General features: G+C 39.7%; 2 protein-coding genes across 5 annotated transcripts; one reads left to right on the top strand and one right to left on the bottom strand.

Moving 5' to 3' along the window:
• Positions 1-1,092: 1,092 nt before the first annotated feature.
• MCM9 (minichromosome maintenance 9 homologous recombination repair factor) lies at positions 1,093-98,458 on the top strand. Of its 4 annotated transcripts, none has more exons than XM_049899880.1 (13): positions 1,093-1,185; positions 5,220-5,538; positions 15,531-15,847; positions 17,073-17,154; positions 23,122-23,322; positions 26,343-26,468; positions 28,107-28,226; positions 59,592-59,766; positions 88,241-88,443; positions 89,067-89,270; positions 90,691-90,773; positions 91,870-92,015; positions 95,800-98,458. In XM_049899880.1, exons 2-13 carry the CDS (start codon positions 5,235-5,237, stop codon positions 97,262-97,264), a joined length of 3,426 nt encoding a protein of 1,141 aa, XP_049755837.1. In that variant the 5' UTR covers positions 1,093-1,185; positions 5,220-5,234; the 3' UTR covers positions 97,265-98,458. The 4 variants fall into 4 exon arrangements, with proteins under 4 accessions (XP_049755837.1, XP_049755829.1, XP_049755846.1 ...); XM_049899872.1 differs by lacking the exon at positions 1,093-1,185 and adding an exon at positions 1,385-1,469; XM_049899889.1 differs by lacking the exons at positions 1,093-1,185; positions 91,870-92,015; positions 95,800-98,458 and adding an exon at positions 1,385-1,469 and having other exon boundaries at positions 89,134-89,270.
• On the bottom strand, positions 31,604-46,435 carry ASF1A (anti-silencing function 1A histone chaperone). The gene is made up of 4 exons (XM_049899906.1): positions 45,995-46,435; positions 39,153-39,268; positions 34,883-35,059; positions 31,604-32,597 (listed from the first exon to the last, which is right to left on the bottom strand). The coding sequence occupies exons 1-4, from the start codon at positions 46,101-46,103 to the stop codon at positions 32,385-32,387; spliced, it is 615 nt and encodes a 204-aa protein (XP_049755863.1). The 5' UTR covers positions 46,104-46,435; the 3' UTR covers positions 31,604-32,384.
• Positions 98,459-117,363: the final 18,905 nt, after the last annotated feature.

Below are 117,363 nucleotides of genomic sequence, written 5' to 3'. Positions count from 1 at the left end.
AGGCTCCATGAAATTAAACAAGACCTAAATAAATAGAGGAGACCTGTGGAGCAGTGGTTAAGAGCTATGGCTGCTAACTAAAAGGTCAGCAGTTCGAATCCACGAGCCACTCCTTGAAAACCCTACGGAGCAGTTCTACTCTGTCCTATAGGGTTGCTAGGAGTAGGAATGGACTCTAGCAATGGGTTTGGTTTTAATTAAACTGAAGTTGTTCAAAGGTTCGATAACTCAATATTGTTAAGATGTAGATTCTTCCCATACTGGTCTATAGATTCGACGGCAACCTCAACCACAGAAAATGACAAAGCTGATTCTAAAATTCATATGGAAATACAAGAGATCCAGCAGAGCTAAAACAGTTTTGAAAAAGAACAAAATTGGAAGGCAAAAACTATCATTTCAAGAGTTATTATAAAGCTTTAGAAATCAAGACAGTGTGGTTATTTCTGTAAAGACAGACAAATAGATTAATAGAACGGAAAATAGTCTGAGACCCACACATATAAGGACAACTGGTTTTTGACACAGGTGCAAAGGCAATTCAGTGAAGAATGGATATTTCTTTCAACAAATGGTGCTGATGTCCATATGCAAAAAAGTGGCCTATAATCCACATTTGAAACCATACACAAAAACTAACTCAAAATGGATCACAGACCTAAATACAAAATGTAAAATTATAAAACTTCTAAAAGAAAACATAAGAAAAAAATCCTTACGACCTTATATTAGGCAAAGATTTCCTGGCTACACCAAAAGCACAACCCGTAAAGGCCGGCCGCATACCGCCCTCACCAGATTCCGCCCCAAGGCTCTCCCCGCCCCCAGACCGCGCCGCGCCCGCCCGCCCCGCCTCGGACCGCCTCGCAGCGCCTCCCGCGGCGCCTCGCCGAGCTCTCGCCCGCCCGCCCGCTTCTCCACCCGGACTCCGCCCGGCAGAGCCGCTGGCCGGGAAAGCCTGCTGGTGCCCTGCGGGGCATCCGTCGGGACCGCCGGCCGGCCCGGACCGCCCACGAGGCGGGGGCGTCGCCCGGCGCGCCGCAACCCGCGGAGCCTGCGCGCACGCGCCCCGGCCCGCCTCCCGCCCTTCGGGCCCGGCCGACCTCGCCGCGCGGCCGGAGCCCTGGACGTTGCTCAGCCACCGGAGCAGCGCGCCCGGCGACTTCTGACACCCGGCGCCAGCCAGTAAGTGACAGCTGCTGCCTCGTTTCATGGCTGCTTTTCTTCCGCGGTTCGTCCCAAGTCTCTTCCACGAATGGTTAATTTAAAAAACTGTTCAACTCCCGGACCGATCAGGCAAGAGAGCTGCCCGGGAACAGAGCAAGGGACGTGTCAGAGACTTGCCGAGGTGTTTCCAGGCAGCAGGGGTGCGTCCATAGACCTTTTGGATTAAAAAAGTTTGGGAAGCATTCTTCAAGAACAGCTCGGCTCCACACTTGTTGACCGCCTGTTGGGAAGCTGATCGAGCGGTGAGGCGGCGCTGCGATAACTTGGCCCAGCGGGGCGGGGCCAGAGGCGGGGCTTAGCGCGCGGGCTCCAGCGGCCCTGGAGAGGGGCGTGGTTCTCGTCGGCGGGGCGGGGCTCCCGTAGGCGGGGCGTGGTTCCCGCAGGCGGGGCTGAAAACCGGTTGCTCTGGAGTGGGTTCAGACCCAGTGACCCCACAGAGCAGGGGAGAGCTGCTCCCTGGGATTTCCTGTAGGATTTGGAATCGACTCCACGGCAACGAGTTTGGTTTTGGTTAATTTTAAGGAAGCAGACTGCCACATCCTTCTCCCGGGGAGCCCATAGTTTACTTTCCCTCATACTCCTGAATATGCGTGTACTCATTTCTTAATCTCAGAAATCCCGGGGCGCCACTGGTGGGTTCGAACCACCGACCTTTCGCTTAGCAGTTCAGCGCTTAACCATTGCCACCAGGTTTCCTTGGATCCTGTTAGAAAATGCTAGTTATCCACCCTCCTGTCTTTTCTTGGCCTGTTTTTGGTTGCCCTCCAGTGGATTTTGACTCATGCGGATAAAGTAACACAATCGCTGATGATCGTGTGTTGGCCCCAGATATTCACTAAGAAAAAGTAAAGGGAGCTTGAAAGTTGTAAAAGGACCTTTTTCAAAACAATGTGCCCTAGTCTGTATTTGGGTAGGCATGTTTGTAGGGTTAGCAAGCTGTACCTAGAAAACAGTAGATTAGTCAGTCTTGGACAGATGTTGAAAGCGAATGCTATTTTTTAAAAGATGGTCATTACCATATACATTGTTGGTTTAACTAGGAGAAATTTAATATGACCTTTATTTGAACCTTGAATTCTGCTGCTGCCCTCTTCCTGCCTTAGGTGAAGCTGTCTTTCAGACTGCTTAATTTGTGGCTCTAAATGCATTTATAGGATTCTTTTTTTTTTTTTGTAGCCACTCTTGGGGAATTAAGATTTCGTTAGCAAAGGGCCACATCGTGGAAATACTGTATGGTTAGTCCCTTCAGAAGCACTTCTGCTTTACATTTGGCTGAATTTATATTACCTAACCAAAACCAAATTACTTGTCAATGGGGTGGCCCATAGTTTACTTTCTCTCATACTCTTGATTATGCATGTACTCATTTCTTAATCTCAGAGTGGTATCCTGTAAATTGCCATGATACTTGGCTTGACTCTGCTGTACTCCCCGTACTCCTTTCACATCTTCTGGAATAATACTAGGTTCTCAGAGAAGGCAACTTATTCCTAATTCCACATTGTTGCTGTAACATGTTTAGAATTCTAAACTGTGAACTCCAGAACAGCTTTCTTACATCGTTTTTGTATTAGTAGAGCCTAGTATAATAAATGTTGGTTAAATGAAATTAGGCAAAGTACACCTCTCCTCCAGGGCTCACTCTTTCCAAACTAAAGAAGTCTCTTGTATGATCAGTTTGCTTAGTTATTTTTAACTGTCCATTGCCACCTCTAGCATTGTCACCCCATTAAAATCTCATCTCTCACTCCTGTGTGCTCCTACTCGTGTTGCGTTTTTACCGCTGGTAGAGCACTGTTTCATTTGATCCATCCTTTGGTTCCCTGGGGCCATAGAGCACATTGTACTGTGCTGTGCTTTTCCCAGCATAGCACCTTGCACATGGGAGGTGTTAGGAACTGAACACTGACCTGGGCTTATACATATGTAATTTGTGATCTGTGTGTATACAGAGAATAGGAGTAGGCCCTTTTAATCTTTAGGTACAAAATTCTTAAAAAGATTGACAGGGGAATGAAATAGAGTAATGGTATACATTGTATTTTCAATCCTAGTTGCTTACCATTTAAAGACCAATTTTTCCTTTCCTTACATTCTTTTCCTCAGTTTTATTATCTAGTTTTTTTACATTCTTGGCAGCTGTTGTTGCTGAAGCCCATCATTTTCCTAGGTTAGGAAAAGAGGAAACAAATTCATCTCCAAATGTGAATTTTCAAAGCCAGTCTTTTGTCTATTCAAGTCAGAACTGACTGTCAATCTGAATAACAGAGTGTGTTCCATTTACATAGCAGAACACACAACACACGTGAATATGTGTATGTGTAGTAACTAAAGAAAGAGTGAGAAAGATATGTTCTTTATATGAATAAAACCCAGAACCAGAACACATACAAAGGACTTTACTAGAAGTAACCAGCCAAAACACTAGCTTTTTTTTTTTTTTTTTTTGACTTTAACAAATGGAAATTTATTTCCTCACAGTTTAAGAGGCTAGAAGTCCAAAATTCAGGGCACTGGCTCTGAGGGAAGGCTGTCTTTGTAGGCTCTGGGGAAGAGCCTCACTTCTTTTCACTTTCTATTCCTTGGTTCCTTAGCAATCTTCATATGGTGTGATGTCTCTCTTCCCCCATCTGTGCTTGCTTGCTTCTGCATCTAATCTGCTCTTTTTTTTTTTTAAATAATTTTCATTGTGCTTTAAGTGAAAGTTTACAAATCAGGTCAGTCTGTCACATATAAACTTATATACACCTTACTACATACTCCCATTTACTCTCCTCTAATGAATCAGCCTGCTCCTTCCTTACAGTCTCTCCTTTCATGACCGTTTTGCCAGTTTCTAACCCTCTCTACCCTCCCATCTCCCCTCCAGACAGGAGATGTCAACACAGTCTCAAGTGTCCACCTGATACAAGTAGCCCACTCCTCATCAGCATCTCTCTCCAACCCATTGTCCGGTCCCTTCCATGTCTGATGAGTTGTCTTCAGGAATGGCTCTTCTCCTGGGCCAACAGAAGGTTTGGGGACCATGACCGCTGGGATTCTTCTAGTCTCAGTCAGACCATTGAGTCTGGTCTTTTTATGAGAATTTGGGGTCTGCATCCCACTGTTCTCCTGCTCCCTCAGGGGTTCTCTGTTGTGCTCTCTGTCAGGGCAGTCATCGGTTGTGGCCGGGCACCATCTGGGTCTTCTGGTCTCAGGATGATGTAAGTCTCTAGCTCATGTGGCCCTTTGTGTCTCTTGGGCTCATAATTATCTTGTGACCTTGGTGTTCTTCATTCTCCTTTGATCCAGGTGGGTTGAGACCAATTGATGCATCTTAGATGGCCACTTGTTAGCATTTAAGACCCCAGATGCCACACTTCAAAGTGGAATGCAGAATGTTTTCTTAATAGATTTTGTCAATTGACTTGGGTGCCCCCTGAAGTCATAGTCCCCAAACCCCCGTCCTTGCTCCGCTGACCTTCGAAGCATTCAGTTTATCCAGGAAACTTCTTTGCTTTTGGTCCAGTCCAGTTGAGCTGACCTTCCCGTGTATTGAGTATTGTCCTTCCCTTCAGCTAAAGTAGTTCTTATCTACTATCTAATTAAAAACACCAGCTTTTAAGATTTTATTCCTGAGAGCAAATGTGTGTACGAGATGTAGCCAAAGAAAAACTAAGGGCCTCTTACATAATACATTATAGGGTTAATGAAGAGGAAGTTTTGGGGACAATATGGAAAATGAATTCGACCATTTTCGGTTGCTATAATGGGTACCAACATAATTCTTTGACTAGATTTAACACATTCATTTTAAAAGTACATGTACCAGGATTAGAACAAGTAATTCAGATCTAATGAAGATTTTGTATTCAGGTATTATTTTGTGATTATTATAGTGCGACCCAAAGTCAGATGCTTTATAACCAAATAATCTTTTGTATGTTTTCTGATATCATTGCAGGCAAATCATGAATATCAAAGATGTAATTCAGTCCTTTCTTTTTCTTTAGTTATCTAGATTCAAGATGAATAGTGATCAAGTTACCCTGGTGGGTCAAGTATTTGAGTCTTACGTTTCGGAATACCATAAGAATGATATTCTTCTAATCTTGAAGGAAATGGATGAAGATGCTCATTACCCAGTTGTGGTTAATGCCATGACCCTTTTTGAAACCAACATGGAAATTGGGGAATATTTCAACGTGTTCCCCAATGAAGTACTAACTATATTTGATAGCGCATTGAGAAGGTCGGCCTTGACAATTCTGCAGTCCCTTTCTCAGCCTGAGGATGTCTCCATGAAGCAGAATCTTCATGCCAGGATATCAGGTGGGTCACTTAAGGATTTTACTGCCATGTTATTCTCTAGGAAGGTTTAGAGAAAATTTAACACATACTGAATTCAAAGCGCTAAGAAATAACAGGTACTTATACTTGCGAATATATCCATTGTGTAGTTAATGGTCCCTTCTTGTAGAGCACAATAATGATTTTGTACTGTCTTCTCAGGACATTTGGAAGGCCGGAGTACTAGCCATGCCATCTGAGAGGAGGGAGAATGCGTGCAGACAACAGTATACTTGCTTGCTTATTTATTTCCCATATCCGTCTGTGTGTCTATAAAATTGTAATCCAAAGCAGTTTTATGAGCTTTCATGGCTACTAACAGTAAAAGAATTGATAATACAAAGAATTAGAAAAATGATAGATGCTGCCCGTAGATCTTCGAAACTGTTTTAGAAAATCAACTCTTATATTTCAGTATTAGCATCGTGCAGACCACATATTAGACACTGAAATTTTTGTTGAACACATGAGAGGTTCATTGCACTCAGAAAATGCAATGAAGAGCTTAGCAACTTGTGGCGACAGAGCAGTGCCTGAAAGTTCCTGCTTCTCCAAATCTTTGCTTCTTGCCCCTCCCTCTCTGTTCTAAAATCGATTTTTAACAGGGTGGACAGAATTAAACTGGTAACTGATAGAAATTTTTGAAAATGTTACATTCCAGTGCAACAGTTTTCCATTCCTTTGTTACATGGAAACCATTTCATAGAAGGCATAATATGGGATGGTGAAAATAAGAGTTGAATTTAGAGGATACTTGGTTGGCACTACATCACTAGGCTGGGAGACTTGGCAGATCACTTAATCTTGCTGAGCCTTAATTTCTTCTCATGCAAACTACCTCTACAGTCCCTTTCAACCCCCTACTTTTTGAATTTAAAATATGTCACTGTTGTATAAACTAATGAAGGCTACTTCAGCTTCATTCTGTTTATGAGAAGGGAGGATTTGATGAAATTAAAAGCAGACTCCAGAATATTTAAAGGGTGATTTGTGATTAAATTTGGAGAAGACACCCTTTTGTTTAAAAATAAATATTTACCTTTTAGCATGTTTCAGAAGGGTGGAGATTTATAATAAACAAGATTGCTATGATTCTAAAAAGGTTAGGAGTCACTAGACTAGAATTCCTTGGAGACAAAGTAATACTCTAAAAAAGACCAGACACTTGATTTAAGTGTGAAAAATAGTATCTGCAGTTAAACTTGCTAGAATAAAACTATGAGAGTTATTAATCTTTTATGCATCAGGGCACTAGATAATTTCCTGCTGGGATCAAGAAAGAACTTTCCCTTCTAATAATGTTGCAAAAAGTAGATACGTTAATGTAGTTAATGTTGAAATGGTTTTAGGTTGCCCTTTTGTTTGGATGGAGCCCTGTTGACACAGTGGTTAAGAGCTACTACTACTAACCAAAAAGTCAGCAGTTGGAATCCACCTTGGAAACCCTATGGGGCAGTTCTGCTCTGTTCTGTGAGTTGAAATCAACTTGATGGCAGTGGGTTTGGTTTGTTTGGATACCTTTCCATGCTCAGCTTAAATAATAAAATTGTGTTCGCCTAAGTGACCTCACTGGTCTCAGAAGGACCTAACCTATTTTTTTACTTCTTCTCTGACAAAATAAATTGCGAATCATGTTACTACCATACCCAACCCAGTGCTGTCGAGTCGATTCCGACTAATAGTGACCCTATAGGACAGAGTGGAACTGCCCCATAGAGTTCCCAAGGAGCTCCTGGCGGATTCAAACTGCAGACCCTTTGGTTAGCAGCTGTAGCACTTAACCACTACGCTACCAGGTTTCCGTTACTACCATAGTAGCATTTATTCTACAAACTTAATTTGTGCTAGGCATTTGTTAGGCTCGTGGGAAACCAAAAAGAATATGGTGCAGTCTCTCATCTCAAGGAGCTCAAGGCTAGAGGGGAAACAGCTGTCTAGTCAGATATTTACCAAATGGTGTATGCGTGCCTATAGGTATGTGCATATGTGCGTCTATTAAACATAACTGTAAAGAAGCTTTATGGCAGCTTTATGTTATGTGATCCATGTCTCACTCAAGTTATATGCAAGGTATATTAGCTCACAGAACAGGGAGCAGATTCTTCTATGTGGCGCAGGGGAAGCTTCAAGAAGAGAGGATAAGGTCAGGGAGGGATAGAGGTGCCCCAAGCAGAATGAATGACATGTATGAAGGCTCAAAAAAAAAAGGCTCAGAGGATAGAAATGGTCTGGTTTTAGGTAAATTTCACCTCCATCTTGGACTCTAGGCAAGTCATTTGGTTATTAGAACTCAGGATGTCTCTGTGGGTCAATCTCCTTAGAAGCATAAGACACTTTATGATGTGTTTTCCAGAATATGCATTAAATTTCACTTTTACATCTCCATTTCTTCTGGGATTTTTATTAGCTTAAGGTTTACTTGGCATTTCCAGTGGTTTTGATAAAAGGTGTTGAAATGCACCTTTACTTTTACATTTACCAAAGTAAATGGGAAAGACAAAAAATTGCATTCACGTGTTAATTAAAGCGGTGGCTCTCCAACGTTGGTGGGCATCAGAGCCACCTGGAGGACTTGTTAAAACACTGCCTGCTAGGCCCCACCCCCAGTTTTTGATTGAGTGGGTCTGGGGTGAGACCTAAGAATCTGCATTTCTAACAGCTCCCGGGTGATGCTGAAGCTGTTGCAGCAGGAGCCCCACTTTGAGAACCATTGCATTCCCTGGGTTACTGAGGCCAGGCATTAAGCCACCGTTAGTGCTGAAGCCCAAAATCCATATCTTTCTCTCCCATTCAGTGATAAAAGAACAAAACAATTTTTGAATAGATATTTCAAGAATGTTAAGAACAAAACAATTTTTGAATAGATATTTCAAGAATATTGTCACTGTGCTAGCTTGTATCAGTTACTTTAGGTCAAAGACTCTCAAAGTGTGGATCCTGCACTAGCAGGATCAGTATCACCTGGGAGCTGTTAGAAACACAGATTGTCGTGGCACAGCGGTTAAGCCCAACTGCTAACCAAAAGGTTGGCGATTCGACCCCCATGGGTTGTTGTTAACTCTATGGCATCTAATAACAACAACGTACATAGTAATACATGTAGTAAGACAGAATGATTAAAATAAATTTTCATTTCTATCAAAACGCTGCCTCTTAGCCTTTTTTAGTACTTAGTTTTTGGACTGTACATGATAGTTTTACTTAATGTCACCTTTGTTTTTGTTTTCGTATTACAAATTTATTTAAAGATCATAAGAATGCTAAATGAAAAGAATAAATCTATCCAGAAATGTACTTACCTCAACTACCGTTATAATAATACAGCTATAAAGAAAATAAACCACTTAGTCTGATATGCTTTAGGTTAATTTGCTTAATTCTAAAAAAATAAAATTATCCTAATAGGTACCATTTACATGATGCAGTAAGGTGTAAACTGTTCCTTTGTTTCTAATTTAAGAACATTAAGGATGACATATTGCCCTGTATTATAAAAGCATAGAAGATAATTAAAAACTGATTTCCTGGGAAAAATTGGTTGTGGTTGTTATCATAGTTCTTCTTTAGAGATACTGTAATTGGGTTTCACACAGGATCCTTGCTGGGGTGAGTAGCAGGGGGCTCACTCTTCCTGGCCACACTTTAGGGGGAACAGAGAGTTGGTGAGCATATGAGGGACCCTTAGACCTGAGCCTTGCCTCCCCCACCTCCCACCTGCCTTCTCCCCAAATGGATGATATCTCTTCAGCACAGCCCCCTTACACTGGAATAAAGTCAGTGTTGTGTAGATCTGTCAGAGCCCAGTGTGCATAGGCCTGGGATACCATTTGCAAGGAAAGGAAGGTGTCCCAAGAACCAAGGAATATTTTCCTTTTACGCTTCCTGGGTGGATGTTCCTCCAGACATAAAAGGCATCATGTATACCATTGTAAAGGAGCCCTGGTGGCACAACAGTTGAGCACTCACTCTTAACCACTAGGTTGATGGTTCAAACTCATCCGGTGACTTTGTGGGAAAAAGATCTGGAAATCTGCTTTCATGAAGATTATAGCCTAGGAAACCTTATGGGGCAATTCTACCCTGTCACATGGGGTCTCCATGAGTCAAAATTGACTCGACGGCACACAACAACGTGCCATTGTGCATCCGTTTGACCATTTTGTTTAGCTGTTCCATATATGTGTGTGTGAGTGTGCTAGCCTGGACTTAGGGAACTTTTCTTGCAGGAGGGGAACTTGAGGGCAGTCTTCTGGTTAAGTGAAGTTAGGAGAGCTCCAGACAATGTAGAGTGCCTCAGGAAAGGTTCAGAAGTGAGAAGCCCCAGGATATGCACAGAAAAATTCACCTATTTTGTTGCTGGACTGGAAGATTTGAGGCCAGATGTGGTAAAGGGGAGGCTAAAGAGGGAGGGACAGTCAGTTTTTCTTCCTTTGTATTCACTGTTTTTCTCCTTAGCTAAAAGTGCTTGCTAAAGCACTGGGCTGGGCATAGAGGGGCATGAAAAGAACTCAAGAAGTAGCCCTACCCTCCAGATATGAAGTAGTTTGTAAACAGTGGAAAGCAATACGTGATTAAGGCCCAGGATGGGTAGCACAGGCAGTAAGTGATTAGGAAGGCCACTATCGTGTTAGAGCCGTTTGGAGAGGTCTTGAAGGGTGTACTCTGAGACCAGAGGTATGGGTAGTGGTGAGAGAAGTTAGGGTATTACTGTTAAATGAAGAAGGGGCGAGGTGGGGAGAGATTCGGCAACTGGTCCCAAAATGTAAGTCCTTATATTTTGATTTTTAGAGATAATGATGTGGTAGCCCATAGAACTATGGGACTGAGGATTTAAATAAGCGGTACTTCTGGGTTCTATGCAGAGGAAGTTATGGACCCTTCTTTTCTAAAGCCTAGCCAAGGCCTCTAGTCAAGAATCTTGATTTAGATGAGACATTCACCTGAACCCTGAGGTCAGTGAGTATGGAGTAAGTAACCAAGGTAAGGAGATGGGTAAGGCAGGTGCTGTGAAGTTAGTTACCCAGTCTGGACAAAACCATGGGAGAGCATGGGGGTTCTGGGGATGTGGTAGCTGGTGGCCGGGATGATCGTGAATCCTTCCCAGCACTTACATCTGAATTTTCTTTCAAGTCTCATTTTATAAAAGAAAAAATACTCTTTTCAATTTTGGGTCCACCTTTACACTCCATCTGCTCTTCTTTTCATAACCAAACTTTTGAGAGAATACAATTCTTCTTTGGTATAAGCTTCTCTCATTCACCTCCACCACACTGAAACTACCCTCACCAGTGTCACCAGTGACTGACTAATGGCCAAACTGGGGGACACTTTTCAGTATATTTCTTCCTTTATTTCTCTGCAGGGTTTGCTACTATTGACTCCTCTGCCTTATGAAACTGCAGCCTTGGCCCCATCAACAACACTCTCTGGCCTATTCCTCTCTCTGGCTGTGGCTTCTCTGCCTCCTCTATAGCTGTCCCTTAAGTGTTGGGTCCTCAGGGCTCAGATGTGGCCCTCTTCTCCCGGATCCTGCATTCTCTTCTGTTGGGGTGGCTCCATCCTGAACTTACATGTCAACTGCCACCATACAGCAACAACTGCCACCTTTATTTATTTTTAGCCAGAACTTGTCTCTTAAGCTCGGTATGTAAATATCCTGTTGTCTACCAGATATCTCAGACTAGATATGTTCTTGTAAACCCAGCATATTAAAAATTGTAGTCATAATTTCCCTTCACTCACTGTGTGCCCCCTTCACCTGAAAATGGCATTTCCACATTTATTCCTTCAATAGGTATTTATTGGTTGCCTACCATCTGCCTTGCTGAATTCCCTGACTCAGTTAATGGAATCTCTTCCATTCAGTTACCTAAACCAGAGAACTGGTGGGTCACTTCAAATTCCACCCTTTTCTTCACATCTTACGTCTAACTGGTCTCTAAGCTAACTTAAAAAAAAAAATAACCCACTGCTGTCAAGTCGATTCCAACTCACAGCGACCCTATAGGACAGAATAGAGCGGCCCCATAGGGTTTCCAAGGCTGTAATCATTACAGAAGCAGACTGCTACATCTTCCTCCCTTGGAGCAGCTGGGGGGTTTGAACTGCTGACCTTTTGGGTTGCATCTGAGCACTTTAACTACTGTACCACCAGGCTAAACTTAGTATCTTTAATATCACTCATATCTATTCTCCCCTGTCTGCTTTTCATTTTCTTGCCTTTCTATTTATAAAGCAGTGAGTAAAATCTACCTCAACCCTGCCTTCATAGAAATTATATTCTATCGTGGAAACATAAGAAGAAATTAATTAGTTAATTCTTTTATTTCAGTTGTGGTAAGTGATATGAAAAAGAAGAACAGTATGGTATGGCACACAAAAGAGAGAATTTAGCCTAAGTGAGTTAAAGATTAAGAAAATTATGTTTAAGCTGAGCTTTAAAAAAAATTAAAGGATGAAAAATGATAAATTTAAGAACTTCTATTAAGTAGCACTTGCTGTATGCCAGATGGAAACCCTGGTGGCGTAGTGGTTAAGTGCTATGGCTGCTGACCAAAAGGTCACCAGTTCGAATCCACCAGGCACTCCTTGGAAACTCTATGGGGAGTTCTCCTCTGTCCTGTAGGGTCGCTATGAGTCCAAATTGACACGACGGCAACAGGCTTCGGCATATGCCAGATACTGTAGCACGTAGCCACTACGCCAAAAGGGAGTCCAAGAACTTTACATATATGCATTATTTTAATCTTCTAATGACCCTGTGAGATAGGTCCTGTTGTTACTGCCATTTTACAGGAGGGGAGTCTGAGGTACAGAGAGGGTAAATAATTTGCTCAAGGTCACATAGCCAGTAAGTGATAGAGCTCTGACTCAAAGCCAGACATTGTGGCTCCAGAGTCTGTATTCTCAATCACCACATTGCTCTTAAGTGTGGCATTTTTGAGGGGTGGAGTGGGGAGGTCAGTGTTGAGGCAAAGGGGATACTACAGGTGAAGTGAGCGCTCAGAGGGCTTCATATGAAAGGAAGCCAGTCACATAAGACCCTGCAGTCCAGATTTGTTTGGTTCCTTATTCTTAGATCTGTGGGTAGCCATAAAAGGGTTAATATACAGAGGAGATTTCAGTTCAGGCCTTCATTATTTCTTGCCTGCCTTATTGTGAAAGCAAGGGGAGATAGGGTGTGTTCGCATTCATTCTAAGATGCTATTTATGGTAAAACACACAATCAAAAACAGCTTTCTAGGGAAAAAAACCACAGTAAAATTACACATAGCTTTGTTTTTAACCAAAATTTGTGTATAAGCCCAAAATAGCAAGCATCTCTCTATACGATTATGTAAGACTTTATCAATTATATATAAGATTTTATCTCATTGAAAACCCAGTCCATTAAATTGTATTGGCCAGTCTCGGTCTTTAAAGGACAGTCTGCAGTTATGCACAACATCAGAGTCACAACACTTTCCATGTCCTAGTTCTTGTGCTCTTAGTTGTGTTTTATTTTTTAATTTTTAAATACATTGATAATTTAAACTGGATAATCAGTTGGTATCTGAAGCAGAACAGGAATGAGGGGAGTAGAAATGGGATCAAAAATGATATTTCTTTAGGGGCCAAGGAAGAAAGAATGGATGTTTCAAAAATCTAAAGAAATTGTTATCAAAATAAGTTTTCTTAGCCCATTCATTTTTGTCTGATCTCCTTCTATTTGGCTTATTCATCATTCTCTGAAGTAATTGCTGGAGATTCTGTGTATATTTCAAGAAGCAAATTGGGTTAATAATCATGTTTCCCTCTTGAGTATCCTATATAGTTACAGTAGAAAACACTTTACAATAGATAGCACTTAGTGACTCTTTACAAACATACAAATTATTTTTTAAATGTATTCAACCATGTAATCCAGCAATTTCACTCCAAAATATATATCCAAGATAATTGAAAACAGGTGTTCAAACAAAAACTTGTACATGAATGTTCACAGCAACATTATTCATAAAAGTCGAAAGTGGAAATGACCCAAATGCCTGTCAACAATTGAATAAGTAAACAAATGTGATATATCCATACAATGGAATATTATTCAGCCATAAAAAGGAAGTACTGATGTATGCTCCAACATGGATGAACCTTGGTAATATGTTAAATGAAAGAAACCAGACACAAAAGGCCACATATTCTATAATTTCACTTATATGAAATAATAGACATGAGAATAAGATCTGTTTTTAATGAAAAGTTTTTCGCTTTTGCTTGGTTGTAACTAGAAATATTGCTGTGTTCTTGGTAGCTCAGCAGATAGCTAATTAGCAGATGCCTGAAAACAATGAGAAATGAATAGAGTAGGTATCTTTGGATAAACACCTGCTTTAATCCTGTCCCACCTTCTCGGTCTGTTCCCGTACATGTGATGCAATACCTGTTAGCCCTAGGTGTTTTTCATGTAGCACTCCCCAGGAGCTTGGAAATAAGGAAAATAAGTGTGTTTTCTGAGAGTTAACCTGTCAAGTCAACACAGAATAGAGCATATATATACAAAATTATCCTAAGCAAAAGTGTGGATCCTTTATTGCAAAATGTGATACAACCTGCATTAATATAAATAAAGAATATGTCCATTTAGTAAGTGGGCGAGTCAGCATTGGAAGCATAAGAAAGGAAGTTATAGAGGCAAATGTTGGCGGTGTCCACCATGCTTATCTCTGTGGTATACAGTGTATGGAGGGAGAGCCCTGACCGACCAACAGAGAAAATTCAAGTCTCTGCCTATGGTAGGATACACCAGGTTAACGTAGCCTGGTACCTTATATATCAGTTCATCTGATTCGTTGGCGGGTGTGTGGGGGGGGGGCGTTGAGGGGACTATTGATGTTTTGTAAGTTCTATGCCACCCAAAAAACCTTTTGATTATTATCATTTGGCTTCCTGAGTAGACGCATCGACAGGGAGAAAATGTGCTGCCATCGGAACTTAAAGTATAATCATACCTGTGATGGTTATTTTTCAGGAGCTTTGTAAATCTGATAGATCCATCTTCAGTGTGCATACTTACCAGGTTTTTGAACCACCAAATTCTGAAGACAAGATAATGGGTCATGGTACATCAACCAACTTACTTACCAAGTGCCACTCTATAAACTTGTTCAGAGATAGGCTTTTGACCATCACAGCCAGCATCTTTGTACTCCAGCATAGCACCATAGTCAAACATGAGAAACAGATTTTCTGCATATAAATTTCCTTTATGTTTTGCACCTTTTCAGTACTGTTTTTTAATGGTGAAAAACACAGAGTTATTAAATGATAAAATGATGCCAGTGGATAAAACTCTAGGTAGCTCAAGTCTTGAAAATACTGTCAGATTTACACATTAATAAATCCGAAGGAAACCCTGGTGGCATAGTGATTAAGTGCTGTGGCTGCTAACCAAGAGGTAGGCTGTTCAAATTCACCAGGTGCTCCTTGGAAACTCTATAGGGCAGTTGTACTCTGTCAGAAACCTAACTAAAAAAGCAATAGTAAGAGCCTCCTAGCACTGTGGGAATCTTTGGTCATCATGCTACCATCTCTTTGTAACTCCTCTTTGTGGTTTAGGCAGAGTCAGCGATTGCTTTTAGGTGGGGCAAGTGGCGATATGTTCTTTGTTGAATATGGGCCGTCTGGGTATTTAAATCATACTGAGGTAGCCCTCTTACCAAATCAGTCCTTTATTTAGTCCTGATTATTACAGCATCTAGATACATGCTTTTGAAAAGAGTTCACTGACAATTGTTAATTGAAGTAATTATTTTCTGTTTTCTTCATAGAGTTGATGATCTGATTTTTTCTTAAGGAAAACATGAAGTTGTTGCCCCCCACCAGAAACTGTACTTCCCCCCATCACCAAGGGAATATGAGAAAGATATATTCCATAGAGTCAAATCCCAAGGTTTAAGTTGATGATGTGATTTTTTTTTTTTTTCCCCCTCCATCAGGTTTGCCTGTCTGTCCAGAGCTGGTGAGGGAGCATATCCCTAAAACCAAGGATGTGGGACACTTTTTATCTGTCACTGGGACAGTGATTCGAACAAGTCTTGTGAAGGTCCTGGAGTTTGAGCGGGACTACATGTGTAACAAGTGCAAGCACGTATTTGTGGTCAAGGCTGACTTTGAACAGTATTATACCTTCTGCAGGCCATCCTCATGTCCCAGCTTGGAGAGCTGTAATTCCTCAAAATTCACTTGCCTCTCAGGCTTGTCTTCATCTCCAACCAAGTGTAGAGATTATCAGGAAATCAAAATTCAGGAACAGGTAAATGATGAAATAAATTAGAAAAGTAACATGAAGTTGAAAAAGCAAAGTGGTCTTCAGCTATGGGTAAATTGCTACAATTGGGGAACAAATAATGGATTACAAATGGAACTTGTGTCATTACTTTGTGGAAGATCAAACTTTAAACCATCGCACATATATCAGAATAAGAAACCATGAAATAATATTATTATTTTGGTGAAATTATACACAGCCATAAACCATTTAAATAATTTTTTTAGATAAAGCATTGACAAGAAGGTTATGGAGTGACTTAATAATCATGTTAAAATTAAAGGCATGATATTTAAGAAGTTCACATTAGCTGTTCATAACTAAGAGACAGGAGAAATTGAAATGGGGCTAAACATTGGAGTGGGCAGAATTTGGGGTTTGGCTCAATTTTAGTTGCTGTGCCAACTCTTTAGCAATAACTTTAACAAATGAGGGTAGGCCTGATTTTCCTTTACTTAAAGCTGAAACAGAAAGGTTTATTCTCTCATTTAAAATAAGGAGACGGGCTAGAATGTAGGCCCCTCAGTGTTTAAGACTGAGGCTCCTTCTGTCTTTCTACTTTACCATTCTTAACACATGGCTTCTTTTCTTATGGTTGTCTATAGTGCAGGATGGTAGCTAGAACTCCACCTCATTGATATTTTAGTCAGAGCAAGAAGAAGAGGGGACGGATAAAAGATCATGCTACCCAACCAAGTTTCCATTTCTCCCAGAAGTCCCCTAAAACATTTCTGCATATTTCTCACTGGCCAGAACTTACTCATATGACCACTGGTACATAGCTGCATGGAAGCCTGGGAAATGTGCATATTTCCACATGGAATAAAACCAGGGTTCAGTTACTCAGGAATAATCAAAAGGGACTCAGTGTTTTGTCCCAGCTCTTATGACTAGAGATCTGGAAAGAGAAATACCTCTCCTTTCGAGGTAGGTAGTTTTATTATTAGTAGTTGTTGTATTTTGACAGTCCACAAAATAGGTTTTATTTAGAGGTATTTTCCATATTGGTGCTTTTATTTTACTCTAGTTTTAGTGAATTCATAAACTGATAGTAGGCACAGTTTTCAAGAAAATTCCATAAATCCCCATCGTAATTAAATTCGATGGTGATAATACCGGAGAAACTGTAATTTCAAGAACTGCTCGGCTTCTGAATATTTAGTCAATGTGTATTTGATAACCTCAATATCTGCTTTCTTTTTCTTGCTAGGTCCAAAGACTATCTGTTGGAAGTATTCCACGATCTATGAAGGTTATCCTGGAAGATGACTTAGTAGACAGTTGCAAATCTGGTAAGAATGAACTTTTTTATCAGCTTCTATAGAAGGTTCAAAAATATTGGTTAGGAAGAGCCACTTTTTATTTTCCCAAGATCACTGGCAAGGGTGTGTGGGGCTAATTGTAGATCTTGGGAACAGAAACTGTCATGGAGGTGAGAGATGATAGAAGTAAAGAGAGCTGGGCTGGAGCTTAGAGATCTAGTCCAGTTGCTTGTTTTACAGATGAAGAACCTGACTTACCTAACATCATTTAGTGAATCAAGTCGCAGAACTAGAACATGAACACAGAGCCACTGACTTCAAATCTACAGCTCTCTTCAATACACCATAGCTTAACAGTGTGACTTTTAAATTTTAGTGGATTTAGCTGGCAGTCACATAAAATGAACCAGAGGACGTGACTCTGTCAACCGCTCTTGCAATCTTAGTGCTGTCTGAAAAAATAGGAAGTGATCTTTCTTCTCTGCTCTGTTCTGTGTCACATTGATTTGGTCTGCTGTCCTCTGACGGTCCTCAGTATTTTTACTGGCCAGTCACCTGAACTGAGAGAAAACTTGAGACCATACTGAATGTAGACCTGCGGGTGGGTGGCAGGAAAAACCTCAGGAAGGACATGAACCAACCTTAAACCGTTGAAAGACTGTCATATAGAAATAGAATTATAATCACAGAAGATATTATCGGGCTTCAGCAGGTGGAAGCTACAGGGAGGTAGATTTTGACTCAGTATCTAACAGTCAGAGGTGTCCAGACTCAGACCTTAGATGACGGTGAGGTCCTTTTCTTGGAGACAGTCAAGCAGAGGATGTAGAGCAGCTCGGTAGGGATTCAGGCCTTGTGATAGCAGTTGATCTGGATGATTTACAACGTTCACGCACATGCGAGGCTCTCTGAGCCTCAGAACTGTTCCGGAAATCTGAGGGTTCCAGAAGCCTCGTTGTTGTAATGTTATTCTGGGATGTATGCTTTGATCTCTAGGCCAACCAGACTAGTCCTACGTTTTCCTTTGTTCCCTCTTGCTCATCTAGCCCCCTTTTCCTCTCATTGGAGAGCCTGGGAAGAAATAAAACTTAAAAGTATTTGTAGGAGGATGAGGATTAGTATCAGCCCACGTCTACAGAATGGAGGTATTGTGAGCCAATTAAATTATTAATCATTTAAAAAAAATAGCTGGCAAAGGTTATATTGGCAAAATTAAGATACTGGGCTTTGTAAATCAGCAGTGTTGACCAAGAGAGTAAATACTATTTTCTTTTACAGTAACTACATTTGAATATAATAAGAGATATTTTTAATAAAATCTGGTATGTTTCTGAAATGGATATGTTGGCGATATTCTGCATCTGTAATGCAAAAAGAGAATGAGAGAATCAAGAGTGCTTTCTTCACCTGTTGGTGGGGGGTAGCGCTGTAAAATTTAAGGAGCACTGGTCACTGGGTAGGGGTCAGCTGAAGGTGAAGCCCTCAGCTAGAAGCAGAAGCAGTATGTGCTTCAAAGTGATAATCTGTAAGTTTAATGAAAGACGGTTTTCTAATGAAAGCACTTAGTATATCATATGTTTCAACACAGGTATCCTCACCTACCCTTTTCTCTCATTGTCTTCTTATAGAATTGAAAGGCACTGAAGATTCTAGTATAGAACTTAAAAGTCTTTTGGATTTATAAAGTTGCAGTCCCAAAAAGGGTTGTCCTTAGAGCTGCAAAGCTTTCAGAAGTGTCCCTGGGACCACTTCCAGCCTAAGAAAAGGAGAAGGGAAACTTGGTCCACTAGGCCCAGCGTCTTCTGCTTCCCTCGCATACACTCCCAGGCCTTGACTAGACCTTTGCCTGTGGGGAGAATGAGAGCTCACCCTTTCTCTTTTCTCCTTTAACAACTAACTTAAAGGCTGTTGAGGGTCAGGAAATGGAAATGATTGTTAAGCCTTAGCTGAATTTGTTCACCCATTGCCTTTCAAGTCAGCTTTACATTCCTTGCTTTACATATTTCTTATTCTCACTCAAACACTCTTAATCTTTATAAAAAACAAATAGCACAGGTTGTGTCCCTGGGCTATAACAGGATGTATGATTTCTTATTCTACAACCTAGTTCTCTCTCTCCTATTGGACAGAGCTAAAGTGCTTCATTTCTCCAAACTGTATCATAATTTCCCTTTTCTTAATGCAGGGCTTCTCCAAGTGTCTCATTTATAAAATTTACTAAGCTGACTTTTTATTAAAATGATGAGGCAAGCACTCCACGGAGACAAAGAGTTCAGTATCTAGAGCCAAGAATAATTCTCTATCAAAAGATGCCCCCCCAATAATCACTAACCCATAATTTGAAAATTATGCCAAATATCTTAGCAGTTTATAGTTGTCTAAATAGTATTCTAAGGAGATAACAGCTTTGATCATGGATTACCTGCTAAATAGATAAGGATATATGTTCAAATATCAGCCCATATAGGACTCTGAATTTTAACCAAACTCTGTAATACCTGAATCAGAACAGCAATGTTTTTATGACAACCTTAGCATGAAAATGCCCTTTTTAAAATGTCACTAATAGTAAGGAATGGATGGAAGCAGTTGTCAACAGCTATTTTTTAAATTTATCCTTGGTCACAAACCTCTGTGGGAATCAAAAGACATAAGTGGCATAATCCTTGCCCTTTAAGAATGTACAGTCTAGTTAGGAACCCCTATCTGATACAGAGCAATAAAGTTGAAGGTTGTGTGCTGATAAGGGTCCGTGCACCAGAAGATCAGATGGATGGGCCTGATGAAGGATAGCTGCAGAAGATATAGGGGCACAAAAAGATTGGATTGCATAAAAGGAAGAATTGTAGCTTTCTGAAAATGACATTATTTATAATAACATTTAATATAAACAATGACATTTAGGTATTTACTATAGAAAAATATAAAAGTTTTAAACAAATGTATCTTGCCTCTTGGGTTATCATATATCCCTCAGTTCTGATCATATGAGTCTGCCATTCAATAACTATTTCAGTAAATTAAAACATGTATATATGGAAGGATTTTCAAAAGTATTACCCCCCAAAAAACCAAACTCATTATCGTCGAGTCCATTCTAACTCATAGCGACCCTACAGGACAGAGAATTGCCTCATAGGGCTTCCAAGGAGTTGCTGGTGTATTCGAACTACCGACCTTTTGGTTAGCAGCAGAATATTTAACCACTGCACCAACAGGGCTTCTTGAAAGGCATTAGTTGCTCTACAAATGTTAGGTAGTGGTGTTAGGTGCCATCGAGTTGGTTCTAGCTCACAGCAACCCTATGTACAACAGAACAAAACCCTGCCCGATCCTGCACCATCCTTATAATCATTGCTATGTTTGAACGCCTTGTTGCAGCCAGTGTGTCAAACCACCTTGTTGAGGGTCTTGTTCTTTTTCACTGACCCTCTACAAAGCATGATGTCCTTCTCCAGGGACTGGTCCCTCCTGATAACATGTCCAAACTATGTGAGACAAAGTCTTACCATCCTCACTTGTAAGGAGCATTCTGACTATACTTCCTCCAATACAGATTTGTTCATTCTTCTGGCAGTCCATGGTATATTCAGTATTCTTGCTGAACACCACAATTCAAAGGTATCAATTCTTCTTTGGTCTTTCTTATTCATTGTCCAGCTTTCGCATGCATATGAGATGATTGAAAATACCATGGCTTGGGTCAGGTGCACCTTAGTCCTCAAAGTGACATCTTTAGTAAGGCTGTTAGGTGCCATCAAGTTGGTTCCCACTCATAGCAAACCTGCGCGCAAGAGAACGAAACACTGCCTGGTCTTGCACCATTCTCATAATTGTTGCTATGCTTAAGCCTGTTGTTGCACCCATTGTGTCAATCCATCTTGTTGAGAGTCTTCCTCTTTTTCGATTACCCTCTCCTTTACCATTACTAAGCCAGGTTTACCTGGTATTTACTGAACACTTACTATGTTCTAGATACCGTACTAATTTACATATATTATCTGACCTAATAGGACTATTGCTACAGTCTTATGATGTATATAGATTATTCTCATTTTGTAAATCAAAAAACAGGATTAGAAACATTAATTTGCCCAAGGTAACACTGCTAATGAGCAGTGGGATTTGAACCCAAATCCGATGAGTCAGTGCTCTCGACCACTCTTCAGTACTCTACATTTTCTACATTGTCACTGCTTATCACAGTCAGATTATTACTATTGGGTGGTATATCTAAGTTAAAATTCCTCATTTGACTAATTTAGAAACAACCTAAATATGACCTGTTAAAACGACCCTACCCATTGCCGTCGAATTGATTCCAACTCAGCGACCCTATAGGACAGAATAGAACCGCCCCACAGGGTTTCCAAGGCTATAATCTTTATGGAAGCAGACTGCCACATCTTTCTCCTGCAGAGCCGCTGGTGGGTTCAAACCACGGACCTTTCAGTTTGCAGCTGAGCACTTAACCACTGCAGCACCAGGGCTCCTTAAAATGACCCTAGTAGAGGACTATTCCAAGCGCTCATATAAAGTTGCCGCAGTCATTTTCACCTGAAAAAAAATTGGGGGCAGACAGTATAGGAAGTGATCATTATCCCTAATGGGTTTGAAAACCATCCAAAGCAGTAGCTTAGGAAGAATTTTGAAACATGTATAGAATTCCTGTTTATGCCCTCTGTTTCTGTGACCAGTTCCATGCATTTACAAGTCTTTTCTTTGGTAAATCAAAAGCTCTTGTGATTACACGTTACACACGTTGAAATTTGGAAAGAGAAAGGCATTTTGCATCAGCGGTAGCACATAATTGACACAAACCCACCAAACCCATTGCCATCGAGTCGATTCCAGCTCACAGCGACCCTACACCACAGAGTAGAACCACCCCAGTTTCCAGGGCTGTAATCTTTACTGGAGCAGACTGCCATATCTTTCTCTCACAGAGCAGCTGGTGGGTTCAAACCACTGACATTTTGGTTGGCAGCTAAGCACTTTAACCACTGTGCCACCAGGGCTCCTTTAATTGACACAAAAGCTTGAAAATAAAGAATTGCCTCCTGGTTCAGAAACAACATCTGTTGTGCCTAATGTAAGTACCAGGTTTGGGGTTGGGGTATGTCCAAAACCCTATTGAACTAGGTTGAAATCTTTGAAGGCTAGGATTATGTCTTTTTTTCTCCCTCTTTTCTCCAGTACCAAAATACAGAATGCCAAGAATCCATATATATTTGTTAGCTTGTTGGCATTGTATGTAATAATAAGCACAGATGTCAATGTATGGAGAATGTGTTCCTATAAGCTACCCAAGGCCTCTTAGAAAAATCTGTAAAACTGTAATATTCTGCCCACGAAGAAGGGGATGGTTTCCTCAGGTGGGAAGGAACCAACCAAGGAGGAACTGGCAGGGTTGTTAGTATCTTGTGCTTTCAATTGTGTATGGAAAAGAACTTTAACGTACAACAGGTATTCATTCCTCAGTTCACTCTTTTGTTCATTCAGAAAAGGCAGCGAGTAAAATGTTAACAAATGTGGTAAAAATAAGCATGTAAAAAAATAAAACTAGGTGCCAGTTATTTTAAGATTGTCTCCTTTCCTGACAGCAAACTGATTATAGTTTAACCCTCTGGTTGCCAATTCCCACATCTCTAAATGAGAACTAAATGGTTAGAGGTTCTGAGAGGACGAGAGCATTTCACCCAGTGTAATGACAATGAATAAATCATCCAGTAAACTATTTTCCCAGTGAAGGGTGATTATTAGGAAAAATAAAAACACTGACTTTAGTTTTTAGCTGTACACATACAGGTATCTGTAAAAAGAAAACTTGGGAGTCTGTGGTGCTCTTTTGTCCTCAAATTGTTTTCTGGATGAGCGTACACTAAACTCTGGTGGGGCAGTGGTTTATCTCTAGTATTTGGTCCTTTGTCATATAAACCTGTACACAGCATGCATGCTACTGCTGGAGTACTGGACTCACTTGGTGCGTTTCCACAGGTGATGACCTCACCATTTATGGGGTCGTAATGCAACGATGGAAGCCCTTTCAGCAAGATGTGCGTTGTGAAGTGGAAATAGTCCTGAAGGCCAATTATGTCCAAGTGAATAATGAGCAGTCCACGGGGATCATCATGGATGAGGAGGTCCGAAAGGAATTTGAAGATTTTTGGGAAAACTATAGGAGTGATCCCTTTGCAGGTTTGTCATTAGGGTATACAGCTGGTCATTATTAGTGGCATTTCACTCAGTAGTTAAACATGTATGTGTGATATGTGGGCAGCCTTACATGCTGCATAACTCAATGGCTGAGTTCCCAGGGCAGCATTAGTCAATACCTCTAGTTGTAGTCTCCTTTTAAAACTTTTCGGGTATAGTCTTTTCTATTTAGAGATCTTCCTGGAAATTCAAGGCTGAATTCCAAGAGATTTTCCATTTCTATTATTTTAAACATGTCTTGTTCTGCTAAAACAGTTTGAGTCTTCTACCTCCTCTGTCAATTAAATATAAAGCTCCTCCTTTAAAAAGCCAAAAACTCATCCTATTAGGAAATTTAATCCTAGTAAAGCCTTATTTCTTTTCTGATAGATCTCAGATAATAAAGACAGCTTCATACTATTTTAGCTGAAGATTTTAAAATTAGGAATGAGTAGGAAAGAAGTGACGAGAAATTGAAAAATGCAAAGGATAAATTTTATCATCATGGCCAAAATTTTGACTGTGACACTAGGATGTTATTATATAGATTAACACATCACAGCCTTTAGGTTTGTGGAGCAAGTTTTTTATTTAAAAATCCCAAATGTATAAAACACCATTTAAATTTTCAAATGCTTATTTTCATTCTTTCTTGGAGGCATCGTCTTAGGGGAAAAAAAAAAAAAAACGAAGCCAGTAATATATTAATTCTAATAAACTTCACTTTAAATCTTATATTGATTATTCTTAAATCACAGGCTGAAATGGACAGATATCATTTCACAAAATAATAAGGCTTCCATTTGCCTAAATCTATGCAGTTTGCTTTTGTTTTGTGGGCTTTTTGTGCTGATGCATATAACACATATGTAGGAGTTCCTGATCACTCATTTATCTGATCCATATAGAAAGCAGTGAAAGTTCTCTACAATGTGGCTGTCTTAAGCAAGCCCTTTAAGGATTTTTTTTTTTTTTATTGAAAGTTGATTCTCAGGATCAGGTCTTTACAAAAATCTGAAACCCTTTCTTGCACATTCTCTTTTAAGCGCCATGGTCATTCCTTGTTAATTACAGTGGCACAGCCTAGTGACTGTGAAGGACCGGCATCACAGTGTTCTAACTAGACCTTCACAAGTGCTTTGTGCTGGTGATTAGAGTCTAGCCTATTTGAATCAGAAGGTTATACTGTATAGCTCATTTGCTGGATAAAAAGGAAGAGGTAAACATTAAAATCTTGGGAGAAATATAGACAGGAAGACAGACTATGAGCCAACGTTCCTTCTGGCATGAACAGTTTCTCTTCCTTCTTAGTTTACTGTGTACCCAGTACCATTTCAAAGTGTATGAGTATGTGTTGGGGGGAGGAATGGACTGGGGAGCTACATCCAAAGGAAGTTTTCATTTTGCCATTCTTAAGTGGGGGAATTACTTCACTGATCAGCTCTTGGGAGACCTGATACTGTGCGTATTGACTAGGATAAGCCTAGGGGCTTTACTCTGATCTGCAGTGACTTCAGGAAGCCCCTGACCCTGGTGCTTAGATGCTAGCTAGAAATCCATACATAGGGGTGAGGGTCTGCTGAGCCCACTCTGGGATAATTCAGTTATCTCAGATCTGAATTCTCTTCATTGGAGTAACTGAGGGCCATGCCACAAGAGTGGGTTATTAGGCCATAGCCATACTATTAAACATGATCTAGAACCAGAAATTTGGGAGAGAGGTGAGGATGGGGGAAGTAAAAGTAGTATTCACCTCTAATGCATTCTCTTACATGATAGATCCATGGGAGCTTCTATTGCCACAATCCAAGGGATAGAGGTTTTCAATTTAAGACAACAAATTTAGGATAATGGCTCTTCCCCTTTGCTTTTCTCTTAACTCAGTCCTACCTTCTTAGTGTATCTTTTGTATTGACCACAGTGAGGAAATCTTGAGATCAGAAATAAGCAAATAGTACAGGTTATGGAGCCCTGGTAGCACAATGGTTAAGCGTATAGCTGCTAACCAAAAGGTCAGTGGTTGAAAGTCACCCAGTGGCTCTGCGGGAGAAAGACCTGGCCATCTGCTCCTTTTGTCAAGGATTTCATTTTACTTAGCTCCACAATCAACACCCATGGAAGCAGCAGTCAAGAAATCAAACGATGTATTGCATTGGGCAAATCTGCTGCAAAAGATCTCTTTAAGGTGTTCAAAAGCAAAGATGTCACTTTAAGGACTAATGTGTCCCTGACCCAAGCCATGGTGTTTTCAGTTACCTTACATGCATGCAAAAGCTGGACACTGAAAGAAGAACTGATGCCTTTGAATTATGGTGTTGGTGAAGAATACTGAATATACCACAGACTGCCAAAAGAATGAACAAATCTGTCTCAGAAGACGTACAGCCAGAATATTCCTTAGAAGCGAGGATGGCAAGACATCGTCCCACGTACTTTGGACATGTTATCAGGAAGGACCAGTCCATCATGCTTGGTAAAGAAGAGGGTCAGTGAAAAAGAGAAAGACCCTCAAGGAGATGGATTGACACAGTGGCTGCAACGGTGGGCTAAAACAATTTTGAGGATGGTGCAGAACCAGGCAGCGTTTTGTTCTGTTGTACATAGGGTTGCTGTGAGTTGGAACTGACCCCATGGCACCTAACAACGATAGTAATTTTACTGAAACCCACAAAAGGTGCAGTCAGTGTTATTTTTAAGGGATAAAACTGACCTGATAGGTAATCAATAAGGGAGATTCCTATCTTTCTATTCTAACGTATAAAAAATTTATAAAAACATAAGAAAGCAGCACCCAGGGGGAAAAAAAAGCAGACTTTTCATCTTATGGCATTAATAAGAAAAGGACTTACAGGGCCAAAACAAGGCCATTTACTCCTTTTAGTCATTTAGAAATAGTCCCCTTGATCATTTTAGATGGTAGAAAGAGTGTTTATGGGAGGACGGTCACATAGAATAGGAAGAGAAACTTCAGTTAGATTTCCGTAGAAATTGCTGGTAACTTCTTATCTTTCTGCTTCTCCTAGGAAGGAATGAAATACTGGCCAGCTTGTGCCCTCAAGTCTTTGGGCTGTATTTAGTAAAGCTTGCTGTGGCCATGGTGCTAGCTGGTGGGATTCAAAGGACCGATGCCACCGGAACACGTGTCAGAGGTCAGTACCTGTTTAACAGATTGGAGGCTACAAGTTTTCTCTGCTGAGTCAAATTGTTTGTTGAGCTTTTAGTTTCCAAATGTTATCTTTTAAAGCTGGCAACCGTCTGAATATCTAATACTAGCCCAGCATCTATACATCAGAACCTGCTTGTGCAAATTCCAGAAAGACTGAAAGAAATCGTAAATTTTTCAGCGAGTATGTATTTGTGTTCCAGCCTATAATGGTGCCACAAAATAAAATCTTTACATTTTTATTACTGTGTATTTTTTCATTGGATCCCAAGTCACTCTTCAAGAGGGAAAAATTAGAAATAGTGCTTTTTAATGTCTCTAAGTCAGCGACTCTCCATCTGTGACTGTCACTGTGCTTCTCAAACTGCTGCTCACAGTCATCTGCCTGCTGATTCTCCTTCTGCTGGGAGATAGCAAATGTGCCATCTGCCATAAAGTGCTGCTGTAGGTCACACATTCAAGCAAAGATTACTCTAAGTGTGTAATGATGTCCTTATAACAGAAAGCTTTCTTGTGGCTAAACACACTTAACTGACCTGAATCTGGCATAAAGCAGGTTTATTACGGCCCTCATGTGGCCTTCATGTGGGCCATAATAACCAAAGACTAAGTAGAAAGACTAAAAGGCCATTGTTGTAAATCAGGCTGTTAGTAGGGACTTTAAAACTGTCATTTAGTATAGCATATTATAATAAGTATAGTAAGGCTTATGTGTATTACATTACATGTTTTGATCACCTGCTCTTTGCAAGGCACTCTGCTAAATGCTGAGCTTTAATAGGAATTCCTATTAATATATTTGGGAGCCCCGGTGGAACACCGGTTAAGAGCTCAGCTACTAACCAAAAGGTTGGCAGTTGGAATCCACCAGCCACTCCTCAGAAACTTTATGGGGCAGTTCTACTCTGTCCTATAGGTTTGCTATGAGTCAGAATCAACTCGATGGCAGTGGGTTTGGTTTGGTTTTGGTCATTAATATATTTAGAAAATAGTCTGTAACCTTACTAAAAAATTTGGTTATGCAATACACACCAAAAGATATACATATAGTCATTTATTACATTTGAAAAATAGTCCTTGACTACTTTGATAGATATTTCATTAAACCATTAAAACTTTCATAAAATGAAAAGGTTTTGTCTAAAATGTTGGAATCATAAGTAATTTGTTATTTATAAAGTGCTTATAAAGTCCCTAAGACTTATAAGTGCTTAAATTAAAAAATAAATAAATGAAATTAAAATACTTCTATGGCTTGTATGGGAAGATTTAATTACAGTTCTTTGGTATTGGAAAATAGATTAAATAAGCCAAATTTTTTAAAAAATAATAAACAGGCCTAAACATCTCAAAAATAGCACATTATCTATTTACTAGAATTTAAATTTTAAATGTCACATTCAGTTATCAATTAAAAATTATTATATTTATGATGACAGTTAATTTTTCCAGTTAAATTTCTTCCTGGAATGATTTTAATTAACTGTGTAATAGCAAAAGTACCATATAAAATGTAAATTGTGTCAAGTATTCCAAGTGGACCGTTTTCTTTTTTATTGTAATTATACTTACTCGTGGGTCTTTTCATAGAAATTTAAAACTTTACGTATTTTCGTTTTTCTAGGAGAATCACATCTTTTATTGGTTGGGGATCCTGGCACAGGGAAATCTCAATTTCTCAAGTATGCAGCTAAGATTACACCAAGATCTGTGCTCACCACAGGAATTGGATCTACAAGTGCAGGTATTTTATGTGACAATTTCAAGTAATTTAATATCACCACAGAATCTAACACCATGGTTTTTTTCCTTAGGAAAAAGTACCTGTAATAATAATAGGGTAAATTTCAAGCTAGTTTTTGAGAGTTACTGCCAAAAATTGAAGGAAACACATTATTTTTGTAGCTCTAAGAAAATATTTTAAAAGCTCCACCCTCACTTAAAGTTATCTGTCAAAACTTTCTCCATGTTCTCTCTTGGGATCTTCATTTTGAACGATCCTATTCATTGTTTTCATTCTCTAGTGATTACATTCATGCAGGTGTCTATGCTGAAAAGGTATGCATCATCTGGCATTCTGTGAAGACCCAACATACGTAACATTAAAGTCAATTAAATAGGGGAAAAAATGCACTTTACGGAAGTAGATTAATGAACTTAAGGCATTTTCACGCTCAGAGATCTCAAGGGCAACAGTAGCTCTTAAGATTTTTCAGGTGAAATACTTGTCTATTTAGTATGTGGGAAGTGTAGTTTAATCATTGCAATGTGGAACTTCACTCATACCTTGTAATGATTCTCCACCTAGTAAATTTAAAAACCTTCACAGATAAAATGCCAAGATTTGATTACTGTCTTAGGAAATTTTTAGCACCATAGTTTTTGGGAAAAACCACTTTTAAAGTACAAGTTTTGATGCCATTTTGCATTTTTATACAGTTTTGATTGGGGAAATAGTTCTCCTAAAAATAGGTGCTCGGTTTCACACATTTTACAGTTATCATTTGCTACTTGCTAGGGTCGCTCTGAGTTGGAATCAACTCGAAGGCAACGGGTTATTTTTTTTTTAAGGGAGCTTAACTTTCATGCCTGTGTTCAAATTTCTCATGAGAAACTTTTACTTTAAAATTCATTACAAAGCCCAAAAATGTGCTCCATAACTGGGGCACTATTCTAAGTGGCTCTAAGCTTTTGAAATATAAATGTAACTGAACAGTACTGATGAGAAGGGATCTGTGAATTGAGAGCAGTGGACAAGCTTTCAGGATACTAGACAAGAATAAATACTTCATGCCATTTTACAAACCTTATGACCCAGCAATCTACAGTTCTGTATAAAATGTTCATTAAGTAATTATGTGGAATGGCAAGAAATGAGCCCATGCTATCTTGTGGGCTACTAGTAATTTCAGAGTATTTGAGCAGTTTTAAAGTGAATGGCTGTTGACTCACTGCATTAGCGCTTTTCCCTCTTTTTTTTAATAAATTTTATTTCAATATTATAATCCAATGAGAGAAAAGAAGGTATATTTTCAGAATTACAGTAAAGTTATTGTTACTTCTCTTGTCCACCCCAAGGGCCTGACCAGTCTTTTTTCAAACTGTGTATACAACCCATTAGGTCATAAAAGTCATTTCAGTGGGTCAAAACCAGCACTTTCAAAATGAAATACAGTAGAAAATACAGTAGTTCCCCCCTTATTCGCAGGGGATACATTCCAAGATTCCCCGTGGATGCCTGAAACTGCAGAGAGTACCAAACCCTATATACACTGTTTTGTCCTATATATACATACCTATGATGAAGTTGAATTTATAAATTAGGCACAGTAAGAGATTAACAATAGTAATAATAAAATAGAATAATTATAAGAATATATTGTAATAAAAGTTATGTGAATGCGGTTCCCAGGTGGGATGGTACGAGATTTCATCATGCTATTAATTTCACATTTTCAGACCACAGTTGACTATGGGGAACTGAAACTGCGGATAAGGGGACACTACTGTACTGGAAATATTCTGCACCTACTAACAGTGCACTGTCTTGAAAACTTTTATATAAATATGTACTTATGTTAAAGAGTCATGTTATATGTATATACATATTTTTTTTTTTTACTGTGGATTATGGCAAAAAGTTTTAAAAGTTGCTGCCATAGACTTTATTAGACAAACATGATTTAGGGAGTGCTCTGATGTCCTAAATTCTGGTATAAAAGAAAACCTAGAAACCCCAAATCCTAAAACCAGGGGGTAAGACCGCATGGAACCCTAAGGCTATAAAAGATTATACATGGGCAAATGTACGCACACTTCCTCAGATTTCTGGGATGTTTTCTCAGCTCAAAATTTGAGGTCATTTCATCTGACCTACTCACCTATCTGTTCAATAGCGTAAGTAATTTGTTCATGTGTATCTTCTCAGGACACATTTATTTACTGTGATCTACAAGGGGAACAAAAGCTGTGAATCTTCTAGCTATAATGCATGTAGTATCTGTAAATGAGGCCAAATAGGGCTATGTGCTATCCAGTTTCTTAGTTCTTAATGTTTGAATTCTAAATCTTTCTTATTTTTAGTCATTAATTAATTTATATCTAAAAATTATAGAGTCAAAACATTTAAAATAATAAGAGGTAAGAGTTTTTAAAGTGAATGTATAAGTCCCAAACTTCTATGAAAATTGGCTGCCCATTTACAAATTGATATAAGAACTTAACCCTTTAATGTTAATACAAACTAATCATTATAATTAATCAAATAAAAACTCAGCAGTAAATTGCTTTACTTGGTAATTTGGCTTATGTGCTATATTTTAACAAGCACGTACCTTGTTCCTGTTATATCAATTACTGGACTCTTGGGGAGTATTACTTTTATTTTCATTTTAAGTAATATTTTAATATTTTCTTTTAATTACAATTAGACCAAAGATTTATATGGTTTTAAGATTTGGATATATTTTACTTTTCAAATCTATGAACTAGTTAATGGATAACAGTTTAATAATCTGGTATATTAAAGTTTAACATTTAGCAAAATTTTGCCTCACAAACTCACTTTTTTAATTATGATAGGGAATATGTACAAATGTTTAGCCAAATGTCTTTTCCTGTTCCTTAAAATAAAAGCTTTCAACAATGCAGCATAAGTTTTAGATATGAAGGCACTGCGTAACTTTGCTTCATATGGCTAATGCCTTGCTCAGCAGCAAGAGTAATGAAAATAGTCTACACTTAATAGAGCAGAAGAAACTTTTTGAGAAAGGACCTAGCTCTCAACAAAGAAAAAGAACCTTCTGACCCATTTAGTTAACAGACTCCTTTCCAAGATTGCTTTTAAAAAAATTTATCTGAAAGAACTGTCTAGAGTATGTCCACCAAAAATATGCCTAGTATTATTCTACATGAGTGTCAGGGAATATGGTAAACAGTACTACAGGTGGGAAAATATGTATTTCCAAAACAGTAACTTGCTTATTATGACAAAGCTAAATATGTCTTTCTAAATCCAGATTTTATATAAATGATGCCAGCAAGGGATGATGTATCAAAACAATTTTAAAGAAGCTAAATTCATAGTATTTTTATAAATCTAATGAACAGACTTGAGCCATTAAAATCTGTTTTTAAACTTAGGGAGTTTGTATTTGCTTTTGACATGTTGAATTCATTGGGTAATAATGGTAATATGATTCAGGGAGTGCTTTGATGTCCTACACTGGTATAAAAATAAAAACCATAACCAGAAGACCTTATATACAATTAACCACATTTGTATTATATTAGAAACCAAACCAAATGCTGTGCAACATCACGTGAACTGCAGTAGTAGCCATAAGAGGTTTCAGAGTGACCTGGGAAAGCAGGTCTTAAAGTTCTTGGTAGCACAAAGTTGATTTCACATTTCCTTTTTAAGGACATGCCAAAGAAGAATGGAAACTTGCCCCTTAAATTAAACCATACTATAGGTTTTTGGTTTTTATATGTTTTCACAGGGAAAATATTTTAGTTTAAGTGAACTTTGTTCTTTTGAAGGCCAGTAAAATAGTGACCCACAAGATTATTGTCCAAAACGCTAAGACATCTTTACAACCTGGTCTAGAGTTCATATTTTTCTTTATAAGTCCTTTAATTATATTATAGAGAAGAAAATAATATATATACTTTAATCAGATTAGTTTCAAAACAAAATAACACATTAGAGAAAAAAATTACTTAAAAATAGTTGTATTTATATTCCACAATTTGCTCAAATACTGGTTTTCTTATAAACTTTTCTACAGGATGATTTTTAAACAAATTCTTCACATTGTATCTTGACTATGTACTTACGGAATTTCAGGGAAATAGTTCTGTGTTTTTATAGCTTAATTTGTACTAAAGGGATGGCAGGTGGTCACATGCAGTCCATGTGGGATTCTAACATGACATTTAGTGAGTTTTCTGACGTGGACCATCCCTTTGATGCTGAAGGCAAGGCATCTGTTGAAAGAAGTGACTGTAGATTTGGATTACTGCTCTCTGCATCTTCCAGTTTTTCTGTGTTATCTTCCCAATTAATGTGGAATCTTGTGACCCTGGGATTAGACGCCAAAATGTTCCTTTGAAGCTAGAGGAGAAGGAAAATACATAAATGAGAAACACTAAGAAAGTTAGATCACCATATGCAAATAAGAGCTTAATAAATGGTTCTTTATGATGGTACCCCTAATGGCTAAATTCATATGCAAAGGTATAATAAGTATAGCACCTTAAAAATAACTAATAAACAAGGAGTAGGCCAAGAGAAATTACTTTAACCTAATGAAAATAAGATATGAAGAATCTGAGGGAATTCACCCAGATTTTTTTTTACTATCCAGCAAAGTATCTAACTCATCTATACTTCAGTTTCCTAAGAGAAGGGAGAATCTTTTTTGTTCTTACATTTAATTTTTATTTTAGATTTAGTTTATATAGACATATACATAATTTTATTTATTTTGCTGTTATCGTTGAGAATACACACAGCAAAACATACAGCAATTCAACAGTTTCTACGTGTACCACTTAGTGACATTCTTCAAGTCGTGTAACCATTCTCACTCTCCTTCTCTGAGTTGTTCCTCCCCCACTGACATAAATTCACTGCTCCCTAAGGGTCCTATCTTTCAAGTTGTTGTTATCAATTTGATTTAAATAGCTCTTAAAAGAGCAAAATGCTCAAAGAAGACTTTTTTTTTTTTTTTGCTAGTTAAGCTAAAGTATGGCTTGGTTTTAAGACGACGTCGGGATATTTTTAGATTGAGGTTTAAAGATTATCTCAGGGTAATAGTTTCAGGGGTTCATCCAATCTTCACGGCTCCAGGAAGTCTGGAGTCCATGAGAAATAACATTTCTTTTTTGAAGATGAATGCTTCAAAGGATGCTTTATTTAACATTCTCTTTCGATGGATACAGTGCCTCTTCCATAACACTTTTAAGGAAAATGAAAAATTTCCCTAAGTATAAACCAGTTGCCAAAGAGTCAACTCTGACTCACAGCAAATCCAAATGTGTCAGAGTAGAACTGTGCTCCACAGGGTTTCCAATGACTGCTTTCTTTAGAAGCAGACTGCCAGGCCTTTCTTCACACACACCTCCTTTTGCACCACTCAGGGACTTCTCCCCAAGTATGCTGTTGTTGTTAGTTGCCATCGAATTGATTCAGAGTATAACTTGTCATTACGGGTGGTTTCTTACACCTTTTTAGTATTATGGTTCATTTTTAGAAATAGCATTCTAGCTTTTTTTTTTTTTTTGCTATACAAGATGCCATACAGATAACTAATAAATTGCATCAGTGGAAGGTCCCACACCAGGACTAAAAATGTTCCAGTCTTATTATGAGAACAACACTCTACTACTGTCTGGTTTTTCTTGCATGGCCTGCCAAATGGAGTGTCATGTTCAACGTCAGTTACAACATCACCAGTTGCTAAACTGTTAGAGTTCCCAATGGAAAAGCACAAGGGAGTAAGGATCTTTGAGGATGCTGAATCACTTACTTTAGCTTCTATCACCAGAAATATTTCAGACCTTTACCTTAATGTCTAAGAATAAAGGTCCCTAGGTGGCACAAAATAGTTTGTGCTCAACTACTAACCTAAGGTGGTTTGAACTCACCCAGTAGCACTGTGGAAGAAAGGCCTGGCAATCTGCTTCTATAAAAATTACAGCCAAGAAACTCCTATGGAGCAGTTGAAATCAACTCAGTGGCAATTTTTTTTTTAATAGTTTAATCCCTAAGAATAACAGATAAAACAAACCACTCAGATGCATAACAAAGCATATGAAAACCAAAAATCAAATCCGTTGCTATCGAGTCAATTCTGATTCACTGTACAAAGCGTATAGGAGCTTTAATTATTATTTAATAATAATATTTTATATCATAATACTTATATAAAGAGCAAACACAAAACTTCCCCATACAATTTTAGGAAGGGTTATAAACAAAAATATAATTTTTGAATAATATGATAAACATGAATTCAAATGCTCTCTAGGTATATAGCATTTTGTATGTCCTAAAGGTTGACATGAACGGAATTATGATGTATGAGAAATGCTGTGCAGAAAGCCCTAAACAAAAACTTATTTCTTAAAGGAGGCACTTTGATTTTTTTAAACCAGTAGAGACTCTCAAGGTACCCGACCAACACTAGTTACTAATGACATATCTGGAGGTAGAGTTTGATGTCATCAGTGGCAACGGAACAACGATTAGTTTGCCCTGTTGGCACAAAGACCTCAAATTTATTTAGTCTCTTAAGGCATTTTTATAGTATACTATTATGAAATGACAATTGCCAAAAAAAAAAAAAAAAAAATTGTATAGTAAAAATAATTGAAAAGGGACAGTTAGAACATTACCTTAGAAAAGTCTGGTTTTACTGGTGGATTTTCCCTTAATTCTGTCTCAGTATATTCATTATTTACATAATAGCCAACTCTAATAAATTCTTGACCTCGATAGGTGCAGGTAATTAGCACAACTGTTACACCTACTGCGTCTGCATCTGGAATGAGTCCTGGGTTAGGTGCATCAGCCTAGAATAATTTAAAAAGAAAGAAAACACAAAAGGCTTTTAACTCCAGGCAAGACTGGGATAGTTACCTTGAGCACAATCAGTTGAGAGGGCAGCAACATTAAACCCTGGAAGCCATACCGGGAAGGCAAACGCTCACTTGTGAGACTAACTTATCACCAGAAAATACAGCTCGTGTGTTTCTCCACAATGTAGTACTTCTAAGTACCCTGGGTACCTGAAAGCATCACTGCTTCTAGAGGAAAATAATTCTGGCTACAGTGTGTGGTGGTTTATGAGGAATTATGCAATATTCAACCAAGTTATTGACTTTAACATTTTCTAGTCATAATTTTCACACCTAATTTAGTAAATGTTCAATTATCTCCACACAGTGTGTTAGCAGCAGCTGTTTATCACATACCAGTTTCCTTCTTCCATCTGGAAAACTTATATCCTTATACCCATCCATCTACCCTCAGATATTTTAATAGTAAATTAATGATAAAGCTAAAAATGCGATGAAAACGGCTACGTAAGAAATCTTCAAAAAAATATATTAATAATCCTCTATTATAATCACTTTGCCAGGCACTAAAATATTTAAGCCACATAAACTATGGAAATTCAATGAAGGTAAATATTGTTTTAGGTGGACATGGTCAAAGATCTTGTTTTGAACCAAGCTGTTGTAAGCTGAGCCTTAAAAGAGTGCAGAAGGTAAAGTGGGCTAGAGGAGGCTAAAAGCGTGAGCAAAGGCTGGCTGAGGCCCTGACCAAGGTAGTGTGCGGGACAGTAAGGAGACTGACTGGAAGGAGTTAAGAGAAGTGGTAGACTGCAGGGATGGGCAGTGATGTCTGAGGCATTTGAGCTCAACCTGAAGCAGCCATGCTGGGAGGTAAGCGTAGGAAGTCCCAGAAAATTCGCTTACTGTTGCCAGACACCAATGAACTTCCCTGGGCCTGGGTAAACACCTCAGCCAGTGCCTTTATTTAAGCTGGCATCTCTAATATCAGGCCATTATCATCAAAAACTAACATTTATCATATGCCTAGCATGTGTAGATGACACAAAAAGGCATAAAGTATCTACCCTAGTCACTTAGGCCAAAAACTTCAGTCACCCTCAGTGTCCCTATCTCCCTCATCTAGTCAGTCTCAACATTTCTCAGTCTCTGAAGACTAAATTCATGTCTTCATCTCTTATCTGGAATATTGCTAAAACTTTCTAACTGGTCTCTCAGTCTCCAGCCTATCATTAATACCTCGGATGATTACCTCCATTTCTAAAGGATAAAATCTCATTTCTTTAAATTGGTTTATAAGGCCTTTCACAGTCTGTCTACAGCCAACATCTTCATTCATACCTCCTTTAACTTCGCACCTCTCACGCTTGCTCTAGACATACGAATTACACAAGTTCTTTAAAATGTGATATTTTTGTGCATCTTTGTGCCTCACACATACGGCTCCCTTGGCCTGAAAGGTCATTCTCTAACATCTTGAAAAATTCCTCTTTTGAAGCTTCCATCAAATGCATCCTTCTCAGTGAAGCTCTTTCTAACTCAGAAGGTAAAATAATAGCTTCTTTTTTTGTGTGTTCATATTACTTGACACAAATCCTCATACTACTGCACACCCAACATCCTAAGTATGTTTACCCTTCGATCTTCCCATTAGACTTAAAGCTCCGTCCAGGGATCCCATCTTTGTAATCTCATGTCTACTGCAGCTCTGGGCGCACAGTATATATAGACTTTATTTTAAAGTTCATATAACTCAATTCCTGCCCTTAACGGGTTCATGATCTCTTTGGAGAGATACTAGGATGGGGACAAAGAGCCTGTCCTGAAAAATACGCTGTTTGTCTTAGAGGTCTTGTACACCTCTTCCCAGAGGGATTAGGTTGCTTCCAGGGTACCCAAAGAGATTCTAAAGTACCCGGAAGGGAGTGGAGTTGGGAAATAGAGATAGCTCAGAACTGCTAAGGGAACTCTCTCCCCGTTGCTTCCCATCCCTTTAGCAAATTGGTCCTTGACATGTTTGTGGTTTAAAATTTGTTCACCAATGGATTCAGAATTAGCAAATTTGAGTAGAGAAACCTGCAAGCCTCTCAGACCACTCAGGATGAAGAAGTGATAGGCAGAAATCTTTTGACTGCAGCCAGCAATATTAGGCAGATATCTGGACATTTTCCTGCTAGCCTTTGACACACTCATGAGAAAGGCACATTAACTATTCTGAGAGCCAAAATAATGGCAGACTAGTAGGATACTAGGGCAACTTGTATGAAACACAAAACAAAAACTGTACTTCAGTCACTTCTGTTGATAATGGTGAAATCTGTAAAATGCATGGCTGAACACATGATCTTAATCACATTGTGCTTCGTCTGTTCTTTTTGCCAACATGTGCACTGATACCAAGGTAAAATTATTTGAAAATCACCAGGAGAAAATGTTTTTGAATACATTTTTTCCTACACTACTCTAAGCCAAAAGCTTAAGAGTATTCTTAACAACCTAAATACACAGAAAAGACTTCTAAGGGTTTATTTCAAAACTAAGGCATTTATTTGGGGAAAAATTTTACCTGTAAATAGTAGCATAAAAAGGTATATCACTATATGTCATCCCAAATTTCTTATATCATGAATTATTATCAGTAAAGTATGGGTTCTCCAGACTTGTAGGTCCAAACAAATGCTGCTTTTGTATATAACAGTTTTAAGAAGCTGAAGAGAATAAAATTTAGTCCAAATTATAGAAACAAGGCACTTACTAATTGTCAGCGAGTATGCTAACTGCTTTCTTCCTCATTTAATCTTCAACAGTCTTTTGAGGTAGGATTATTATCCACATTTTATAGATAACTGGAGTGACTAAAGTCATATAATGGCTAATAAACAGTGGAGCCAGAATTTGAACCAGGTTTCTAACTGTGGTGCTTCCTCCAACACAGGGCGTTCTCCGTTACCCATGTCTTTCACTGAGCCTATGCACTCACAGATCAGGTTGCCGGCACCATTACCTTTTAATTAATATATTTGAGCTTTTCTTAACCATTTGTTTAGATACGCTACGTTATTTCTTGCTTTAAAGAGCACTAAAGCTGGGAGACCAAGATTCTCAATTGACACTTAGGAAACGAGGGGGAGAAAGGTAAAAGCTCTAGAGATGCCGTACGTTTAAGTGATTCTTTGCCCATTCTAATGGGATTATTGGATTATCATTTAAATTGGTCCCATCTGTGGAGGGATAAACAGGGAGGTAAGGATAGAGGAGTTAGATTTACTTTCTGGATTAAGTCTCTTTAGTGAGTTCCGCTTAACTGATGTGACTTTCTTGGGTAGAAATAACTTGTAACAAAAATTAGTAATAATTTCCCAAAATAAAACTTTTGAATACAGATCACAATGTCTAAAGCTTTAACACAAACCCAACTACTGTCAATGGTATCTAGCTGAGCACAGAATTTTAGTAGAATTCCCCCTTACAATGCCAAGCTGGGTAGTGGATTCACAACAGTAGCTTATTATAAAATGTGTAGATTAGATGCTTTAGTAACCACTGGACTTCAATTTCAATGACCCAAGGTCAAGGAGACGATCCCTGTCTATCTAATAACATTCCTATTAACCTAGCTCAATTACTGATTATGGTCAAATAAGGTTGTTGTTTTTGTTATATCATTACTTCTAGTGGCCGATACCAAAAATCTGAAGATGCGTATTACTCTCAGTAATAATATTAAATCCATGTTTTCAGACCACTGGACAGCCACTCTAAAGTCTAATACCAAGGGGCTATTCACAGGAAGAACCCAAAATGAACTGCTGTGTGTCCTGATACAGTATTTAAGGTCTACTGCACACTGCACATCTCCTTGAGGTAAACATCACATGAACTTCTCTCAGCATACAGACCAAGAGTTGAAGTTCCTTTATGACACATATATGTCTGAATACAACAGGAAACTGGCTTTTTAAAGTATGATGGAAGTAGGTTAAAAAGTGAAGGCAGAAGAAGCAGAGTGATTTAACCCAGAAAGAAAGGAATAGGACCATAAAATAATATATTCTGTTTATTAGACATACATATACACCAATAGTCTTACCTGAAATACAAACATATGCCTTCCTGCAGGAACAGGTCCCACTAAAACAGAGTCTAAAACTTGATCGTACTCTTCACTTTCTGCAGAGCCCACATAGATAATTTTCCATTCCAGGTCTAGGGTTAAAAACCAACACATATTTCATATTCAGTGATTATATTACCAGATGACATCAAAGACCCATTTAACCCATTTAACCATTTGTTAAAATTGGCTTCTCATAGTAGAAAATCCAGAAAGGCACTGAACTGTTCCTTACAAAATTTTTACACTTCAGTGTTTCTCAAATGCTTTTTTATCGAATACTGGTCCTCGGCATTGCTCCTCACAAACAAGACAGTGTGGCCAAAAAGTTGGGAAATGCTACAACCTAGTCTTTAGGATCCCTAAAGCACACCGGCATAGTAAGTGTTCTGAGACATCCTTCAGTACAGAACATCAGTAAAGTTAATTCAGCATTTCCCAAATTTATGTGGATAATTTTTTGTGGGTATGATATCCCCTACCCCTTTCTATGCATGTTATCTTTTAACAGCCCACTTTACAGACTTGGAAATCCTATAGGGTTGCTATGAGTCAAAATCAACTCAATGGCAATGAGTAACGATGCTTTGTAAGCGCTGCTGTATATATACTGTTACATGGGTCCAAATCATCAAAGAGCTGGAAATTGTAAAAGTCATTATTAGTAAACTTCCTTTGTGACTCAAAAGTAAGAGACTTTAGTTCATCAATTGTTAAAGAACTACAGTTGGGTTTTTCCCTCATGGCACCCACTCATGTCATTCTTTACACAGAGAAGAGGAACCAAGGATCCTTAAAAAAAAAAACAGCAACAACATAGTTGCTGTTAAGTTGATTCCAACTCATGGTGACCCCGTGTGTCAGGGTAGAGCTGTGCTCTATAGGAATTTCACTGGCTGTGAGCTTTCAAAAGGAGATCTCCAAGCCTTTTTTCCAAGGTGTCCCTGGGTGGATTCTAACCACCAACCTTTTGGTTAGTAGCTGTGCACTTAACTGTTTGCACCACCCAGGGACCCCAAGTGTCCCTAAAATGATTCAATGGAATATATACAGTGGGAATGGATATGAAGAATAAGCCACAGTAAAGTACAACCCAAGACATAATATGTAATTCCGTCTAGCAGATTTCATTGAGAATCTTTTATAACATGCTCTATGAGAACCCAGGGATGAGTAAAACTGCTCTTTGAAGGCGCCTCCTCTTTGTACGGGGAGGAAGATAACTCTACAAACACAGATTATCTGAGAGGCCTCTGCATCCTCTCAAGCTGTTCAGCACCGCGTGGCTTGCCTCTTGGACTTACTGCACCGAGACTACCCAAGCACTCCCAAAGGGGTGAGTTTCTGGGTCACTTGTTGAGAATCTAGTTAGTGCCACCATGTGCTGCCATTTCTATATAATTATACAGACATTTTTGTTTCCTATATAGATAATAGAAATAGTGTACATACTATTTCTCATTCATACTATACTATAAACAGTAATTTACTGAACTGAAAGTTCCTTTAGACTTTATTAAGTCAGCAGTTATTTTCTGAGGACCTTTTATGTCATGCCTCTGTTCTAGACCTAGAACACTAGTATCCTCAGCTTCTAGCACACTTCCAGATGCAGAGTCCTGCAGCTGGTGTGAGATCATATACTTGTTGATGAAGGCAAGTACATAAGGAAGCTAGCCATATGAATATCCAGTCAGAGGGAATAGCAAAAACAAAGGCCTACAGATAGCATGCTTGGCATGTTCAAGAGAAAGCAACAAGGCCAAGTAGTTGGAGAATGGGCAAGGGGGAAGTAGCAACTATGACATGGGGGGGGGGGGGAGGCATGGCTAGATCATGTAAAGCTTTGAGGATCATAAGGACTTTGGCCTTTATACTGAGTGGCATGGGAAAACCATTGCAGGGTTTTGAGTGGAGGCGTCATATGATCTGACTTTCATTTTAAAAGGATTACTTTGGCTGCTGTGTTCGGCGCAACGTAAGAGGGCAAGGGAAGAAAAAGGAGGATATCTCAACAATTGAGACAAATTATGGTGGCTTAAGCCGTGTATGTAGTCTTAGAGGTGAGAAGTGGTCACATTCTGGGTAAACTTTGAAGATAAAGGCAACGGGATTTATTGACAACTTATACAATGTAAGAAAAGGTAGTCACAGAATACCTAAGCATCTGTAAGGATGGAGCTGCCATTGACTGAAATGGAGAAGGCAGTAGGAATCAGTTTTTTTGTGGGGAAGACCAATCTGGAGTTAGCTTTGCACATGTTAAGTTTGAGATGTCTACTAGGTATCTAAGTGGAAATACTGAATTTTTGAATAGGTGTGGTAAAAATTAGGAATTTTCAGTGATACATGAAGCCAGGAAAATAGACGGCATTTCTAGGGAGTGAACCCTGGGGCCCTGCAAATTTAAAGAGATCAGGGAGATAACATAGAATCAATAAGGGAGATTACAATGCTAGTGACCGGTGAGGTAGCATGAGGCATTGGTGGTTTAGTGGTAGAATTCTCACCTTCCACGAGGGAGACCCAGTTTCAGTTGCTCAGCCGGTGTACCTCATGTGTAGCCAGCACCTGTCTGTCACCAGAGGCTAGAGTGTCACTGTACGCTGAACATGTTTCAGTGGAGCTTCCAAGCTACAATGGACTAAAAACAAAGGCCTGGCAATCTACTTCTGAATATTAGCCAGTGAGAACCCTATGGATCAAAACAGTCTGAGCTTTAACTGGCCATGGAGATGGTGATAAACTATGATCTACTGAACTTGGTCAAGTGAAGTTAAGACTGAAAACTGTTACATGGAGGTTTCAGAAAATTTTGTGGCTTTAGTATGTGTTTGTACTATTATATATAATGCTATTGGCCCCCCCTAATTGCTATAAGTTAAACTGGCATTTGTGGCCTGGCATTGGAACGTAGCCATAATTTATAAACCTATTTTTAAAAATACCTAGTATGTACCAGGCATTGGTCTTCTACTTCACAAATACTGTTTAAACCTCAACAGCTTTATCATATGAGTTTAATTTTCCCTATTAACGCAGAGAAGAAAGTTGAGGCTCTGAGAGGTTACGCTGTATACCCAAAGTCACACAGCTAGTAAATCAAAGAATCAGAATCCAAGCTCTGCAGCTCCAAAGCCTGAGCTCTTTTAAAAAAAAATTTCACTGGGAATATAATTCATCCCTTTATAGCTCTCAGATTAATAGTGGCATTGACACAGTGCCATCAAGTTGATTCTGACTCATAGCGACTCTATAGGTCAGAGAAGAACTGCCCCATGGGTTTCCAAGGCTGTAATCTTTACAGAAGCAGACTGCCACACCTTTCTCCTGTGGAGCAGCTGGTGGGTTCGAACCCAAGCACTTAACCTTGTGCCACTAGGGCTTCTTAATAGTAGAATCCCAGACCCAGTGCCATCGAGTCGAATAGTAGAATAAGGGAACTTCATTGCAGGGCAGGGGATGAGTGAGGGTAGAAGTGGTAGAATGACAATCCAGCCTTCACAAATACAGGCTGTATCTCAGAAAACACCTGTACACTAGTTTTTATGCCAATGAGACGCTTGCCAGAGCCAGAGTTTTAAATGCTCGGTATTTATTTATAAATTAGCATCAGTTGTTTTACGAGCAGAGCCTCAAGTAAGTACATTTCTATAGCTGTATTTGGTTGAAGGAGGGAGAGATATAGTCAGATGCTTTTACACAGGGTATCAGTTAAAGGAGTTTATTCATTTATGTAAAAATTAGCTAATTGTTCCAATTAATCATGGTTATCCCTGCCTAAAAGTACCTCCCTTTGTGGTGGGAGTGACAGAAGTTTTTAAACTGACTACACTATTTGGGAAGGCCAGTAGAAACCCTGGTGGTGTAGTGGTTAAGTGCTACAGCTGCTAACCAAAGGGTCGGCAGTTCGAATCTGCCAGGCGCTCCTTGGAAACTCTATGAGGTAGTTCTAATCTGTCCTATAGGGTCGCTATGAGTCGAAATCGACTCGACGGCACTGGGTTTGTTTTGGTTTTGCTCTAGTAGAATGAAGTCTTTAGAATTAGACCAAACCAGAAGTTGAAAGTATGAAGCACCATGCTTAGCTCTGGTACACTATAAATATTCAACTGACAATAGCTATTATTATTGGTATTGATAAACTGAAAAAACAGCTCCATTCAGTATAGAAGCAGAGCATCAGCAATCCACAGAAGACCAAACAAAGATGGTATGAAGGGCAGTTAAAACTTTTACAGGCTTGGTGACCACTGGGCCAAAGACAGCCAGGGTTTCCTGTTTCCTAGACTGACAGGAAAGTCTCTGCCTAAATCATGACCTCCCATTTTTCAAGGCTGTCCTAACCCTGAGATAAGCCTTATGTTAGAAACAACTGAATTATCTTAAAGAGCACAGGAGCAAATACCCAAGACTTTTTTCTGAAGAAAAGCTACAAGGGAGCGTTTAAAGTTGAACTCAGTTTTCTTCATCCACACAGCCTCTAGGTGGAGTACACAGGCATAGCACCTTCTTGAAGGATTCCAACTTCAGTATGACTCAGCTTAAATTCTTTTAAAAAACACTAAATAAATGCCCAATAATCACGCCCTAGGAAATGAGGTGTAAAAGTGGAAGAAAGTGTATTCTTGACATCAGTAGTGTAAAAACCTTAAGTGTGATTCAGCTGGATTCTGAATGGAAAACATAGTAATTTGGCTTCCATGAACGGCGGGTTTCAACCATCCGATATAACAGCTCTGGTACAACATCCTGAACCTTCTATCTCCCTTGTTGAGAGCTGAGTCTTAAAATGGAAGGCATCACCTGAGAAATAACTGTAATTTGAACTTCTAATGCCTAAAACACTGTAGCGAAAGTTGGAAGGGACTGATCTATGGTTTCTCTTACATTCCCTGACTTTTATACGCAGTTGGCAAGGAAAAGGAAAAACTGTTAGGTATGAAAAATGAGCCTGGTATCTGAAATGCTTGTAGTTGTACTATGAGAGAGTTATCAAGCAGTTTCCAAATAATAGGAAAAGCATCTTTAATTTTACAATCAATTTAGCAATTAGATTAATAAATAGATCTTTCAAAATATGCCTTATATTTAATATATATAGTTATGTTAACCTAAGGGTTGGAAGTTCCAATCCACCAGGCGCTCCTTTGGAAACTATATGAGGCAGTTCTACTCTGTTGTATTTATTAAAACTGGATGGAAGGACACATATTAAAGTGTTAATTGTGGTTACCTAAAGGAGATGGGCGAAAACAATGACTAGAGAACTGTTAACTTTATATACTATCTGTACATACAATGTTTAAAACTAAGTATAAAGAGCAAATATTGCTTTATTAAAGTTACCACCCTATGTAAAATACACTTTATAGAAGTTAAAAACTAATTTTTTTAATGAAAATAATGCTTTGCATGCCATGATTAGCACAATTATTTTAAATGTATTTTGTCAAAAATACATGTAGGTTCAAAGAAGCAAGCCCCTACTGTAAAATTAACATTGATGAGCTTAAACTTTTTTCCCCTAAATTCTGAAAATGAAGCACTGTATTGATTTAATAAAATCGAAGTTAAGCAAAGGTAAGACTTTGGCAAGTTTTCACTTTCCAAATATTTATTACTGTAATACTAAAAATAGTTATCTTTTTTAAAATCCTTAAACGTATTTAGAAAAAAATAGTGAAAATTTTTGCATTGCCATCAGGACTTTACCTTTTATTTCTAGCTCACTTTTGTGTTTAAAGTTCAGAATGTATTCTGTATCTGTGTGGATGTGGAGTTATTTTAGTTAGAATTCAACACGTTCTTGAAGCCAAGTCTTCTTTGACTATTTAGAAGCCAGTGATTAAGTCCTGGAAATTTAAGGATTTTACTTATTTGTGCTCTTGGGTTAAATGTAACTTTCTAGCTTAGAAACATTTTTCTTCCTGAGAGAGAGGAAAGGAGATTTTAGTCATTAAGGAAAAGGAATTCACGTTCGTCGGTGCGAGCTTACGCGCCAGCATCCCGGGCTCCGGAGCATCCCCGGGCACCCGGAGCAGCCCGGTGGCTGGCCGGGGAGGGCCCGCGGTCCCCGGGGAGCGTCGGCGCCCAGCCCGCGGCACGGAGGGGCCGAGCCTGCGCCCGCCTCCCCCGCTGGTTGGTCGAGGGAGCCAGAAATCAGCGCGAGAACAGCCTCGCTCTCCTCCCTGAGGCGGCCGGGCATGGCCACCCAGGAGAGTAGGGCAACTCTTCCGTAAGCTGTAAAAACGGACTTCCCATTCACTCGGGGGCAGGAAGGTGGGCAGGCCGGGCGCGGGTTCAGAACCCGCGGTGGGGAAGAGGAGGCGCCGTGACGCCGGCGTCCGTAGCCCAATTCTCCAGTCTTGGTAAGATGGCTCCGTTCCTAACTCGCCGCCACCGCCACATACACACACGCCTCTCCTTCCCGGGCCTCTACCCCGGGGCCGCGGCAGTCGCGGAGGCCGTTCGAGGCGGGGGGCCGGCCCGGCGCGCCCCTCACCCGCCGCCACCGCGGGCGCGAGTGAGGGTCTCGCGAACCTCCCGCCCCCCAGACAAAGCTGACAACATGGCTACCTCCGCTCGAACAAGTTCCTCGCAACTTGAGCTGCCGCGGCAGACGCCTTGGCTGCGGCCGAACACCGCGCGCGCCTCAGGGGCCGTCGTCCATCAACTTCAAGTTTCCCTCCGCAGAGCTGAGACCGCAGCCGCCGGGCGCCGAGCAGCGCCAGCCGCGCAAGGCCGGGCCCGGGAAACTTTCAACGTCTGCAGCCCGCAACTGACAGCCTGGGCGGGCGGCGGGCGCCGCTACTCACCTTCAGACAGGTCCTCGATGCACTCGAAGGTGATCTCGAACTGGAACGGGTTGTAGAAAGGAGAAGGGTTATCCAGCACCACTACATTGTTCACCTGAACCTTTGCCATATTTTGAAAAACAAACAATGGGGACGGGGCTTGTTGCGGCACAATAAAGTCCAGCGTGCGGCCGCTCCGGTGAGCGCAGACCCCCGCCCCGGTGCCGGCCCGACGTCGTGCAGTGGCGACTTGAGAAACTTTTTTTCCTTTTTATTTACACGGCAGCACTCAGTGTTTTTGCAGCTTTCCTATTTCACTAAACTACAGCCCATTCTGCTCGGATAACTAGCAGCGTTGGCCGCGATTGGCTGCACCGGAGCTCTGACCCTCCTCCTCCAGCAAGGGCCTCGGCAGCGAGCAAGATGGGCTCCCGCTCCCGGAATGGACTCGGAAACTTTAACTGCGGCTCCACCTGCTGGTGTGGATTAGGACAAAGGCGGAGAACAAAGTGAGTGGAATACGGGCTGGGAGGCCCGCGCGGAGGACGCCGCCGCAGGCGGGGGGAGGGGCGGCGCAGGCCCCGCCCCCGGCCCGGCGACTCCCGCGCCTCACGTCGGGCGTGGCCGCGGCGGGCACGGGGAGGGAGGCGTGACCACCGCGAGGGAGGTGAGAGGAGAGGCCGCGGCGGCGACGGCCGGGGGCGTGGCCACATGGCCTAGGGCGTGTTCGCAGTGGCGGAGGCGGCGGGAGGGCGCGATCCCGGGCGACGCCCGCCTCGGTTTTGCATCTTGGTTTTTTTTTTTTTAACTGAGCTCTTTTTTTTTTTTTTTTTTAAATCAATCAAGGGCCTTGCCGGCTTTCCGCTGAATTTAGGAGATGAGATTCAGTTCAGTTGTCTATGTATCGGGTAGTATTTGGAGTAGAGGGAAGGACTGGTTGCAGTGGAAGTAAATTGCATTTTATAGCCCTATGCCAGCTCGAAAGGAGTAAAGCCATTTTGGAAATTTTAGTGGTTGGGCAATATCTGCTTTTGGGCATGACAGCACCGTTGGATAAATAGACATAAAAGATGAGGAGATGCTTTTCCACTCACACACTTTGCGTGGAAAATCTGAATAGGCTATCTTTGGGCTGCACCTGGGTCATCTTCGTCTGCATTCGAGATCTGAAAACTCCTAGGGTGAGAAAAACGTTACTAGAGATGTGATCTGTTACCCCCCAAAATTACTGCCATTTGGAGGGCATAGCAGGAACGTAAAAGGTGAAAAAGAAAGCGTGAGGACGCTAAAAGGCAATAAATAGAAAATGAAAAAGAACACAGAGGTATACCAAAACATTTGATCTTTTAAAAAAATTAACGGTTATACCGTTATGAAGTTAAAAATTTGTGGCACCTCAAACAAGATTCTGAAGAGGTTTTGCTTGCCTGTAACCACTTCAGGTCTTAACTGAGGAAATGTGGATTTCTGCTGCTTGACGACTCGGAATCGACTCGACGGCACTGGGTCTGGGTTTGGGGGTTAGGGAGAAGGGTCGCTATGAGTCGGAATCGAATCGATGGCACTGGGTTTTTGGGTAGGGAGAAGGGAGAGCTTTTAACATATTTGGGAGCATGTTGAACTGTTTTTGTTTACTAAATAAGAATGGTATATAAAAGTTTGTTACAATTCTTGCTATTCCTAAACCATATTTTTTTTCCACTCGTATGTGAATGAATCCATCACACCTGGCTAATTAAATTAAGTATCATCTACGTTGGAAGAGTTTTAGTATAGTGCCCAGAACTTTCATTTATCATTCTTTGGACATTGTACTTAAAATAGTTTGCTTTTGATGAGGCTTTCTCGCCCAGTGATGAAACTTAATGTGGGGACAGATTATACCAAGTCTCCCCACATTTAGGAAAACTAGTTAGCATGGAAAAGAGCCTTGGTGGCACAAAGGTTCGGAGGTTGCAACCTACCCTACTCCGTGGAATAAAAGACTTGGTGATCTGCTCCTGTGGAGATTGTTGTTGTTGTTAGGTGTTATTGAGTCTGTTTGACTCATATCCACCATATGTATAACAGAACGAAAACCTGGTAGGTCCTGTGTGTTCCTCGATAGTAGGTATGTTTGAGCGCATTTATGCAGCCACTGCATCATTCCGTATCGTTAAGAGTCTTCCTCTTTTTCACTGACCCTCTACCAAGCATGATGTCCTTCCAGGGACTGGTCCCTCCTGATAACGTCCAAAGTAAGCGAGTCAGAGTCTTGCCATCCTCGAAAACCCTATGGGGCGGTTCTGCTGTGTTACAAGGGTCACTATGAGTTTGAATCAACTCAATGGCACCTAACAAAAAGTTAGAGCGGGGTCCCATTTTATTGTTAATGGATTGAACAGCCAAATTGTTGTCATTAAGCGCTATCAATTCAATTCGTTCTCATAGCGACCCTATGTACAACAGACGAAAATACTGCCTGGTCCTGCACCATCCTCACAACCTTTGTTATGTTTGAGCCTATTGTTGCAGCCATTGTGTCATTCCATCTCATTGAGAGTCATCATCTTTTTCGCTGACCCTCTGCTTTGTCAAGCATGATGTCCCTCTCCATGGACTGATCCCTTCTAATAACAAGTCCAAAGTATGTGAGATGTAGTCTCATCATCTTTGCTTCTAAGGAGCATTCTGATTGTACTTCTTCCAAGACAGATTTGTTCATTCTTCTAGGAGTCCATGGTATATTCAGCATCTTTCGCCAACACAACAATTCAAAGGCATCAATTCTTCGGTCTTTCTTATTATTAGGAAGAAGGACCTGGTGGTCCACTTCTGGAAAGAATTAGTCAGTGAAAGCCTTATGAGTAGCAGCAGTCCTAACACTAGCAAAAATAAAGTGGAAATTGCTGTATGCTCCTGAGAAATACACTGGATATGTGTGTGTGTGTGTGTGTGTGTGTGTGTGTAACTATGACTGTTTGAAGATTAAAATGTGACTTCCTGGAGTCCGTGAGTTGTACAAATGGCTAACATACTTGGATGCTAACCGAAAGGTTGGAGGTTCAAGTCCATATGGAGGCAGCTCAGATGAAAGGCCCGGCAATCTACTGTCCAAAAAAACAGCCATTGGAAATCCTATGGAGCACAGTTCTACTTTGACACACATGGGGTCACCATGAGTTAGAGTCAACTCTGTGGCAACTAGTGGTAGCGGTGGTGGCCTTGAGACTGGGATATGCAGTTGTCTGATTATTCAGGCTCTCAACCCTGGTGGCATAGTGGTTAAGTGCTACGGCTGCTAACCAGAGGGTCGGCAGTTCAAATCCGCCAGGTGCTTCTTGGAAACTCTATGGGGCAGTTCTACTCTGTCCTATAGGGTCGCTGTGAGCCGGAATCGACTCGATGGCACTGGGTTTGGTTTTGGTTTTTTTGAAACGTCCTTAACCTAATTATTGTTCAGTTATTGAGTGCTTTTTGTGGTATGAAATGAGATGGTCACTTAGCTATGGCAGTAGGTTGTGGTATAGTGTGGTGTGATGGTGCTGTAGCATTCTTTAAAGGAAGTACCTGGTGTTCTACCTGTTGGGCGTACAGCTTGGGTTCTGAAGAGGCAAGATGCAGCTAGCTTCCATGAATCCAAGGCTCTTCTGCAGAAGGCGTCTAAGAATCTGAAACATGCAGTTAAATTGAGGTCACACACAAAATAAGTTGAAAGAGAAATTTTGACTGAACTAAAATGTACTAGAATTGGGAATTGAGCCTCACTGCCTGTCTATAGCAGAAGTTACCATAGTAATGGAAGTGCTAACCTCTTGCCTTTGTTCAAATCCTAGATTCTACCTGGGTATTTATATTATGACTGTGTTACATTTTCTTCGAAGAGTTATTTCTCTTATTGTCTCCGTCCTTTAAAAAAAATCTGGTATAAGGACTTGTAATGTGGCCTTTAAAAAAAAAAAACAAACCCAATGCCGTCCAGTCAATTCCGACTCATAGAGACCGTATAGGGCAGAATAGAACTGCCCCATGGGGTTTCCAAGGCTGTAAATCTTTTTTTTTTTAATTGTACTTTAGATGAAAGTTTACGGAACAAACTAGCTTCTCATTAAACAGTTAGTACACATATTGTTTTATGACATTGGTTAACAACCCCACGACATGTCAACACTCTCCGTTCTTGACCCAAGGCTGTAAATCTTTACTGAAGCAAACTGCCACATCTTTCTCCCTTGAAGCGGCTGGTGGGTTCAAACTGGAGTGCTTTCGATTAGCAGCTGGGCACTTTAACCACTGCACAACAAGGGCTCACATGGCCTTTTAGTTTAAACATAGTCCTTAGTTTGAAAGTCTCTCTATTATTTATGAGTGACCCAAACCAAAAACCCACTGCTGTTGAGTCAATTCCGACTCACAGCGACCCTATAGGACAGAGTAGAACTGCCCCATAGAGTTTCCAAGGAGCACCTGGCAGATTCGAACTGCTGACCTCTTGGTTAGGAGCCATAGCACTTAACCACTACACCACCAGGGTTTCCTTATTAGTGACAGGATATCAAAATGTAGAATGTAGAGATTTGCTGAAGTTTATAAGACATTTCTAAACAATAAATTCTACAGTAATGATTTTTATAATAATTATCACATATATAGAGTTTATAGAGTTACCATTTATTATGTGCAAATTACATTTTGCTAGACTCTAGGATATTCAAGTCTTTTGGATATTCAAAGATAAAACAGACATGGATTTTATCCTCAAAGGGCTTATGATTCCATAGTAAAGATAACTAATCAAATAAGTATGATACAGAGTACCAAAAACCAAACTAAACCTCTTGTCGTGGCATCAATTCTGACTCAGCAACCCTACAGGACAGAGTAAAACTCATCCATAGGGTTTCCAAGGCTGTAATCTTTACAGAAGTAGAGTGCTGTATCTTTCTCCCACGGCTGGTGGGTTCTGAGCCATCAACCTTTTGATTAGTAACTGAGCACTTAACCACTGTACCACCAGGGCTCCTTCAGATACAAAGTAGAAAGTTAAATGCAAGAAAATAGTTATGGGTAAAGTTCTGTAGGAGGCAAAAAATGGTACCGTAATAAAGTAAGTCCCTAGGTGGCACAAACAGCACATGACTGCAAACCAAAAAGTTGGTGGTTCAAACCCACCCAGAGGCACTCAGAAGAAAGGCCTGGCTATCTGCTTCTGAAAAGTCACAGCCTTGAAAACCCTAAGGAGCGTAGTTCTACTGTTCTACACGTGGGCTCACCGTGAGTCGGATCAATTTCATGGCAACTGGTAGTAGTGTTATATGGTGTGCGCGCGCGTGTGTGTGTGTGTGTGTGTATTCAGAGTCGTGTGATGATTTCTTTACCGTACGTAAAGAACTTCTTAAAATAGAGTGTGTTTACTGAGCCTTACAACATCCTGGTATAATAAGAGCGGAAAATATTATCGTCCCTTATGTAAGAAAACAGATAGGCATCATTTCCTGGAAGAAGCCACAGGCTGGCAGACATTGTGGTAATGACTTGATCAGTGAACTCTTGAGGAATAAAGCTCCATTAATGAGTTTGGCCCACGTGTACACTGGGAATGAGAAGAAGACCCACCCAAGGCAAAGCTGTAGGACTATCCATTAAGGCACCACAGACATCAAGCTGCCTGTAGCAGAAGGGATGATGGGGGGAGGGTGGAGCTAGGTATCCTGGAATGCACCCTTAAACTCTTTATAAGGTTTTCATGCCTGTTACATAAAATGTGCCCTCCCTCTCCCATTAATTAATAAAAGTGTTACTGTTTTGTGTTTGTTGCTACCCACCATTAGTTTGCAAATTTGTTGAAGTTAAAAGCTGTGTATGATCTCTGATCCATAGCTCAATTAGATACGTTAAACATCCTTTGGATATCTATAAATTACATCAGTCGGCTTGGTGAAACACCATTATTAAATTTGTTGTTGACAGTTTTTTGGTGTTAATATCATATTATTTCTGACCAGAAAATTATAAATAGAAATTCCTAATAACTTTGTTTCTTATATCTAGTTGTTTTGTTTTGTTTTACCATGCATTGCCACTCAAGCCACTGCCGTCGCGTCCACGCATTAGTCCATGTATAAAACAAGCTCCTTCTAAACTCATTTTCCTCATGAACTCGGTCTCCATTTGTAGTCCTTTCACGATTCACATTCCATCCTATTCTCTCTAACCCTCTGCCTCTCCTTCTATCAGAGATTCTCTTCTTTTCCTGGTACCAGAAGAAAAGTAGTGATAAGTAAAGAGAGAACCCAAATCTTTAAAACATCTCTAGTTTAGACCCACTGTTTTCGTACAAAAGCCACTGCTAAGCATTGCAGCTTTTCTGGCTGGTTACTATAGAGACAAACGGCACTAGGTGGAGTCACTGATGGTAGAAGCTAGGCAAGTAGATTTTGTGAGACCGAAGTCTTACATACAGGGTCATTTAGAAAAGATAAAAACTGGAAAATATAGAAAGTGAAAGGCTTCATAAGCAAGCTAATAGGTGATTAATTTGGAGATTTTTGCTCGGTAGAATGTGTGCTTACAAAGGCCTTGAATTGAACATATAAGAATCTACCTCCATGTGTTCCTTGGTGTAATTACACAGGATTTTTGGAAAAAATTACAGTTTTATTGAAGTATAATTCAGAAAATATTCAAGTAATCCATGAAAGTTGTATGATTCTTAAACTGCCACCTTAAAAACAATAAAATATTTGAAAATAAAGTTATAATACAGTGGTTTTCAGTATATTTGCAGAGTTGTGCTACTGTCAGCACAATCGATTTTAAAATATTTTCTCACCTGCAAAAGAAACCAATCCCATGCCCTTTAACTATCATCCTCGAACCCTTTAGCTATAGCTTCCAATACCCCTATACCCCCAGTATTAAGCAGCCACTATGTAATCTGCTTTCTGTCTCTATATATTTACCTGTTCTGGACATTTCATACAAAGGGAATCATACAACTTGTGGACTTCTGTGACTGGCTTCTTTTAATTAGGATAATGTTTTCAAGTTTCATCTATGTCGTAGCATGTATTGGTACTTTATTCCTTTTTATTACCAAAACAACATTCCACTGTATGGTATACCATGTTTTTTATTTATCCATTCATCAGTTGATGGACATTTGGGTTGTTTCTACTTTTTGGCTACTATGTATAATGCTGCTGCCTTAGTTATGTAATGCTGCTGTGATGGAAATACCACAAATGGGTTGCTTTAACAAACAGAATTTTATTTTCTCACAGTTTAGGAGGAAAGAAGTCCAAAATCAGGGTGCCAGCTCTAGAGGAAGCCTTTCTCTCTGTGTCGGCTCTGGAAGAAAGTCTCTGTCTCTTTGAGCTTCTGCTTCTGGGTAATCTTCATGTGGCTTGGCATCTCTCCCCATTTCTACTTGGTAGTTTGCATTTAATCTCTTCTATATCTGAAAAGAGATTGACTTAAGATACACCCTGCATTAATCCTGCCTCATTAACCACAAGTCTAAAAACTGAAAAACCAAACCCATTGCCATTGAGTCGATTCTAACTCATAACAACCCCACAGGACAGAGTAGTACTGCCCTGAAAGGTTTCCAGGGAGCAATTGGTAGATTCAAACTGCTAACTTTTTGGTTCGCAGCCAAGCTCTTAACCACTGTGCCACCAGGGCTCCTCTGCAGGTGTAGACGTTAGGGTTTACAACACATATTTTGAGAGGACACAGTTCATTCCATAACAGCTGCTATGAACATTAGTGCACAAGTTTTTGTGTGGACGTATGTTTTCATTTTTCTGGGTATGTACCTAGAAGTGGAATTGCTGGATTATAAACTAAGTCCTTTTGAGGAACTGCCAGGCTATTTCCAATGTACAAAGGTTCCAGTTTCTCCACATGTTAGCCAACATTTACTATTATATCTTTTTGAGTATAAATATTCTAGTAGATGCGAAGTGGTGTCTCATTTTGGTTTTGATTTGCATTTCCCTGATGGCTAATGATGTTGAACGTCTTTTCTTGTACTTACTAGCCATTCGTTTATCTTCTTTGGAGAAATGTCTTTTCAAATCCTTTGCCCATTTTGTAATTATTTATTTTTTATCATTGACTTGTACAACTTCTTTACACATTCTAATTACAAGTCTCTTATCAGATATATGATTTGTAAAAAATTTCACTCATTCTGTGTGTTGTCTTTTCAGGGCCCCTTGCAATTCCCTCATTATTGTGGTATCCTTTGGGCACAAAAGATTTTAATCTTGATTAAGTACAATTTATTTATTTTGTCTTCTTTTTTTTCTTGGCTTTAGCTTTTGATGTTGTATTTTAAAAAAAAAAAAAACCCTAATTCAAGATCACAGAGATTTATACCTATTTTTCTTCTAAGAAGTTTGTAATTTTTATACCTTACCTTTTGGTCTTTGATCCAGTCTGAGTTCATTTTTGTGTATAGTGTGAGATAGGATATGGATGCAGAGCTGGAGTTCCTTACTCATCTATGTCAAGAAATTTGGAAGACAGCTACCTGGCCAACTGACTGGAAAAGATTCATATTTGTGCCCATTCCAAAGAAAGGTGATCCAACAGAATACGAAAATTATCGAGCACTATCATTAATATCACACAGAAGTAAAATTTTGCTGAAGGTCATTGAAAAGCGGTTGTAGCAGTACATCAACAGGGAGCTGCCCAAAATTCAAGCTGAGTTCAGAAGAGGACGTAGAACCAGGGATATCATTGCTGATACCACATGGATTTTGACTAAAAGCAGAGAATACCAGAAAGATGTTTATCTGTGTTTTATTGAATATGCAAGAGCATTTGACTATGTGGATAATAACAAATTAAGGATAACATTGCAAAGAATGGGAATTCCAGAATGCCTAATTGTGCTTATGAGGAATCTGTACATAGACGAAGATGCAGTCATTCAACAGAACAAGGGGATACTGCGTGGTTTAAAGTCAGGAAAGGTGTGTGTATCAGGGTTATATCTTTTCAGCATACTTATTCAGTCTATGCTGGACAAATAATCTGAGAAGCTGGACTGTATGTAAGAACACAGCATCAGGATTGGCGGAAGACTCATTAATAGCCTGCAGCCTTGCTTGCTGAAAGTGAAGAGGATTTGATGCGATTACTGATGAAGATCATAGAGTGCAGTCTTTAGAATGGATTGCACTTCAGCATACAGAAAACAAAAATCCTTACAACTGGACCAATAAGCAACATTGTGGTAAATGGAGAAAACATGGCCATTGTCAAAGATTTTCGTTTACTTGGATCCACAATCAACATCCATGGAAGTAGCAGTCAAGAAATCAAAACATGTATTACACTGGACAAATCTGTCGCAAAAGACCTTTTTGAGGTGTTGAAAAGCAAAGATGTCACTTTGAGGACTATGGTGCGCCGGACTCAAGTAATCTTATTTTCAATCACCTTATATGCGTGTGAAATTTGGACGATGAATAAGGAAGACCAAAGACAAATTGATACCTTTGAATTATGGTGTTGGTGAAGAATATTGAGCATACCATGGACTGCCAGAAGAACAAACAGATCTATCCTGGAAGAAGTACAGACAGAATGCTCCTTGGAAGCAAGAATGGCAAGACTTCATCTTATGTACTTTGGCCGTGTTATCAGGAGGGACCAGTCCCTGGAGAAGGACATCATGCTTGGTAAGGTAGAAGGTCACTGAAAAATAGGAAGGTGCTCAAGGAGGTGTACTGACACAGTGGCTGCCACAGTGGGCTCAAGCATAACAAAGATTGTGAGGATGGCACCAGACTGGGCAGCGTTTCATTCTGTTGTACATAGTGTCACTATGAGTTGGAACCGACTCGAGGGCTCCTAACAAGAACAAATACATATAAAACACTTAAGAAATACTTCCAAACCATGCAATGTTTTCATGAGTGTGTGCGTTCATTACTGTGAACCATCATATTTAACTCAAATTTTTGATATAATAGGCTTTATGCCAGTCTGCTCTTAAGTACAAGTTGTCCGTAAGTCCAAGGTTCATAACTGTAGGACTGTCCGCATTATGGTGTTTGCACAACATCCAAATCATATGACGTCCTGTTTCTCAGAATGTACCATGGGCATTAAGTGACGCTTGACTGTATTGAGTCTTTTAATCTATTCAGTGAATGTGAAATACATCTAGATTTGATTAGATCTTCTTTGATTTCTTTCTTCAGTGTTTTGTAGATGTCAGCATATAGATTTTGTGCCTATTTTGTTGCACTTTATACCCAAAATGATTTCATTTGCAGGAATGCTTTTATGGATTGAATTGTATCCCACCAAAAATGTGTGTCAACTTGGCTAGCCCATGATTCCCAGTATTGTGTGGTTGTCCACCATTTTGCCATCTGATGTGATTTTCCTACATGTTGTAAATCTTAACCTTTATATTGTAAATGAGGCAGGATTCGAGGCGGTTATATTAATGAGGCAGGACTCAATCTACAGGATTAAGTTTTATCTTGAGTCAATCCCTTTTGATATATACAAGAGAGAAGCAAGCAGAGAGGAGAGGGACCTCATACCGCCAAAAAAGAAGAGCCAGGAGAACAGGGCACCCTTCTGACCCGGGGTCCCTGTGCTGAGAAGCTCTTAGACTGGGGGAAGATTGATGACAAGGAACTTCTCCCAGAACCTACCAAGAAAGAAAGCCTTTCCCTAAAGCTGGCACCCTGAATTCGGACTTCTAGCCTTCTAGACTGTGAGAGAATAAATTTATTTGTTACAGCCATCCACTAGTGGTATTTCTGTTATAGCAGCACTAAACTAAGACAGGTGCTACTGTAGATTGTATTATTTTTTTAATTTTAGCTTCTAATTGTTCATGACTAGTATACATAAATATGATTGATTTTTGTATATTGACTTACATCCTGTGGCTTTGCTACACTCATTAGCTCTTGTAGCTTTTTTGTAAGTTATTTGGATTTTCTACATAATCTGTTGTCTGCAAATAGAAATGGTTTTATTTTTTCCTTTCCGATCTGTGTGTCATTTCTTTCTTTTTTTTTTTTCCTGCCTTGTTTCACTGGCTAGAACCTCCAGTATGATTTTGGAATAAGAGTGATGAGAGCAGATTTTCTTGCCTTGTTTTGATCTTCAGGATGGGAGGAATCATTCCGCCTTTCATCACTAAGTACGTTAGCTGTATGGTTTTTGTAAATTCCATTTATCAGGTTGAGGAAGTTCCTTTTTCTTCCTAGTTTGCTGAGAATTTTTATCATGAATTTGGGTGAGTTTTGTCAGATGTTTATTTTCTGTGTCCATTGGGATGATCATGTTTTCTTTTTCTTTAATCTGTTGATATTTTGGAAGTTGACTTAGCCGTGCATTGTCAGAATAAACCCCACTTGGTCATGACCTGTTTCACTTTTTATGTATTGTTGGATTTGATTTACTTGCATTTTGTTAAGGATTTTTGCTTCTATTTTTACGAGGGATATTGGTCTATAGGTTTCTTTTAATGTGTCCTTATCTGGTTTGGGTATTATGACAATGCTGGTTTCATTAAGTGAGCTGGAATGGGTTTCCTGTTTTTTTATATTTTTGAAGAATTTGTATAGAATTCATATTATTTTTTTCATGGATGTTTGAAAAAATGCCTGATGAAGCCATCTCGGCATAGAGATTTCTGTATTGGAAGGTTTTTAACTACAAATTCAATTTTCAAAATAGATAAAGGATAACTATCTAAGATACTCCACTTGTCTCACCCCGTCTGGAGCAAGGGAACATGAAGAAAACCAAAGACACAAGGGAAAGTTTAGTCCAAAGGACTAACGGACCACAACTACCACAGCCTCTACCAGACTGAGTCCAGCACAACCAGATAGTGCCTGACTACCACCACTGACTGCTCAGACAGGGATCACAATAGAGGGTCCTGGACAGAGCTGGAGAAAAATGTAGAACAAAATTCTAACTCACAAAAAAAGACCAGACTTACTGATCTGACAGAGACTGGAGAAACCCTGAGAGCATGGCCCCCAGATACCCTGTTAACTCAGTACTGAAGTCACTCCTGAGGTTCACCCTTCAGTCAAAGATTAGACAGGCCCATAAAACAAAACAAGACTAAACGAGCACACCAGCCCAGGGGCAAGGACAAGATGGCAGAGGGGACAGGAAAGCTGGTAATGGGGGAACCTAAGGTCGAGAAGGGGAGAGCGTTGACATGTCATAGTGTTGGCAACTAGTGTCACAAACAATATGTATATTAATTGTTTGTTGAGAAACAAATTTGTTTGTAAACCTTTATATAAAGTGCAGTGAAAAAAAAAAGGATAAAAGATAATGCAAGTTGTCTATTCTTTTTTTAGGTAAACCTTGGCAATTTGTTTCAAAGTATTTGACTATTTTATCTGAATTATTGAATTTATGGCATAAAATTTTTGTAGTATCCCCTTATTTTTTGGTTCAACGTCTTTAGGGTCTGTGGTGAAGTCCCCTGTATTTCGTTTCCTGATATTTGTAATTTTTGTCTTCTCTCTTTTTTCTTGGTTAGTCTGGCTAGAGGCTTATCAACAACAGTTATAAGTATTCATTATGTTTCCTATACCTTTTAAAAAGCATTATATGTATCATTTTATTTGAATAAGAATCCATAAAATAATTCCTAATCTCATCCCCTTCTTCAGATAAATAAACAGAGGCCTGAAAACATTTTTTTTTTTTTTTGGAAACTTGCCTGTAGTCTAAGAGTCAGAATGGTAGATCCAATGGTAGATCCAAGATTGAAGCGACTCCAAAGCTGTTGCTTTTTTTTTTTTTCTTTTTAATTGTACTTTAGATGGTTTACAGAGCAAATTAGTTTCTCACTGAACAATTAATACATGTATTGTTTTTGTGACATCAATTGCCAACCCCATGACATGTCAACACTTTCCCTTTCTCGACCTCAAGCTCCCCATTACCGGCTTCCTGTCCTCTCCTGTCCTCCTGTCCTCCTGTCCCTGCCCCGGTACTGGCGTACCCATTTAGTCTCATTTTGTTTTATAGGCCTCCTAATCTTTGGCCGAAGGATGAACCTCAGGAATGACTTCCGTACTGAGTTAAAAGGGTGTTCGGGGGCAAAGCCTTTGCTTTTGACCACTCTGCTTTATTGACTGGTACTATGGACAAATAAAAATCAGCCAAGACATGAAAGGAATCCCCTCCCTCATACTGTGACTGGAAGCAAACTTTTCAGTTCATCCTTGGGCTATAATACTATTCTCTGCCTTTGGACCCTTCTCTGTAATCAGCACATATTATAAAACCTCTTTTGGTTATAAGATCTCCAGAGATCTGTTTGCTGCTTCCAAAAGCTTAGACCATCTAGACGGGGCAGCTATCAAGGGGAGATAAAAAATAGGGGTACTTCTGGTTACCATAGAATATTCATTAACACACCTTAAATTTTCAGGACTTCTGAGGCCCGCCAGTGACTGGATACTGAAGCAATTGTTCTGATGCCATCCCTTCTTGGTAGACAGGAAATAGAAGCCTTGACTGTATTTCCTTCTCCTTAAAATCTAGGCATATCTTCCCTTCGTAGATATAAGGTATGATTTTGAAAATACAAGTTGACACATACTGTTTGTTTCCTCAGGTCTGACAGTAACTGCTGTGAAGGACTCAGGAGAATGGAATCTGGAGGCTGGGGCATTAGTACTTGCAGATTCAGGTCTTTGCTGTATCGATGAGTTTAATAGCCTCAAGGAGCATGATAGAACCAGTATCCACGAAGCAATGGAACAACAAACCATAAGTGTTGCTAAGGCTGGGTAAGAGTTTTTTTGTTTTTCTTTAAATCTATGGGAATTGTGAGATTATTTAATATATGATTAGGGAAAAATGTGAACCTTGATAGATATATTTGATTCTCTCAGGAATTATCAGCTACCACCCTTCAAGATATGTGTTAAAGTTTTTCCCTATTAGACTGTGGAGGTGTGTGGGGAAGTAAAAATGGGTTGTTGGGAAAAGGAAAAAAATAAAATATAAATGTAAGTTGACTAAGTACTTGAGGGATACTCATGAAGGGCTTTCAGTCATCATTCTCTCATTCAATAGTTATTGTTTGTCTACTCTGTGTATACTACTATGTTAGGAATTTAGAAAGATTCAAAAAGAAAAAAAATCTTACTTTCTCATTTCAATGACAATCGGTTTATACAGCATAATGAAAGGCTGATCACAGCATATGGAAAACTGAATAATAATATACATTAGCATAAGGTGAAGTGCCTGTTGTGATTCAGCAGGGTTGAAGGCTTTGGGCTGAGGTCTGTGAGTCCCTGGCTGTACATCAATGGGGAGGCAGAATAGGCCAGATTCAGACAATAATCAACTCATCCTGGCCCTGACATGGTTATTGTTCTTAGTGTCAGGTGCCATCGAGTTGGTTCCGACTCATAGCAACCCTATGCACAACAGAACGAAACACTTCCTGGTTCTGAGCCATCCTTACAATCTTTGTTATGCTTGAGCTCATTGCTGCAGCCATTGTGTCAATCCTTCTAGCTGAGGGTCTTCCTCTTTTCCACTGACCCTGTACTCTGCCAAGCATGATGTCCTTCTCCAGAGACTGATCCCTGCTGACAACATGTCCAAAGTATGTAAGACACAGCCTCGCCATCCTTGCTTCTAAGGACCATTCTGGTTATACTTCTTCTAAGACAGACTTATTCGTTCTTTTGGCCGTCCATGGTATATTCAATATTCTTCACTAGCACCACAATTCAAAGGCATCAATTCTTTGATCTTCCTTATTCATTCTCCAGCTTTCACATACATATGATACGATTGAAAATCCCATGACTTGGACCAGGCGCACTGTAGTCTTCAAGGTGATATCTTTGCTCTTCAACACTTTAAAGAGGTCCTTTGCAGTGTATTACCCAATGCAGTGTGTCTTTTGATTTCTTGACTGCTGCTTCCATGGCTGTTGATTGTGGATCCAAGTAAAATGAAATCCTTGACAACTTCAGTCTTTTCTCCGTTTATCGTGATGTTGCTTATTGGTCCACTTGTGAGGATTCTTGTTTTCTTTATGTTGAGGCATAATCCATACTGAAGGTGATGGCCTTTGATCTTCATCAGTAAGTGCTTCAAGTCCTCTTCACTTTCAGCAAGCAATGTCGTGTCATCTGCATACTGCAGGTTGTTCATGAGTCTTCCTCCAATCCTGATGCCCCGTTCTTCTTCATATAGTCCAGCTTCTTGGATTATTTGCTCAACATACAGATTGAATAGGTGTGGTGAAAGGATATAACCCTGACGCACACCTTTCCTGACTCTATCCGTTTGTCCTGTCCAAACAGCTGCCTCTTGATCTATGTACAAGTTCCTTATGAGCACAATTAAGTGTTCTGGAACTCTCATTCTTCACAGTGTTATCCATAATTTGTTATGATCCACACAGTCGAATGCCTTTGCATAGTAAATAAAACACCGGTAAACATCCTTCTGGTGTTCTCTGATTTCAGCCAGGATCCATCTGACATCAAAATGATATCCCTGGTCCACGTCTTCTTCTGAATCCAGGATGAATTTCTGGCAGTTCCCTGTTGATACACTGCTGCAGCCGCTTTTGAATGATCTTTGAAGCAAAATTTTGCTTGCATGTAGTATTAATGATATTGTTTGATAATTTCCGCATTCGTTTGGATTACCATTCTTGGGAATAGGCATAAATATGGATTTCTTCTAGTCGATCTTCCAAATTTCTTGGCTTAGATGAGTGAGCACTTCCAGCACTACATCCGTTTGTTGAAACATTTCAGTTAATATTCCATCAATTCCTGGTGGCTTGTTTTTTGCCAATACCTTCAGTGCAGCTTGGACTTCCTCCCTCAGCACCATCGGTTCCTGATTATATGTTACCTCTTGAAAAAGTTGAACATCGACTAAGTCTTTTTGGTATAATGACTCTGGGTATTCCTTCCGTCTTCTTTTGATGCTTCCTGTGTCATTTAATGTTTTCCCCATGGAATCCTTCACTACTGCAACTCCAGACTTGAGTTTTTCTTTGGTTCTTTCACCTTAAGAAGCGCTGAGCATGTTCTTCCCTTTTGGTTTTCTATCTTCAGCTCTTTGCACGTGTCATTATAATACTTTGTCTTCTCGAGCCACCCTTTGAAATCTTCTGTTCAGTCCTTTTACTTCATCATTTCTTCCTTTTGCTTTAGCTGCTCAACATTCGAGAGCAAGTGTCAGAGTCCCCTCTGACATCCATCTTGGTCTTTTCTTTTTTTCCTCTCTTTTCAGTGACCTCTTGCATTCTTCATGTATGATGTCCTTCCATAACTCACCTTGTCTTCAGTCATTAGTGTTCAGTACATCAAGTCTGTTCTTGAGATGGTCTCTAAAATCAGGTGTGATAAACTCATGGCTCTTGAGGACTTGCTGTGATTTTCTTCAGTTTCAACTTGAACTTGCATGTGAGTAATTGATGCTCTGTTCCACAGACAGCCCCCAGATCTGTTCTGACTGATGATATTGAGCTTTTCCATCGTCTCTTTCCACAGATGTAGTTGATTTGATTTCTGTGTATTCCATCTGGCTAGGTCCATGTGTATAGTCGCTGTTTATGTTGGCAAAAAAGATATTTGCAATGAAGAAGTTGTTGGTCTTGCAAAATTCTATGATTTGACCTCTGGCATTGTTTCTATCACCAAGGCCGTATTTTCCAACTACAAGTCCTTCTTCTTTGTTTCCAACTTTCATACTCCAATCACCAGTCATTATCAGTGCATGCTGATTGTATGTTCAATCAATTTCAGACTGCAGGAGCTTGTAAAAACCTTCTATTTCTTCATTTTTGGTCTTAGTGGTCGGCACATAAATTTGAATAGTAGTTCTATTAACTGGTCTTCCTTCTCCCACCCCTTCCTTATAGGCGCAGGGATATTATCCTATCACTGATAGCGTTGTACTTCAGGATAGATGTTGAAATGTTCTTTTTGACGATGAATACAATGCTATTCCTCTTCAAGTTGTTATCCTCGGCATGGTAGACCATATGATAATCTGATTTAAAATGGCCAATACCAGTCCATTTCAGCTCACTAATGCCTAGGATATCGATGTTTGTGTGTTCCATTTCATTTTTGATGATTTCCTATTTTCCTAGGTTCATACTTCCCACAGAATTCTAGCCAAGAGAACTCAGCATCATGTCAAAAAAAAATCATACACCACGACCAAGTTGGATTCATACCAGGTGTGTGAGGATGGTTCAACATTAGAAAATAAATCAACATAACTCTTCACCTAAGTGGAAGAATCACATGATCATTTTAATCTATGCAGAAAAGGCATTCAACAAAGCCCAATACCCATTCCTGATAAAAACTCTCAGTAAAGTAGGTATAGAAGGGAAATTCTTCAACATAAAAAAGGACATCTATACAAAACGTACAGCCAACATCATTCTTAATGGAAAGAGTCTGAAAACATTCTCCTTGAGAACAGGAACAAGACAAGGATGTCCTTTATCACTACTCCTTTTTAAGATTGTGCTGGAAGTCCTAGCTAGAGCAATAAGGCAAGAAAATAATAATAATAAAGGGCATCCAAATGGTAATGAAGAAGTAGAACTGTCCCTGTGTGGGATGATATGTTACTATACTCGAGATTTGAATTTTTTCTTCAGTTCTTTCAGCTTGAGAAATGCTGAGCGTGTTCTTCCCTTTTCGTTTTCCATCTCCAGCTCTTTGCACATGTCATTATAATACTTACTTTGTCTTCTCGAGAGGCCCTTTGAAATCTTCTGTTCAGTTCTTTTACTTCATCAATTCTTCCTTTGGCGTTAGCTGCTTGACACTCAAGAGCAAGTTTCAGAGTCTCCTCTGACATCCATCTTGGTCTTTTCTTTCTTTCCTGCCTTTTCAGTGACCTCTTGCTTTCTTCGTGGATGATGTCGTTGATATCATTCCACAACTCATCTGGTCTTCAGTCACTAGTGTTCAATGCGTCAAATCTATTCTTGAGATGGTCTCTAAATTCAGGTGGGATATACTCAAGCCTCGAGTTGCAATAGTGAAGGATTCCATGGGGAAAATATTAAACGATGCAGGAAGCATCAAAAGAAGATGGAAGGAATACACAGAGTCACTATACCAAAAAGACTTAGTCGATATTCAACCATTTCAAGAGGTAGCATATGATCAGGAACCGATGGTACTGAAGGAGGAAGTCCAAGCTGCTCTGAAGGCATTGGCGAAAAACAGGGCTCCAGGAATTGATGGAATGCCTATTGAGATGTTTCAACAAACAGATGCAACGCTGGAGGTGCTCACTCATCTATGCCAAGAAATATGGAGGACAGCTTCCTGGCCAACTGACTGAAAGAGATACATATTTATCCCTATTCCCAAGAATGGTGATCCAACCGAATGTGGAAATTATAGAACAATATTATTAATATCACACGCAAGCAAAATTTTGCTGAAGATCATTCAAAAATGGCTGCAGCAGTGTATCGACAGGGAACTGCCAGAAATTCAGGCTGGTTTCAGAAGAGGACGTGGAACCAGGAATATCATTGCTGATGTCAGATGGATCCTGGCTGAAAGCAGAGAATACCAGAAGGATGTTTACCTGTGTTTTATTGACTATGCAAAAGCATTCGACTGTGTGGATCATAACAAACAATGGATAACACTGGGAAGAATGGGAATTCCAGAACACTTAACTGTGCTCATGAGGAACCTTTACATAGATGAAGAGGCAGTTGTTCAGACAGAACAAGGGGATACTGATTGGTTTAAAGTCAGGATAGGTGTGTGTCAGTGTTGGATTCTTTCACCATACCTATTTAATCTGTATGCTGAACAAATAATACGAGAAGCTGGACTATATGAAGAAGAACAGGGCATCAGGATTGGAGGAAGACTCATTAACAATCTGCATTATGCAGATGACACAACTTTGTTTGCTGAAAGTGAAAAGGACTTGAAGCACTTACTAATGAAGATCAAAGACCACAGCCTTCAGTATGGATTACACCTCAATATAAAGAAAACAAAAATCCTCACAACTGGACCAATGAGCAACATCATGATAAACGGAGAAAAGATTGAAGTTGTCAAGGATTTCATGTTACTTGGATCCGCAATCAACACCCATGGAAGCAGCAGTCAGGAAATCAAAAGACGCATTGCATTGGGCAAATCTGCTGCAAAGGACCTCTTCAAAGTGTTGAAGAGCAAAGACGTCACCCTGAAGACTAAGGTGCGCCTGACCCAAGCCATGGTATTTTCGATCACATCATATGCATGTGAAAGCTGGACAATGAATAAAGAAGACCGAAAAAGAGTTGATGCCTTTGAATTGTGGTGTTGGTGAAGAATATTGAGTATACCATGGACTGCCAAAAGAACAAACAAATCTGTCTTGGAAGAAGTACGGCCAGAGTGCTCCTTAGAGAAAAGGATGGCAAGACTGCATCTTACATACTTTGGACATGTTGTCAGGAAGGATCAGTCCGTGGAGAAGGACATCGTGCTTGGCAGATTACAGGGTCAGCAGAAAAGTGGAAGACCCTCAACAAGGTGGATTAACACAGTGGCTGCAACAATGAGCTCAGGCATAACGATGATTGTAAGGATGGCGCAGGACTGGGCAGTGTTTCATTCTGTTGTGCATAGGGTCGCTATGAGTCAAAACTGACTCGACAGCACCTAACAACAACAACGTCTTACTATACATAGAAAACCCAAAAGACTCCACAAGAAAACTATTGGAACTAAATAGAAAAATTCAGCAGAGAAGCAAGATGGAAGATCAGCATATAAAAATTGGTTGGACTCCTATACACCAATAACGAGAACTATAAAAAGGAAATCAGGAAAACAATACCATTTATAATAATAGCCCCTAAAAAAAAAAAAAAAAAAAAAACAGGAATAACTCTAACCAGGATGTAAAACACCTATACAAAGAAAAGTATAAAACACTGCTCCAAAACACCAAAAGAGACCTACATAAATGGAAAAACGTACTGCTTTCATGGATACCTAGACTTAACATTGTGAAAATGTCAATTCTACCCAAAGCAGTCTACAAATACAATGTAATCTGGATCCAAATACCAACAGCATTCTATAAAGAGTTGGAAAAATTAATCATTAACTTTATATGGAAAGGGAAGAGGCCCCTGATAAGTTAAACCACTATTGAAAAAGAATAAAGTAGGAGAACTCACACTACCTAACCTCAGAACCTACTATACAGCTACAGTAGTCAAAACAGCCTAGTACTGGTACAACGACAGACTCATTGACCAATGGAACAGAATTAAGAACCCAGATGTAAATCCATCCACCTCCAGTCACCTGAACTTTGACAGAGGCTCAGAGTCCATCAAATGGGGGAAAGACAGCTTTTAACAAATGGTGCTGGCAAAACCAAATGTCCATCTGTAAAAATATGAAGCAGGACCCATACCTCACACCATACACAAAAACTAATTCAAAATGGATCAAAGACCTAAATATAAAACCCAAAACTATAAAGATCGTAGAAGAATATATAGGGTCAACGCTAAAGGCCCTAATACACAGCATTAACAGGCTATAAACCGTAACTAACAACACGCAAACACCAGAAGATAAGCTAGATAACTGGAATCGTCTATAAATTAAACACTTAAATGCTCATCAAAAGACTTCACCAAGAGTAGTGTCTGGAGTCTTAAAAGCTAGGGAGCAGACATCTAAGATATATCAATTGATCCAACCTACCTGGAGCAAAGACAATGAAAGACACAAGGAAAATATTAGCCCAAGAGACAAAAAGGGCCACATAAACCAGTGACTTCATAAACCTAGGATATAAGAACTAGATGGTGTCCCGCTACTGCCATTGACCTCCCTGACAGGGAACACAACAGAGAGTCTCTGATGGAGCAGGAGAAAAGTGGCGAGCAGAGCTCAAATTCTAGTAAAAAGACCAGACTTAGTGGTCTGATTGAGACCAGAGGAACCCCAGAAGACATGGCCCCCAGACTCTCTGTTAACCCAGAACTAAAACCATTCCCAAAGCCAACTTTTCAGACAAAGACTAATCTAGACTGTAAGACATAAAATGATACTTGTGAAGAGTGTGCTTCTTAGTTCAAGTAGATACACAAGACTAAATGGGCAGCTCCTGTCCAGTGGTGAGATGAGAAGGCAGAAAGGGATGGGAGCTGATTGGATGGACATGGGAAATCTGGGCTGGAAAGGGGGAGTGTGCTGTTACTTTATAGGGATAGCAACTAGGGTCACATAACAATGTGTATATAAATTTTTGTATGAGAAGCTAGCTAGAACTGTAAACTTTCACTTCAAGCACATACCCAGAAAAATAGACTTCACCAAAAGAGTAAAAAGAAATCCTACAGACTGGGGAAAAAAATTTTTAACTATGACAAATCTGACAAAGGTCTAATCTCTAAAATCTGTTGGGAAATCCAACACGTCTACAACAAAAAGACAAATAATCCAATTAAAAATCAGGCAAAGGATATGAACAGGCATTTTACCAAAGAAGACATGCAAGGGCTGACAGATGCATGAGGAAATGCTTGCAATCACTAGCCATTAGGGAAATGCAAATCAAAACCACAATGAAATGCTATCTCTCCCCAACATTACTGGCACAAATCAAAAAACAGAAAATAACAAACGTTATTGGAACCCTTAGGCACTGCTGGCAGGAATGCAAAATGATACAACCATTTTGGAAAATGATATGGCACTTCCTTAAAAAGCTAGAAATAGAAATACCATATGATCCAGCAATCCCACCCCTAGGAATATATCCTAGAGAAATAAGAGCTCTCACATGAATAGACATACACATACCCATGTTCACTGCAACATTGTTCATCATAGTAAAAAGATGGAAACAACCTAGGTGCCCATCAACACATGAATAGATAAAAAAAAAAACTATGGTACATACACACAGTGAAACACTACATAACGATGAATCTGTGAGGCATCTTACAACATGGGTGAATCTGGAGGGCATTATGCTGGGTGAAATAAGTCTATCACAAAAGGACAAATATTTTATGAGATCACTACTATAAAAACTCGTAAAAGATTTACACATACACACAAAAAAAATCATTGATGGTTACAAGGGAAGGGATGAGTGGGAATGGAAAAACACTAAATAGACAATAGATAAGTGGTAACTTTGGTGAAGGATAAGACAGTACACAATACTGGGGAAGCCAGCACAACTTGTTCAAGGCAAGGTCATGGAAGTTCCTTAGACACATCCAAACTCACTGAAGGACCAAATTACTGGGCTGAGGGCATGGGGACCATGATTCTGGGGAACATCTAGATAAACTGGCATAACATGGTTTATAAAGAAAATGTTCTACATTCTGCTTTGGTGAGCAGCGTCTGGGGTCCTAAAAGCTTGTGAGCGGCCATCTAAGATACTCTACTGGCCTCGCCCTGTCTGGCACAAGGGAGAATGAAGAAAACCAAAGACAGACAGGAAGCATTGATCCAAAGGACTAATGGACCACAACTACCACAGCCTCCACCAGATTAAGTCCAGTGCAACTAGATGGTGCCCAACTTCCACCACTGACTGCTGTGACAGGGATCACAATAGAGGGTCCCAGACAGAGCTGGAGAAAAATGTAGAACAAAATTCGAACTCACAAAAAAAGACCAGACTTGCTGGTCTGACAGAGACTAGAGAAGCCCTGAGAGTATGGGCTGTGGACACCCCTTTTAGCTCAGTAATGAAGTCATTCCTGAGCTTTACCCTTCAGCTGAAGATTAGACAGGCCAATAAAACAAAACGGGACTAAATGGGCACACCAACAAGGGGCAAGGACAAGAAGGCAGGAAGGGACAGGAAAGCTGGTGATGGAGAACCCAAGGTCGAGAAGGGGAGAGTGTTGACATGTCGTGGGGTTGGCAAGCAATGTCACAAAACAGTATATTAATTGTTTGATGGGAAACTAGTTTGCTCCATAAACCATCATTTGAAGTACAATAAAAAAAATGAAATTAAAAAAAAAATTACTTCTAAACTCTTCAGCAGGAAAAATTAGAAGTATAGCTTACTAAGTGTTTTCAAAGGCTACATTCTCTTCTCATTATGTCTGCATTTACTTAGCACCTTTGTGACTGTAAGAATCTAGAGTTTATTTTGATACGTCTTTTATAGAGGAATGCTGGGACATTTTGCCAGTGTCTAAATAATTTACACATCAGAGACAATGCAAAAGCTCAATCTCATCAGTCAGAAAAAACCAGGGGCTGACTGCGGAACAGATAGTCAATTACTTATGTGCAAGTTCAAACTAAAGCAGAAGAAAATTAGAACAAGTCCACAAGAGCCAAAATATAACCTTGAGTATACCCCCCTGAATTCAGAGAATATCTCAAGAATAGATTTGATGCGTTGAACACTAATGACCAAAGGCCGGATGAGTTGTGAAATGACATCATATGTGAAGAAAGCAAAAGGTGATTAAAAAGACAGGAAAGAAAGATAAGAGCAAGATGGATATCAGAAAAGGCTCTGAAACTTGAACATAGAATAAGTAAACCAAAAGGAAGAAATGAGGAAGTAAAAGAGCTGAACAGAAGATTTCAAAGGGTGGCTGGAGAAGACAAAGGCTTGGAGTTAGAAAACCAAAAGGGAAGAACACACTCAGCATTTCTCAAGCTGAAAGAACTGAAGAAAAAAATTCAAGCCTTGGGTTGCAATAGTGAAGGAGTCTATGGAGAAAATATTCAACAACACAGGAAGCCTCAAAATAAGAGGGAAGGAATACCCAGAGTCACTGTATACCAAAAAGAATTGATCGACGTTCAGCCATTTCAGGAGGTAGCATATGATCAAGAACCGATGGTACTGAAGGAAGAGGTCAAAGCTGCACCAAAGGGAATGGTGAAAAACAAGTCTCCAGGAATTGACAGAAAACCAATTGAGATGTTTCAACAAACAGTTGCAGTGCTGGACATGCTCGCTTATCTATGTCAGAAAATTTGGAAGACAGCTTCCTAGCCAACTGATTGGGTGAGATCCATACTTGTCCCCATTCCAAAGAAAGGTGATGCAACTGAATGCGGAAATTATCAAACAATATCATTGATATCACACGCAAATAAAATTTTCTGAAGATCACTCAAAAGCACCTGCAATAGTACATCGACAGGGAACTGCCAGAAATTCAAGCCAGATTTAGAAGAGGATGCAAAACCAGGGATATCATTGCTGATATCAGATGAATTTTGGCTGAAAGCAGAGAATACCAGAAAGATGTTTACCTGTGTTTTATTGACTATGCAAAGGCATTCGACTGTGCTGATTATGGGTAACGTTGCAAAAAATGGGAATTCTAGAACGCTTAATCGTGCTCATGAGGAACCTGTACATAGACCAAGATGCAGTTATTCCAAAAGAACAAGGGGATATTGCGTGGTTTAAAGTCAGGAAAAGGTTTGTGTCAGGGTTGTATTCTTTCACCATGCGTATTCAATCTGTATGCTAAGCAAATAGTCTGAAAAGCTGGACTATATGAAGAGAATGTGGCATCAGAACTGGAGGAAGGTTCATTAACAACTTGCATTATACAGATAACGGAACCTTGCTTGCTGAAAGTGAAGAGGACTTGAAGCACTTACGGATGAAGATCAAAGACCACAGCCTTCAGTATGGATTACGCTTCGACATAAAGAAAACAAAAATCCTCACAACTGGACCAGTAAGCAACATCATGATAAATGGAGAAAAGATTGAGTTCGTCAAGGATTTCATTTTACTTGGATCCACAATCGACACCCATGGAAGCAACAGTCAAGAAATCAAAAGACTCATTGCCTCGCATAAATCGGCTACAGGAGATCTCTTAAAAAGTGTTACAAAGCAAAGATGTCATCTCGAGGACTAAGATGCCCCTGACCCAAACCATGGTGTTTTCAATTGCCTCTTATGCCTCTGAAAGCTGGACAATGAATAAGGAAGACCAAAGAAGAATTGGTGCCTTTGAACGGTGGTGTTGGCAAAGAATATTGAATATACCATGGACTGCCAAAAGAACAAACAAGTCTGTCTTGGAAGTAGTACAACCAGTATGCTCTTTAGAAGCAAGGATGGCGAAACTATGTTATCGTGTGGAATCAGTCCCTGGAGAAGGACATCATGCTTAGTAAAGTAGAGGGTTAGCGAAGAAGAATAAGACCCTTGGATGAGATGGATTGACACAGTGGCTGCAACAGTGGGCTGAAGCATAGCAACAGTTGTGAGTATGGTGCAGGACCAGGCAGTGTTCCGTTCTGATATGCACAGGGTTGCTATGGGTGGGAACTGACTGAACAGCACCCAACAACAACAAATATGATAAACTTAAGAATAAATCCTGGAAGTAAAAATATTTCATTTACCATCCTTACTGCCTTTCCCCCAGCTAAGTATGAATTAGTTTGAATCATTTGTGTTATTTATAAGTATGTCATAGATCCAAAGAAATATCTTGTAGCTGAACAGTTCAGTTATGGCACTCAGAAGTTGGGCAATCTCATCATAACTACTTTATGCATTGGTATCATGCTTCTCATACTATCAGTGGTAAAGGACCAGTTTTTGTTGTTTTTTTCAATTCATCACAGAGCAGTATTTTTATACAACAGAGTAAAAATAAATTACTAAAAAATGAAACAAAGACATATAAAATGAAATCCCAAGTTCTGCTTCCACTTAGGATGTAGAAAATTGTAAAAGCATGCCACTCCCATCCTGACAAGAAAAATCCGAATAACACATAAAAATCATAACTTTCCTTGAGCTGATCAGAGAGCTGAGGTCATAAGGCAAACAAGGAAACTTAATTCCAAAGTGTGACAAGCCCCTCCAAGGAGAGACCCAGCACACAAACTGTTTCACCTTTGATACAGCACAGGAGGAAGAGGCAGCTGCTATAAAAGCAGATAGGAAGAAATTTTTTTAATTTCCTAAAATCCAAATGCAGACTAGCGTTATATCAGTTTAGAATAACTGGGAGCCTCAAACATCAGGGGAGCTCTCAATCACTTCCAAGCTCTTCTTCAGGGGCCTCTACCAGATGCTCATAAGAAAAATTGGGCAGAAGACTGAAGAGGCACTCCCCCACTCTCGTCAGTCATGCAGGCATGAGGAGGTGTTTGCTTCTGGGGGATAAACAAAAGACACTGCCTGCTTCCCCAGACCCTTTTTTCATATGTAGGAAAAATTTTAAATTGCTGGGGTTAGGGCAGCAAACTCTCTCATCCCCAGGACTCCTGGGGGGAAGGGTAGAAGCAAAACCATTCTGAGTCTAGAGAGGGATAGAAAATCCTCCTTACCTCTACCAAGAGCCAAGTGAAGAGGTATTGCCTCTGGAAGGGTAGAAGCAAAAGCCACCTGCCCCCAAAGGAAGGGCAAGAAACCTTCGTGGGTCTTGGATCCTAAGCCAATCTCTTCCGTGATGTAACAACATATGAATGGTACAAGTTCATAGCCCAAGCTTTCAGTAGCCGAGCACTCAGAGCCCTGATGGTAGACCTGCATAGGAAGGCACCGCATAAGAATAGATTGGAAAGGTGAAGGAAAGGAGTAACAATACGAGTGGAGGTGATACGTTTATCATCAGTAAAACCCGCCTTTTTTTAGTTGGTGTAACATCTTCTGAAGGACATAAATTTAAGGAATCATTTTCAGATTAGATTTCTTTTGTCAGTTGGGAAAGAAGAGAATTTATAGCTAGGAGGCAAGAGAGTTGAACATTAATGATTTTGCTACTCCTGTTTACAGTTTTTTTTTTTTTTTAGTTTACAGTTAATTTTTCATTGTTTCTCCTTTGAACCATCTGTCAAATGTGTAATGTGTATTGAAAGGAGTTTGCCTGAGAAGTACTTTGAGTTAATGAACTTGCTCAAGAGCTTCCTTTTTAGACCACAAGGTAGACATTGTTATTATGGTCATTATTATGCTAATCATTTGTATTATTATGGTTTCAAGATAAAATTCTTCAAATGTTTCTATTTTGTCTTAGGCTGGCAGTTCTCTAGAGGAGAAAATGCAGTGAAGCATGTGTGCGTGTATATACACATAGGTATACTTAGATATATACACACACACACATATATAAGTATATAAAGAGAGATTTCTTTCAAGGAAATGGCTCATGGAATTGTGGAGGCTGGCAAGTCCCAAATCCATGGGTCAGATGTCAGGCTGAAGGCTTCTCCTGACTCACATGGTTGCGGGGGCTGAGGAACACAAAATCAACAGGTCAAACGGCAGGCTGCTGACTTACGGGGCTGCAGGAGTTGATGAATCTCAAAATCTGCAGATCAGACAGGCTGCTGGCTCACGTCCCAAGAACCAGAGGCCAAAGGATGACAAGTCAGTTACAGGATCCAGAGAGAGGGCGAGCTTTGCCAGAACATCCATATATATTGAGTGCAGGTCACACCCCCAAAGGAACTCCCCTTTCCTTGGCTGATTGGCTTGATTAATCTGATTGGCTGCTCACATCAGATCACAAAATGGAGGATGATTGCATAGTATCAGCCAAACCACTGAGAATCATTGCTTAGCCAAGTTGACACATAACCTTAACCATTACAGTTAAGAGTTTCATATCTCTGAACAATGTCATGGACCACAATCAATATTTTAGGCTTCCTAGCTTCTTTACATTTATGTAAGAATGCTTTTCAAAGCATTTTAGCATGTTTTTTTTATTTAAGGATTACTATAATTTTTTGAATTTAAAGAATTGTAGGATCTTTGTTCTCTTCCAGATATTATAGTTAACTAGGTCTTGTATGCATTCAGTTCAGCATTTATTCATTGACTGTCAGGTGTGGATGTTGGTGGCATTCTGTGTTGTTTCCTCACCTTCTCCTTGTACCACGACCATCCCCCACATAACTGTTTCTGGACTCATAAAGGCATTATACTATTTTATTATTATCATGCATTTGAAAAGGCACTCCCATTTCCCTAAAGATTGCATAACAGCATAATTATGTAATGATATTTAGTGGTTTGTTCCCTTTGCTGTCTCCAAATAACCTTTCCTTCTTGAGTTTCTTTTTCCTTGATCCATTCAGCAAAGATATTTTCTAATTACCTCGTAATAATAGAGCCTGGGTTCCTGTGGTCTTCTCTGAGCATACTTAACAGCCAACTTTCAGCCTATTCCCAGGGATGCCAGGGCCACCATGTGCTGACAAGCATTTAGTAGTAACTGCTTTTGGTTCTGAACAAAATGTTTCTAAAGCATGCTAACCTGAAAAAGTATTTCAATCAGAAATTTACCATTTCTCATACTGTTCAAAATTTTAAGTTTTATTTAAAAACAGAGCAGTTACACAACCTGGATTCTAATCTCTTCCACCTTGGGTTGCAGGCTCCATGTTTTCCATACAGTGAATGTAGCCAGAAACAAAGACAGATGTTGGTATCCCAGAGATTAAACATTTTCCGTCAGGACTTCATTTTCTTCTTCCTGAAGTTTAGACAAAATTACTTAAAATTGCCACTATCACCGCTTGGTACAACAAACATTTAACTCCAAAAATAGCAGTGAATAGGGTCACGATGAGTTGAAATCAACTCGGTGGCAATGGGTTTGGTTTTTTTGTTTTAGTTTTTTTGCAGGGATGTTCTCAACTTAGAGTTGATAATATGTAAACTTCCTGTCCCAGTGCCTACCATGTAGTCAATACATGGAAGCTGTAGCTTAAGTGCTTTTTTTTTTTTTTTTTAAGACTGTTTTCTAGCCTAATATCTTCTTAGGCCAGGATGAGAAGATATTTGTGACTTTCCAAAAATAATTTTATTTAATATGTATATGAAGGTGTTTCAAAGACTCCCTGTGTTTCTGAACTCTTTTGAGTTTCCAAAATAGTTTGAGGGTTATTATACCAAAGCATTCGCAGTAACAACAACCACAAAAAACTTAGTATTATTCAAACTTTCTTTGTAGCTCTTAGAATATATTCCACCGAGGTCAGTGCATGTTCAAAAGTTATTTGAATTAATTATTTTCTTTGTGTAGTTATGATATAGATGTGATATACAGTTAGGAACTAGGTTTTTAAATTTGTATTCACTTTTAGAGTTTGCTTTTTTCAGACACCAACAGTTGGTTGATTCAATTGATTTAATTTAATATTTTAAATTTGTAAAACATGGTTCAAAAGTCAAAACTGTGTAAAAAGATACACCAAAAAAAATCACACTGTCATCCTTACCTCTTCTCACAGATACTATCTTCATTGGGTCCTTATTTATCCTTCCTGTGTTTCTGTTTTGCAAAAATTAGCAAAAACACAGAGAGGAGTGTGTGCGTATGACTCTCCTCTCTTTCTTACCCAAAAGATAGTATTCTATATGTACTCTTTGGCACTGCCTCAACGGTACCCCACAGATTACTATAGGTAATATTATCATTATTTTTTAGATATCCTGTACTTTCAGTTTATACTTTCCCTTTTTTTCCAAGAGCTATTTAAAGAGATTTTTAATCTCCAGATAGAAGGACCTTTTTGTTTGTTTCTTGATATTGTTATTAATTTCCAGTTTTATTGCATCGTTATCAGAGAATGATGTTTATATTATTTCTACTTGAAGGAACTCGGTGAGGTTATTCTCTATTAAAAAAAAAAAAAAAAAAACCCACTGCCCTCTATTCCGACTCATAGTGACCCTGTAGGACAGAGTGGAACTGCCCCATAGAGTTTCCAAGGAGCACCTGGTAGATTCGAACTCTGCTGACCTTTTTGGTTAGCAGCCGTAGCTCTTTCCCGCTACGCCACCAGGATTTCCAAAACCAAACCCATTGCTGTGGAGTCGATTTCTCATAGCAACCGTATATTCTGTATTATCAGAGTTTAATACATAAATTGTACCTTTCAATTATATTGTTTACATTCTTCTAACTCTTTACTTGCCTTTTCACATTTGGTTTATCTTAGGCTAGAGTAGTATGTTAAAGCCTTTTATTATCATTGTGTTTTTGTCTATTTCTCTTTGCACCTCTTGTAGTTTCTGCTTTATGAAGGCCGTTGCTGTGGCCTTTAGCATTTGTGCTTCTTTGTCTTGATGTTTTGTGGCTTGAATTTTACCTTTCCTGGTACCAGGATCCCAACTCTTTTATTCACATTATTTGCATTTGCCTTACATATCTTTATTCATCCCTTTATGTTTAGCCTCTTGATTCATTTTGTTTTATGTGTGTCTCTTGTACACAGCAGAGTTTGGTTTTGCTTTGTGAATAACTTGAAAATCTTTTTCTTGGTTTTGCTTTGTGAATAACTTGAAAATCTTTTTCAAATGTGTGAGTTAAGCACCCTTGTATTTATTGATATGACCAATATGTTTAATGTCAACTGTTTCATTTTTTATAATTTATGATTTCTTTCTCTGTGTGGTTGGTATTTATGAAAGTTTGCGTTATGGGACAAGGGTTGGCAAAATTCTTCTGTAAAGGTCTAGATATTAAATGTTATAGGCTTTGTGGACCATACAGTCTCTGTTGCAACTATTCAGCTCTGCCCTTGAGGCAGGGAAGAAACTAGATAATATGTAAATAAAGGGTATGGCTGTGTTAACACTTTATTTACCAAAGCAAGAGGTGGGCCAGATTTGGCCTAAGGGCTGTAGTTTGACAGCCCCTATTCTAGGATTTATCTTTAAAAACTGTTTATAATACTTGTAGCCCTCTTTCACCTCACTTGAGAGCAGGGCTCCTCACCTGGGAGCAGGGCTTCTAAGAAGTTCATTCAGGTTTAAACCCCTGCTGAGAATTTGCATTTCTAACAAGTTCCCAGGCAATGCTAATGCTGCTGGTTAGGGACCAATTCTGAGAACCACTAGTAGAGCAGTGGTTCTCAACATTTACTATACATAAGAATCACCTGGGGATCTTGTTAAAAATGTAGATTCTTTTTCAGTGTATCTGGGAGAGAAATGCAAATTTTCAGCAGGGTTCAAACCAAAATGAACCAGTTTGAAACCCTGTTTGGGAGCTTTAAATAATATTCTTTGATGCCAATCTGTTATTCATGTGACAATCAATGAGCTTATCCTATTACTTCCCTTTCTCCCTTCCCCTCACTTTTTAAAAAATAGTCCTATATACTTTGTCAAGACAAATAAAATTTACATGCTCTTCTCCCACTTTTATCCCTTCCTTTGTTTTAGTCTTAGATCTAAAGTTAAATGTATCCAGTGCTTCACCATTAGTCCTTTTGCCAAAGCATCTCCCCTGTCTTTTGGTTGAATGAAGCTCATTCTGTAACAGATTCCTTAAGAAGGGCTCCTGAGTATTGTACTGAGTTTTTGCAATGTTTCAAACCATTTTATAGCTTTGATAACTTGCAGAACAGTTTGGCTAAATATAAAGACCTTGGCTTATACTTTGTTTCATGTAGTCTTGCTTTGTATGCTGCTATTTAGAAGTTGAATTCCATCCTGATATCCTTTTCTCTGTAAGTGATTTGGTTTCTTCACCTGAAGGCCCAGAGAATTTTTCCTTTATCTTTAAAGCGTAACAGTTTTACTAAGCTCTTTCTCAGTTGATTATCCCTGGTCAGTTTTTCTAGAAGTTAAGAGAACCCTTTGAAATGTAGACGTCTTCTCATATTTCTGAAAAATTTTCTTAAATGATAACTTTAAATATTCAGTCTGTTCTTTGTTTTGTTTTTATTTTTCAGTAATTCTAATTATACGTATGTTAACACTTCTTTACCTAGATTCTGTAGCAACCAATTTTTTTCTTAGACTTTTTAGCTCTTCTGTATTTCATTTCCATTTTCTTGGCTATTTTTATTCCTCTCCTCAACATCCATTTCAGTCTTGTATATTCTCTCTTGAGTGCCTTAAATTTGAACGTTCATTTCTGAAATTATCTTTCAATTTTTTTCCCCAATTTCTTTCCTGATTTTGGTTATATCCAGGTTTATATCTTCCTGTCTTTTGTTTTTTACTATTATAAGTTTTTTAATTTTCTGATTTGGGGTTTTGAATTTCTGGTTTTTAATACAAGAACATATTTGTTTAAGGATACGAAATTCAGCTCACAGTATTGTGTTACTTATTTCCTCTGCCTTGTGGGATTTTAAGGCGGGGGAGATGATATAGGGGAATTTTTATCAACTGAAGTATCTTGATTCTTGTAGTAGCTTTATATGAATTTTGCGTGTTATTTCTATTCATTTTGAAATGTCTTACCTTTTCCTTAATCATTGATAATAAATATTCTATAAGGCATTGCTGAGAGGTATAGATGGCATCCTAAGTTTTACTTCAGAGACATTTCAGTGAGGTTCATTTTACTTACTAGTATTTTTCTAAGGGAGATAGTTGATGTATCTTCTCATTTTGTGATTCGCATTTGTTTCTGTAGGATCTTTAATAGGCACTGCTTGCCTCCTGCTTCCTCTGATCACGAAGAATCCAAAGGACTACTGCCCCTTGCAAATCATCTCCTTCTACCCCAGAACCATTCCCAAGACTGCCACCTGTGGTCCAGGAAATTCCAGGCGCCTTTTTCTATTTCCCAGTAGTCTCTACTTTGATTGATGAGGTCTCAAACCTGTTCTCCATACTTTCCTACTCCCTGTGGGACTCTTTCCTTCTAGGGTAATTTTACCTGTGTTTCACCACAGGGAGAACCCCATTGTTCTGCCTCTTTTTCGCTCAGTCACCACCTATCTTTTCATTCACTCTAGAGCTAGCTTTGCTGGTTTCTAATGTGTATTTCTCTATTTACATAGAAATTTGTAGTAGAAGTTTGTAGTATTCTTCCTCTCTCAGTTATTTTATAGTGTTTTAAGTTTTGTTTTGTGAGCTTGTTTTCTCTTTTTGTGTATCCATGAAGCCTTTGAAGGATGTGCTGAGAGGTTTGGATATAAGCAGCTGCTATTAAACCCTACCAAAATCAAACCCAGTGCCGTCGAGTCGATTCCAACTCATAGCGACCCTATAGGACACAGTAGAACTGCCCCATAGAGTTTCCAAGGAGTGCCTGGTGGATTCGAACTGCCAACCCTTTGGTTAGCAGCCATAGCACTTAACCACTGTGCCACCAGGGTTTCCCCATTACCCTACGGGAACCTGGAAATCAACATTTTTTTTTTTTTAAGTTATTCTTAGTTGTTGTTTAACTCATAAAATAGGCTTTTGCTGTATATCTTAAAAAACATTTACCCATGTTTTCTCTGAATCATATTTAAGAAAAGTCATTGGAGAGGTAGTTATCTATAATTATTTTGAAGAGCAAATATAGAAATGAAATTAGACTTGTTCTGTATCCTGTAAAATCAACAGCTAGAAGCTTCAGGGAAGCATATTTAAAATCAGTACAAGGAACACTTTTTAGTAGTTAGAACTGCCTGGAGATCAGTAGGCTATCTGTAGGAATGTAGAGGTTTTCAATTTTAAACAAGAACAAAAATTATGTAAGGAATTCAAGTATCATATGCTGCTAGCGGGGTTATTGCAGAATTGGTTTCACATTATATCGTATGCGAGAGACTGGACAAGTTTAGGAAACAGGACCAAGAGCTTCACCTTCTTTTAGTGACCTCAAGAACGCATTGGGTGTAGACATAATAGCATAGTGATTAAGAGCAGAGAGTCCAGAGCTCGTCTGATTGGGTCGAAGTTCTAGCTACACTGACTACTGACTGAGCATATGACTTAATTTTCCTCTGCCTTGGCTTCCTCATCAGTGAGATGGTAAGAATCATTCTACCTGTTTCATAGTGTTGTTATGAAGATTAAATGAACTAATCCATGCAAAATGCTTAGGATAGAACCTGGCACATAATAAATGCTGTTAAACTATTAATTGTTCTTGATCTGTAATTTCTTTTAGACACCCTTGCAGCCAAATACATTTTGAAATTTAGTTTTTTGTTGTTGTTCGTTTGTTTTGATTTGTTTTTTAGGAAAGTGTGTATACCATATATTATGAAAAATCCTAGCAGAGTCTGAGACAACACCCTATAATCAAACACTAACTTTTTTACAATGAAACTTGAAAATACTCATACTAAATGGGTAAAGATTCATATCAATTTAGGTCAAGTTTTGCTGCCAAATTAAGTATGAAAACCTTGTTTTTTCAGAGCTTTTTGGATTTGTAATAAGTGAATATAGGCCATTAGCATCGTCAAGTTCTTGGTCTTGTGTAGGAGTCCTGAGCAGTCAACCAAAGCATGAATCTGTTCCAGGAAGAAATAGTGAATGCCAAAAAGTAGGTGGGAGTCCCTGGGTGGTACAAATGGTTAAGTCCTGGACTACTAACCAAGAGTTTGGTGGTTCAAACTCACCCAGAGGCACCTTGGAAGACAGATCTCGCAATCTGCTTCCAAAAGATCGCAGCCTTTTAAACCCTATGGAGTGTAGTTCTACTCTGACACACGTGGGATTGCCATGAGTTGGAACTGACTCCACAGAAACAAACAACAAACGACACAGGGTGGGTAATAGCTGTAAAAGCTTTTTAAACTTAGAATAAGACTAGTTCAAGTTACCTTGAATAGACTTTAAGCCACGGGACCCAGAACAGCAGAAAGCTGGATCTTTTGGTGATGATATGGAAGCTGGGAGTTTGTTCAAAATAGATGTAAAATAGTTGTGTTGTCCCATTACCACCTTACCAGTTCATTCATCCCTAACCCTGCACTCCCATTTTTGTGACTCAGATACTTTTTCTGCCACTGATTTTTTGTAGGTCTTTTAGACTTGTTCAGCTCTCTTCAGTAGCTCTGCTGCCGCTCCTTTCTCCGTTTCAAATGCCGCTAAGAGAGGCCCAGTTAGGTACTGTCATCCCTATTGGAAGATTTATGTAAGAATAGCTTATAGGTTTCTGGCCAGTTTAACTATCATCCCTATTGGAAGATTTATGCAAGAACAGCTTATAGGTCTCTGACCAGTTTATGAATTCACTGCCCGTGGATCAAATGCCAATGTCTGGTTCATTCAGCTCTTCCTTTATGGCAGTTTACTTAGAAAGGATTGTGGGGATATGTGCCAGGCACACATGCCAGCGGTTTGCCTGTACAGAATTGTAATGAACCAAAAAAAGAATCACTTTAGGAATATACCAAAGAAGAAGTCATACAACAAGGGTAGATTTGTCGACACTGGGAAACAATAGGTTAGACAAATGGACAGACAGAAGAGCGTGGTGAATCAGTTTAAATAGGAGGTAGGCCTTTGTGAGCAGTTTGTGGTCAGTGGCTTTCAAAGAGCAGATAAAAAGAATGGCAGGGTTTTAAAAACAGTCCTGTAGTCACGTGCACCTAGTGACATGTGGACTCTTGGTCAAGCTTTGTAGTAATTTTTACAATTTCTTTCCAGATCACAGGCACCACCAATTATGTGATCTTTACTCCTCCATCCAGGTCATCCTATTTAATTCTTTAGCTTTTATTTTGACATAATATCACTTACAGAAAAGTGCAAGGATACTACATGTTTTTTGCTTTTGGGTCAGTTAAGTAGGAAAAAATGAAAACACTTTTTCCATTTAGGTCATGCAGTCACTGTTAATAGTGCTTACTCTGATTCACTCTGCAGTTTGAGAAAAGGGTGAATCTGCCTCCAACAATATCCCATCTGACTTCCTGGTCTCACAGTTTTCAGAATCTTAAATTCATTCACCCTAGGTAGAGAAGTCTGTTAATCTTCCTGATGCAGATTATGCAGTTACTTGCTAAATACAGAATTCAATAAAATGTTTCCGGAGACATGAAGCATAGTATGTGTTAATTAGTAGAAGATGAGAAGGGTTAAGAGTGGAAAAGGAACCTGTAATCTTGAAATCTACCAAAATAAAATAAAGGTACCCTGAATTTTACCCTCTGGAAAAACCTTAATTACTCCTTGCTTCCCAATTCAAAGACTTTTCTTCTGTGGGCCAGCAATGCAAAGGCTTCTATACCCTAGAGTAGGTGTCTTTCACCGAGCCATCATTGTCCAGATATTCTCGGGCCCTTAGTCCTTTCTCTAGGACCTCTTCGGGTTTTCCTTTGAGACATGTGATACCTTGCAACATCATTTTCAGGAACTCTTGAATATTTCTGCTTGTGTGTGCATGTGCTTACTTTCTCCCTCTCTCATGTCTCAAGTGACTAAAGTCTGATTAACTTGTGCAGGGGGGTTGGTTTGAATTAGTCTCCCTCAAGGATGTTAGTATGAACCACTGAATCAGAATATCTGGCTGGCCTCCAAGGCTGCAGGGAATTTCTCAGAGTTTTTTTTTTTTTTAAACGTGCCACTTTTTATGCACTGCAGAGTTAACAGCATACTTACTTTGGTTGAGTTTGTTCCATAATAATGAAATCCTCTTTTCACAAATCATTTTTTGAGTTGAGATTAAACTTTATACAGTGTTTTCTTTTCATGGGCATATACCCGTAAGGGTGTATCATAAGCCATGAACCCATCATTCAGATTTTCAGGTGACTAAGAGGGAACCATGGCTTCTGTGTGATTTTTGCAGTGCTTATTATGCATCGTCAGAATAGAAGAAAATGCTAAAACGCTCTAGATGTCTTGTTGTTGTTGTTAGGTGCTGTCAGGGTGGCTCCAACTCATAGCAACCCTATGTACCACAGAACAAAACACTGCCCAGTCCTGCACCATGCCCATAGTTGTTGTTATGCTTGATCCCATCGTTGCAGCCACTGTGTCAGTCCATCTCGCTGACAGTCTCCCATTTTTCCACTGACCCTGTACTTTACCAAGCATGATGTCCTTCTCCAGGGACAGATCCCTCCTGATAACATGTCCAAAATATGTAAGACGTAACCTCGCTATCCTTGCTTCTATGCAATGCTTAGAATGCTTCTAAGCAACATTCTGGTTTTACTTCTTCCAAGATGCCTAGAATCTACTAAAATGTAGTTTATAGTGTTAGTAACCAAAATACAGGTCTTATTGAGTCAGTATATATTTGAGAAGACTGATAACTTTGTTCTTCTTAACTTTTTTGTGTCATATCTACCAAGGTATTTTGCAACTTGAACAGCCACAAAGCCTTTTTTTTTTAGACTGAGTTTTTGGTTTCTTTGGCAGTGTAGATCCCTCAAAAACTTAGTTCTCTCATCTCTTTGTTTCCAGTTGTTTGCATATGCCAGTATCCAGGGTTCTTTTCTTGACGTATTTCTCAAGTCCAATTTGTTGGATTTTTTTCTTTCTTTGCCTCTGTGCCTCTTTCATTCACCTTAATGGTGGTTACCTTAAGGCCATCTAAAGCAGCAGGCTTCACCTTTAAAGTGAGTCACTTTATTTGACAGAGAAAATTTACTGGACCTTTGTTGTTCAAACTCTGGAACCTAGAAGCAATTGTTTCTTTTTCCCCCACCCTTCAAAGCCTCAAATTTCCAGACTCTTTATTCCATTTCATTTCTCCTGAAAAACTGGTTAGTTCTTTTCTACAATACTTTGATACAGGCAATTTTTTATGACAGTGTGATGTGGTTTGAAAGTAGGGTGCTCTGCTCCACACAAACATTCAGCACCCAGGCTTCTTCCCTCATGTGACTCTCTGACTCCAGGGCCTTACCTTCTTCTATATTCCACTGGAAAATAAAGAGGGAAAACGTGGAGGGTTATACAGGAAGGCTTTTTAGGGTTGAGGCCTGGAAAGGGTATGGATTGTTCTACCCCCCACCCCATTTCATTGCCCAGACTTGGTATTCTAGCCCTCCTTAACTATAAGGAGCTCTGGTGGCATAGTGGTTAAGAACTTGGCTGCCAACTAAAAGGTTGGCAGTTCAGATCCACCAGCCGCTCCTTGGAAACCCAGTGGGGCAGTTCTGCTCTGTCCTACAGGCTTATTATGAGTCGAAATCGACTCGACGGCGATGGGGTTAACTATAAAGTGCGCTGGGAAATGTAATTTTGCTGTGTTTTCCAGGCAGAAAAAAAGAAACAAGGTTTGGTGACTTCTGCCGCAGCCTGGATATAAATTTGGAAGTCCCAGAATATAGGTGATGCTTAAAGCCATGAATAAAGAAGGGGATCACCTCGTACAGGGTGTAATAGGAGTAATGGGAGAGCATCACAAAAGCAAAAGCACTTTCCTGGGGATCTGTACTGCTAAAAATAAGTCATATAACCTAACTGTACAATGTTTGGAAAATTACCTCTATGTTTACCGGAAAGTTTAAACATGTGAATTCAATAACTGGAAAAGTAATGTTTTCAGAAACTAGAATGTTTTAGCTACTTAATACAGAAAAAATATATATATCAGCATCATTATTTATGACTGTCATACTGCGCATGCTGACACCGGCATCTGTTGTATGGCATACTATCCGGCAGGCGCTGTGTTGAGCTTCCCTCTCCTTCAGCAGTTCTGTTGTAAATTAATTGAAGGCAGGGACCAGTCCTACACCTTTTTGATTGACTCTCTTTGCATACAGGAAATGACCTATAATATTCATTGGCCAGAGAGAGGAAGAACAATTCTACCTAGTATCGAAAATAATTTTTTAAAAATTATTTCATATGCAATTGTGTTTTGTTTCATTACCATTATCACAGCAATATTCCTTTCTATTATAAATGCAGACGGTCACACTTCAGTGGGTTAAATGTGCTTTTGTGGGATTGATTTAGGAACTATTTATAACATCGTTTTTATGGTAAATAGATTCTGTGTTCTAAACAACTGCCTTTACAAAGCCATTTTGGCAAAGAAAAAAAAAAGATGGGGACTGTTCAAAAATTTTCCCTTTTAGTAATTTTTTAAAAGGGAATTCAGTGAAAATGCCTTTTTGTTTGTCTTTCTCTTTTTTAATGAGTGTTTTCTTGTGCCATTTGCTACAAATAAATATTCTCAAACTTTCCATCTCAGGGTATGAGGTAACTGCTATAGCTAACTAGAAATAGATCAGGGATTAACAAATTTAGTGCATGCTTGCTGATGTCACAGGGTTGTGACTGCTGGAGGCAGACATCCCCACTATAACTAAAAAGAGGCTCGAATGGAAAGCATACAAATTGACACAGAAAAATATTTACAAGTTTTATTGTCAGTGAATTTGCCGTATTTATTTTGAGGACTTGCCTGTCATGAATAAGTTTGAAAATAGTATATAAGTTATGTCACACCCATTTCTATACTGCACTGCTGGGTGTAGGACATACGTGCCTCTTCCCAGACCATTGCACCAGTCTCCTGCCTAGCCTCCGCCAGCACCCCTTCCCTGTCCAACCCGCCCTCCAAGCCAAGATATCTTTTCAGGCTCCCCAGCCTGGTCTTCAGGCTAAATCAATCCTTTCCCCCCCGCCCCAGATTTCCTTTCCCTCTCTTTCTTTTCCTTTCTTTCTTTTTAGAAAAATCAAAACAAGAGAAGTGAACACACTTAAAGTTTTTACTTCAGCCACTTACCATTCTCCAAAATCACCCTCACCCACTTCCTTCACCCTTCTACAAATATATATCTCTCTCTACTTAAAAAATGCCAGATGTCATGAAGGGCCTCATTCAAAAACTGCTTTGTAATGTTTCTCTGATCTTCTTTCCCATCTGCATAAATCTTTACTTCTCCTGGGAACCTTGTATTTATTTTATAAAACTTTCCGTATTCTTCCTTGTATTATTATCATATTTCAATTGAATAGGTCATCGGTCTTAAAAAATTCTATCATTCTCTGGTGGTGTTTCTGTCACCAAGGTGATATTTTCCAACTCCTGATTCTTCTTCTTTGTTTTCAACTGTCACATTCCAATCACCAGTAATTATCAATGCCTTTTGATTGCATGTTTGATCAATTTCTGACTGCAGAAGTTGGTAAAAAAAAAAAAAAAAAAACTTTAATTTCTTCTTCGGCATTAGTGGACGGTGCGTAACTTTGAATAATATTAACTGGTCTTCCATGTAGGCATATGGAGATTAACCTGTCAATGACAGCGTTGTACTTGAGAATGGATCTTGAAGTATTCTTTTTGATGATGAATTAAACACCATTTCTCTTCAACTTGTCATTCCCAGCATAGTAGACCATATGCTTGTCTGATTCAGTATGGCCAATACAGTTTGTTTCAGGTTGCTAATGCCTAGGATATCAATCTTCAAGTGTTGGTTTCATTTTTGACAACTTTTAATTTTCCTAAATTCATACATCGTACATTCCACATTCTACTTACTAATGGATGTTTGCAGGCAGGTATTTCTTCTCATTTTGAGTTGTGCCACATCAGCAAATGAAGGTCCCAGAAACTTGGCTCCATCCATGTTGTCATGGATTGAATTGTGTCCCCCCAAAATATGAGTCAACTTGGTTAGGACATGATTCCCAGTATTTTGTGATTGTCCACCATTTTGTCATCCCTATGTGTTGTAAATCCTATGACTGTGATGTAAATGAGATGGATTGGTAGCTATTATATTGATGAGGTCTGCAAGATTAGATACTGTTTTAAGCCAATCTCTTTTGAGATATAAAAGAGAGAAGCAAGCAGAGGGACAAGGGGACCTCATACCACCAAGAAAGCATTGCTAGGAGCAGAGAGTGTCCTTTGGAGCATCCTGCACTGAGATGCTCCCAGACCAAGGATAGACTGATGGCAAGGACCTTCCTCCAGAGCCAACAGAGAGAGAAAGCTTCCCCCTGGAGCTGCCGTGCTGAATTTGGACTTCTAGCCTACTGGACTGTGAGAGAATAAATTTATTTATTAAAGCCATCTACTTGTGGTACTTCTGTTATAGCAGCACTAGAGGACTAAGTTAAATTTTGCTTTACTTCAAGGAGGCAGCTCTTCCCCAGTCATATTTTGAGTGTCTTCTAACTTAAAGGGCTCATCTCAGGCACTATATCAGATAATGTTCTGCTGCTATTCAAAAGGTTTTCACTGGCAGATTTTTTCCGAAGTAGATCACCAGGTCCTTCTTCCTAGTCTGTCTTAGTCTGGAAGCGCCGCTGAAGCCAGTCCACCATGGGTGACCCTGCTGGCATTTGAAATATCAATGGCATAGCTTCCAGCATCATAGCAACATGCAACCCACCATAGTATAACAAACTGACAAACTGTATGCTGAGCAAATAACCCAAGAATCCGGACTATATGAAGAAGAACACAACCTCAGAATTGGAGGAAGACTCATAAACTACCTGTGTTACGCAAGTCATACAACCTTGCTTGCTGAAAATGAAGAGGACTTGAAGCACTTACTGATGAAGATCAAAGACTGTAGCCTTCAGTATGAATTATACCTCAACATAAAGAAAATAAAAATCTCACAACTGGACCAATAAGCAACATTGTGATAAATGGAGAAAAGATTGAAGTTGTCAAGGATCTCACTTGAATTGGATCCTCAACACCCATGGAAGCAGCAGGCAAGAAATCAAACAGTGTATTGCGTTGGGCAGATCTGCTGCAAAAGACCTTTTTAAAGTCTTCAAAAGCAAAGATATAACCTTAAGGACTATGGTGTGCCAGATCCAAGCCATGGTATTTTCAATCACATCATATGCATGCGAAAGCTGGACAATGAATAAGGAAGACCAAAGAAGCATTGAAGTCTTTGAATTTTGTTGTTGGTGAATAATATTGAATATACCATGAACTGCTGGAAGAACGAATAAACCCAGAAGAACGAATAAATCTGTCTTGAAAGAAATACAGCCAAAATGCTCATTAGAAGTGAGGACAACGAGACTTCGTCTCATGTACTTTGGAGATGTTATCAGGAGGGACCAGTCCCTAGAGAAGGATATCATGCTTGGTAAAGTAGAGGGTCAATGAAAAAGAAGACCCTCAATGAGATGTATTGACACAGTGGCTGCAACAATGGGCTCAAACATAGCAACGATTGTGAGGAATGGTGCAGGACCAGGTAGTGTTTCATTCTGTTGTTCATAGGGTCGCTATGAGTCAGAACCAAATCGATGACACCTAACAACAAAATTATCATAGCTAGCGGATTGCCTGCTGTGTCTATGTTTTGTTTAATTTTGTGCCCCTCTCAGCACCTAGTGTAGGGGTCTGCTCATCGTAGAGGCATAAGAAGTGTTTGGTGAACAGTTAATTCTCTTAAAAGATAGGCTAGTTTAAATATACTGCATTTGAACTTGGTTTTTGTGATATCCCCTTGTATCATTCCGTATTTTTCTTTCACACGAGTGTCTCTAGATTTTCAAGGTACAATAACCTCCGTTTTTATTAACAAGTTTAATCTTGCTTTTATTCCATTCTCATCAGTCAGTGAATTCTATCCTCTCTCTCGGTAGCCTCGTGTGCAAACTGAACACAAGGACCACCATACTGGCAGCAACTAACCCCAAAGGCCAGTACGACCCCCATGAGTCTGTGTCTGTGAACATTGCGCTCGGCAGCCCACTCTTAAGCCGATTTGACCTGATTCTGGTTTTGCTTGACACCAAGAATGAAGACTGGGATCGTATAATTTCCTCCTTTATCTTAGAAAATAAAGGTATGTGAAGACATAGTATTCGAAGGGACAAAGATTAGCCATAACTAAATGAAATTATCTTTGAAGAAAATTAAATAAATGCTGAAGGTACCTACCTAATAGGACAATAGAGAGATGCCTAGACGGAAAGCAGTAAGTCAGTGGAGCCAGTTAGTGGGCCCCAAAATAATGAGCAGAAGGAAAAGGGCCTTTATGTACTTGCTGCTGATGAGATTATAGCTGTACAGTATTTCCTTGGTAAGGAAAGGGGTAATGTTATGATATATAATTACCACTCGTCTCTGGCACACAAAGAAAGCAGGACTGAATTATGAAAGAGAAATTTCTAAATATGGGCTTTGCTTTAAAATAGATTTACTCAAGTACTATTTATTACTATAGGACAGACCATAATTATTTTAAATAATTTTAACCCTTGTAGGAAGCTTACCTTTATTAACCTTAGATCCTAAGACTGCTTATTCTAGAACTGTATGCTAAGCAGAGAACAGGTCTAGCTTTAAATGGCCATAAAACCAGAAGGCCATTTTTTTAAAAATGAATGCAAGAACTTTATCAGACCTTTAAAATGGGATGTTTTGACTATTTTGGAAAATTATTGATCCAGTACTTGATATATACAGGTTACCCAAGCAAATCAGAGAAGCTCTGGAGTATGGAAAAAATGAAAACTTACTTCTGCCTCATTAGGAATCTACAGCCCACACTGTCTGACGTGGGTAATCAAGTTCTTCTCCGGTACTACCAGATGCAACGGCAGAGTGATTCCCGAAATGCAGCCCGGACAACCATCCGCTTACTGGAAAGCTTGATACGATTAGCAGAAGGTTTGTTTCATTTATTAAAAGATATTTTTATTGAGTGCTTCCTGCGTGCAAGGCATGGGGGTTGGCACCCTGGATTCAGAGATGAATAAGAATAGCTTTTTCTGCTGTAAGGGTAACGCAGCAGGCCACAACAACAGCAAGAGTGCTCATGTTGTTGTCAATTGCTGTTGAGTCGATTCTGACTCATGGGGATACCATGTGTGTCAGAGTAGAACTTCGTTCCTTAGCATTTTCAAGGCTATGACCTTTCAGAAGCAGATCACCAGGCATGCCTTCTAAGGTGCCTCCGGGTGGATTCAAACCACCAACCTTTCAGCTTATAGTTGAGTGCTTAACCATTTGAGCCACCAGGGATTCCTAAGATGTGGATAGTCACTTAAAAAGTAAGGGTGCTGAGCTATGAAATCTCTGCACTTCTGGGAATAGATTATGGGTGTTGAGTGGGATATAGTGTCATTAACAAAGAGAAATCTTTGCTACATGTCAGGACCTGTTGTAACTAAAGACATCATTTTGAAAGCCTTGTTTACTGATGCTCTGTTTCTCAGTGGCAGCTGTATTATAAACACTTTGGGTGGGATAGTTCCTTGTTTAGGATTGTTTCCAGCATAGCATCTCTAGTTCTTGTTCACCTGTTGTCAGTTGCAGCCCACCCCCATCATTATATCAGCCAAATTAACAATGCCATACCCTTGGAGTTACACCTTACTCTAAGGTGTAAGGCTTACATGCGTACCTATAATTAATATGTATGTCAGACCTTTTTTTCTAGCATCAGCCTTTACATTTAGCCCTTGTTTAAAAAATACTAAAAAAATTATTCATGTGAACTGTGAAAAACCTTAAACATATGTATCACAGGATGAAATAATGTAAGCTGAATAAAAAGTACCATAAAACAAGTAGGCTTCGTTTTTTCAAGTATTTCTAGCTAATATTAGGGTAAGCAATATCCACAATTCAGGCTTGCTAGTTTGGTAGTTTTGAAAAGCTAATTGATCTATTAAAAAAAAAATTTTTTTAATAGATCATAGATAAGGAGAAATGTCAGAGACGAAATATGAGGTTTAATTTTTTTTTTGTATTTTTATAGTAAATTAGAAACTGAGGATTAAAAGTTGTTGAATAGTAAATATATATTTACATAGCCTCTTTCTTTTCTAGAACCCAGAGTACTTTTTCATATAAATATACAAAATTGCCATGAACAACAAGAAAAATTAGGACCATTATTAGGGAAACACCCTTAAAGCTAGTTGAACTTAGACTTTTTGTACTTGTTATAGTAGTTCATTCAAAAAATAATATCTTTTGGTGGGGGTGAGTCAGATAGAAAATTATATTTATCACCTCAAATATTCATTTTAAAAAAAGAAATGATTCCTATCTTCATAGTTTCAGAAGCTCTTTGTTTTCTTAGCTCATGCTCGTCTGATGTTTCGTGACACTGTGACTCTGGAAGACGCTATTGCAGTGGTGTCAGTAATGGAGTCCTCGATGCAGGTAGGGATTTTTTGTGTACCTAATATTTGAACCCTATTTACAGCTTTCTAGAAGAAAAAAAAAGACTTTTATTGTTGTTGAGAATATACACAGCAAAACATATTCCAATTCAACCACTTCTACATGTACAATTCAGTGACATTGATCTTCAGGTTATGCAACCATTCTCACCCTCCTTTTCTGAATTGTTCCTTCCCCATTGACATAAACTCACTGCCCCCTAAGGTTTCTATCTGATTTTTCCAATTGCTATTGTTGATTTGATCCCATATAACTAGTTCTTAAAAGAGTATAATACTCAAGGCACACGTTTTTTACTAGTTAAGCTAAACTATTGTTTGGTTTTAAAAGACTTCAGGGGATATTTTCGGTTTAAGGTTTAAAGATTATCTCAGGGCAATATTTTCAGGGGTTCATCCAGCGTCTATGGTTCCAGAAAGTGTGGAGTCCATGATAATTTGAAATTTTGTTCTGGATTTTCCTCCTTTTGATCAGAAATCTTCTATAGAATCTTTGATCAAAATGTTCAGTAATGGTAGTTGAGCACCGTCCAGTTCTTCTGTTCTCATGCCAAAGGAGGCAGCTCTTCATGGAGGCAAGTTAGCCATACATTCGCTATCCTACTCCTATTCCTGACTCTCCTTCCTCTGTTGCTTCAGGTGAATAAGGCAATTTATTAATATATCAAGAGCTATAAACATGATCATATTCTAGACCTAATAATTCATGGAAATATACCTAAAGGAAGCCATTTAAAAGAAAGGGAAAAAATGGCATGGAGACATTCACTGCATCAGTGACATTGCTTTTGCCCATTGGTCTAAAGCAGTAGTTTTCAGTCCTTTCTCTCCTCAGCACATCTGAGGGATGCCCATGCTCCCACTGGTGACAGTGTGCCTTTGTAGAACAGTGATTGCCACCAAGAAATGGATAGAGGAATATTAAATTTGAAAAAGTCTCCCAGGTGATCCTGACACTCAAGATAGGGTTGTGGAGGGGGCTTAGTCGTCTCATCAGTGATCTCTAGTGTGTACTTGCCTCTCTGCAAGCTGTCCTGGTGACTCTCCCCGATATTTTTCATTTTCTCATCCCTCAGGGAGGCGCACTGCTAGGAGGTGTGAATGCACTCCATACTTCCTTTCCAGAAAACCCTTTGGAGCAGTACCAGAGGCAGTGTGAACTTATTCTGGAAAAGCTAGAGCTACAGAGCCTCTTGAGTGAAGAGCTAAGAAGACTTGAAAGGTAAGAAAGGAAAACCATGAAAGCTGAATGATGAGAAATTCTTGTTTGGCATTTAGTGAAATGAAAGAAGTGCAAATTAAGTGGAAAATCTGTCTGTACTGTCTGTAGGGGATTGTTTCAATTATTTATTGCTGTATAGTCAACCACCCCGAAACTCAGTGGCTTAAAAAAGAAAAAAAAAAGTGCTCTGAGAGTCAGAAATTAAGACAAGGTTCAGTGGGGATGGCTTGTCTCTGTTCATGTAGTATCAACTGGGGTTACTCATGCACCTGTGTTTAACTGAGAGCTCCCTGGCGCTCCCTGGGCTTGGCTTTGCCTTTGGAAAGGCTGCCTATTTTGACTGACCTCAGGAAATCGACTCGACGGCACTGGGTTGTTTTTTTTTTTTTAAGTTACTAGAAACTGACATGTATGGTAGCTTCAGAAAAGGAGGGAGTATGAAGTGCTGAATCAGTGTTGTAATAGAAAAATGGCAATTGGACTTCCCAAATTCAAAATGACTGTTCTGGAGGGAAAGATGGAAAAAATGAGTAGGTGAGGATCTAACATATAGGATTCTGCCTTAAAATGTTTTTTTTTTTTTTTTTTCCTACTGATATTTTCTTTGTAATGCAAAAGCATGTGCTGACCCTCCAAGCAACAAAACCAGATGTGGTATAAATGGAAGCAATTACCTCCAAGATACAATCTAAAGCTAATCTTATCAAGTGAGAAAAGCCCAGTGGCATATGGGCTTTTTCCCCTTAGGAAAGGTTCTCCATCTCTTAAGTTGTTTTTGTTGTTAGGCAGTTCCAACTCATGGCACCCTATGTGCAGCAGAATGAGACACTGCTGGTTCTTCAGCCATCCTCAAAATTGTTATGCTTGCACCCATTGTTGTAGCCACTGTGTCAATCCATCTCATTGAGGGTTTCCTCTTTTTCACTGACCTTCTACTTTACCAAGCATGATGTCATTCTCCAGGGACTGGTCCCTCCTGATAACATGTCCAAGGTACATGAGATGAAGTCTCGCCATACTTGCTTCTAAGGAGCATTCTGTATACTTCTTTGAAGACAGATTTGTTCGTTCTTTTGGCAATTCATGGTATATTCAATATTCTTTGCCAACACCACAATTCAAAGTCCTCAATTCTTCTTAGGTCTTCTTCATTCATTGTCCAGCTTTTCCATGTATATGAGCCAGTTGCAATCGCCATGGTTTGGGTCAGGCATACCTTAGTCCTCAAGGTGACATCTTTGCTTTTTTAACACTTTAAAGAGATCTCTTTCAGCTGATTTTCCCAATGCAATGCGTCTTTTGATTTCTTGACTGCTGCTTCTGTGGCTGTTGATTATGGATCCAAGTAAAAGGAAATCCTTGATGACCTCAGTCTTTTTCCCATTTATCATGATGTTGCTTATTGCTCCAATTATGAGGATTTTTGTTTTCTTTATGTCGAGGTATAATCCATACTCAAGGTTGTGATCTTTGATCTTCAGTAAGTCCTTGGAGTCCTCTTCTTATCTCTTATTCTTATCTCTTAAGGGGATCACATAATTATAATAAAACCATTTGTATTCTTATTACACTTTTCTACCAGGAAATGCTTTACTAGTGACAATCTGCCTCAAATGGTGGCAATTCTACCCACCTTAAAATTAAAATGGATCATAAAAATGCTGTCTTTTAGGAAGCTATAGTAAAACTGCAGAAATTTTACATAGGAAAGACTTTAATTCTTAAAGTAAGAATCAGACTAAAATAGTAAATTATTCTACTCCTTTAAATTTCCAGTCTTTTAGGACATTGTTATGAGAGTTTTAACAATTATGAGCATCCCTGACTGCAATTTGATGCTGAAAAGTACATTAGGTAGTACTAATGAGACAGATAAGGTTAACTGTGCTGGTGGGACAAAAGAGCTGTTAAAAGATTACCATCTAGAAGTTAGGTAAACAGGAACCACACCCTGCCAACGTGAGATAAGGTTGAAACAACCTGTGAATTACTATCTCCTTTTTTCTTAGAGTTTTTCTAGTCCCTTCCCCCTTTACAGGCTCCCACATGCTCAGAAGTAGAAAGTGTGACCTCTGTTTAACCTTCCTTAGCCCTCCAGAGATGGTGATGTAGTGCCAAAGATCAGTGTGCTTGCACTATATCCCATAATACGTGATGCCAAGGGCTGCCTAGAGGACTCCATCTTGAATATCAGCGGGTTCCATCTTAGATTCCAGATGTGCGTGTGCACAACCTAATTAACATGCACTGCCACTCTGAGAAGTACCTGCCCCTTGAAAGAAGCCCACTAAATAATCATTACTCTGTTGTCTCCACCAAACCCATATAAGCCCTAGCTTTGCTTCCCTTTTCAAGTCAGCCTTTTGGATAGGCTTAGTCCCCTGCTGACTCCTTTTGCTTGACTCAAGCAAAATAAAACTTGCTGAAGATAAAATTTATCTTTTGAGTGTATTCTTACTTAGGAAAAGACAAGGGCCCTTTGTGTCAGCTTGGTGACTGGTACCAGTAATTTAAAAGATTTGTTTTCTTGTTTGGTTTTTACTTATATTAATAACAGTAAACATGGATTTGCTATATTGATATTTCCAAATCTACTGAAATAACTATAACCCAATATCTTTATATATTTTTTTCTGTGTTTTCTTATAAAGGCAATACATGTTCTGTGTAGAGTATTTTGGAAAGTAGCAATAATGAATTAATAAGAAAATAAAAATTACATGTAATCTTATTGCCCAGAGCTAGCTACCATTAACATTTTAATGTATATAAATATATTTAAATCTAAATACATCCAAATTAAATGTACTTTTTTTCTATTCCTTTTTCTATGATTATACATGGTTTTTAGAATAATTTACTAGTCTACTTTTTGGTTAACTCCTTTTCACATATAGTATATGGAAGCAGGGTCGTGTTATACCTTATAATGAAAAGGGATGTCTTCTAGGTTGTTAGGAAGGGCTTTCTAAAGAAACTTTGTTAGAAATTGGTGTTTTGGGCACTATTTCTGTTTCTGTTTTCCCATTGTTGCAGATAGGAGAGAAATATGCCTAAAATTTACGGTATCACTGACTGAATACTTCATTTAGGAAGGGTAAATAGGTCTTAAAAAAAAACCCCATCAAATTCCACTGCCTAGAACATATGTTGAAAAATGGCTAGGCTTAGCAGGAAAATGTATCACAATTGCCTGGGGACATCTGCTGTGAATGCCAGAGGGGACAGCGGGAGCACTAATCTGGAGGTATCATAAGTTTTTTACTCCTGAGTAAGGGGCCTTTTAGATGCACTCAAATTCAGTGCTTCATTTAGGTAAAGAGATGTGATGGATCATAATCTCAGGTCTTTGTCACTTTGATTCCTATCTGCAAAGTGGGCACTCAACAGCTGGAACAACTTTCTTGGTCAGCAATGAGCTGCTCTACAAATCTGTCTTACAGTTGAAAGTTTAACAGGTGCCCTTTACACTGACTGGTAAACAATATTAAATGAATTCAGTGGGCTTTCAGAGACATGTACAGATGTAGACAAACGAACCTATTATTTCATTTTCTTTATTTTATGACTATTTTAGGTTAAATTAGAATGCTTACTAGAACACTTAAATTCTCTACTGATAAAAAAAAGGATACTTTTCTTCTGCTCAAAGAGACTATACTTGGCATTCACTTGGAATTATGTCAGACTTAACTCTTGAGACAGCATCTCAGATACCAAAAAGAAATGAAGAGGTTAAAACCTTGCCTTCAGTACACATTTTCTTTTCTTATCTCTGCTACAGGTTACAGAATCAGAGTGTGCACCAATCCCAGCCACGGCCAGTGGAGGCAGAGACTCCTCCAGGATTCTTGAGAAATGATCCAGGGCAAGAATCAAAGTTCAGAACTTCCACACCACAGGAAATAAATTGTAACATGCATACTTCCTCTCCTAGAGGCAGTCCTGGGGGAAGCCCACTTCTAAATCTTCCATCCCATCTGGAGCCTAATAGATCAACAAGTAGAGAACATTCAGCTGAGCCCCAAAATAGCAGAGATAACAGTTTAGACTGGTTTGACTCCATGGCAACTCCTCAGATGGAGCCTAAAATCACTGTTCATGTGTCTCCCAGTCCCAAAACAACTGAGAAAGAAGTGGCTTTGAAAATCTCCAACAGCAGATCTCAGGGTAAGGAAAAAAGTAGGCCCGGCCAAAGCAGCAAATCGGAAGCTGGACAGCTTCGGGCACCAGGAGAGACAGATGCTCCATTGAGGCCACACAAGACTTTTCATGTTGAGGGTAAGAAAGCAAAAAAGGCAGCAATGGTTTCTGAAGTAGCAGTACCTGCTGATGAGCCAGACTCGGTATCAACTCATCATGTCCCTAGGAAACTGCACAAGCTGCGCAAGGAGAGGGCCCAGGAGCTCTGCCGAAATCCTACCAGGGAGCCTTCACAGCCCTCAAGCCCATCTGATCCTCAGTCCATCCCCGTTCATAGCCCAGAAAGAAAACTGGAGACTCCCAAAAGAAAGAGACAGAAATCCCTTGCTCAAGTGGAAGAGCCCGAACTTGAAGGTGTTGAGAGGCCTCCTGTGGCCAAACTGAAAAAATTTACTTTCAAACAGAAGTCAAAACTGATCCACTCCCCTCACAACCACAGCCATGTGTCTCATGGCACAGGTAAAATGGCAGTTCACAGTCCTAAAATGTCCCAGCTTGCTGCTGGAACAAGAAAAGAAGCAGCTCTGCCTGTGAAGGATCCAGAAGAGTTGAGATCTACCCCAGGAAACAGAATCTCAGGTCAGCTACAGATTATGACAAGGGAGGCGTCACAGCAGCCACCACAGAAAGATGGATCAAGAGAGAAGAAGGCTTGTGCCCCTGAAAAGAGAGTTACTCAGCCTGAGCTTGGGAACCAGACTGGGCATTCTCATCTTACTTGTGAGAAAGAGGACTCACACAATAATAAAAACAGCAAGGTTCATGCTTGCACGTTAGCCAGATTGGCAGACTTCTCCTTCGCTTCCCCCTCTGAATCCAAATCAGAACCCCCTCCTCCTCGTCCTGAAAGTAAGAACTGGATTGCCAGAGGCCCAAGCCCTCCTACAACCACAGCTACAATGCTGGGCAGTAAAAGGAAAACTTTTCAGTTAGAGGGATCCACTGAGAAACTGATTACTTCCACGAAGTCTCTCTTTACTTTACCAGAACTAGATGATGAACCATTAGATTTTGACTGGGATGAAGAGATAAGAAAAAAGCCATAATCACGAAAAACTTTCTGGTCACATTTCAACCTCTCCAACTCAACACAGCACCATCAGGATATCAGTGTGGTATTTACAAACGTACCCAACTCTTGGCCATATTGAATGCCATTCTCAACACCAGCTCTTCCATCAGGTTTTACAATTTCTGTTGTATTTCAGCTGTATCTTCATGACTTTAAAACTTGTAAAATCACTTTAGGTCATTGTGATACCAGCACTTGAGTCAAATTAGTTGACTTTGTGCTTAGTTTTGCAAGCAGGTGTTTGGATTCCTAAAGATGTTTCTTTTTGTTTGTTTGTTTTGGGAGGGGTTGTCTTCCTTGGTTTCTTTATTTTATTCACTCAGGAACAAATGCCAGAAAGGTAGCACTTGGTAATGCTAACAAGATAGATGAACTTTTTCAATTTTTTTCTTTTGTATTTTACCTGTAATATGCTGAGTACAGTGAATATTATAATTTGGGACAATTTGCCAAAATCATGTGATTTTTCTAATATTGTATTTATTCTCATGCAACAGATTAAATGTGACCAAATGCCTTTCTTCGAGAAGCATGCTCACAATTCATGGTAATCCTAAAGATCTGGTCAAGTAAATTTGTGAATACTGAGCTTTTGAGTTTTCCTTTCTTTCTTGAGCCAACATTTTGTGCTTCAGGTTTTTTTTCTCTCGGAACCTGCCTTCAACACAACTTGAATCCTATGGTTGGAAGGAGAGAGAGTGTGCAGTAGTCTCAATCATACATCATATTGTATCTACCCAGATGGTTAATATGGGAATGTGATTCCTGCTATGTTATGGTTCTTTTGTCTTTAAAACCAAGCATTTATCAAGCATATTAATGTGTTTGGTAGGAATAGAAAACAGAAGCTTTGTCTTATGCGCTTTGAAAATCATTTCTTCATTTGTATTCTAGCAGGAGTTATTAGGATTCCATAATTACAGACTTTCTCTTCTGAAGTATGAATTTGTAATATAATGATGGATAGATTCTTTAATTGTCAGAGGGACTTTTGGACAGGAAGAATATACACTTTGTTTAATGTTCACTGCTTTAAATTCATACAGAAAAAACAAATTTAGGAAACCCAGTTTTTCTTGAGCATTTAAGCATTAACCCCAAAGTCAAAGAATTAAAACAGTGAGTACAAATTTAGTATAGGGAGTCTTTTTAAGTCTTCAAACACCTTAAACAACTAAGAAAATATGCATATAAGCAGTGATTATAACATTTATTATTGTGTGTTTTTTTTTTATTCACTTAAACCTATTCTAAAACATCAAGACTATGGGTTTAAATCATTTTTTCATTATTTCCGTATTTACTTAGTAACTCAGCAGTGTATTATGATTCTTAATTGCATATTTTTCTCATCTTTCAGTATTAGGACATTGATCCCTTTCCATGGTTACAGTATTCTCACTTAGAACTAAAGGAAAAAGAAAGGATCTCGATAATTGTCCAGCTAAATATTGATCTGGACGTGGTCTTAACTGTGTACACTAGGGTAATTCAAACCTGAGCCACAGTGATAAGCTGACTTGTTTTTTATGGTGAACTTTTTAAAATCTCTGTGATGTTTTGTCTTTGAAACTTGGTATTTTTTGCAGTAATGATATAGTAAGATTTCCATGGCTGATAGTACCTAACCCACTGGCTTGTCATTAGGGTATTTCGACCTATTATCATCATTAAACATGCTTGTATTCCTTATTGGGAATCATGATTCTGGATGTTTCATGTCCTAATAATGAGGGATTTCGTTTTTGTAGTTAACTTGCCCCTTTAGGACATTGAGGTAGTTCATACTTTAAAATACAGTGTTGAATTGTCTGTCTTACCTGGTCATTGTGTATGATCACCTATGCTACCTTCTGCCTGGTTATTATTTGTACTCACCATCCATCTTATTATTTGTGCTCATCAGTCCATTCTATTCTTGATTTAGTACCTTCGTCTGCCAGGTTCATTTAGCCTAATAACATTTCCAGGTGTTTATTCTTTAGCATTTACCCAGGTAGAAATAAGAACATATCTAAATATTATAAGAAGACATATAACTACTAGAAGAAATAAAATAACCAATATAAACACTTCCCTACTTCTTAAAAAAAAATAAACTTTTTTTTATCACATTTACCCTGCTTTTGCCTATTGACTACCTTGCTGTGCTTATATTTAATACTCAAGAGTCTCACAACTTGGCCAGTGAGAAGTCCCTTTATGTTGACTCCAATGTCCTTTTAGCACTTTTGATATTTCTAAAAGCATCCATGCTATCTGGAAACTGCAGAATGTACCAGGCTCGTTTTGATTTTTCCCTCTTCCCTCAAGAATATTGGGAGGGCAATAGTATTAAGACATCAAACAATGGGTCTCAGGGGGGTGCATATGAGAGTTAGTAGTAGACAAAAGTATGGCTGCCGTTGTTGGGTCACTTTGAGTAGTTTCAGAGCTGGAAAATGTTTTAATGTCATGAGGTCACATTTTATCCTTCTGTGTCCTACTTTTCTTATGGTATGTGAGTTTAGTGTGTGTACCAAGGAAGCACATAGATGTCGGGGGTGTGGGGGAGGAATATGTGTAGATCAAAAGATCATATTTCTGGTTAATAAAGAATAATGCAAAAAAAACCTTTAATTCTGAACCAGCTTGTCAGAATATTTTTATTTCAGCCCACTCTCCTTGAAAACATTTAAATGATGTGAAATTATTTAAACTCAATAAATGCTATTCTTAATTTTCTTTCTGAGTGGACCAAACCAGAATTTAAATTCTGTTATAAATATATAAAAGAATTGAGTTTTCTGACACTATAAAAGATCTCATTTTACATGTTTTTTTTTTTTTTATATATAGCATTCTAAAATTTATAATCAGGAGATCTTATTATAATTTTCAGTGTCTCTTAGAAATACAGGCAAAACAAGCATATTATTCTAATATCTTTACCTCTTTGGCTTCATTCAACCGTATTGAACCAAACTATTACTTCGATTAAGCTTTTTCAGAAGGTATACCAAACCTTTAATAGCGATCCATTCTTGATGGAAAATTTCTATTCTCACAAACCTATGTATTTCTTTATGTATACATTGTACTTGATTTCTATGCCTTCTTCAAGTATAAAATCTTCTGCCTAACTGGTAGAATTTCTGGAAGACCAATTCTAGAGGAAAATCTCAGGCCAACCACAAAGAGAATCCCTAGATCTCACCTTTAGCTAAGCCACAACATTTGAGAGTTGAGAACCAAACCTACCCTGAAAGTTCAGGTCACCAGAGACCTTCCCATGACCACATTAACTTTCCATGTGTAGCTTGTCAGACAACTGAGTCCCAAACCAAATAGACTCACAATGTGGAAAGCTAGGCCAGTACATATTCTTCAGTGTTCAGAATAATATTTTCTGAGTCTGCATTCCGTATTGTAAATGTGCATGAAAGATAAAAGGCAGCCCCTGGCTCACTAGTGCTTGTTCCAGTTGGAGTTTTGCTGTGTGCCATCTTGCAGGTGGCATACCTCCCCGCCCCCCACAACACATACTGTCCTATCAGAGGACATACACAGGAAGCTGTGGCAACTGTCCTTTATGACATGCTCTTCAGTTCTTGTATCTGCTCTTGTATCAGTTCCATTGTCAACCCTCTTCTTTAAAGGCTTCAAAATGCATCTAAAGGTAATATTGTCAAAGTGAACTTGACAGAAACGTTAAACTAGGCTTAAATAAACTGTTGATGTATCTGTGTAAATACTGTGGTACAAGATATAGTCCAAGGGGGGAAATAGGATATCCATACATGACCTTTTTGATGTCACCAAGTAGGAAATTATTTGTGTTGTGAATAGAAATGGTTTTTAGGCCACTCGTTTTTACAGTTGGTTGAAACCTTAATGCCTTGGCAGAGTTGAGCCACAGAAAACAAGCATTTGCATCAGGTACGTTATTACATGGGAACAAACTTGGTTTAACTTTCATAATAAACCAAGCCAATGTTGTAATATTGCTTAACATTTCAGACCTGACTTTTTCAGTGCCCAGTGATACATAGAGGATACAGGGTAGTATAGCAAAACTTGGAATCAGGCAAATTGGATTCTAAAACTGAATGACCACAAGCTAGTGGTGTGCCCTCTCTGCCTTCAGTGATCTCATCTATAAAAGTAGAGAATGGGGCTAGTGTATGAGTCATATTGTGGAGTCATAAGCAGGGCTTCCAACCGATTCATTCTGGTTTGAATCAGAATCTACGCTAACATTCAGTGGATCTGGAATGGAAATGGAAGTTCTCAGCAGGAGTTCAAACCGGAGCAAACTGGTTTGAAGCCTTGGTTACAGGAAAGGAAAACCTCAGAGGCTAGGTGAAATAAAAGGTTTACTGTAAGGATACAGTAAGGAATCTTGTTAAGGACAGGAAACAGTCTAACCAGGCTACCCAGGGCCTAGGACTGGAAAGTCAGGAACTGAATCCAGTTCTTCAGCCTCTACTGGGTCTTCAAGGCCCCTCTTGGCTGCTCCTCGGTGAATGTGCTCCAATTTAATGCCGCTCTCCTCAGCCCTGCTTTCTGTGCCTGCACAAGGTTTTTCTGCTCCTGGTACCTTTTTTTTTTTTTGGTACCTTGTAGCTTTTGATCTGCTTTGGAGCCTGCTCCAACTTTGATTTTCTCTGGCCTTTCCAGATGAGGAATTCACCTTCATCTTACCTGAATCAGGTTCTCTGTTTTTTATTTCAGATTCTTGATATGTTCACCTGAATTCAGGAGAGAGTGGGTGTGTTAGGCCAAGTGGCCACCTGGTATAGACAGCAGCCAGGACTGTGGATGGAGACAGATTCTCTAAGATGGGGTGTGGGAGGCAGTGATTGGTCCATCTACTACACCCTGTATCTAAAGGGTCTTGGGTTTAAAAAAAAAAAAAAAAACCATTGCAGCTGAGTTGATTCTGACTCATAACGACCACATAGTATGGAGTAGAACAGCCCCATAGGGCTTCCAAGGAGCGGCTGGTGGATTCGAACTACCAGCCTTTTGGTTAGCAGCCGAGCTCTTAACTGCTGCTGAACCAGGGCTCCAAAGGGCTTTGGGTAATAGTCAATAATTCTGCAACCTCAATTGTTCCCATTACAGTTACTGAGTTGAGAGAGCATGCCTTTAGATGAACTTGGATCATTGTTCCCAAGGGAGCCTATAAATTTTTAACCTGACAGCAACTAAGTGTTTTTCAGGGATTACAAACGACTTTGGCAATAAGTGCAGCCTGTGCTACAAGGCCACAGGGGGAACTCTTTATTGTGTGACTTTGGTTATAAAGCTTCCTTTTTCCTGTGTATGAGTTGCTCATCACGACTAGACCACAGCTCTTAAAAATAGAGGAAAGTTGAAGTATATTGGAGTACGTGGAGGGCGTCGCACTGAAATATACGTTAGGAATAATCTCTGCAGATGGTTTACATCGTTTTCCAGATTTTCAACTTCACGATTGCCCACAAAGCAGGGCAATCCACTGTGAGGAGAGGGAAAGACTTAAGTATTTTGGGCCAAATTTAATCCTTTTGAGAATTACAAAGAAACGATAGTCCAGAATCATTTTAATGGCATATTGATCTTTAATGATTATATTTTATCATTGTTGGGAAGTTAAACTGCTAATGAATTTTTTTAAGAAGAGGGACTAACACTGCCTTGAGGGAGCTGACACCAAACACATTTGACTTGCTGCCTTTGAAGGAACTCAAAGTGAATGTGGAATAGTGCTGTTGCCAGAGGCACAGCAGATTCCTTGAGGAGACCTCTTGCGTGTGGACCTTGCCCTAAGAACTAGTAAAGGTAGAAAAAAAATGAGGCATCTGTACAACATGATCCATCCCTGAGGAGAAGGTACCTGTCAGACTTGTCCAACTTTTTTTTTCTCCCCAATGTCATTGCTTGTTTGTGAAGGTTACAGAAACAATTACATTTAAATTTCACTCTAATTAGATGTGTGGATATGATAAGAGCATAGTTTTCTCTAAAAATGCTAAAATAAACTGAGCTTCAAAGAAACTTTGAACGAAACTTTAATTCATAGCAAATGTGAAATTTTTCTAAATTGATTTTAAGTGCTTATTTACCCTGATGAAATTTTAATTAAAATTACAACAGTGTTAGTACTTAAGGATTTCAAAATGTATTTAGTGCGTGACATTTGATCTTCACAACAGCCAGCTATGTTCAGGTAATATCTCATTTAACAAAGAAGCACAAACATTTAAGTGATTTATGATTTATTTTTTTGATGCCTTTAACAATACCTATTTTGAAGGATTAGGTTCTGGAACATAAATTTTCCAATTCCTTCCCTCATTTTTTATTGTTCCATTAAAAATAATGTCTATTGATAAAGGTTAAAAGGTGCCTATTTAGATTGCTTTCTTGTGCTAATTATTCTTCTATGTTCCAATAGTAACTCATTTAATCCTCACACTGCCTATAATTGTTGTTAGATGCCATTGAGTCAGCTCCGACTCATGGCAAGTCAGTCCATCTCATTGAGGGTCTTCTGTTTTTCGCTGACCCTCTACCAAGCATGGTGTTCTCCAGGGACTGGTCCCTCCTAATAACATGTCCAAAGAGTGTGAGATATAGTCTCACCATCCTTGCTTCCAATGAGCGTTCTGGTTGCACTTCTTCCGAGACAAATTTGTTCATTCTTCTGGCAGTCTGTGGTATATTCAATATTCTTTGCCAACACCACAATGCACAGGCATTACTTCTTCAGCCTTGCTTATTCATTTTCCAGCTTTCGTATGCGTATGAGGCAATTGAAAACACCATGGCTTGCGTCACGTGCACCTTAGTCCTCAAGGTGACATCTTTGCTCTTCAACACTTAAAGAGGTCTTTTGCAGCTGATTTGCCCAGTGCAATAAATCTTTTGATTTCTTGACTGCTGTGTCCATGTGTGTTGATATGAATCCAAGTAAAATGAAATCCTTAGACAACCTCAATCTTTTCTCCGTTTATCATGATGTCGCTTATTACCCCAGTTGTGAGAATTTTTGCTTTCTCTATGTTGAGGTGTAACCCATACTGAAGGCTGTCATCTTTGATCTTCATCAGTAAATGCTTCAAGTCCTCTTCACTTTCAGCAAGTAGGGTTGTGTCATCTGCATAACACAGGTTGTTAATGAGTCTTCCTCCAATCCTGATGCCACATTCTTCTCAGGTTATTTTCTCAGCATGCAGATTGAAGTATGATGAAAGGATCCAACCCTGACACACACCTTTCCTGACTTTAAACTATGCAGTATCCCCTTGTTCTGTTCCAATGACTGCCTCTTGATCCGTGTATAGATTCCTCATGAGCACAATTAAGTGTTCCAGAATTCCCATTCTGCACAATGTAATCCATGATTCGTTATGATCCACACAGTTGAATGCCTTAGCATAGTCAATAAAACAGAGGTAGACACCTTTCTGATATTCTCTGCTTTCAGCCAGGATCCATCTGACATCAGCAATAATATCCCCTGGTTTTACGTCCTCTTCTAAATCCAGCTTGAATTTCTGGCAGTTCCCTGTTGATATACTGCTAAAGCCACTTTTGAATGATCTTCAGCAAAATTTTGCTTATATGTGATATTAATGATATTTTTCAATGATTTCTGCTTTCAGTTGGATTACCTTTCTTGGGAATAGGCATAAATATAGGTCTCATCTAGTCAGTTGGCCAGGTGGCTGTCTTCCAAATTTCTTGCCATAGACAAGTGAGCGCTTCCAGTGCTGCATCCGTTTGTTGAAACACCTCCATTGATATTCCATCAATTCCTGGAGCGTTGTTTTTCACCGGCGCCTTCTGTGCAAGTTGGACTTCTTCTTTCAGCACCATCAGTTCCTGATCATATGTTACCTCCTGAAATTGTTGAACATCTACCAGTTCTTTTTGGCATAGTGACTCTGTGTATTCCTTCCATCTCCTTTGATGCTTCCTACGTAGTTTAATATTTTCCGCATAGAATCCTTCAGTATTGCCACTTGAGGCTTGAATTTTTTTTTTTCTTTCAGCTTGAGAAATGTTGAGTGTATTCTTCCCTTTTGATTTTCTATCTCCAGCTCTTTACACATGTCATCATAATGCTTTGTCTTCTGGAGCCTCCCTTTGAAATCTTGTGTCCAGCTCTTTGACTTCATCATTTTTTCCTTTTGCTTTAGCGACTCAACGTGCAAGAGCAAGTTTCGGAGTCTCTTCTGATACCCATTTAGGTCCTTTCTTTCTCTCCTGTCTTTTTAATGACCTCTTGCTTTTTTTCACATGTGATGTCCTTAGTGTCATTTCACAACTCGTCTGGTCTTTGGTCATTATTGTTTAAATCTATTCTTGAGACGGTCTCTAAATTCAGGTGGGATATACTCAAGGTCGTACTTTGGCTCTCGTGGACTTGTTCTAATTTTCTTCAGTTTCAACTTGAACTTGCATATGAGTAATTGATGGCCTGATCTGCAGTCGGCCCCTGGCCTTGTTCTGACTGATGATATTGAGCTTTTCCATCGTCTCTTTCCACAGATGTAGTTGCTTTGATTCCTGTGTATTCCAACTGGCGAGGTCCATATGTATAGCCATCATTTATGTTGGTGAAAAAATGTATTTGGAGTGAAGTCATTGGTCTTCCAAAATTCTGTCTTGGGATCTCCAGCATCGTTTATATCATCAAGGCCATATTTTCCAGCTATCGATCCTTCTTCTTTGTTTCCAACTTTCACATTCCAATCACCGGTAATTATCAGTGCATAATTATCACCTATAATACAGTTAGTATTATTAAGCACATTTTATAGCTGAGGAAACTGCAGCTTAGATATTTAATAACTTGAGTAAAGTTACATTGCTACTAATGACATAATACCTATATTAACTTATAAAGTGAACTGAAAAATACTACCTACTAGAAATGCCTCTCTTTGCCATGCTCTTGGGATCTGCCCCACATGGCCTGCCTTCCCTCCATTACAACAAACACACTGCCCATACTCCTATGTGAAGAAATCTGTCCACCTGTGTGCTAGATCCTACCTCCCTTTTTCCTGGTCTAGGACATGGCTCCAGCAATTCCCCCCTCATTGCCGCTGCAACAGTTTACCTCTGTATATTTTTTCCACCAGCATACAAACATTCTGGTATTTGTCTCACTTAAAAAAAAGAAAAACTTTTATTTACCCTACTTCCCTTCTATTTCTCTGTTGCCCCTCTTAGTTCAGAATTGTCCATTCTCCATTTCTTGTCCCCTCTCTCCTAAATCTGCTCCAATTAAGTTTTTGCCCTCACCACTGTGTCAAAACTGCCCTTATCAAGATCACAAATGATTTTTTAATGGTCAGTTCTCAGTCCTTACCTTACTTAATTTGACACAGTTGATTACTCTCCCCTCCATTAAATTCTTTGTCATTTGGCTTTCAGGACATCATCCCATTACCATCTAGATGATTCTGACTCATATAACCCGGAAATAATCCATTGCTGTCAAGTCCAACTCATAGTGACCTTATAGGACAGAGTAGAACTGCCCTATAGGGTTTCCAAGGAGCAGCTGTTGGATTTGAACTGCTGACCTTTTTGGTTAGCAGCCAAGCTCTTAACCACTGTGCCACCAGGGCTCCTGGACTCATCATAGCCTGTGGTTTTCCTGTCTCTTTGGCCTGTACTTTTTCCCCTCCTGTCTGCCATATCTTTGATGTTCAAGTGCCCCAAGGCTCTTTTCTATCTACACCCCTCCCTTCGCACTTTCACTGAATCTTAAAGTTGCTCTAACTACCCATCTATTCACTGATGATTTCTTTTCTGAACTCGAGAAGTCTACATCCAGCTCCTGTTCAATATCTCTACTAGGGCATCTAAAGGGCATCTCAACATACTCAAAACTATATTCCTGAACTTGTCCCCTAAACTTGCTTCTTTCCCTTGCTTATCCATCTCAGTAAATGGCAACTCCATCTTTCCAGTTGCTTAAGCCAAAAACCTCAGAGTCATCCTTAACAATTTATTTTCTCATCTATTAGCAAATCCTATGCAATCTTTCTTGAACATATGTCCAGAAGCTGATCGTTTCTCACCATATTTGCTGTTATCACACTGGCCCAAGCCACTGCTCTCTTGCCTTGCCACCCCCTTTGTCTACCTAAAAACTACTCTCAACATAGCAGTCAGAGTGACCCTGTTAATATGTTGAGTCAGATTGTGTTACTTTTCACCTCAAATCCTCCAGTGCCTCTTCATCTCACTCAGGGTAAAAGTCAAAGCCCTTATAATGATGTAGGGCCTTACAAAGCCCTATACTTCTGGCCATCACCTCTTTGACCTTATCACACACTAACCTCTTTGCTGTTCCTATAATACTTCAGACATGATCCACCTTTAGGGATCATGTCTGAAGTATTTCACTTGCTGTTCCATCTATCTGGAGTGCTCTTCCCCTGAATATACCCATGATCACTCCCTCGCCTTCTTCAAGGCTCTGCCCAAATGTCCCCTCTCAAAATAACCCTAAAAAAAAAAAAAAAAATTTTTTTTTCTTATTCAAAATCTAGAGTCGCTATGAGTCAGAATCGACTCAACAGCAATGGGTTTGGTTTTTTTGGTATTCAAAGTTGTAAAACGTTCCTCCCTTATTCAATTTTTTCATAACATTTTCTCATCTAATGTACTATAAAATCTGGTCATTTATTTTATTGTCTGTGTCACAGGTGCTAACCAAAGAGGAGGGAAACCTAGAATGGATAGTAAAGGAGGGAGACAATGAGCATCAGTTGCTGCCTCTAGACCAACTGTTATAATAGGGGCCGTGGCTTATACCACATCTGGCACAGCAGCTACAACTGGGGCTGCTAGTTGATGAAGCTTGGGGTAATCTACTGACATCTTCCAGAATCTATCTGATTTTTGTAGGGATAAGACTGGTGAAGTAAATGGAGATTCGATAGGAATCATCACTCCTGCTTCGTTTAGTTCTTTAAAGGTGGCACTAATCTCTGCATTTGCCCTGGCATGTTGATTTGCAATCTTGCCCAGAGGCAGTGGGGGTAGTTTCAAAGGCTTCCCCTTGTCCCTTCCCATCTATGATAAATTTTACCCACAGGTTAAGGATCTAATGTGGGCATGTGAATGTTATGCTAACCTTTAAGTATTTTCCATTTCAATTATACAGTCAGGGGCCCAGCATAACCACTGAATGGGTTACTGAACCAACTAGACCCACTGTGAGGTGGACTGGGCCAGGGGTCCATTTATTACCTGGCCCCCATACAACATCCATTCTAACAAGTAGACTAACATGATCATGTTTCATATTATGCTGGGTATCACTGTCAACTATGCCTAACAGTTGTCAAAATGTTGGGCTATTTTGCTTTCCCTGGGGTATTTATCCAAGTAAATATCTGTCAATCCCTTTGGGGAAGGACAGGGGTAATCGTTATCATGTAGACTTTCCAAGGTGTTGTAGGCAAGGCTCTGAACAGGTTTGATCTCGTTCAACCCCCTGCTAAGGGAATTTGAATTTCCACCCCAGATATACTGAATCAGAATCTACGTTTTAACTAGATCCCCAGGTGATTCTTATCTTAAAACGTAGATTCTCATTCAGTATATCTGGGGTGGAAATACAAATTTTCAGCAGAGGGTCAAACCAGAACTGATTCAAAGCCCTGGTTGCAGAGTACTTTCTCCTGAGGAGCTGGCCTTTCCTTCCATCGTTGAGTGCTGAGTCCAAAAACTGGTTAAAGAATCGTGGCTTTTTATTGGTGCAGCTGCCTTCAGCCTCCTCATCCCTTCTTGATTTCTTTTGACGGTATAGACCAGTGATTTTCAAACTTTAGTGTACACCAGAATCACCTGAAAGCCTTAAGATACAGATTGCTGAGCCCTTCCCCCAGAGTTTCAAATTCAGTAGGTCTGGGCTGGAGCCTGTGAACTAGCATTTCTAACCACACTTTGAGAACCACTGATATAGACTGAGAAGCCCTGATGGTACAGTGGTTAAGAGCTACTGCTGCTAACCCTAAAGGTTAGCAGTTCAAATCCACCATCCACTTCTTGGAAACCCTATGGGGCAATTCTACTCACTCCTGTAGGATCTCTATGAGTCTGAATCGACTCAAAGGCAATGGGTTTGGTTTTTTAGTTTTTTGATATAGACTGAACAATACCCTTGTTGGCTGCCCATCTAGCTTTCCTCTAGGGACTCTAGTCAATTCCCTAGCTCTCTGTGAGTTAGTCTTCACTGCCTGCCACTCTGACCTCACCGCTCATTAGGATATTTGCTACCACCTTGCTTCGGACCACTAAGCATTACTATTGGCTGATTTATGTCCCCCCAAAAAGATATGTTGAAATCCTAACCCCCAGTACATGTGAATGTGACTGTGTTAGTCATCTAGTGCTGCTATATCAGAAATACCACAAGTAGATGGGTTTAACAAAGAGAAATTTATTTCCTCATAGTAAAGTAGGCTAAAAGTCCAAATTCAGGGTGTCATCTCCAGGGGACAGCTTTCTCTATCATCTCTAGAGGAAGATTCCTTGTCCTCAAACTTCCCCTGGTTGAAGAGCTTCTCAGGCACAGGGACCCCGGGTCCGAAGGAAACCCTCTGCTCCTGGTGTTGCTTTCTTGATGGTATAAGGTCCCCAATTCTCTGCTTGCTCCCCTTTCCATTTATCTCCTGAGAGATAAAAGGCCATGCGGGCCACACCCCAGGGAAACTCCTTTTACCTGGGATTGGGAGGTGACCTGAATAAGGCTGGTATTACAATCCCACCTCCCACCCTAATCCTCCTTAACATAAAATTACAATTACAAAATGGAGCACAACCACAAAATACTGGGAATCATGGCCTAACCAGTTAATACACACATTTTCGGTGGGGGACATAATTCAATCCATGACAGTTACCTTAGTTGGAAATAGGCTCTTTGAAGATGTAATTAGTTAACATGAGGTTGTACTGTAATAGACTGAGCTCTAATCCAGTATGACTGCTGTCTTTATAAGAGAAGAGCCACAGAGGGAGAAGGTCATAGGAAGGCAGAAGCAGAGATTGGAATGATGCATCTACAAGGAAAGCCAAGGATTGCCAGCCGTCATGAGGAGCTAGGAAGGAGGCATGGCACAAATTCTTAGAGCCTTCAGAAGGAATCAAAACTGCTGACACCCTGATTTCAGACTTCTAGCCTCCAGAACTATGAGAGAATAAATTTCTGTTGTTTTAAGACACTCAGTTTGCTATGGCAGTCTAGGAAACTCATATAAGCATTGTCATCTGGCCTGTATTATTCTGGAATAGTATCTCTTCATCTTCACCAGTTGTTGAATGTGTGCTGCCCTAGGGAAGGGGTATGACCTTGATTGGGCTAGGCAGCCCTCTTCAGCTGCGGGCAGTCTCTGGAGAGAGACTCAGCTGTGAGCTGTCAGTGGCCAACACTCTCAGCAGCTGGGGAAATGAGTATGCCATTATTTAAGGGGAAATGTGGATGTGGCATCTCAGCACCTACCAGGTGTCTACCAGCATCTATGTCAGGACTGCGACTAAGGTGAGGTGAGGGGGACACTTGTCTGGGGTGAAAAATTTAAGTGAACACTAAAAAATTTAGTAATGAAGATAGTTTGATGCAATATTTTTAAAAATGCAAAAAAAACAAAAAAAACCCATGATGAGCAAAGTATCAAATTTTTAAATTAAGACTGAATCAGTGTTACTGATTTCTCAGTTTGCCCCAGGCTCCAGCATGGCTCAGCAGGCACTGTTTGTCTTCCCTCACTAGAATATAAACTTTGGGAGAACAGGGGTTCTGTTTTGCTCCCTGATGTACTCCTAATACCTAGAAAAGTACTTGGGTCTTAGTAGGTACTCCATAAATATTTGTTGAATGAGACATTTAAGACATTTGAGGGAAGAGTTACCATTTATCTGCATTTCCCCATTTCCTCTTCTCTTTCCTTTTTTCTGCTAGCGTTGACTGTACGCACATTAGGGACAAGAGACTTGGGAGAAAACTGCATGACTTAGGTAAAGCACCTGACAAAAATGAGGTTGTTGTTAGCTCCCATCGAGTTGATTCTGACTCATGGGAAGCCCATGTGTGCACAGTAGAACTGACTCATAGGGTTTTCAAAGCCGTGACAGATCGCCAGGCCTGTTTCTCGGAGAGCTAGTAGTTGTGCGCTTAACCATCTGCTCCACCCAGGGACTCCTGACCAAAATAGGGTGTATATTATTTAAAAGGGCAATTTTGAAGTGTGTATATTTAAAAATATTTTCTTAATTGATTTAATCATCAGATTTAAGAGCCATATGTGGCATTTCATTGTACTAAGTAACCACAACTATTAGTTGTCATCTTGTACAATTATGATGAACATTTTCCAGAACTGCTACATTGCTGCTAAAAAATTGCCCTGCCCCCACATACAGAAGGGGTTTGGAATTCCAGGAGCAGAAGTTGGACAGACAGCCTTGATGCAGAGTGGAAGGTGTAATAAAGGCCAGCAGGCTACTCACCTCCCCTGCATTCTGTCTCAGTGAGAATTGAGAATACTGCAGGGGAAACTCCAAGTTGGCATTGGTAGGTAAAGGGAACACCTCCTGGGTGTGGGCTAGATGGCAGCATTTTGGCACGTGGTGGCTGAGCAGGAAGAGGATGTGGCCAGAGCTGCCAGGCACCAACTCCAGTAAGTTCCCTCCTCCTGAGCCGTTGTCACCACACCCTACCCTTTTTGCAGTCACAGCCATTTCTAACCTCTTTTTATTTATTTTTAATTCAGTGAAGGAAACTCTCAGGGCCAGATAAAAATCTCAGTGGGTTAAAGGGACCTCCACTATAGAAAAATGAGATTCTGCCCTGCCAAGGATAGAGCACAGGAGACATCCCAAGCATCAGATCTCCAATGTCATTCAAAGCCAAAAAATAACAACCTATCACATATACATTTAGACCTGAGACATTTCAGAAGCAGGCAAACTGAGTCTGATTGCCTAGCCGCTCTCTGGAGCAAAAGCAGTATAGACAATCTACTTTCATAAAAAGTATTTTTAAAAAACCAAACCCATTGCCATTGAGTTGATTTCGACTTATAGCGACCCTGTAGGACAGAGTCGAAGTGCCCTATAGGGTTTCCAAGCAGCAGCTGATATATTCAAACTGTCAACCTTTTGGTTAGCAGCCGAGCACTTTAAAGCACTGTGACACCAGGGCTCCTATAGAAAAGTACAGTATATACTAAGACAGACATTTGACTAACTGATGTTAAACAAGAACCATACCTAACTGTTCAGACTGCCACATCTTTCTTTCGTGGAGCAGCTGTTGGCTTCAAACCTCTGACTTCTGTTACAACAAAATGCTTTTACCACTGTACCACCAAGGCTCGTGTGTGTGTGTGTGTGTGTGTGTGTGTGTGTGTGTGTGTGTGTGTGAAACATATATATTTACTCAGTTCTCACAGCAGTTGGTCAAGAAAGATATTTACTTTGTTTTACAGATGTAAAGAGGATCAGACGGGTTAATTTTCCAAGGTCACACAGCTAACAAATGGATCCTGGTGGAGCTAGACTATTTGACTCCAAAACCAGTACTCCATCAAGACAGTAGCCAAAAGAAATGTGACTGTATCAGGGCAGGGCATGACCGAGTAGCCAAAGTTGTCAGAGTTAATGGCTTACCTCCCATTCACTCATCCTGCGCTTCTAGAAAGAAAAAGGTAGGGCAGCTCACTCCAGACAGTCCCTAAGCCAGCTGAGGGTGGCTGTCTTGTCCTCTACATACAGACCTGGGCAACTGCTCACAGAGTCCACAGCAGAGGAATCCCTAATGCCTCACTCGCGGTGCAGCATCCAAGAAAATTCGGTAGCACTGCGGACGGCTGCACTGCACAGCGCCAGGCAGGGCACCATTCGCGGAGAACACATTGAAAACAACGCCCTCTGGAGACTGGCAGAGAGTGGCCTTACAAGAGTTTCTCTTTTTATTCCAAATACGTTCAAACATTTTTTTCCCACAGGAAACTTTCCTCATTAAAAAGTTTTCAGTGACTTGACCTAGATGACCATCCTAGACAGGTTTTTTGTTTGTTTGTTTCCTGCACTTCCTTGCCTTGAACAATGTTTGCTCTAACAAGTGAATGAATAGCCTGCCAAGGATGAATCCAGGTCAGCCCAGACTTTCCGATGCTTCACACCACTAGGGGGCATGAAGCATCTCTGACAGGGGAATTAAAAAGCCTGAGAATGTAAGTTGACCATTAAAAGCTGGGTCTTGCCTGCATTCTGCTCTCACAATGAAAACATTTCTCCAAAAATCAGTCTCATTTGGGCACTTTCCAGAAGACACACAAGCCAGCTGAGGAGGGGCCGGGACAGGGGCAAAGGCGCCTCAGGGGCTGTGTTTGATCGTTAACAGAAAAGCTGCTCTATCTTCTGAAGACTTTGAAAATGCATACCCAAAAAGCCAGGTTACAGCAGGGCTTTGAAACCCTCTGAGCTGTGATGTTAGTGTCCATTTTATAGAAGCCTGTAATCTGAAAGAATATACATTTAATAATGTGATTCTTTTGGGAGGCAGGGGTAGGCAGACTAAATCCACAGTCCCTCAGAGGGATTTCATTAATCAGAAGGATTAAAAAAAAAAAAAATGCCAGGTGAAATTAGTTGCAAAAGGACAAATATTGTATAAGACCACTATTATAAGGACTTGTATAGTTTAAACTGAGAAGAAAATGTTCCTATGTGGTTACAAGAGTGGGGAGGGAAGGAGGGCGGGAGAGGGGCATTCACTAGTTAGATAGTAGATAAGAACTACTTTTAGGTGAAGGGAAAGACAGCACACAATACAGGGGAGGTCAGCACAATTGGACTAAACCAAAAGCAGTTTCCTGAATAAACTGAATGCTTAGAAGGCCAGCGTAGCAGGGGCAGGGGTCTAGGGACCATGGTTTCAGGGGACATCTAAGTCAATTGGCATAATAAAATCGATTAAGAAAACATTCTGCATCCCACTTTGAAGAGTTGCGTCTGGGGTCTTAAACGCTAGCAAGCAGCCATCTAAGATGCATCAATTGGTCTCAACCCACCTGGATCAAAGTAGAATGAAGAACACCAAGGACACAAGGCAATTATGAGTCCAAGAGACAGAAAGGGCCACATGAACCAGAGACTTCATCACCCTGAGACCAGAAGAACTAGATGGAGCCCAGCTACAACCGATGACTGCCCTGACAGGGAACACAACAGAGAACCCCTGAGGGAGCAGGAAAACAGTGGGATGCAGACCCCAGATTCTCATAAAAAGACCAGACTTAATGGTCTGACTGAGACTAGAAGGACCCCAGTGGTCATGGCTTCCAGACCTTCTGTTGGCCCAGGACAGGAACTATTCCCGAAGCCAACTCTTCAGACAGGGCTTGGACTGGACGACAGGAGGGATGCTGGTGAGGAGTGAGCTTCTTGGATCAGGTGGACACTTGAGACTATGTTGGCATCTCCTGCCTGGAGGGGAAATGAGAGGATGGAGGGGGTTAGAAGCTGGCGAAATGGACACGAAAAGAGAGAGTGGAGGGAGAGAGCGGGCTGTTCTCATTAACCCGTTCTCATTAGGGGGAGAGGAATTGGGAGTGTGTAGCAAGGTGTATATGGGTTTTTGTGTGAGAGACTGACTTGATTTGTAAACTTTCACTTAAAGCACAATCAAAATTATATAAAAAAAACAAAAACTAGAATCTCACACAAGCAATAGACTGCATATTGGTGATACATATAATAGCACCCATATAGATGTGATGTTATGATGGAAGCAACAGGCAATTGGGTGCCAGACAGAGCTGCTACTCACTAGCTCTTGAGAGAAGTACTTAATTTTTGGAACATCAACAAAATGGGACAATAGCTCCTTTGTAGCATTGTTGAACACCAACAAGTGTTTATCAAGTACCTACTATATCCCAGGCACTATGCTAGACCCTGGAGATGTGATGAAGGATGAGACAGACATAGTTAGTCCCTGCCTCTTAAACATGACCTTTTAGTGAGGACTGTATCACAGGAAGAACATACCTAACGTGCTTGCACAGTGCTTGGCACATCCAGATGCTTAACACATGTTCGTGCCTTTCTCCCACCCTGTATCCTCCTTCTCAAAGATGCAATGTTGTAGGGCTGGGTCAAGATTCCCCTTGGCAAAGTAGGTTTCTGGAAGCACAGTAAGAGGAGATTCATTCATCTTTAATTTTTTATCTGCCTTTACTAAGCATTTAGTGTTTATGAGGCTGTACTAGGCCTGTGGGATCTAGAATGGATATTTGTCATTTTTCTGGCCAACGTTGTCTGAGACACCCTCTTTGTTCAGGAATTTCCCTCACTTTCTCTGACCATGCTGAAAACACTAGCTACTCATCTTTCCAGCTTTCCTTAATATTCACATTATGGGCATTTTGACCAAGGTTCAGCCAATCAGATGCACACACCCCAGTCTGATTTGGGAGCCAGGGGTGTCAGGAAGTAGGAAGGGTAGATAATCCACTCAAGGGGAGGGCTATGACTGATGCTGCAAGGACCTCTAGTTTCCAGAAGCAATTCCGGCGGGAAGCAGTGCATGCTGGAAGTCAAGTGGCCTGGTTGGGTGGTGTGATTTTGACTGTGGTCCTGGCTGATTTTAGTTTCCCTTTTCATACCTCCTTTCAAGCCAATTTTCTGATGTTCCCACCAATTCAGTGAGCTACCCAATCCCTTTCAGTAAAGTCCTCTTGTACTTAAATCAACACAGATGGATTTTATTCCTTGAAGCTAAGAACCCTGACTGACACAGAATGGGAAATGATTAAGATTCTGACCCCTGTCTCTCAGGAGTTCAGCACACAAATGGTCTCAATGCAGCCCCTGGATGGAAGAAAGGAAGGACACTTTTGGAGCACCTATTTTTTACTATGCTAGACAGTGAGATTCAGTAATGAGCACACAGGGCTTCTGACCACAAGGAACTCAGTCTTTTGGGAGAGACAGATACATGGACAGATAATTGTATGACAGTGCCATAAAAACAGTGCTAGAGATGTGTGCAGGGTTTGATGGGGGCACCAAGAAGGGGTACAACCTAGCTGAGGTAAGGTGGGAGTGCTGATCGAGGAAGACTTTTGGAGAAGGGGATGTGAGACTTGAGCCAAGTATTAAAAGAAGACTGAGAGGAAGTCAGACAAAGGCAGAGGAGCCTGGGAGCAGGGTGTGGGGGCAGAGAAGGTAATGCCCTATGCAAGAACAAAGATCTATGGTGTGTGTTGGGGGTGGGGGAATTAAGCAGTTTGATGTTGCTAAAACCACTGTATTCTTGTGAAAAATAAGGCAGTTCTTGGCCAAGGAGTCACTGGGTGTCACAAACGGTTAAGCGCTGGCCTACTAACTGAAAGGTTGGCAGATTGAACCCACTCAGAGGCACCTTGGAAGAAAGGCCTGGTGATCCTCTTCCAAAAGGTCACAGCCATGAAAATCTTATGGAGTACAGTGCTACTCTGAAACACACGGGGTCACCATGAGTCAGAATCAACTGAATGGCAATTGGTTTGGTTTGGTTGTTGGCCGAGAGAGGAGTGGGTTTGAGTACAGGATTTGATTGCAGAGGTGAAGGTTGGCAATAGCTGCCCAGGAGAATGGGAGATGTGTGAACCAGGGATAAATAAAAAGATTCACAAGTGATGTGGAGGGTCTGGAGACCATGATGTTTTACTAGAATCAGCCCACAAAGTTACAGGATTTTCTCCAGAAACACTTAGCTACCAGTATATAGCAGTACAGAAGGACCTTGGTTGAAAATTAGAGCATTGTTGTGAAAATGAAGTCATGCATCTGAATTTGGAGCGCCCTGAACTTTGACCAGGTTTGATCAGGTAAAACTAGGCACACGATTGAAACCTACCTTTGGCTGGGATAGGATAGGAGATGTAGGGATGGCATGGGGAGGGTGACAGAGCATAGTCTTCACTGAAATCTGCCACATATGGCCCAAAATCCATTTCATGTCCTAACAAAAGGGTCATTATATGTTTTGAGTATCAAAGAAAATTGTGAATGTAAAAGAAATTATAA

Source organism: Elephas maximus, chromosome 1, assembly GCF_024166365.1.
Source record: "Elephas maximus indicus isolate mEleMax1 chromosome 1, mEleMax1 primary haplotype, whole genome shotgun sequence".
Lineage (NCBI taxonomy): Eukaryota > Metazoa > Chordata > Mammalia > Proboscidea > Elephantidae > Elephas > Elephas maximus.
This window is presented reverse-complemented; position numbering and strand designations above follow the sequence as displayed.

Bases quoted from the DNA above. Each gene is read 5' to 3' on its own strand.
- MCM9 (XM_049899880.1), top strand. From the start codon at position 5,235: ATGAATAGTGATCAAGTTACCCTGGTGGGTCAAGTATTTGAGTCTTAC. The intron at 15,848-17,072 runs GTAAATGATGAA...TTTTCTTGCTAG, and splicing joins AAATCAAAATTCAGGAACAG to GTCCAAAGACTATCTGTTGG. The intron at 90,774-91,869 runs GTAGGGATTTTT...CTCATCCCTCAG, and splicing joins TAATGGAGTCCTCGATGCAG to GGAGGCGCACTGCTAGGAGG.
- ASF1A (XM_049899906.1), bottom strand. From the start codon at position 46,103: ATGGCAAAGGTTCAGGTGAACAATGTAGTGGTGCTGGATAACCCTTCT. The intron at 39,269-45,994 runs GTGAGTAGCGGC...TTTTAACCCTAG, and splicing joins CATCGAGGACCTGTCTGAAG to ACCTGGAATGGAAAATTATC. The intron at 32,598-34,882 runs GTAATGTTCTAA...CTTCTCCTCTAG, and splicing joins TAAAACCAGACTTTTCTAAG to CTTCAAAGGAACATTTTGGC.